Raw genomic sequence first — 111,165 nt, forward strand, 5'->3', positions numbered from 1 at the left:
TCTAGGATATTGCTATGATAAATGATGCTTAGGAAGATATTTTGTTAATTCAACTTTGAGATAGATTCCCAGAACTGTGAATTCTCTGGAAGGTAATGTTTCTAGCTCCTCCAAGAGTCTAATGTAGGTATTGCAGCTTTGTACCTTCCTGGCAGAAATCTATGAAAATATGATTCTCCAACACTTCATTTAAAGATACGTCATTAAACTTTGGATGGCTGTCATGCCTATAAGTGAGAAAAATAACACAAAGAAATCTTTAAAAGTTTCTATTAGTATGAGTCATAGCTACCTGTATTTCATAAAACTATTTATATGTCTGTCATATAGGAGTGTTATTTTTACACTATTCAGTGAATATGGCCAGTGAATTTCTCCAGTTATTAATTTATCATGTTAAGTTATTTTCTATAGGTTAGCACAGTATTTAAATATTAGGTTTTCTTCTAAAACTGTCTTGGTGTAAAATTTTAAAAGCAATTTATTTCCCATAGAAAAGAGGGAAAGGAGAAAAACAAATCGTTTAAATAGGGATACAGGTGGACCCATTGCAACAATGAGATGTACAAGTCGTTATGTTGAAAGCGAACTTTACAACTTTGGTGGGGGGGTGGAGGGGAGAGGGGGGAGGATGGGAAGGGATGGGAAGGGGAAACAAAGGAGGAGGCTACAAAGCTTGATAAGAAATGTACTCATTATCTTGCCCATGTAATTGTAACCCCTCTGTACAGTATTTTCACAATAAAAAAATAAATAACTTTTTACCTCTTTAAAAAATAAATGACTAAATAAATAAATAAAAAAGAAAAATATGTATCAATATGACATTGTTTAAACAACAGAAACTTCTATAATTTACAGCTTGCTCAAATTTGCTTTAGTATTAAATATGATTAGAAAGTATTTGGTTTTGTTTCATCTGTATGAAAATGTTAGAAAATAAAATTGAAATGTTTCCTCAATATTTCCTGATAAAATTTTGTATTTATTCTTACAGGCTTACAGAAATTTTTATATCTAATGACTCTAGCACTACAATAATATTCAAATGTTATCTAAAAACTCTGAAGTGACTTCATTGATTCCCCTTAATGAAAGTCAAAATGATCTATGATCTCTCACATTAATTCAGAAGTCATTGGTGACTGTACTATTCATTTTATATATTTAGATAGTATAATTTTCCCATATATATCATTTTATATGCTTCCACTTGGTACTTAGCAAGACTTTATATTTCCGACTTATAATAAAAATACATATTGTTAGATGTAAAAAACTTATCAGAATTACTGTATAGAAAAGGTATTACATCTGCAGTCAGCAGTACATTTGTTTAAGTCATACCAGTCTTTGCTCAAATAGTACCTTAAGTATCTATATTATTATCTACCTAATAGATATAGTTGTCCTTATCCTGTGTGTTTCTCAATATGACATCACTGCCTAGAGTTCAAGGCTTTCTATTCATAGAATTCACACAAGCATGAAGGTGACAGGAAAGATACCTTCCTTTCCTAGCATCCATTGCCACACACTATAAACACCTGCATCTCCCACCAAAGGTGAGTTATGGTGCCTAGCTCTTGAAAGTCTGGGGTCTCGCTGCCATTCACATGAGTAATCAGAAAAATATTTTCTGTACAATCTATTGTGTTTTGAAGGGTTTGTCGTTGTTGTCATGGTTTTAATGTGTTTGTTGCTAGAGCATTCAAACAGATGTGTGATGGATGAAAACCTGGGTGAAGTCGCTCCAATGTGAAATTCTTTATCTTCTTTAAGAGATTTGAGTTTATCCGTGTATGAATCACAGTAACCTGCCAAAACCCTCACACAAATATAGGCTATAATTTTACAGCCTTTCCTTCTCTCTTCCCACTATTCATTAGGATTGAAAATATTTCGAGATTGGCTCAGTGCCATGGACTTTTGGTGGCCACGAATTTCTGGAAAACCTCTTTCACGTCCTTGTTTCTCAGGCTGTAGATCAGAGGGTTCAGCATGGGGTTGACGACCGTGTAGAAGACAGAGGCCACTTTGACCACGTGCCGAGAGTTTTTCGAGTTGGGCACACAGTACAGGGACAGGATGGTCCCGTGGAAGATGGTGATGGCGGTCAGGTGGGAGGCACAGGTGGAGAAGGCTTTGCGCCGCCCGCTGGCAGAGCGTATTTTCAGCACCGTGACAAATATAAACACATAGGAGGTGAGGATGATCAGCAGCGTACTCACCTCATTGAAGGTAGCGAAGCAGAAAAGGAGCAGGTGGGGCGTGTGGATGTCAGAGCTGGAGACGGTGATGAGGGAAGTGTATTCGCAGAAAAAGTGGTTGATCACATGAAATCCGGAGAAGTTGAGCTGCAGTGCGTGGCAAAGGAGTACCAAGGGACAAAATATACCCCAGATATATGAACCAGCCACTAACAGGGTGCAGCGCCTCTGTGACATGGCCACGGTATACAGGAGGGGATTACAGATGGCCACAAAGCGGTCATAGGCCATTACAGCCAACAAGTAAGATTCGGTCACCACGGCCATGCACGACAGGAAGAATTGCAGCATGCAGCTGGCGTAGAAGATGCTTTTATCCGTCATCACCAAGTTCTCTAGCAGCTTGGGTATGATGATGGAAGAGTAATAGAAATCAATAAATGAAAGATGACTAAGGAAAAGGTACATAGGGGTGTGAAATTTGGGGTTCGTCTTGATGAGTATGATCATCCCAAGGTTTCCTACCACGGTGATAATGTACATGATCAGAAACACCAGGAAGAGAGGGATCTGCAGCTCTGGATAATCTGCAAAACCTAAGAGGATGAAGGTTGTCTCCACACTTAGATTTCTTGCAGTAATCACCATAATGGCTCTTAACGGGCAAATAGAGTGGAAGAGAATTATCCCTGGCAAATATAAGAGTGATAAGACTGAGAAACAATTCAGCCTTGAGTTTCTACAATCAAAGCAAGCACATAGGTGATTAAAAAATATTTGCAACTTTTGTATGTAAATACATAGAGAAATGAACCTACTTGAAAAAGTGTGATATATTTGCCTCACACAGAAATATATATATTATTACTGTGCTTCATTTACTTATAAAGTTAAATTATTAGAAGAATTTTTCTATTTGGAGATATAAAAATGTTACATTATAGAAATGTTACAAAATGTTACATTACAGAAATGTAAGAAAAGGTCTGAGCAATTCCATTCTTACAACTTTCATTCTATAAACTCTAATGCACTCATAGAATTCTATAGTTATGAGAGAATTAAGACACTTTCTTTTGACCTCTGGTTGCAATCAGAGCAAATAAATTATCTCTTGTATAATCTGGTAGTTGATGGGACTATGGTAAAATATTTCTATGACTTAAGCTTCTTTACTTAATATTATTATTTACCTCAGAATTGGGTAGCATCTGCAGTGATTTCACATGGAAAGACATATACATCTGCAGTGACTTACATAGAAATATCCAAGAAAATCCTAGTTGTAAGAGAAAAATGTTATTACCATTATGTAGGAAATGTGAATAAATTTACCTGCTACCAAGAAACAGGCCATTACCCCTGTTTCTCTGGAGACTGAGTGTGAGAGAGATTCAAAGACTGTCATATACTTCTCTCTAATACCCTGGAGATGCTAACTCTAGAGAATACTAGCAAATTATTCCTCCACAACATCAAACAAGCAATTATGATGAATGCCATGTCTTTGATACCATCTTTAATGATTTAAATTCCTTCAAATTGCACAAAATGATAGAGCATGAAGTCGACTATTGATTATTAGGTTTTGTTAATACACAATTCAAATATTATCTTATCTGTATTAAATATTAAAATGAAACTCAAATACTGTCTCACCTACTCCAAAACTCAGGAACCCTTGGGATTTTGGAGGGAGCATGCACCAATTTTAAGCATTACTCCTACCTACTTACAAAATGAACCAAATGTTCTCCATTGATGTGAATCCCTAAAAGAGAGAAAGCTCCCTGTCAGTTCCAGCCACCATTTCTAAATGGTTATTTGTAATGTATAGCCCAGCATATCTGATGGTGCTGGAGATGTATTTGGCAAATAGAATTTATTCAGAGCATTGGATATACCTCACAAGCATTTATAGACAAACACATTCGGATTTTAAAGCAATAAAATAACTTCTTCTGCCAATAACTATTCACTGAATTGAGAAGCAACGCTTGGAAGTTAAACAAAATTAGTGTCAAGTGTTCATATTCTTATACACGAGAATGTAGTACAAATGTCTATAGTCCATATATAGCCTTGCATTTATGTGTTCCTCTTGCCCTGCCTAAATTCATATCCCAGAATGTAGATATATCTGTTTTCTTCCCATTTATATGTGTGTGTATTTATATATAGGTAGTATGTATATATAGGTATATGTATATAAATATATATTTAAATATATACTTAAATATTCAATTTGTTTTATATTCATATATGCATGTTTGTATATTTATTTATTTATTTATTTGCATTTATATAAATATCCTGTTGGTCTTCTTTACCTGGTTTAAATTTTTTTCTTTATTTTTAGCTTCCTTGATGGATTAAGAAATCTCATGGTCATTATGTTTTGATAAATAGTCATATTGAAACTTTACCTCAGACTTAGGCTTTGTTTCATATTTAAAAAAAAATCCTAGTTAAATCAAATTTCACCATTTGTCAGGTCTTTTTGGTAAATAATTAACGCATAAACACAGTGTCACAAATAATAGATAAATGGGCATATATTTTTCAATCAAGACCTATTTTTTAATTATGAAAATACCGTACAGAAGGGTTACAATTACATGGGCAAGGTAGTGAGTACATTTCTTATCTAGCATTGTAGCCTCCTCCTTTGATTCCCCTTCCCTTCCCTTCCCATCTCCCCCAGCCCAAAGTTGTAAAGTTCATTTTTCAACATAACGACTTGTACACTCATTATTGCAATGGGTCTACCTGTATCCTTATTTAAATAGTTTGTTTTTTCCCTTCCCCTCCACAATTATACCAATATCAAATACAATGAAAACAGGGGTTATACAGTGGGGGAAGGACATACAAAGCAACAAAGAAACCCTCTTATAAATATGTTAGAAACAATAGCAAGAAAGTAAAAACATTTGAGCCCTTATCTTGGGGTTCATTTCACCTAACATCAACTTATCTGACCATTTCTGCTTGTCTCAGACATACTACTTATTACAAACAAGGGAAACCATGGGAACTATGTTTCTTTGGGCCTGGCTTACTTCACTTAATATAATTTTTTCCAGGTCTTTCTATTTCCTAAAAAAGGTGGCAGTATCATTCTTTCTGACGAAAACACACAATTCATATATATATATATATATATATATATATATATATATATATAAACACAAACACATACACACACATTTACCATATACTACATTTTCTTGATCCAGTCATCTACTGAGGGGCATCCATCTGGCCATTTACCCAGATGATCGCAAACAAGGCCATACTAAAACTACCAGTACAACTATGTTTATTGCAACATTATTCACCATAGCATCGTTTTATATGGTCATATGCACATGTCTATTGGTTTTCCTCATTTGTGATTTTATGAGCACTGGAGATTATTAAAGCATTGTGAGATTTAATTATCATAGATGCATACAAATTACCAAAATTTCTGAAGAAATGGTATTCCATTATTGTGAGACAAAAATATTTGAAAAATGAAACATAAAGAAACCATATTTGCAAAAGCAAAATCGCTGAGAAAGGACGTCTGTGTAGTGCTGTTTAGTTATACTCAGTGAAAAATCAGCTTGATGTAGATCAACTTCCTGATAGACTCTTTGATATCTTTATTCCTGAGGCTGTAGATAAGGGGATTGAGCATGGGAATTACCAGGCTGTGGAACACAGTGTCGATCTTGACAAGGATCAATGAGCTTTTAGACTTGAGCACACAGTAGAGCACAAGGATGATCCCATGGCAAATGCCGATGGCTGTCAGGTAGGAGGCGCAGGTGGATAAGGTTTTTTGCAGGATGCCTTATGAAGGAATCTTGATGACTGTCTTATCATTTATTATCTTCATTAATATATCTCTTCCAAATATAACAGTATATTTCATTTTCAATTCTAAGCACTATCACATCATAATATCAAAACCCAGGCTACTTTCTTCCAGAAATCTTTGGCAATTAATCCAGAATCTAAACTTATATTCTCTCATTTGTTTCCAACTACATGAATTCTAGATAAAAAGATCATGTAATAAATATCTGCACCATAATATTCCCAGGAATTATTTTTAAATGAGAAAAAATAGTATCTTAATATAAGAACAAGCTAAGGATTTTAATGATGTAGGAGAGTTCAATACCTTGTTTCACTCTAATTCTCAGCTAAATGAGACTGACATCATGCCATTGATTTCACAGAGATATTCTTCGAATATGCTGGTCACAATAGAAACATAATAAAATATGTACATTGATAATGGAACAGAAACCTGTATGGATTTATTCATTAAAGGTATTCATTAGGAAACTCATTAGCAATTAACTTCTAAAATTATGTTTGAATATAGTCTCTTTGCATTTGTGGTTAGACAATGAGTTCCATTGACAGCAGATACCAGTAATGAGGCTGAGAAAATTATTGTTTCCTAATTATAGAGCTCATCGTCAGTAACACAGTAAGTATCTCAGGGGTGACTTGGGCTTGAAAACCAAACTTAGGCATCCTGTTGAGTATTGTATATCTAATTGCCTACCCTTGGGAAAAGCACATACTAGAGCAAATTGGCTCATGTTTATCATGAGCTATAGATCTAAAAATTTGAAGAAGAATCATTTTTCCTGACTCAGAGAAAAGATGAACATGTCAACTTACAGTCTTTGAAAAATATGTAATCATTACCTCACTTATATAACTGTAACTCCTCTGTGTATCACTTTACAATAAAATAAAATGCAACTTAAAAAAAAGAAAAGAAAATTATGATCAACCTATATAAGTCAATGCATTCTATGTTTTGAAAATGTGAGGGTCCCAAAGTATATACAGAGTATCAACACTCTATTTTCCTACATTTGTTTTAGTGGGAGTTTATAATTTATTTAGCATCATGTCACAAATGATTCAGATAATGTGCCCTTTACATTTAGAGGTAGGTGAATTGGTTTAAACAGTTTTCTTGTATGTAAACACACAATAAATGCTGAAACTGTTTATTAACTCAATAATTTGAAAGAAATATTTTAATATATTCTTAAAGGATCCTTATGTTTTTTCTTATCAATTGAAACTTAAAATGCCTATTCATTTTCAAAGAAGCACTTAATAGTTATTAAAAAATAATTATCTTTGTTATTGTTAGTATTACTGTTGTTAGTATTATTGGTATTATTGTTGAAACTCCATCAGGTATTCAAAAGAAAATATTTTTAAAAGATTATGTACAGGGGATGGGAAGGTGAAGGTGACTCCGTGGTAGAGCGTTTGCCTTGCATGCATGAGGCCCTGGGTTCAATTCCTCAACACCACATAAGCAGAAAAGGCTAGAAGTGGTGCTGTGGTTCAAGTGATAGAGTGCTAACCTTGAGTTGAAGAGCTAAGGGACAGCGCCCAAACCCAGAGTTCAGACCTCATGACCAGCAAAAAAAAAAGGTTATGTAGAGTGTTGGTGGGAATGGAAATCAATATGAGTATTCTTTAAGAAATCAAAAAGGAACAACTGTCATGATCTTGGACAAAGATCTTAAAGAACAGAAGTCAATATTAAGTAAATCCTCAGACTGCAGCCTCCTTAGTAGCTAGTACAGGTGTGAGCCACTGGTGATTTTTAATGAAATGGTAATAAACTTTTAGTTTTATTTTCCTGTCTGGTAATTTTTTACCAGATTATAAAAGGGGCTAGGGGAGTGGCCAATGGTACTAACAGGAGAGGGGAAAGGAAATCAAGGTGATGGAGGTTGAATATTATTGTTACACAGTATGTAAGAAAACAACATAATGAACCCCACTAAAACCATTAAAAGGGGGGATTAAATAATAAATAGAAAGGGATGGAACTGATCGAAGTATATTGTGTGAATTTACACAAATATCACATAGAGCAAGGGATTGGTTTTGATGTCATTTTGTCAGTAGCTTACAGTAACATTGGTGGACATACTTATGAGTAATTTTAATGAAAAAATATGGTACTTCAGAGAAACACAGAACTACTTTCTTTTTCAGTAAACATCCTGCAACAATGGAATTAACTTATGAAGAACGATGAATTTTGAAGTATACTGCAATCCCACAATGCTTGAATTAGCTGAGCTGGACTCAGTTTCCCAAAAATACATTTTTCCAAGGCTCAATTTGTAAGGATACTTACAACTTATTTTTGTACTTTTCCTAGGTGAAACACATAATGTCTAGGATAAAATGAATCAAAATGAATCACATCATGCAGAAGCACTAAAGTTTTCTTCCATGACTCTGAATGGATCAAAAATATTTCTAGAGCCTAAGGTCAAAGATGGAAGATGGTGAAAAATATCTGTCTACAATGTGGAGAAGACCACACTTCTCAAAGTCACAGCCGATGGAGAAACATAAGAGCTGGTGTGGAACTGTGCTCTCACAATGTCTCAGAATGGGGACAATAGAAAGGTTGACATTATTCAATATGTAATGTACTCATAAGTTGACATGTTGCATTGAAACCCCTTTACACAACTAATTAAAGATGAAAACAAAAATGAAAACATTACCCATATAATATAGTTCGTTAAGTTAAAACTGAACTTTTTAGCAAATTCACTTGGTGGAAAAGTCAACCAATGATGAAGGGGTTTAAAGTAACAGCACAAAATAGGTTTCAAATAAATAAGAAGGTTAATAGTTGAAAAATGATAATTACAATTCAAAAAGTTGGTAACATGACATATAAAGTGATTTTAGAAAACAACGAAATAGGGCTGGGAAGGTGGCTCAGAGCTTGCCTGGCATGCATGAGGCCCTGGGTTCAATTCCTCAGCATCACATAAAGAGCTGGAAGTGGTGCTGGGGCTCAAGTGGTAGAGTGCTAGCCTTGAGCTGAAGAGTTGAGGGACAGCACCCAGGCCATAACCAACCAAAAAAACAAAAAAAAAAAAAAAGAAAGAAAGAAATAAAAGAAAAGAAAAGAAAATAGTCTTTGTTTCTAAAATAGTTTCCCTAATGGACTCTTGTTATCTTCTCTTTCAATCTTTTCCTTAGAGTTCTAATGATTCTTCCCCACATTGTTCTAAATTCAGGAGAGAAGTTCCTTGGAATACTGTCTTAGAAGGCATTTTAGTTCAGTGATAGCAGAGATGATGTAACAAGTGAACCAGTGGTAAGATGAGGTCTATTTTATGAGTGCTGTAGAGAAAACACTTGTGAGTTTAGGAAAAGATCATAAATGGATTCTTGCGACCAGGGGAAGACAAATTTGTAAGACACAGCCTTGCATAAAGCAGAGGACTTGAAGATAGTGCCAAGAAAAAGCAGAATCACCTTGCTTTGCAATACTTTTATTACACGCAGTGATTAAAGTGAAGCTGTAACATGACAAGAGTTTCTAAACACAAATGTTGACTGTTTTTATTCTCATTTTCCTAACTCCATGGGAGAAAGGTTGAAATGCAGTTATTTCAGAAACTCAAATGAGAAAGCAGAATATGTGTTTTTATTAAGCAAGGATTGCTGATAGATGAACCACATGGAATAGTCAGGACTTAATACTTAGGCATTATCATATATTCACAGAAAGGCATGTGCTATCAACAATGTATGCAGCAATGGGATATGCTTAGCACATGGGCACCTATGCAATTGAATTATAATGAGTGTGTATGCAGTTGGAACTTGATGAGCCTCCTGACCGTCTCTTTCACATCTTTGTTCCTCAGGCTGTAGATGAGGGGGTTCAGCATGGGGATCATGACTGTGTAAAGCACAGTAGATATTTTGACCAGAATCCAGGACCTCGTGGAACTGGGCACACAGTAGAGCAAGAGAATGACCCCGTGGAAGATGCTGATGGCAGTCAGGTGGGAGGCACAGGTGGAGAAGGCTTTTCTCAGCCCCCCCTTGGAGGGCATCCTCATGATGGTGACAACTATGACCACATAGGAGGCCAGGGTGATCAGGAGGCTGCAGGACTCATTGAATAGGGAAATGACCAAACATGCCATCTGGCTGAAAGTCGTGTCAGAGCAAGCTGCAGAAAGGACTGCAGAGTACTCACAGCCAAAGTGATTGATGATGCCAGGTGCACAGTAGGACAGCTGTCCCAGGGAATACGTGAGTATGGCTGAGCAGAGGCAGCCCCACAGATAAGTCCCAGCTATGAGGAGAGAACAGAGCTTGCGGGACATGGCCACTGTGTAGAGCAGAGGATTGCAGACGGCCACCAGCCTGTCGTAGGCCATCACTGCCAGCATAAACATTTCTGTAACCACACAGGCACAGCCAATGAAAAACTGTGTCATACATCCCTCAAAGGAGATAACTTTGCGTTCCACCACTAAGAGCTGTAGAAGTTGTGGTGTGAGTACACTAGAATAACAGATATCCAGAAAGGAAAGATGACTGAGGAAAAAGTACATGGGTGTACGAAGTTTGGGATTGATCCTTCTCACCAAAATCAAGCCCAAGTTTCCCATCAGAGCAGTCGTGTAACCAATCAAAAACACACAAAAGAGAAGTACCTGCAGATGTGGGAATTCTGAGAAACCCAAGAGGACAAAGCTGGTCACGTGGCTCTGGTTGACTTCATCTTGCACCATAGCCAGTTGACACGAAAAAGCAAATGGGAGGCAGAGAACAAAAGGGAGAAAGAAGGGAATCTACCCAGGCTGAATAGCAGCAGTGCTATTGGCTGTTTTTCTCTATTTGGGAGTGTCACTTGAATCCAGACATTCTTATGAGATATTAGTTTCTTTCACCAGCACTGTAGTGGTTTTTTTCCTGGAATAATAAATAGTAGTATATATAAATATTATTTTTATTAAAATGAATCTGTGAATAGATGAGACCTTCATACTAATTCCAGTGCCAGTACATATACTGTTCTCTCTCTCTGTATATGTATATACTTACAAAATAATATAAAACAACACAAATAACACTACAAAGCAATATATATTATATATACATATATGTTTATATACCATTATTGTATATGTGTATGCATTGTTTTATATGCATATATAAAACCATAATTTTTATATAGTACATAGGTAAACCCAGCTTTTTGTATTTTTATTTTTTACTGCTACTGGAGTTTGACTCAAGAAATCTGTCACAGCTGATGTAATTCTGTCCATGATACCACCTATCCTAAAATGGTGTTGATGTACCTTTTGTTCACAGTATTTCATGAACAAAATCCATTCACATTGAAACTCTTCAATCTATAGTTCTAGACTGTCTGAGGACTTATATAAAACAAATTACTTTGTCATTGAATATGATATTCACATCCATTTTTTTCTTTTTTTTCTCTTCTTAAATAAAATTTTTATTGTAAAAATACTGTACAGAGGGGGTTACAATTACACGAGCAAGGTAACGAATACATTTCTTATCAAGCATTGTTGCCTCTTCCTTTGTTTTTCACCTACCATCCATTCCCTCCATGGTTCTACCCCCCCAAAGTTGTAAAGATTGTTTTTCGACATAACGCCTTGTACATCTCATTGTTGCAATGGGTTGACCTGAATCCCTATTTAAACAATTTGTTTTTCCCTTCCCTTCCCCAAATTATACCAACATCAAATACAATGAAAGCTTATTCATAAGGTGATTTTTGTTTCTTTGTACATCCATCTTTTTTCTGATATGAATTTGCAAAGACGGTTTTTAAATTCTTCTAATCTACTAAAATGCTTCTCTTCTCCTTCAAAGGAGAATTTTCCTACATAGCTTTCCTAAGAAAACTTTTCTTATGAATCCTAATATTACTATATTTCTTCATATTTACCTTCTTTGCTCCTAAACATTTTAAGGAAGCTGTAGGTTTATTGTTTCCTGTGTATGTGTGTGTATGACTGTGCTGTGTTTTCATTGCCTGGATTAACTGCATCTCATGAAGATAAAATTTACATCGAGGTTTTTGTTTAAAATATTCTTACTGTCTGCCACGTTTGCTGTTGCACAATGTAATCCTAGTACTCAGATAGATAAAAACAGAGAATGGTCAATTCCAGGCCAGTCTGAGCAATATAGCAAATTTCAGATATTCATATACACATATATTTATTACCTGTATTACATCTTAATAGCATTCAAGAACATGGTTTCAATCTCATTTAAATGGTCCCAAGCACAAAGCAGAGTTCAGGGCTCAGAATATATGCCATTAGCTAAATCAGGCACTTATTAATCTCCCTCAGGTCTTGTGGAATTTTTTCACATGGGCTTTTCCTCACAAAAGTGTTTTGAATTTAAATATACCGCAGGTAACCATATGAAAAAAAATATTTGTCTCAGATAACTTATTGGAGAGACCAAAATGGATCAACTTTCCAGAGTAGCTCAGAGAAATGAATGAGACATTATCCCTACAATAATTAAAGCAAAAGAGCTGGGGGTATAACTCAAGTGGTAGAATGCTTGTCTAGCAAGCACAAGGATGAGTTCAAAGACCAATGTACACACCAAAGAAAGATAAAGGATTACATAACAATAGAGCAGCAACTCACCAAAAGCCAGACTTTCCTGATCTATGTAAACTTCCCCTCAAAATTAACATGTTCTTTAAAAAATGACCCATTTGTTTAAAGGACTTGATTGTCTCTGGCAAAATAGAATTCTGTAAATGAATCCATTTCTGACAGTTGTTAAAGTGTAAGTGTTCTTGCAGTGTGCATATATGCCACAGGAAGAATCAGACTTGGATATTTTGTTCTGTAGTCATGTTGTTTGTTCTGTCTGAACTACTTGAGCACTGGGACCCAGGCCCTGGAGAATTCTGAGTTTGTTGTCATAAGCTAAAAATAAACTAGAGGAAGATTCCCCTCCTTTACAAAGAATGTAATTTCTTCTATATCTGTAATACATTGATCTTCATGTTATAAACAGAAGTCAACCTTGACTATCAGGAGCTTGTGATTTGAGAAATCACAAGAAACATACCGTAATTTCAATACAATTGCAGTTGTATGTCTCCTATTTGTTTAGAAGCATGCATATCATTTTATTTTATTATGCATTATTTTATATTGAATAGGTTTTTGGGCTTGGCTTATTTCCATCACTTCAATAATCTCCCTGCAGGATGTAGATGCACAACCATTTCATATCTACCTCACATGACTCTACATCTGTACTTCCAGTGTGTAAGTCTTCGGGGAAGACAGGGGTGGCAAAGATTGACATTTGAAAATTCCACCTCAGGTGTTGATCATGAAACCTGGGGAAATGTACATGTGTACAGATACTTGAAAACAAAACATGCAAATGTTATTTCCAAGGGTGTGGATATTCCAGTGCCGCTAGATAAGGAAGAGGTAGGAAGATTCATAGACTACACTTATGTACCTATTTTATGTTTATCTTCACAAGTATGAGCTGGTTTTGTCTTCACATGCTTAGTTTAGTCAAGAAAATAAGTTTTTGTAGAGAAGTGTAACCATCTGTTGGTTTCAAAATGCCAAGTGAAGTCAGGGCAGAACTAAATCATGAAAAGTGCCTTTTAAGAAGTTAAGGAAAAGATCATTTTAAAGCAAATTGTAGTTCTCTTTCTTTGATGAGTCCCTGCCTGGTTTTGGGATGAGGGTAATGATGGCTTCATAGAAGGTGTTCGGTAGTGAGCTTTCTCTTTCAATTTCATTGAAGAGTTGGAGGAGTATTGGTGTGAGCTCTGCTTTGAAGGCCTTGTAAAATTCCGCTGTAAAACCATCTGGTCCTGGACTTTTCTTAGCTGGGAGGTCTCTTATTGCTGTTTCTATTTCAATGCTTGATATGGGTCTGTTAAGCTGGTTTAACTCATCTTGGTTTAGTTTTGGCATGTCAATATTTGCCAGGAAAAGGTCCATTTCTGTCAAGTTCTCAAACTTATTAGCATAAAGTTTTGAAAAGTATCCCCTAATAATGTTCTGAATCTTGGTTGTTTCCGTGGTGATGTTTCCATTCTCATCTCTGAGTTTATTAATTTGGGTGTGTTCTCTCCTTTTTCTGATAAGGTTTGCTAAGGGTCTGTCAATTTTGTTAAGTTTTTCGAAGAACCAACTCTTTGTTTTGTTGATCCTTTCTATAGTTTTTTTGGATTCTAATTCATTTAATTCTGATTTAATTTTGATTATTTCATTCCATCTACTGGATTGGGGTTTATCTTGCTGCTCTTTTTCAAGGAGGTTTAGATGTGTCATTAAATTGTTAGTTTCCGATCTCTCCAATTTGTTGATGTAGGAGCTCAGAGCTATAAACTTGCCTCTGAGTACTGCCTTTGCTGTGTCCCAGAGGAGCTGGTAATTTGTGTGTTCATTTTTGTTGAATAGCATGAACATTTGAATTTCCTTTCTAATCTCTTCCATGACCCACTCATGATTCAGCAGTGTGTTGTTCAGCCTCCATGTGATACCGGACTTTCTTTGGTGGCTTTTGGTGTTGAGATCTAATTTTATTCCCTTGTGGTCAGAGAGAATGCAAGGTATAACTTCAATGTTTCTGAATTTAGACAAGTTTGCTTTGTGGCCTAAAATGTGGTCTATTTTAGAAAACGTTCCATGTGCTGCTGAGAAGAACGTGTATTCTGATGCTGCTGGGTGAAATGTTCGGTAAATGTCTGTTAAGTCTAGTTGATCTATGCAGCTGTTTAGATCTGCGGTTTCTCTGTTGAGTTTTTGCCGAGTTGATCTATCTAGTGGGGAGAGTGGTGTGTTAAAATCCCCAACAATTAATGTCTTTGGATCTATATGGGATTTGAGGGAAAATGTGGTATATATACACAATGGAATTCTATGCCTCCATCAGAAAGAATGACATTTCCCCATTTGTTAGGAAATGGAAAGGTTTGGAAAAAATTATATTAAGTGAAGTAAGCCAGGCCCAAAGAAGCATAGGTCCCATGGTTTCCCTTATTTGCAATATCTAGTATAGGTATGAGTCAAGCGGAAAAGGTCAGCTAATGTGATGTTAGGAAAATGAACCCTTAAATATGTATTTTAATGTTTTCGTTTCTTTCATGCATGTGTTTCTAACGCATTTATAAGATTATTTCTTTGTTGCTTTGTATGTCCCTCCCCCACAGTGTAACCCCCGCTTTCACTATATTTGATGTCAGTATAACATGTGGAGGAGATGGGGACAAACAAGTCGTTTAAGGATTCAGGTGGACCTGTAGCAACAATGAGAAGTACAAAATGTCATGTCAAAACCAGCTTTACAATGTCGGTGTGGGGGGGGGGGAGGGAGGTATAATTGGGTGGGGGGAGGGGGGTCAAATTGGGTGGGGGGAGGGGGAGGCGGGGAAGGGAAGTGAAGGGTAAACAAAGGAGGAGGCTGCAATGCTTGGTAAGAAATGTATGCATTATCCTGCCCATGTAATTGTAGCCCCCCTGTACAGTATGTTCTCAAATAAAATAAAATACAATTAAAAAAAAAAAAGCAAATTGTATAGTAAGAGTAATATTTTGCATCTTTTCCCTATTTAATACTGCTCCAGTATGGTACGTGAACAAAATCTAAAGGATAATGATAGCCAACAATGGAAGAATAGAAGCTAAAAAGAATTACCCTGTGTGAAAATGAATGTTTGTGTGATGCATTCTACCTTGAAATTAATTATGCACGTGACTATGTTGATGTGTCATTCCACACAGTATTCTATTATATTGTAAATGCCAACTGTCAAAATTTATTCTACCTGGCAATGCAGGTTTTGGTTAAGGAATCTAGGCATATGATACTAATGTCTTTTTATCTTCCCCTGTGAGGTTAAATTATAGCTTTGAATTATTTTATATGAAACTGTACACCTAACATTAACTTCATAGATCCAATCACGTTGATTGAGATCAATGAAGAGCATAATTTTCATTACATTGCCAATAAAAGAAATGCAGATCTGATGTAGGTATGTTATATCATCATGTGGGGTAAAATACAGAAACATTTCAAGGATAGTCTTCATAAGTGAAGTTAAAATGTCATTTAGAAAGGTGACAAACATTCTGTCTTGGAAGCAATGAGCAACTAGATTGTTTACATAATCTGTCATTTGTACTATCCTAACTGGAATAGTAAGAAATAAAAAGATTGATTAATTCATCAGATTGTATTGTATTTTATTTATTTTGCAGGACTGGGTTTAAACTCAGGGTCTGGTGCTCATGCAGCTTCTTTGCTCATGTGGCATTTTAACACTTGAAGCCTTCCTACGCCCCTCCTTTATCTTTGCCAATTTCATCGATAGTGTCATGAATTTTTCTGTCTAGCCAGCCTTCAAACCATATTCTTCTAGGTCTCAGCCTCCTGAATAGCTAAGGTTGCAGGTCAGAGCCATGGGCACCTGGTGCATCTAATACTGTTTTTAATAATGAAGCAAAATGATTTTTTCAAAAACGAGAAAATATTTTATTTGTTTAGGACACGAAGATTCCAGCATGCTCATCATCTCTGATAGAAAATGAGGGAAACACATAGTGCAAATGAGAGTGACAAATTCACAAGAGTGATTCAGGAAATGTAAGAACCCAAGTTTTTTGAACATTAGACAAAACTTCTACAAAAGCAAAAGTTAGCCCACAATTATTCCTACTTCAAATACTCAACAAATTACGAGTGATAAAAGTTATGATGGCATCATGTTTAAAACTACTTCCATTTAAACTCAACATCACATCATGTAAAATTTATTCCACAAACAGAGCAACTATATTAATTTGATAGTGAGATTCACATAAATACTGTATAAATGATGTATTCAGGAATAAGACAAAAAGTATGTGAAAACAATAGGGTATCACTTATTTTGTCTTACTTAGTCAATTTTTGCAGAATGTTTTAAAAAGCATAGCTTTAAAACCCATGCATATGTATGTACAGCTGATAGAGAGACACAAAAATAAAGAGATAGATAAAACAACTTTTATGATTTTTTTCCAAAGACATGACACTTTATAGATACCATACATAATACTGTACTGAAAAATGTTAGTTATGTTTGCAAAGAGGTGGACAATCTTAATAAAATGGATATGCTGCAATGTATGTATGTACTAAACATTTATAATTAGTAGTAGAAGGAAATTCTAAAAATAAAAAATTTAAATAATTAAAAAATAAATTTCTTGAAATATTTGTTAAAGATTGACCATATATACAAAGGTAAAGAAACACACACACAACACAACACACCATTTAATACACTCGAGTGGAAAAATTAATTTATGATATTTTTTTAACTGATAAAATTGATGTGAATCCTTCATTAACATTACAATACACTACTAGTGTTAGAAACTCCATTTCATACATTAAACAGTACATTGTATAATACTTTAAAATTTATGTGCTTCCAATATATCTTTCAGAAAACAAGCATGACATAACCAGTTGTATTGAAAAGTCATCATATGGAAATCTCCTTACTGTTTTGTTCAGAAGCTTTTATCATGATTGACAAGACCTTAAGGGCAATGTGAATTTTTTATTTTTTCTTATATTTTATCTCAAACAACTTTGCAGTTAAAATCACAGCACGACCTAAAACTTACTAGAAGGCTTCAGCAAATTGAGGTATAGTCATAGGTTATCTATCAATTATCATTGAGGACGTTACCCAACATCACGAAAAAACAATGTGTACAGAACTGTCCTGTTTCTGAGATTCAGTCATACTTCTCAGATAAATGACTTCCAACTTGCAACTTTGCAGTTTTACAAGGCAGACAAGTTTCTCATGCCTAGCTTTGGGGTTTGTCATGTGATTCCTTTTTTCTAATTAAATCTTAAGGTGGATGATTAAATCAGGATTTATTTTAGTGGTAAACTCGATTATGAGCTTACTTTAAACAAAAATCAACAACAAAGCCATACAACAAAAAGATGAAAAGTTTCTTGACACGTAATTCCAATGAGAAATGTAGAAAGAAAAAGACTATAAAGTGCTTTCAGTCAAATTTCCAAATAATTATTTTTTCACAATGGAAAGTCATATTGACACAAATAGCAAGCCACAATGAAGCATAAATTTATAGTCTTTTGTACTTACTTTTGTAATTATATAGAGAGAAAATATATTACACAATGTCATACATACTTTAATTTCAGTGGATTAGGATTCTACAAGAGAAAACTATTTATTCTTGTTTGCCTATAAAACTTTCCAAAAAGAAATTATAAAAAGAAATGAACTCATTATCTTATTTATGTAATCCATATGTACATCACTCTTACAATATTTTTTAAAAGAAAAATCTTTCCAAGCTAAAATGACTCATGTAGAAATAAATTTTAAAAGGTTCAGATATTCAGTGTGTTATAATGAATATCACTTCACAGTGGTATTTTTTGTGAGGGATAGAACCACATGAAAACTATAGCTTAATATTTCATAAAACATAGCATTTCTTTGAACTACATGTTGACTGGGCAATTGCACAGTAAAGTGTACTGCAAAAATTTGTTGCAACAATAAAACAACAATAAAATAACAAATTCAATTAGATTTGTCTGTGATTTTATGTCTGAATTTTTAAAAATGTATGTTGCTAATCAACAGAATGAACATATATGGAATGCTAATTGTAGGATGATGATACATTCATGAGGTGCTTTGATTCCAAATGCCAAAACTGTTCATCTAAAAATATAAAGAGTTAATATCTGAAGCACAGTGTTTTACAGCATATTAACCAGGTATTGGTTAACTTAGTGATGATCTCATTCATATCTTTGTTCAGAAAGCTACAGAATAATGTAGCATAGGAATCACCACTCAGTGAAATTGCATGTACTTTGAAGATCAGCCATGAAATTTTAGAATTAGAGAATCAGCAGAATAAGTATAGTGTCAGGAAAATAGCAGAGACAAACAAAGGCTAACATGGCACATCAGAAAGCTCTTAGCATACCCCTAAGTGAAAGCAGTTTTTTTTTAAATGACAAGGATCAAATGAAAACTTAACAAAACAACTTGCAAGCTGCATATTTTATTAAGGAAGCTAGAGACAAAGAGTTCTGAATAACATTGGGACCAAACTGGTACAGTTGACGGTGTGCTCATGAACTTATTGAACTTAATCCCATGAGAGAATAAAATCAATATAATTTACATAACTATTACATAATCAATAATATTTCAGGAATATTGTGCAGCCACTAGCAAAATGGAAAGATGTAGGGAGATCGTAAATGAACTGACCCCAACTGCTTAAAGCTCATGACTGCCAAACATCTTGTAGTGAGCTAATACATACAGAAAAAGAAATGATTGCAGCAGATCATTCTGTCTGCACAATTAAGTTCTTTAACTTGAGCCAGTACTGCAGAGGAACACAAACCAAGAACAGACATTTACACAAATGTTCTTATCTACATTTCAGGAAAGGAAGCAATCTAAGTGAATATTCAGGGTATCAACATTCTATTCATTTCATGGAACAACCAAGCACAACATAAAATAAATCACTGCTTTAACTGATCTTTTAAATATCATTTAACCAAAATCTTGGGAAAGATCCAGGAACGACGAAAAGCAAACTCTAAGGTCTAATAGAGATAAGTTGCAGTTGCAAGGAAAATTAAACTTGCTACTCTCAGGACATACACAGAAAAATTGGACAAAGAAATGTAGTGAATCTCAAAATCTCCCCAAAGCAGTTTTTCTCTAGAGAAAGCAAGAAGACAAAGGGATCCCAAGGGGGCTTATGTGTAATATTTATACTGTTTTTAACTTAATGGGCTACCTGTTCTTTGTTGAAAAAATAGAGGGTTATTCAAACATACATTTGAATGGTTGTCATAATGAGACAGAATGACAGACAGAAAGAGAGAACATTTAAGATGGTGAAGGAAACGAAGTAGTAGAGTGGAAAGGAAAAAAGGGAAGAGATGATTTTAGAGAAAGCTCGACTCTGCAGTCTGAGGGATATAGAATGTGGACATTATTACAGGTTTATTTAGACCACCCCATCCTGGGAGGGACAGAAACAAGATTTTCTTTCTCCTTCTTTGCCTTTTATTCACAAGTTATTTTTAAAGCACAGCCAGATTTAGTAAATCATATATGGCTGCATTAACTCTCTGCTTTATGTCATCGTATGAAGGGAAATTTAAAAGCTATGAAGGATATTCATAACGAATATTCATCCCATCACTGATTGAGCTTATGGATGTCTGAACATGACTAAAATGAGCGAGAAAGGACTTTGAGGTGAATTAGCTTCCCGATGCTCTCTTTCACATCCTTATTTCTGAGGCTGTAGATGATCGGGTTGAGCATGGGAACCACCATGCTATAAAACACAGTGGCCACTTTGACCGTAAGCAATGAGCTTCTAGACTTGAGCACACAATAGAGTAAGAGGATGACCCCATGGCAGAAGCAGATGGCTGTCAGGTGGGAGGCACAAGTGGACAAAGCTTTCTTCAGGGCTCCCTTAGACGGAATCCTGATGACAGTGACAAATATGACAGTGTAGGAAATAATGATAATCAGAAGGCTGCAGGCCTCGTTGAAGGTACAGATGAGCAAGCACACCAGCTGACTGAGGGAAGAATCAGAGCAGGCTGCCGAGAGGATGGCAGAGTACTCACAGCAAAAGTGATTGATGATGCCAGAGCCACAGTAAGACAGCACCAGAAGGAAATATGTGAGTGTTGAGGAACAGATTCCACCCCACACATAACTCCCAGCGACCAAGATCGCACAGAGCTTATGAGACATTGCAACCGTGTAGAGCAGAGGTTTACAGACGGCCACAAATCTATCATAGGCCATCACTGCCAACATAAAAGTCTGTGTAACCACACAGGTACAGCCAAAGAAAAATTGTATTATGCATCCTATGAAGGACATGGATCTGTCTTCTGATATCAAGAGGTCTAGCAACTTTGGTGCAATGACAGTGGTGTAGCAAAAGTCAACAAAGGATAGATGGCTGAGAAAGAAGTACATGGGTGTGTGCAGTTTGGGATTGATCCTGATGAGCAAAATCAGACCTAGGTTTTCCAGCACACAAGCAGTATAGATGGTCAAGAACACCAGGAAGAGAGGCACCTGTAAGGTGGGCAATTCTGAGAATCCCAAAAAGACAAAGATGAATCCAGCGCTCTGATTTCTTTCATCCTGCATTTGGCTCCTGTCGAGGAAAAAGAAGTGTGTTTTCTTCTATTACAGGCCAGAGAAGAAAGAGTTTAGGTATGCCAGTAAACTCAACACTATATCAACTTATATTTGATTACAAGTGTGATTTTAGGAGGAAGAACACATTTGGTTCTGAATGCCACAGTTTAGTGCAAACAGGCCAATGTATACAGCAGATATTAAGAGTTTAAACTCAATCTAAATGGGTTGGTAATCTCTTCTTAGAGTTCTGTCCAGATGAGAAAGTACTAAATTATTTACATATTCTAGGACTGCAAGATGAGAGCAATAAATATTTTGCTCCAGGCAATAAAACATTGGATGAGTTATCTTGTACAGAGTTAGGTATTTTTTTCTCTTGTGGATAGCATCACGACCAGATAAAACACTGAATAAGAGCTTTAATTTAAGAAAGGAGCAAACAAAGTACTGCTCAGTACTCAAGAAAAAAAAACACACTAGGGGCAACATGAATGTTCACTTAATCTGGTATTTTTCTTACTTTTGTCTCAGACAATTCAATTCCTTTCATGGAGCCATTTAAATTCTAGCATGACCATATTTCTTTTCATAAACCATAAGTGCAAAATCTTACCTTGGTCTAAAAGAATGGGCTAGATTTCTTATAAAAATATTTCAGCTTTCCTCACCTGCCAGGGTTCAATAAAACCAATTAAACCCATAACCTAACAAAAAATCTATGCTTCAATGTTTGTTTTATTGAGATGTTTAAAGTGATTTTATCTCAGAAGGGATGGTAGTATAGTTGGATTTCAGTGTTTATATCTGCGCATCTATGTCTGCCTGCATATATCGCTATACTTATACCTTTAAAATGAAAACTCATTGTGTTCAACATTATGAGCATTAAGAGGAACAGTATATTTTTTAATTTGGGGAAGGGAAGGGATATTGCACAACACTTAAATGGGGATGCAGGCTGACCCATTGTGATGACGAGATGTACAGGATGCTATATTGAAAGCGAACTTTACGATGTCGGGGGGTAAGGGGTGGAAGGAGTTGGGGAGGGAAGTGATGGTAGGGGGGAAATAAAGGAAGAGGTATCAATACTCACTATGAAATGGACTCATTGCTCTACTCATGTAACTGTAACCCCTCTGCATAACATTTTTATAATAAAAAATTTAGGTAAAGGGGAGTGTAGTTGTGGAAGTGGGAGGGAAGGGATGATAGGGGAAAAATAAAGGAGGAGGCAACAGTGCTTGATAAAAAATATACACATTACCTTGCTCATGTAACTGTAACTCCTCTGTACAGTATTTTCACAAAAAAACATAAAAAGGAGAGCATAATATAGAAAATAGAAATTACACTTTCTTTCACATGCAGGTCAACACTACACATAGGAGAATAATAATAAAAGTAACCATTCATATTAGTTACATAGCTAGATGCTAGAAAACAAATGTGATATGTGTTGAGCTTTAAAGCTAACTAAAGAACAGTTATGCTTAGTGCATTTTCACACATGACGCTAGGACTATCCTGGTTTTTGTTTTGTTTTGTTTACATGGGGCTTGAACTCAGGGCCTGGGCACTATCCCTGAGATCTTTTTGCTCAAGGCTAGCACTTTACATCTTTGAGCCATGGCTCCACTTCTAGTTTTCCTGTGCCTAGTGGAAGGTAAGAGTTTCATAGACTTTCCTGCCTGAGCTGGCTTTGAACCACAATCCTGAGATCTCAGCATCCTGAGTAGCTAGAATTACAGGGGTGAGTCACCAGCTTCAGGCATAAGTCATCAGTGCTTGGCCAACTAGAACTAATTTTAACCTGCCCTCTTACAAGCAATACCATTCCAGTGATTTCTCATATCTAAGGGAATTTTACATGATCAAAATCTTTTTGATACCTTTCAGTTGCACATCCATCTTATACATCTTTCCTAAGCTGGAAGTTATCTGTGGGGTTTGAATGACATAGAGATATTGGATTGCCACATTTTCTACATGAATTGTCTACAATTGATGGAAAAGAAAAGATTTACTTTAAAAACAGAAACATATTTGTTTATTTTTTCTGTTAGTTTTTAATTGTATTTTCTTGTAAAGATTCTGTACAGAGGAGTTATAGTTACATCAGTGAGCTAATGAGTACATTTCTTATCGAGTATTATAGTGGCTCTGAAGAGCTCAGGGACAGTGCCCAGGACCATGATTGGCATTTTTGAGAAAATCCAATCTTATTTTTGTAAAATTTTAATATTTTGCATATTTCCCCATTGAATTTGTAGCACTTCACATCGATCTCTGCTATTTCCTTTCCTTTCTTTGACTCAGACTGGTCTAATGTCCTTCTGTCAGACAAGCATAATCTCATACTGAAGGTGAATTTGCTAACTAATCAATCTCTATGATCAGCCATTACATTGGTTTGTACTGAGTCTTGAAAATGTGAATGACTTAATATTTGCGTCAAGTACCATGAGCTGAAATTCTACCAGAATCAAATATCAAACTTCTGCTGAGATGTTCATGCTCTGTGACTCAATCCTTTATCTGTTTGTATGTGACCCAATATATAATAAAATATTCATTGTTCTTGATGTAACTACTATTACTGTTATGATATTGCTATGAATAAAGGGTATCCCAAATAAGATCCCAACCTTAGGAACCCTGGGACTACATTCTACATTGTAGTCGGTTCAACAAAACAGCATTTTATTTCTCTTTCTGAATTTTCATAGGATTCATAACATATGCAAAATACTACCAAAAACACCTCTTGTTAATTTAGAAATAATGAAACAAGAAACATTTTGGCAGACATATAGTAAAAAGCAATGTTTTCCTTGATTAATTCTTACCATTGCTTAGCTTAGGTACAAATTCCCAAACCATCAGCACCTGAACTTGACTGTCTCTTTTCTTGTTTCTTTTCTCCCCTAGCTTTTCCTGGATTCCTTTTCCTCTCAAGTTAAGGCTTTGAGGAAAACATTAAGGTAAAAATGAAGTCATTCAAGATGACTTCCCATTCACATTCCTACTCCACAACATATTCCTCTTTCTAAATAACAACTCTTTGGCTGGCCTCTCTCTGAAAACTTACTCAAGTTGTCCTTTCAATTTTCCTCTACGGTGACACTCAAATGGTGACAACTTGACAACATGCCTGTAGATTCAGGGAAATACACATTCAGCATCTTTGCCTGTTCCCACTATAATGACAATTTTCCCTCAAATTCTAAGCACAGGCACCTTTTCAAAAGAAACAAAATATCTTTAAGTAGTTGTTCAAAGGGATTTCAGTTCAACATGTCTGTTTATGAGTAAAATCCATCGTGATCATTGTCACCCTTTCAACATTCTCCTCCATCTCTCCTCATCCTATCAATAGATCTATTTTCACACATGTACATTGAATATTATGGCTGTATTCACCCACCCTTTCTGTAATGTCAAATTCCAGGCAAACTACTTGAAAACTCTGGCATTTAAAGCAGTTAAACTGCTCAGTTAAACTGCTCAGATTTGATTTTGCCTACACATCATTAAAATAAAAATAAAATTATATTAAGTCTATTATATTTCTTCACAGCCTTATACATATTTTAAACTATATATTCCCCTAAAAGTATCCAATCTTATAATTCTTCTGAAAAATTAAGGAACCATTTCAAATAAAACTAACTAGCTGAAACATGTTTTATTGATGGGGGGAGGGAATACATAAATGGAAGGAGGGAGAGTGAGCAACTACAGCTGTTATATTCAATGTACAGTATGTGAAAATATTTAGGCTATGGCTGAGACAGGAAAGATGAGAGAGAATAGAAGGGGCCATATCAATAAAATGCATGATAGTCATAATCTGACTTGTGGAATTGAAACACCTTTAGACAACTAGTTAAACAATAAATAAAACCTAAAAAGTACAGTCCTCTAAAGGATTGATAAAAATTGAGAATGGTTAATGAGCATTAATTTAGTATTCACTGAGAATATTAAGCCTCATTACAGTATACAAACAGATTCAAAGATTAATACAAGGCAAACTTCTTAACAATGTAAGGAAGAGGTTTTAGTACCTTGTGTTTTTATTCTTAGCTGAAAGACACTGCTACCACAGCTAGTAGATTCACAGAGGTGTTGTTCGCAAAAAATATTAGATATTTGAATCAGAGTCTTCTGCATCAGAATTATAACAGGAATGACAGATTAATTATTCACCAGCAACAAGACAGGTTTAATTTTCAGTGGTTGTGGAACAATTAATTATTATGTTATTTCTCAAAACTTGTAGCTATAAAAGCTTGTAATTAAGCATTGAGAATTTCATTTAACGTAGGCCATGAAGGACAATTCTATATTTTTATAATTAAAAGCAGTCATGTTCAGTATAAACACTTTCTTAATCTGAGTCAAACTGAGAGACAAAATTTAGGAATCGTATATTAAATTGTCATTGCATGACTTCAGGGAATAAAAATCCCAGAGAGCTTTCACAAGGTGTTTACCATGAGCTACAAACAAGAAAATTTGAAAATCTCTCCTTCCTAATTAAGATTATAATTAGTTAATAACATGGTCAGGAGGGAAATTTGAACATGTTTATCCTATATTTGAAAAGTATGATCTGTTTCTCACTAGTACATTGCTGAAATATGAGAAGTTCAAAATGAATAATAGATGGTATCCTGGCTTTTTGTTTAGGATATTTATTCTGCTTTTGTTTGTAGATAGGGAAGTACCAAATATCTATTGTCTTGACTTATATTTAAGATTGATTCATATATATTCCTCATATATTACAACTCATATCTTTAATAGGAAATTGAGAAATGCATTAAGCAAAGAATAATTTTGTGTTGTAACTGGAACTCTAAAAGAGACATGGTCTAAAAATGTATACCAATGCTGGCTGAAGAGCTCAGGGACAGCGCCCAGGCCCAGAGATCAGGCCCCACAACTGACAAATACAAATAAACAAACAAAAAACCCTAAAGTATCATTCACTAAAGTCCCAAATGTGATCTATCTATTTATCTATCTATTTTATCTATCTTCATCTATCTATCTATCTATATATATATACACACATATATAAATATATATACAAACATACATACATATATATATATAAAACATGCATACTTCAGACTTCTATGAACAATTATTTGAATTATATCAATTGGGGATGCCGTTTGGAGTGGAGAAACCTCCTGACTGTCTCCTTTACATCCTTGTTCCTCAGGCTGTAGATGAGGGGGTTCAGCATGGGGACAAGAACTGTGTATAGGGCGGTGGCCACTTTCACCAGGAGCATTGACCTCGTGGAACTAGGCACACAGTAGAGCAAGAGAATGACCCCATGGAAGATGCTGATGGCAGTCAGGTGGGAAGCACAGGTGGAGAAGGCTTTTCTCAGCCCCCCCTTGGAGGGCATCCTCATGATGGTGACAACTATGACCACATAGGAGGCCAGGGTGATCAGGAGGCTGCAGGACTCACTAAATATGGAGATAAATAAGCATACAATCTGGCTGAAGGAAGGATCAGAACACGATGCAGAGAGGACTGCAGAGTACTCACAGCCAAAGTGATTGATGATGCCAGGTCCACAGTAAGACAGTTGCCAAAGAGAGTAGGTGAGGATGACCGAGCAGAGGCCACCGTACAGATAAGTCCCAGCTATGAGGAGAGCACAGAGCTGGCGGGACATGGCCACTGTGTAGAGCAGAGGGTTACAGACGGCCACGAACCTGTCATAGGCCATCACCGCCAGCATAAACATTTCTGTAAACACGAATGTACATCCAAACAAATACTGTATCATACATCCTTCTAAGGTGATAATCCTGTTTTCTACAACTAAGATCTCCAAGAGTTTGGGTGTAAACACACTGGAATAACACATATCCAAAAAGGCAAGGTGGGTGAGGAAAAAGTACATGGGCGTATGAAGCTTGGGGTTGATTCTGATGACCACAATGATCCCCAGATTTCCCACCACTGTGACCATGTAGATGGTTAAAAATATAAGGAATAGGGGTGCCCATAGGTGTGGGTATTCAGAGAAGCCAATCAAGGTGAATGTGGTCACGAAACTCTGGTTTACCAGATCAAGGACCATGATCCTCCATTCAACAAAATCATAAGCAGAAAAAAAGAAAACTGAGCAGGGGGGTCTGCAAGGGGGCAAAGCAATAACTCAAAAGAATCTCAATAGATACAAATGAAGACAAATCAGGACCAACTGGAGTGTGTGATTCTTGTGCCTCACTTCATTCTTAGTGGATCACTTCATAGCTTCTGTTTGTGGGCAATTAGCTTCATTGTTCATCGCTGTCATTCCTGTATCTGAAATAAAGTCATAGTAGTATCAATAACATTTTAAGCAAACTATTTGGAAGGAACCTAATACCTGAAATATTCAAATTAGTGAGCCTGAATAAACAATTCTAGAAATAGATATAAAAACTTAATAAACATATTAAATCATCTGAGAAAGAGCACAAACTTAACCCTTGTCTATAATCACCTGCCATTTCCACCCTTATATCAGCTGTAGCATCACATTCTACTTTAGTGTGGAAACAGGAGCCCTAAATGAACATTAGTCTGCTAGCAACGTATGTTGAAAAATTCTTACATTTCTTTATCTTTACTTTATATCATCCTTAAGTATTGTTCAAAAGGGTTTAAATTCAGCATGCTAATGCATACAAAGCATCTTAATCAATTTCACCCCTTCTGTTGTCAATAAAGATTCTACAATTTCTCTAATTCCCTAAATGCTTAAAGCAGAATTTGCATAAATGATAACTAACTAACCTTTGTGAAAATCTTTAAAGAATGGTCAAAAAAGACATAATAGAGATTTAAATGAAAGAATCCCTGACATTTTTCACTTTCTTTTTTTTTTTTTTCTTTTTCACTTTCTTTGAGTTTAGTAATTGCTACTAAATTTCTACTGGGCATTTTTTGAATGAATATTCTTCTTCTCACATCTAGAAAACCCTTTTTCAAATCTTCTCATTGAAAGAATTCAAGGCTTCCTTATGGTTCTTGACTGGATAGATACAATTCTCATTCTGAGTGTAAAAGACAAATAAGGATGTTGATTTTATTGTTCCAAAGAAGAGAGAATTTTTTTCTAAATATCTTTACACTTTTGCCTAAGGATTTTTTTCTATCATTTTTCCTATTATTTTGCACAATCTTCTCTAATTTTTTCTATACTTTTTTCTCTGTCTCATTGTCTAAGTAATAGTCTTGATATAACATTAGCTATCTTGAGAAAATAGAAATACTAAATCATGCCGTCTATTACAGAACAATCTATCAAGTCAAGTAAGGATGTTACTTGCCTTGTATCAACTAATTTAGGACCTGTAGTTAATCTGTGGGCTGAGTTTGCTGCATTTTTTCCTGCACCAAAATTTGTGGCTGGATTAATGACCAACCAAAAACTTCATATTTATTAATTTGGAATTTGGGGTCAAAACGAGATATTGCACATTTATTATTACATTTTATGCCGAACTTCATTCTTCTGTAACTCACCACTGCAATTGTGCATCCTCTCATCCAGATTAATTGGATGGCATAATGCTTGGATTGAGTTAATTAATTGGATTAATTAAGTAAGCATATTAATCAGTTGGATGAGACCCTGGCTCAGTAGCTTGCCTTTCAACTCAGCACTCTGTCTAGAACCCATCCCTAAAATTCCAGTTTCTCCCTAAAATTTCTGATTACAACTGGGGCAATTTGTTAAACATTTCTTAAATTTTCTTTCTTTTCAACTCTAAAAGAATAATTGCTGCATATGACAAAATAGAATAGGAGCTGGTTGAGACAGTAGCACCTGAAATCCAGGCACTAAGTAGGCTGAGGCAGAGAGGTTATGATTTCAAGACCACCACGAGCTACATTCCCAGATCCTGTCTCAAAAATCACTATGCACACTCTTCACAACACTATATACATTGTGATAAGACGGTGCTGCTAATTTTGTGAAAGTTATCCAGTATGAATTCTCAAACTTCCATTAATTTCTGCCTTTAATAATGCTATTGGCTATTAATTCTCCTTTTCCTATTGATATTCTATTCTTGTCCTTGGCCATTATTAAAGGAGCAAGAACTAATAAAAAAAAAACAGAAAAGTATGAAAATTTTCCTCACACTGCTCCTTGCTAGTGTGTAAATCTATGGACCAGAAATTATTGAGACTTGAAGGCAATACTTTAAGTGGTTTTCATAGCATTTCATTAAGAGATTAAATTGAAACTATTCTACGTGAATTTCTATTAAATCTCCCAGGAAGTGCATAAAAATGTCATTTGGAATTTGTGGTCAAAATTAGATATCGTACATTCATTATTACATTTTATGCCTAACTTCATTCTTCTGTAACTCGCCACTGCAAATGTGCATCCTCTCGTCCAGATTAATTGGATGGCACACTGCTTGGATTAATTGAGTTAATTAATTGGTTTAATGAAATAATCACATTAATCAGCTGGATGGGACCCTGGCTTAGTTATATTAGTGTGGGAGGTTCTGGAGAGAAGGGATATTACCCAGGGAAAGGGTAATAATGATCGACAAGTAATGTACTCAGTTCCTTACTCATGTACAGCATCTTTACAATAAAATAAAATAAATGAAAAAGAAAAAAGAAAGCATTTTTCATGTCTTCCTGTTCAATAAATGACCACATTCTTCTGTAGTGTTTAATCATGTATCCTATTTCAGTGACAAGTTTTCCACATCACTCTTCCAAGTAAGCATTCTGGCATTCAAATCTCATTTTTTCTCTTGATCTATCTTTCATTGCACCTATCACTATATATTTTAGATGCATAGGGTATGATATTATTTTGTATGCATAGTCTTGCTGTGTGGCAGTCTATGGATCTGATTATGTTGCATATCATGTAAACAAAGTTTACATGTAACATTTCATTTGAAAGTATTCATATGTGGAATATAACAATTAAGGACGTGTTTTCAAACTCAGTAAAATGAACCTTGGAAAAACTTAAGTGTCCAATTTAGCACTTTAATATGTAGCATTATTTTAAATGAGTAGCATTATTTTAAATTAGTATAAATAATTACCCTTCAGCTAACATTAGCTTATGTTTATCTCCTACCTTAGGATTTCAATAACTCTCATACATGACTGAAAATATTCCCCTCATCAAAGGAACTTACCAAAAACAGATTTTCCTGAAGTACATCTCAGTGGATATTCCCCTGCCTTTATTAAAAAAACTACATTCATGGCCTGGCTCAGGGCTCAAGTTATAAATATATATTCTAGCCAGCTGCAGGACCTGATTTAAAAAGAAATAACAGTAGTTCCTCCCCATAAAAAAGTAAAATCTGCATGTACAATCTCCCCCCAAATTAAAATAGTCAGAAATTTTATTAAATAAAGGCAGTGAATGATTCTTGTGAAGTATAATTCAAGAGGAAGGGAGAGATGGCATCTCTGTGAGTTTCAAAACCTTTTGAGATGTCTTGAATTAAAGACTTTGAACCTATGTTCCATGATTCCATTGTTTGTTTCATCTCCAGATGCTTGACTTATGGGACATGCACCCTGGAGATGCCTGATAATTTGGTGTTATGAATTACAAACAAAGAAAATAGAGAAAACCTCCTTGTACATCGCTGAAAACATCATTTCTTTTAGATATTATTGTCGTCTATGTATTTTAAGAACACCACTTACTTTGCTATAGAGATTGTACTAATGAAAACCACATAAACAACCATAATAAAAATATGGATAATGGTCCATGTTCTAATATCACAACATGATTACACTTTTGCTTCATATGTTGCAAATGTTATTAGACACGTGCATACTTTGTGCAGAGTTATAGTGCTTTTTCTCAACCATTGGGGTTAGAATTTTCAGATGATGAGTGTGCATTGGCTATATTATTTTGCCATAGAGATATGCTATTCAAGACAGGCACACAAATCATAGCACTGATATTTTAAATCCATTTCTTCTGATTCATGCACTGTGGGTTCCAAGTCAGGGGATAAATATGTTGGCAGAAAAATTACAACATATAGAAAAATCAACACAATGTTTGTATTGCATTGTATGACTATAACCATAAGTGATTATAAATATATGTGCATGTAGTATATATATAGAGATAGATAGATAGATAGATAGATATTATCTCTATATTTCTATATATGTATATTTATATGCACGTATACATATATAATATCTATTATGTTATATAATTTTACAGTATATATAGCACTGTGTATTACTAGATATATTCCATATTAATAGTACCTATAAAGATTATATTATATATAATATACAATAACATATATAATAAATATATACATAATTTATAATGTTAAATATATAGTTATATAATTAGATATTATCTATGTCAACACATTCAGTGCTGTATTTTAATTAAAGTCATTGTGAAGATTAAAATGCCAAATATATTTTTTAATTGAATCAAATGATAAGTTTCAAACAGTAACTGAATGCAAGTGGCTTGGACTCCCAATCACAGATACTCAGGGGACTGAACTCTATGGATGGAGATTCAAAGATAAATCCAAGGTATTCTTATCTCCAATTAGCCCGAAAAAGCTTGAAGTGGAGCTGTGGCTCTAGTAGAGTCTCAGATCAAAGTGAGCCATCAAACCTAAAGCATTCTTCTCCATTTTCTTTCTAATATATATATATATATATATACATATATATGTTTATAAAAGAAAATATATGATATATATACACATATATATCGTGTGACATGTGAATCACTAATTAAAGGATGCAAGCAACTAAAAACTATGTAAACACAAGACTAAATATGCACAATGAGTCCTATTTTAAAATTATCATTAATCTGTGTTTTATATTGTCTGTAGAAATCCAATGGTCCATAGTTTTCCCAAAACAGCATGAACTCCAGGTCAAGAAATTCATTTGTATGATGTTGACAGCTTTTCTATTTGCAAAATATGGTTCCATTATAACAAGAAAATTTAGTTCAGCCAGGTGCCAGTAGCTCACGCCTGGAATCAGATACTCAGGATGAGAACCTAGAATCTCAGCTACAAGCCAAGCCCCTGACAGTCTTTTCTCCAATAAACCACCAAAAGTTCAGGAGTGGAACTCGTTCCAGTAATAGAGCACTAGCCTTGAAAACAAAAACTCAGAGACATTACTCAGACACTGAATTCTAGCCCTACCTTCCCCCATGCACCACCACCACCACCACCAAAAATAAATAAACCAACGAAGAAAGGAAGAAGGAAGGAAGGAAAGAAGGAAGTTGATTTCAGTAATTCACTATTACAATTCTAGCTACTGGAAAGATTGAGAATGCAGACTTGAATTTTGGTGTTAGTTTTTGCAGAAAAGTCCATTAAATCTGTTCTGAACTTCTAGCTGTGCACAATGGCAGAGCCTCTTATCACAAGCTAAGTATGAGGCTTGAGTTCTAACGATTGCAGTTCCAACCAAGCTGGACAGAAAATGTCCACAAGACTTGTTTCTGTGGAAGGGAACCTGGTCTAAATCGGAAGAGCTCATATTCCAACAAGAGCCAAAGCCTGAAAATAATTGTTGTTTGGGCCTGTGCCTGGCAGGAAGCGATATCCATCTCCTAAATAATAAGTCAGAAGGAGGAAGAAGCTGAACGCTGGTGGCTCATGCCTGTAATCTTAGCTACTCAGGAGGCTGAGATCTGATTACGGTTCAAAGTCAGACTGGGCAGGAAAGTCCATGAGACTCTTATCTCCAATTAACCACCAGAAAACCGGAAGTGGCGCTGTGACTCAAGTAATAGAGCACTTGCTTTGAGCTAAGAGCTCAGGGTCGGTGCCCAGGCCCAGAGTTCAAGCCCCACAACCGACAAAAAAATATTAAAAGGATGAAGAAAGAAAAATAAGAGGGAAGAGTATAAAGAGTAGGAGGAGAGGGAAGAGAGGAAGGAGGAGGAGAGAAGAAGGAAGATGGAGGAGGAGGAGGTGAAGGCTAAGATCTGAAGATCACATTTCAAGGCAGAAAAGACCTTGAGATTCATCTCCAATAAACTACTTAGAAAAAGAGGAAAGTAGTGCTGTAGCTCAAGTGGTGGAGTGCTAGCCTTAAACTTAAACAGGTTCAAGGATGGTGCCCAAGTCCTGAGTTCAAGCCCCAGGACTAAAAACAAAACAAAACAAACAAAAAAAAAAAACCTGATGGGTAAAGAACAGATAGATGGGTGGATAGAAAGATGCACAGATAGATACATTGATAGGTAAATAGATAGATAAATAGCTAGCTAGCTAGCTAGCTAGCTAGCTAGATAGATAGATAGATAGATAGATTCAAGACAAAGAGATGCTCTATTATCAACTCAACCTTGAATCCTTTGGGAAAAAATTAATTTTAAATGGAGAGTAAAAAAAAAACAGAGTAAAATATAAAAAACATTCTTGAATTTAATAGAGAGTATTCTCTTTTGGACTTCAAATACAGAAAATAGAGATAAACATAATCATAGGTAGGTAGATAGCTAGCTAGATACATCCATATAAACATACATGCATACATACATGAATATATTGATACATAGGCTTTTGGCTGGTACTGTTTGAATGCAGTCTTATGCTTTCTGTTTTGTTCATTTAGTTTGCTTGTTCAGTTCACAAAGTATCATTACAGCCATACCTCAATCCTAAATTTTGCTGCTTAGTTGAGAGGTGGAGATTTGTGAATTTTTCTACCTAGGCTTGCACTACAATCGTTGAGGTCTTAGCCTTCTGAATACACAAGACTATAGACACAAGCCATCAAACCCTAACTTCTCACAATAATTAAAGTTTCAATGATAATTGTGAATTAACTCTTAAGTTTTTTTAATGGGTTCATTTTCTTTATAAATAAAATTAAAAACCATATAATTTTAAGTTGTAAAAAGAAGTATATACATTTTACATTTTCAAAAAGGGAATGTATAATGTCAACTTGATTATTTAAATAATTAAGAAAAAATGAAAATAAGTTAATATATTTCAAAACAACTTATTCCATTCTATTTTGGAGATATAAATTATATGAAACAGTGACAGGTTTATGAAAGGAGAAAGAACAACAAAATGGCCTCTTTTTTAACTAAGAAGATGACAGTGGTTTGTACTGGAAAAAAAAAAACAGACTGAGACAAGGAAAATTGATTGTAAATATGCAATAAAATTTAATAATTTTGGGTGTGTTGCTCAAAACAGAAATATTGTTAGAAGGAAATGAAACTTGAAAAGTTATCAACATTGTTTCTACAGATTTTATTGACCTGAATACATCATCATGATATGCAAAATGAAATTAACAAAGAATAACAAATATTTTCAATATTAATATAGAGTAGCTAACATTTTTGTCAATAATTTTATAAGAAAAACCCAAGGTATTATACTTAAATATACTGCTTTAAAGTGTTTGTACAACAACATCCATAGACATGAGGCCTTGATGAATTCAGATAGTCTGTATGATTGCAATATATTTAAGGAAAGAATTTTAAGAGAATTAGCAGTGTGAAATATGAACTTCTTTCTTACTTCCATAAGGCCTAGTTGGGGCTGGGAAGGTGGCTCAGTGGTAGAGTGCTTGCCATGCATGCATGAGGCCCTGGGTTCAATTCCTCAGCACCACATAAGCAGAAAAGGCCAGAAGTGGTATTGTGGCTCATGTGGTAAAGCACTAGCCTTGAGCTGAAGAACTGAGGGACAGTGCCCAGGTCCAGAGTTCAGGCCCCAGGACTGACCAAAAAACAAACAAAGATAAGGCCTAGTCACAAGATAATGAAATAATCTTTTCTAAATCTTGGTAGACAAAGTGAATGAGAACATATTGCAGATGCAATAAACTAAAACAAAAGAGAAGTCATTGCAAAGTTTAAAGCAAAACCAAATAAAAACACCATCATTCCAATTCTTTAAATGCAAAAAAAAACATTAGGCTTAAAACATAATCACATATTTCCTTAAAATTATAGTGTCATCCATCCTATATTAAAAAGGTATCAAAATTGATACTGTTAATACATAGGTGTGCCTCTGCATATATGCGTGTTGATAATTTGAACTACGTTAAGAGTTTGGAGTGGATGAGCCTCCTGATCGTCTCCTTCACATCTTTGTTCCTCAGGCTGTAGATGAGGGGGTTCAGCATGGGGATCATGACTGTAAACAGTACAGTAGACACTTTGACCAGGAGCCATGAGCTTTTAGAATTGGGCACACAGTAGAGAAGGAGGACCACACCGTGGAAGATGCTGATGGCAGTCAGGTGGGAGGCACAAGTGGAGAAGGCTTTTCTCAGCCCCCCCTTGGAGGGCATCCTCATGATGGTGACAACTATGACCACATAGGAGGCCAGGGTGATCAGGAGGCTGCAGGACTCATTGAATAGGGAAATGACCAAACATGCCATCTGGCTGAAAGTCGTGTCAGAGCAAGCTGCAGAAAGGACTGCAGAGTACTCACAGCCAAAGTGGTTGATGATGCCGGGTGCACAGTAGGACAGCTGCCCCAGGGAATACGTGAGTATGACTGAGCAGAGGCAGCCCCACAGATAAGTCCCAGCTATGAGGAGAGAACAGAGCTTGCGGGACATGGCCACTGTGTAGAGCAGAGGATTGCAGACGGCCACCAGCCTGTCATAGGCCATCACTGCCAGCATAAACATTTCTATAACCACACAGGCACAAATAAAGAAAAATTGCGTCATGCATTCTTGGAAAGAAATAGTTCTGTCTTCCACAACCAAGATCTCTAGGAGTTTGGGTGTAAACACACTGGAATAACAGAGATCCAAAAGCGCAAGGTGGGTGAGGAAAAAGTACATGGGCGTATGGAGTTTGGGATTGATCCTGATGACTGCAATGATCCCCAAGTTTCCAAGGAGAGTGATTGTGTAGACGCTCAGGAATGCAAGGAAGAGGGGCGCCTGCAGCTGCGGGTAGTCTGAGAAGCCTATGAGGATGAATGCGGTCAGAGAGCTCTGGTTTACCATGTTCCTTCTCATAACAAGAGAAGCAAGCAGAAAGGCTGTATATCTGAGCGGGAGAGTAGGAGACGCATAGTCAAGTCTCAGTAGCAACAATGAAGATAAAGAGGGTCTCCATGGCTTCATGAATCTTCTGCTTTGCTGTTGATTCTTGCTTTACCCATTCAATGATTATAGATTATGGGCCATCAGTTTGTACTTCAGGAGTGCAGGTATAGTATCTTGAAATAAAATAGAGTATCAGAAAGTAAATCATCATTTTATATAAATTATATTTAACAATATCAGGTCCTTAAAACATTTCCTGGTGAAAAGGCCATGTGGTAACAATGGAGAAATAGAGCCAAATCCAAGAAAGCACTGTAAAGATCGGAGTCTCGACTATAGAGTGCCAATGTTATGTAAGGATGCCAAGGGGATCCTTGGGAAGAGTACCGATTTTGATATGTAATACAAAATTTATAAATGTTTTTGGACAGAAATCTGTCTTGTCCAACATCCATCATCTTTGCAATGAGCTTTTACCTGTTCTATGAATTTTCGAATATCAAGAACACATAAGCATTCATTATCAGGATCTTAAATTTTCTCATAAACATTTCTTCTGAGAGAGGGATGTTGCACACACATGGTTGTGTGTAAAGTTGAAAAAAAATGCCAAACAAGTAGAATACAGTGGAAGTGTTTGGGAAATATTATTAAAAACTTCCTGCTAGTTATACAATCTGTCTGTAGGATACATCATATTACACACAAAGGAGTAACTAGTGAATTACTAAAAATTTAGAACCATAATAATACAGTGCTTAAAACTTTATCAGCATTGTTGCCTTCTCCTTTGTTTTCCCTTCCTATCTCTGCACCCCCTTCCACCCCTCCCCACCAAAGTTGTAAAGTTCGTTTTTCGACATAATGATTTGTACATCTCATTGTTGCAATGGGTTCACCTGTATCCCTATTTAAATGGCCCATGTAATTGTAACCCCTCTGTACGGTATTTTCACAATAATATAAAAAATTAAAATTAAAATATAAAATCCTTTATCAGCTCCCTCAAGACATTCCAAATGAATCCTTCAGGGACAAATTGAGCAGCAGTGGTCTAGGAAGAAAGTTGCAGGTATAAGATCAAATACCATGAGAATGAAATCATTTTCATTTGTGAGGAGACATAGTGATTGAAAATATCACACAGTCCAGCCACAGCAAACAGTTGATTATGGAAACGGTTGAGGAGTATAAATGGTAGGCTCTCATGACCACATCTAAGTAGTGGCCTGAATTTTACCTTGTCAACAACAAACATTATCTCCAGCCACTTTTCAAACCAGGCACAGTTCTAAAACTGTAACAACACACCACTTTTGATGCTGGAGACTAAGACCTTTGTGAACTGTATTCCGTTAGCCATGTGATGAAGCAATTCTTTTCTTTATTAGCAATTCTGATCTCTTTGTCAGGACTGAGACATAGTATTCAACTACAATAAGGATGTTTAATGAAACCAGTGTTTCTGTAAAGGTTCTACAACTTGTCATGGAAAAGAATCCCTGTAACATGTAAAGCATATGTTATTTAAGCCTAATCAAGTAACCATTATGACAAATTTTACACCACACAATTTGAATAAAAAATCCTAATGCATTTAATGTTCTTTTTGTCTAGAATTAGCAAAATTCCAGCTGACACATTCTAACATAAAACTCTTCATGAAATATAGTCCTCCTCAAATTATCGTATTAGATGATTCCATGGTATTGTCATATTTACTTCTATGTTTAAATATGTATCTGGAAACATATTTATAATAATCTTTCTTATAATTTTTGGTTCCTAATATTTAGAGTTCTCACACCGATTATTCTTTAAAAAATCCTACTTTGGGCCCTTGTGTATTTTGGACAGGATTGGATGTTGTGATTTTTACACTCAATTTTAAGTCCAGCTTGGTTATTCTTCCATGCATAGCAGCATGTTCTATCCGTCTAATTAAATGGACCCTCAGCATACTACTTGCTTTGAATCAGCTCTGTCTGTATCTGTCTGCCTGTCTGCCTGTCTGCTTGTCTGCCTGCCTGTCTCTCTCTCTCTCTCTCTCTCTCTCTCTCTCTCTCTCTCTCTCTCTCTCTCTCTCTCTCTCTGCCTAGAATTTTTCCTTAGAATTTTAGTTTTTCTAAATATTTTTAAACATAGGAAACAACTGATTTATTCATATAATATTATGATTTGGGTTGTTTGTTAAACTTTCCTGGGTATTATTCAACTCAACCCTGCAAAATGAAAAATCTGTGCATTACATTCAGCATTCTTAAGAAATAGACTGAGAAAAGTACCATTCAAAAAAGAAAATAAGGCTAAGTAAATACTGTTCTGACCCATTTGAGTTTTAGAATAAAATTTCCTTTGAATTTAAATTTAAATTTAAACCAGTTGTTCACTCTACTACTGTATACTGTGGAATTTTCCTTTGCCCTTTGTTTGTCCATCACCATGTGCTGCTTTGTGTAGACCCACCCATAATCCTAGCTGTGGCCCTGGTGACATCAGTGAAGACTAAGGAGAAACAATGCAATATGAAGATACCCTCCCTCTTATTTCTGGTGTTTCCAACAGTCATGTCTGTGTATGTGGCTGAATATTTAACAATACTATTATCTAAATATCTTCTAGCCTCCATAGCAATAATTTAAACCTTTAGGATAGTTCCGGGTTATAAAAAGTATCATGCTGAATCTCTTCTTTTTTTTTTTTTTGTCAGTCATGAGGCTTGAACTCTGGACCTGAACGCTGTCCCTCAGCTCTTCAGCTCAAGGCAAGTGCTCTACCGCTTGAGCCACAGCACTACTTCCATGTTGAATCTCTTCTATATGGATTTCTAACTAACTCCCTAAAACAACATAAATAAGTTTATTTTTATCAATTTATACCAATGTTTTTACAGGTTGGCCTGCAAAGATTTTTATTTGTGTCTTCTGATTGATGGAAATGGCCCCATGATTCACATAGTTCTTCCAAGAAAACTTTTCTAGATGTCACAATATCACTATATTTTCCCAGTTGTTTTTTCCATGCATCTTTTCCTTCACCATTTATCTAAAATGTCCAGTATATTTTGCTATTTTATGCATATACATATATGTAGATATAGGAATATATATTCATATATACAGAGAAATTAAGATCATAGCTTTAAACTTAGTAATATGATACTAGGAAAAATGAGCATAGAGATTAGCATCTTAATATATACATTATTAAAAATAAACACTAAAATAATAGGATTTTATGCCCCATTTTTTCTAGAGCTGAATATACTTCATGTAATAGTGAAAGTCAATGTCAAAGCAACTTACCATGAGCCAGTTTTCCTGAGTTACATTATTGATTGTGATTATACAGCTTTCCACAAACCTCAAATGTTCTATATTCTTTTGAATGATTCTTTAAACATAGAATGTCACGAAAGAGGCAAATAACAGTATATTTTTGATTGTCAAGATATTTTAGAGAGAGGTTCGAGACATTTCAAGTAAAAGAGGGAACGCACATTTATTCCTCAAGGATCATGATGTTTATTCCATGTCTACCTGCTTGACTTTGGGGACAAAGACCCTCAGGAATCCTGATAGTTTGTTGTGTGAACTGTAAAGTCATGAGGGAAAACTTCCTCTCCTTCCTGTTGCTTACAGAATAAATTTTTGTGAACCATAAACATGTGCTAGGCAACAATGTCTCACTCCTGTAATCCTAGCAATTTAGGAGGCTGAGATCTGTAGATTGTACTTCAAACCTACCCCAGGCAGAAAAGTCTGTGACACTCCTATTCCCAATCTAAAAAATTACCTCTGCATAGAATTGTGAAAAATTAACTGTGTGAATAGTCACTTGTTTTCCAGTATCACCAACATAAGTAGTTTTGATGTAAATCTTCACTTCACTTTTCCTCATGGTTTCAGACAGAAAAATATCTCACATACTCTACACATCTTTTTTATATTTAGACTGGGAATTCTATCCCATGTGTTCCTCCAAATGGGGCTTCACATCATTGAGATCGATTAGATATGTGGATTTTCCATAAATATTGCTACACGTGCTCAAATGGACAAGCAAACCTCACTATTCAGCCACCTCCCTGGTATTAGATAGAGTGAATAAAACTGATAACAGGCAATCAGAGATTTTGTTTTGCACATGAAAACATATACATATATGTGTGTATGTGTACATGTGTATATTTATATTACATATATGTATACACATATACTCATACAGTGTATATATATGTATATATCCATAGATGGAGATATATTTATGTATGTTTTTCATGATCCACTAATCTATTTTTGAGCATTTGGGCTATTTCCATAACTGGGCTATATCAATGAACATGGTCTACAGGAATCTTTGCTGCACGTTGACTTGTAGCCTTTTGGGAGAATGCCCAAGAATGGTATTCCTGCATCACAGGGTAGTTCTAGGTTTAGTTTTTTGAGGAATCGATAAACTTTCCATAGTGCTTATACTAGTTTACAATTCCACCCATAGTGTATCAGGGCTACTTTTCCCCCACATTCTGATCAGCAATTGTTCTTATTCTTTTTTTATTGTGAAAATACCATAGAGAGGGGTTACAATTACATGGGCAAGATAGTGAATACATTTCTTATCAAACATTGTTGCCTCCTCCTTTGTTTCCCCATACCATCCCTTCCCCTCTCCACCCTCACACTCCTACAACCCCCTACCATCACCACCCCCACCCTCCTACACCCCACCCCGCTAAAGTTGTAAAGTTTATTTTTCGACATAACATCTTGTACATCTCATTGTTGTAATGGGTCCACCTGTATCCCTATTTAAATAGTTTGTTTTTTCCCTTCCCCTCCACAAATTATATCAGCATCAAATACAGTGAAAGCAGGGCTTATACCCTGGGGGAGATACATACAAAGAAACAGAGAAATCATCTTATAAATATGTTGGAAACAATCGCAAGAAAGAAAAAAAATTGAATCCTTATCTTGGGGTTCATTTTGCCTAATATCAACTTGTCTGACAGTTTCTGCTTGTCTCAGACATATACTAGTTATTGCAAATAAGGGAAACCATGGGACCTATGTTTATTTGAGCCTGACTTACTTCACTTAATATAATTTTTTCTAAGTCTTTCCATTTCCTAACAAATGGAGCAATGTCATTCTTTCTGATGGAGGCATAGAATTCCATTGTGTATATATAACACATTTTCTTTATCCATTCATCTACTGAGGGGCATCTGGGTTGGTTCTTATTCTTATTCTTCATGAGAGCTATTTCTACTAGATTATGAAGGAATGTCAGTGTTGTTTTGATTTACAGTTCTTTATAGTCAGACATGTTAATCATTTCTTTATGAATTTGTTGGCCGTTTTTACTTCTGAGAAGTTCCAAGTTAGCTTCTTTGTCCATTTATTAAGTAGCTTATTTGGGTGTTTTCTGTGGGGGAATGGTTAGTTTCTTGAGTTTCTTTTATATTCTAGATATTAGGCTATTGCTAAACTACAGCTGGCAAATATCTTCTCCCATTCTGTAGCCTGGATTGAAGCTTAATAACTATGTCCTTCTTGTGAAGAATCATTTTAGCTCAATGAAATCCCATTTGTAAATTCTCCTATATTTGCTGAGCCCCTGGGATTCTACTTAGTTTCTGTCTATGACAATACCTTCAAATATTTTCCCTACGCCTTGCAATAGTTTCACATTTTCAGGTCTTACATGGGGCATTTGATCTATTTTGAACTGATATTTGAATGTGAAAAGCTGGAATCCACATTCTGTCTTCTCTCCTTAGGCATGTCAGTTTTTCACAGCACCATTTATGAGAAGGACTGTCTTTTTCCAGGATATATTTGTGGGTCCATTGTCACAAATGGAATGGTTATATGTACATGGGTTTGTCCAGGCTATTCTGTTGGTCCTTGAAGCTGATTTTGTTACTATAGCAGAATAGTAAAGTTTGAGATCTGATACTGTGACATCTTCAGCATTGTTATTTTTGTTCAGGATTGTTTTGGGTGCCTTCTGTGGTCCATATGAATTTTCCAGTGTCTTTGGTATGTGTCTGAAGAAAGACATTGCTATTTCAAAGAGCTTTACATGGTTATGACTGTCAATTCTACAACAACGATTAGGAAAATGGTTAATAAAATCTTACATAAATATGACATTTTTCTGTTTTCTTTATTGTTATTCTAATGGTGAGGTACAGAGGAATTACAATTACATGAGTCAAGTAATGAGTACATTTCCTTTCATAGTGTCTTCTGTTCCATCACTTAGTCCCAATCCGTCCCTCCTGTCTCCACCCATGAGTTGAATAATTCATTTTGATCAGAAAAAAAGGAAGAAAAAAAAGACAGTTAAAAAAAGAATTCTGTTTTTCATTTTAAAAACAATGGTATTATTTTGCAAGCTTGAGCCAGTTTTATTAGCTTGGTAGTAAATTACAATAATGTGTCAAAATGAATGATGCATATAAATATTAACTTATTTAAACATATGTCTGCTTAAATTCTAAACTACTGCATAATACAAAGAAAACATCTCCATTTAACAGTAATTTAAAAATAATTACTCATAGAACTCACAACAGGTGTTGTTATTTTATTTTTTATCAGTCATAGGGCTTGAAGTCTGGGCCTGTGTGCTGTCCTTCAGCTCTTCAGTTCAAGGTAAGCACTCTACCACTTGAGGCACAGTGACACTTCTGATTTCTGGTGGTTAATTGGAGAAAAGTGTCTCATGGACTTTGCTGCCCAAGCTGGCTTTGAACCACAGTTCTCAGATCTCAATCTTCTGACTAGCTAAGATTATGGGCATGAGCCAGTGGCACCAGGCTTCTCCCAGCTTTTATATACTCAGTTTAGGTAAGTTTTTTTATATGCAGTTTAGATAAACTAATTTTTCTAATTTACAATATGATATTATTAAAAATAACAATATTTGATTGAACATTTAGTTAAGAATGTACGATGTCTGGTTGACAGAATATAAAAGGTAAATTGATGGTAATATTTTATATCCCTTGCTAAATCAAGACAATAAGATAAAAGGACCTGAGTGTGAATACATAAGGACAATTACCATCAGTCATGCAAGTACTGGTATTAAAAATAACTAGCATTCACTTAAGGTTTAATTGTCGTGGATATTGTAAATGAGATTTTTATGTCTATTCGGGATTTATGTATACAGTTACTTGAATTACAACAATTGGGGATGCAGTTTGGACTGGAGGAGCCTCCTGACTGTCTCCTTCACATCTTTGTTCCTCAGGCTGTAGATGAGGGGGTTCAGCATGGGGATAAGGACTGTGTAAAGGGCGGTGGCCACTTTCACCAGGAGCATTGAGCTGTTGGCATTGGGCACACAGTAGAGCAAGAGAATGATCCCATGGAAGATGCTGATGGCAGTCAGGTGGGAGGTACAGGTGGAGAAGGCTTTCCTCAGCCCCCCCTTGGAGGGCATCCTCATGATGGTGACAACTATGACCACATAGGAGGCCAGGGTGATCAGGAGGCTGCAGGACTCACTAAGTATTGAAATGATGAAACAGGCAATCTGGCTGAAGGATGAGTCAGAACAAGACACAGAGAGGACTGCAGAGTACTCACAGCCAAAGTGATTGATGATGCCGGGTGCACAGTAAGACAGGTGCCCCAGGGAATACGTGAGTATGACTGAGCAGAGGCAGCCCCACAGATAAGTCCCAGCTATGAGGAGAGAACAGAGCTTGCGGGACATGGCAACTGTGTAGAGCAGAGGGTTACAGACGGCCACGAATCTGTCATAGGCCATCACTGCCAGCATAAACATTTCTGTAATCACAAACGTACAAATAAAGAAAAATTGTGTCATACATTCTTGGAAGGAGATGGTTCTGTCTTTCACGACCAAGATCTCTAGGAGTTTGGGCGTAAACACACTGGAATAACAAATATCCAAAAGGGCAAGGTGGGTGAGGAAAAAGTACATGGGCGTATGAAGCTTGGGATTGATCCTGATGACTAAAATGATCCCCAGATTTCCAATGAGAGTGATTGTGTAGATGGTCAAGAATATGAGAAAGAGGGGGGCCTGGAGATAAGGGTAATCTGAGAAACCTATGAGGATGAATGTGGTCACAAAGCTCTGGTTTACCATATTATGTGACCTATTCCTTCATTTAAGGAGAAAACAAGAAGAGAGGAAGGAAATCTGAGCAGCAGAACTTGGAAAGTTGGGGTAATATATGCTTAGCCAAATATCAGCAGGAACCTGAAAACACACAGCCTCACTGTGGATTCAAGAATCTGGTGGTTCACTACTGATTCTTACTTAACCACTCAATGATAGTTGGTCACCATGTGTCAGCTTTTTCTTCTAGATTGAATCTTCATTACCTGGAAATATAGTATAGTACTTTTCAGAATCGTTGTTTTATAAAAATTATTTGTAAAGTTATCAGATTCTTAACATGCTTCATGGTGAAATATACAGATATTTCCACAAAGAAGATAGCATAATTAAATCAGAAAAATCCTGAGGAGGCTGTCATGGTCACATAATGATGGTAATGCATCACGGGAGGAAATTATATACTTTTAATATGGTAAAAAATATGGGATGCAATTAATCTGTCCAAAGCTCATTATTATTTGTAATGAGTACTTTTTTCTTTCCCACTAGTATCATATTAACAAGTACTCAAAAATATTTATTTCACTGGGGTTTGTGGAGGTTTGTGGTGGTTTGTCTTACAAACAAATTTCTCTCTGGCCATTGACTCACACAATGGCCATAGGTAATTGCCAAACATTCAAACAAAATGGAATAATGCAAGTGTTTTGAAAATATTATTACAAATTTCTACTTGGAACACAGTCTGTCTGTTGTATATATCGTTGGACAGATGAAGAGACAACTGGTTAATTTTTAGTAACTTAGAAGTGTTGGTCTAGGAGAAAACATATATAAGGTTAGCATGAGCACTTGATATTTTTAATTCATAAAGTGTCTAATTTTAATAAATTCACACCGTTTGTCCAAAATAAATGACTGATTCTGGAAATCACACATACCTTGGTCTGTAACTTGGAAATGTCTATGAAAATTTCTACTTCGGAATCTAGGTAGACAGCTCAGCTGTAGAGACTCACAAGAGACTGATGGATATTGTGCACTGTTCTGTTAATCACAGGTGTGAAAGGAAGCTTCTTCTCAATTAGGAAATCCGGTTAATTCCATAGGCGATGGTCACATAGGATAAGAAAACTGAGTTGTACTGTCCTCCTACAATAATGACTCTTGAAGAAACTGGTCTCTAAATATTCTCCAGCTTACATGGGGGGAAAGATCCCTGGATAATTTGCCTAAGTATAAATGAGTAATATTTATGGCAAATATTTTATCTTTATAATATATACATATTATATATAGAAAATATGTATGGGCAGAATTTTAATAAAAGTATTCCTTACAATTTTACCATTCTTTGTATTTAGTCTTCACTAGCAAATTTTCTACTAACAAATTCTAACACAAAGCTCCCATCTTAACATCAAAAAGACTCTTCTCAAACAATATTATTAAAAGAATCTGGGGTGTTGATTTTTATAATTACTTCTATGTTTGAACATCATGGATCATAGAATATATATAATTGATATATGTAATAGACTCTATATATTTATGTGCATGATTATTTTTTGGTGCCAGTACTGGGGCTTGAACTTAGGGTCTGGGTGCTCTTCCTAAGCATTTTGCTCAATCCTAACAGTGCTCTACCACTTGAGCCACAGCTCCACTTCTCGCTTTTTTTGGGGGGGGGAGGTTTAGTCGTGGGGCCGGAACTCTGGGCCTGGGCACTGTCCCTCAGCTCTTCGGCTCAAGGTTAGCGCTCTACCACTTAAGCCACAGTGCCACTTCTGGCTTTTTTCTTTTTGCTTATGTGGTGCTGAGGAATCAAACCCAGGGCCTCATGCATGCAAGGCAAGTGCTCTACCACTGAGCTACCTTCCCAGCCCTTTTCGCTTTTTTTGATAGCTTATTGGAGATGAATCTCATCAACTTTCCTGCCTGGGCTGGCTTTGAAACACAATCTTCAGAGTTTTAGCCTCCTGAGTAACTAGAATTATAGGTATGAGCCACCAACGCCCAGCCATAGGATGTCTTTATAGAACTGAATTACTTATATTTTTTGGTCCCTAAAAGATATTGTTTTCATCTTGAACATAGAAGAAAAATAAAAATACTGATTGATTCATAATCCTCATGTTCATACACATATATTTGGAAATGATTACACAACATGATTTTATACTAAATTTTCATCCCGCTGTGGTTAATTTCCAATTCTTCTTGAAACCTGTCATATCATCCTAATTGATTGGATCACTGGCCCACTTCTTGTTTTCATTCAACACCTTCTGGCTCTCTAGAATCCTTCCCCACAATTTTAATTTTCCAGACGTTCAGAACATTGGAAACAACCGTTCAGAACATTGGAAACAACTGATTTTATCTCATTTTAATTTTGATGAGTTGTCCAACCGTCACTGAGTAGTTTTCCTCAAACCTTGAAATGCAAGTTCTACATATTACACTCCGTAACTGAAAAAGTAAACTAAGAGAGGTGCAAAGTGGAGCCTTCCTGCAATCCAGGCACTTGGAAAGTTGAGACAGAAAGATCATTTATTCAAGGCCAGCCTATGCTACATAGTTGGAATATCTCTCAGAAATATAATATCACCAATCATATCGCAGTGGGTATAGTAATCACTGTAATGAAATTACCCTTGCTAATATTTTAAAGTAATCAACATGTTGGGAGGCCTAATTAGTTTAGCACAAGGGACACTACTTCACTAAATAAATAAACTGCACCAATGTTCATACTATTCACAAAGAAAAGAAAAAGGATGTGAAATCTATATTTTGCTCTTTTTTTACTTTGAATTGAAATTTTCCTCAATTCATCAATCCAGCAATGTCTCCTGTGTCATCTTCCTGGCTCTGCTGCCTTCCCATCACCCTTTGTGCAGACCCTCCCATAATCCTGGATACATCAGTAGAGAGAAAAGAGAAATCATGCAATGTCCCGATATCCCTCCATCTTATTTCTACTGTCACCTGCAGCTATTTCTGCAGAATGTGGCTGGCTAGTTTAATGATGCTACTATCTAAACATACCTCAGCCTCTATGACAATAATTTAAATCTTTAGGACAGCATTGAGTTATATTTAACCTATTCTCCATGGATTTCTACAATAACTCCCAAGAATAACCTAATCAAGTTTATTTAATCAATTTTCATAGACTTTTTTCAATGTTGTCTTGTAGAGACTCTATTTGGTGTCTTCTCGTTGAATACATTGGCCCCATTTCTCCTCTAAAGTTTTATCCTACGTCCTGTTTTAATGGTATGTTGTCATATGGATCTTCCAAGAAAACTTTCTGGAGTCCAAATATCAACACTTTTCATCTCTATTTTCATTATATCTTTATGATGACAGTATATCTAAAATAACTAGCACACTATGCTAGATTTTATTTATACTGTTATGTATATATTGTAGTCCCTATTTCTGAATTTATTACTTTCCTGAGAACAAAGCATACATTTAACATGTCATTAAAAGTCCTGTTCTATTCTTATTTTACCTGGCCATCAATTAATGCAAATTGAAACAACTCTGAATTCCATCTCACCCCAGTAAATTGGCCAACATCGTGAATTCGAACAACAAATGTTGGCAGGGATATGGGGATAAAAGAACCCTACTATACCATTGGTGGGAATGTAAAATAGTACAACCATTATGACAGCTTTCTGGAGATTCCTCAAAATACTAAATGTAGACCTTCCCTACAACCTAACCATATCACTTCTAGGCATCTACTCTGAACAACATGAGCCAGGATATGATAAGGACACCTGCACATCCATGTTCATTGCCACTATTCACAATAACCAAGCTATGGAAACAGCCCAGATGCTCCACAGAGATGAGTGGATCCAACAACTGTTGCAACTATATATAATGGAATTTTACTAAGCCATTAGAAAGAATCAAATAATGTCATTTGCAGGGAAATGGATGTAACTATAACAAATGATGTTAGGTGAGGTAAAACAAGCTCAGACAGATAAATGCCACATGCATTGGAATATGACAAATTGTACATAAAGTGACACAAAAGGATAATACATACTCTCAGGAGAGAATCAGAAAGGCACAATGCCTAAGTGCCTCTTCCTATCTATATAAAATGACATACATACTGAAACAAACTCCAAGATATACAAGCAAAAGAAAAACCTTTTGTTTCAGTTTTTAGTTTTTGATGATTCTGTCTTCTTTACCTTATGTATGGTGCATTCCAGAGATCGGTGGGGCACAGAATTCGAGGAGAAAAGAGTGAAAAAGTACAGCCATGGAGCTCACTGGACACTGGTGGATGTGAAGTTAAAACTCATGGGTGGGGATGGAGGGAGGGGCTGAGAGAGAGTGAGGGAGCAGGAGACACTGTGTGAAAGGAAATGAACTCATTACCTGATTCTTGTAATCCTTCCGTCCCTCACCTCCATAATAACAACAAAGTAATTTTTTAAAAGCTCTCATCTATGTAACACAGAATAATGAAGGTCATAGTTTTCAAATGGCCCTAGCAAACTGTCTTAAGCACCATAATATATTTCATCAACTAAAATAATGATATATCATGATTTCTTTGCACAGCAAGAAAATTAGAATTTCTCTTTCCCAAAGTATTTCATATGAAATTGCAAAAAATGTCAATAATAAAACAACTTACCTTAAGCCAATTATGCTGAGATGCATTGTAAATGGATTATACCATTGCTCTAAGTAATAAACTATATGCACAATCTTTCCTAAAATTCATTCTTATCTACTCATAAATTATTCCAAACAAATGCACTAATTCAGTAGAATGGTGTAAAAGAAGGAATCATGACAATATCTTCAACTGCCAAGACATTTGGAAGAGGAGTCTCAAGGAAAAGACCCATGCAGAGCGTTTATGCCTCAATGATCAAGCTGTTTATTTCATGTCTATCCGCATGACTCTAGGGACATTGACTCCAGGGGATCCTGAGAGCTTGTTGTGTGAAATATAAAGAAATTAGAGGAAACTTCTTCTCCTGTTACTTACAAAATATTTTTGTGAAGAATCAAAGTGAATTCTTTATGTCTTGAAAAATATCTAAAATTCCATTTCTAATTAACCAGAAAAAAAGAGTAGGTCTAGAACCAAGGGGGATCAAATCCTTCTAACTACAAAAAAGAAAAGTTATTCCAATAGTGAATTTTATGCTAAATTCCTCCTGACAATGATATATGCTCATTATTATATTTCAATAAAAACGCCTTTTATTATTTTAAAACATTTGTCACCACTCACTTATTAGAGCTTTTTCTGTAATTTTCTTTTTTCCTCATTCTAATCTTATATTCCTTTTTTATTGGTATGATTTTATGTAGCATTGAAATAATATTTTCTGTGATGTATTAGCAAATTAGAGAAAAGGCTATGATTTAATTAGGTCTTCCTGGAGGTTCATTAATAGGGGGAGGTATATAAACATTAAATAAAACCAGAAAGTTACCATTAGAAATTCAACATGATATGAAAATACATTTATGTAACATGGTTTGCATACAACATATAATACTTTCACCACTAAATTACTATTATTTCTGGATATTATCCCATTAATCTTGCATATTATCACTAAAAGTCTTATCATGAGTGATCAAAACACAAAAACTACACCATTCCAGGCTGCCAAAATTTTAATCAATTCACACCATGCAATTTATACATAGAGTACAGATAGCTACACAGATTTATCTGTAGTTTATTTCTTTTTGTAATGCATAATGCTAATTGCAGTTCCAAAAGTTTAATTTATCGTACAGCCATCATCATCACTTTAAGAGTGCTTATATAACTTGTGCCAAATGTAGTCTTTTTATATGAGGCTCACATAACTTAAATTCAATTTTTTCTCTAAAAGTATACTTTTTAAATTTTATGCAGTAATTGATAGAATATTTAGGTAGGTATGTATGTCTTCTGGTTGACAGACTAGTAAATGTTAAATAAACTATATGTAAACCTATAGCTAAATACCATAATTTGCTGAAATATTGTTTATGTTGCTTAGCAATTGTGAAAACACAGATACACTGTGAATGGAATGCACTGGAACTGAAACTATTTTACCTGGTCATTTCCATAGAATTGGTCTTCCTCAGACATGACCTATTAATAGCAAGAGGTTCTAGAAAATTCTAAGCCAGTCATCAATGAAAAACTTTGTCAAATTTCCATGATAATAAGATAATAAGCTATTTCTACATTAAAGTTTGTGAGTAATATATATTGAAATATAGAAAAATAGTTTTGTGTTTATATGACATCCAGCCAAGTGGCTCTTCATTTCAATGAGCCAGAAATAATTCCTTAACATTTACATTGGGCTTATCTATATGGCTGTCATTCGTTAGTGAAATGTTATGAAGATATGACACAGATATGAACAGCTTTATTAGAATGTAAAACAATACACTGATACTCAAAAATAAATGACACATAACTTATTTCTACCACCTGCCAGCTTAATTTCAGTCTATTTTCATAAAGAGAAGATCTTCATTTAATGTGAATTCATCTATAAATACTAATAGCTTGTGCCAAATATAGTCTGAGTTTCATAATTTAAATGCTTTTTCTCTCTTAAAAGGTATTTTATTTCAGTTCTAAGATCCTAGTTAACTAAATCACAGTATATGCAAGAGGGAAACTCCATGAAGTAAGCAATCCAGCAATTAATGATCAGTTGAGCAAAATGAGTCTCAGAAAATTAAAAATGATGTTACAAGTGGGGAAGGGAGGTAGCTAGAGATAGAGGAAAAGGGAATAAATGGAGTGAGAATGGTCACTATACTAAATGATAAAGAAGGTGGGAAATGTAAAATGAATTTGAGCAGGGATCGTGAGTGTGAGTCTGAATGCAAAGCACATGTGGCTCAAATGGAACGTTAATTTGTAACCTGCTGCTACAACCTTTTGAACTTCGGAAAATGAAGAAAAAATATTTTAATATTTCAGAGCTTTTGATGATATATGAGTGATAGGCATAGGATGTCTAGTTATTCAATTCTGAAGGAGAAACTGGAGGTTGTATATTATATCCCTTGGTGAGTCAAATTATAAGATATAAGGAGTAGAGTGTGAATTTATATGGACATGTGTCATCTATAAAGGCAGTAATTGTAATAAGATCAAAGTACTACTCACTTAATTCCCAAATGGGATCAATTTAATATATATGGCATATAAAAATTATTTGAATTTTAATCAAATCAATTGGGGATGCAGTTTGGAGTGGATAAACCTCCTGACTGTCTCCTTCACATCCTTGTTCCTCAGGCTGTAGATGAGGGGGTTCAGCATGGGGATGAGGATTGTGTAAAGAGCAGTGGCCACTTTCACCAGGAGCCACGAGCTTTTGGAACTGGGCACACAGTAGAGCAAGAGAATGACCCCATGGAAGATGCTGATGGCAGTCAGGTGGGAGGCACAGGTGGAGAAGGCTTTTCTCAGCCCCCCCTTGGAGGGCATCCTCATGATGGTGACAACTATGACCACATAGGAGGCCAGGGTGATCAGGAGGCTGCAGGACTCACTAAATATGGAGATAAATAAGCATACAATCTGGCTGAAGGAAGGATCAGAACACGATGCAGAGAGGACTGCAGAGTACTCACAGCCAAAGTGATTGATGATGCCAGGTCCACAGTAAGACAGTTGCCAAAGAGAGTAGGTGAGGATGACCGAGCAGAGGCCACCGTACAGATAAGTCCCAGCTATGAGGAGAGCACAGAGCTGGCGGGACATGGCAACTGTGTAGAGCAGAGGGTTACAGACGGCCACGAACCTGTCATAGGCCATCACCGCCAGCATAAACATTTCTGTAATCACGAATGTGCATCCAAAGAAATACTGTATCATACATCCTTCTAAGGTGATAATCCTGTTTTCCACAACTAAGATCTCCAAGAGTTTGGGTGTAAACACACTGGAATAACACATATCCAAAAATGCAAGGTGGGTGAGGAAAAAGTACATGGGCGTATAAAGCTTGGGGTTGATTCTGATGACCGCAATGATCCCCAGATTCCCCACCACTGTGACCATGTAGATGGTTAAAAATATAAAGAATAGGGGTGCCCATAGGTGTGGGTATTCAGAGAAGCCGATCAAGGTGAATGTGGTCACGAAACTCTGGTTTACCAGATCATAGACCATGATCCTCCATGCAACAAGGTAATAAGCAGAAAGAAAAGAAAACTGAGCAGGAGGGTCTGTAAGGGTGCAAAGCAACAACTCAGCAGAATCTCAATAGATCTAGTGAAGACAAACCAGGGTCAACTGAAGGCTGTGATTCTTCTGCTTTACTTCATTCTTTGCGGATCATTTTCATGGCTTCTGTGTGTGGACAAGTAGCTTTGTTTTTCATCACTGTCATTTCCTTATCTGAAATAAAATCATAGAACTTGCCAATAACATTCTAAGCAAACTATTTGGAAGAGTATCTAATACTAGAAATATTTATTGTAAGATAAAATATGAAAACAAAGGATATATTTAAACATATATGTATATATATATATATATATATATATATATATATATTAAGAGAGAGAAATCATAAAAGCATTGAGCAGATTTCATTGGTAACATATTCATGCCTGGTAGTAATGAGGAAATTTTAGCACATTGAAAATGTAAGAAAAAAGAAAAATATTTAAAAAATGGGGAATTTATCTCAAGGGACATGTGTTGCTACTTGTAATAAGAGTTTGCATTCTCTTGGATGCTAGGAGATAGAAGACTCTTAAAGGAGATAGAGGATCATTAAGTGATTTCTTTAAAAATTCCTCTAAAAGCTATCATATTGTGGCCATTGTCTCTACCCACCTCATAATTATTAAAGAGGCTTAACACTCAAGTAAATGCTATCCTAAGGAAGAATTTTAGGTCTATTTTAAATGTTTCATAATGATTAAGTCATACAAGTTATATAGTCTGTCTATAGTACGTACTTTATTCAGCAGGAATGTATTAACAATGAAAAACTCTCAAAAATGTATTGTTAAACAAGAAAAACCTCATTCAAAACACACAAACATGATTCAGGTCTAGGCCAACTGAAAAGAGGTAGATAAGGAAGAAAGCAAATCTAAATATGATCAAGTAATAAAAAAGTACTGTTTTTGTTATCCACAAAGGAATCCAGACATTGAAATTTTCAGATCACTGAGCCTGAATAAGCAATTCTAGAAATAGATGTAAAGATTTAATAAGCATATTAAGTCATCCAAGAAGAAAGACAAATCATGATATTGTCCATGAAACCTGCCACTTTGGGTCTTAGGTAGAGAGCATCAGCTGTAGCATTACATTCTATTGTAGAAATGAGGGACCTGGGTGAACTTTAGTCTGTTGGCAACATATGTTGATGAAAAATTTTTGTTTATTTTTACTTGTTATTATCCTTGAGTAATCAATCATACAAAGGGATTTCAATTCAGCATGCCAATTTAAGAATATAAGGCATCTTATCAATTTCACCCCTTCTGGCTTCAATAAATATTCTACCATTTGTCTTGAAGATAAAATTCCCTGAATGTTTAAAGCACAACTCATATAATGATAACAACCTAACCTTTGTAAAAATCTTTAAAGAATGGTCAAGACAGACATAAGAGAGATTTAAATGAAAGAATCCCTGACCTTTTTCATATTCTTTGAGATTAGTAACAATTACTAAATTTATACTGGGAATTTTTTGCATGAATATACCTCTTCTCACATCTATAAGATCCCTCTTCAAATCTTCTCATTGAGAGAATTCAAGGCACTGATTATCATATTCAGTTCTATATAACTACAAAAGATATGTCTTCTGTTGTTGATCTATCTATCAATGCCAAGTAAGGGTTTTACTTGTCTTGTATCAACACACGTAAACTCTGTAGATAATCTGATGACTAAGTTTGCTCAGTTTTTTCCTACGCCATCATTTGTGGAGGGAGTACTGACCAACCACAAACTCCATTTTTACAGGTTTTGAATTTGAGGACCAAATTGGTTATTGGGCATTGATTATTACACTTTATTCCCAGCTTCGTTCTTCTCTAACCCCCCACTGCAGTTGTGCATCCTGATAGCCAGGATAATTGGACTACTGGCATAGTCACCACAGTTCTCTACCTAGAATCTCTCCCTAAAATTAAAGGTTCCCCCTAAAAATTCTGATCACAACTAGGGAAATTTGTTAAACATTTCTCAATTCTTCTTCCATCTCAACTCTAAAAGCATAAACTCTGCATATGATACTCAGTAGTTTACAGAAGAGAATAGGAGCCTGTTGAGGTGGGACCTGAAATCCAAGCACTTGGTAGGTTGAGGCAGCAGGGTCATGATTTCAAGGCCACCATGAGCTACATTCCCAGATTGTATCTCAAAAATATCACTGGGATGAACAGCACTACACAGATTGTGGTAAAACTATAGTGCTAATTTTGTGAAAGTTATCAAGTCTGAATTCAAACTTCTACTAGCTTCTGCTTCTAGGGCTATTTGCTATGTAATCTTCTTTTTCTTGTTGTTTTACAATTCCTGTCCTTTGTCATCATAAAATGACCAAGAATTAATTTTTTTAAAAAGAAAAATATGAAAATATTCATCACTCTTCTTTTCTACTATTGCAAGGCAATAGTGCTCCTTGCTAGTGTGTGAAACTACAGACCAGCTATGACTGAGACCTTGAAGTAAATAATTCAAGTGGTTTCATAGCACTTCGTTTAGAAATTCAACTGAAACTTTTCTATGTGAATCTCTACCTAATCTCCCACGAGGTAAGTAAAAATGTCATTTTGACATTTTGTAGAGTATTAAAAAGTTATTCCATGAAAGCCCTTTTTCATTTCTTTTTCTTCAAGAAAATGGCCACGTTCTTCTATAATGTTTCCATTGTATCCTGTTTCTGTGGTAAGTTTTCCACATAACTCTTCCCAGTAAACATTCTGATATTCAGATCTTATTATTTTCTCCTCATCTATTTTTCATTGTACCTATATTATCACAACATATTTTAAATGCACAGGGTATGTTTCTATCTTGCAGGTATATTCTTGTCTGTGTGGCACTCCATGTATCTGAATTTATTACTTATCATGAAAACAAAGTTTACATGTAACATTTCATTTGAAAGTAATCATATATGGAATACAACAATTAAGGACATGGTTTCAACTCAGTCAAATGAACCTAGTAAAAAAGGTGAATATCCAGTTTAGCAGTTTAATATGTAGCAGTATTTAAAATTAGTAGAAACAATTGCCCTTCAGCTGACATAGGTTTATTTTTATCTCCTTGGGATTTCAATAATTCTGATATAGGATGGAAAAGATTCCCCTTGTCAAAGGAACTTACCAAAAACAGATATTCCTGAAGTACATGTCAGTGGATATTTCACTGCCTTTATTCAAAAACTACATGCAAGGGCCTGAAGCTACACACACACACATATACACACATACACACATCTTCTCTTTTATACACACACACACACATACACACACACACACACACACACACACACACACACACACACACACACACACACACACACACACATATATTCTAGCCAGCTGGAGGATATGATTAAAAAGTAAATAAATAAAAAGGTAAAATCTGCATGCACAATCTTCCCCAAATTAAAATAGTCTAATGAATTTTACTAAATAAAGACAGTGAATGATTCTTGAGAAGTATAATTCAAGAGGAAAGGAGAGATGGCATCTCCATGAGTTTCTAAACCTTTTGGCAATGTTGAGATGTCTTGAATTAAAGACTTTCAACCTATGTTCCATGATTTCATTGTTTGTTTCTTCTCCAGCTGCTTGCCTGAGGGGAAATGCACCCTGGAGATGCCTGATAATTTGGTGTTATAAACTACAAACAAAGAAATGGAGGAAACCTCCTTGTATGCTGCTGAAAACATGATTTCTTCTAGATCTTACAGTAATCCATGTAATTTAAGAAAACCCTTACTTTGTTAGAGAGATTGTACAACTGAAAAACACATGAGCAACCACTATAAAAATATGAATAATTATACATGTTTCAATATCACCAACATGATTACACTTTTGCTTCACTTATCTATGCACACTATACCTCTTTTTGCATTCAACCAGGTTAGAATTTTCAGATGATGGGGGGTACATTGGCTATAAATATTGTGCTATAGATATATGTTATTCAAAACAGGCACAGAAATCATAGCACTGAAATTTTGAGTCAATATCTTTGTATTTATGCACTACTCCTGTGAGTTTCAAGTCAGGGGTAAATATGGTGGCAGTAAAATTACAACATATTCAAATGTTAACACAATGGTTGTATTGTATGTGCATGATAAATACAAATGATTGCAAATACATGTACATGTAGTATATGTATTTAAATCTTTATATACATCTATATACACACATATAATATATGATGTAATTATATATTTTATATTACATTATATATTATTAATATGTTAATATTATACATTAAATACATTATATTATTAATATTTTAATATATAATTTAATATATAACTATATAAATGCATGTAATAATATAGATATATAATATTATATAAGGTATTATATGCAATAATAAATTATATACATTATTGTATATAATAATTATACATTTTTATATTATTATAATTATTATGTATATAATATTATATTATATATTACATATGTTATATATAATATATTATTATATGTTATACATTAATTATATATTATGTTATACATAATTTATAATAAGCATATAGGTATATGAAATTGTTTATCACCTGTATCAATACATTTCATGTTGTATTTCAATTAAAGTGATTACCAAGATTAAATACTGAAAATTACTTTAAAATCTAATAAAATAATCAGATTCAAAGAGTAACTGAGTGCAAGTGGCTTAGACTCACAATCACAGCTACTCAAAGGGCTGAACTCTATGGATGGAGGTCCAAAGCTAGCCTGGGCAGATAAATCCAAGAGACTCATATCTCCAATTAGCCAGCAAAAAGCTGGACGTGGAGCTGTGGCTCCAGTAGTAGAGTCTCAGAGCAAGTAAGAGGAGTGAGCCAGCAAACCTAAAGCTTTCTTCTGTATTTTCTATTAATATATATATATATATATATATACAAACATATATAATGTGACATATGAATCATGAGTAAAAAGATGCAAGTAACTAAAAACTATGTAAACACAAGACTACATAAACCATATAAACACAATGTGTGCAGTGAGTTCTATTTTTTTATTATAAAAATACTGTACAGAGGGTTACAATTACATGAGCAAGATAATGAGTACTTTTCTTATCAAGCATTGTAGCCTCCTCCTTTGTTTCCCCTTCCCATCCCATCCTCCCCTCCACTTCCCCCCATCCCACCCTCCTCCCCCCCTACCAAAGTTGTAAAGTTCGTTTTTGAAATAATAATGACTTGTACATCTCATTGTTGCAATGCGTCCACCTGTATCCTTATTTAAACGCTTTGTTTTTCCCTTCCCTTCCACAAATTATACCAACATCAAATACAGTGAAAGCAGGGGTTATACCGTGGGGGAGGGACATACAAAGCAACAAAGAAATAATCTTATAAATGTGTTAGAAACAATCATTAGTCTATATTTTTATATACCAGTATTCCATTCCACTACCCCCAAAACAGCATGTACTTTGGGTCAAGACATTCATTTATATGATGGTAACATATTTTCTGCTCACAAAATATGGTTCCATTATAACAAGAAAAGTTTATTTCAGTCAGGTGGTAGTAGCTCTTGCCTGGAATCAGATACTCAGGAGGATGAGAGCCTAGAATCTTAGCTCCAAGCTAAGGCCTTCAGAGTCTTTTCTCCAATAAACCACCAAAATCCTGAAGCAGAGCACTAGCTCAAGTGATAGAGCATTAGCCTTGTGAATAAAAGTTAAGGGAAAACACCCAAACCCTGAATGCAAGCCTAAACTCCCTGCCTCCCACAATAACAAGAAGAGGAAGAAGAGGAAGAAGTGGAAGAGGAAGAAGAGGAGGAAGAAGAAGGAGGAGGAGGAGGAGGAGGAGGAGGAGAAGGAGGAGGAGGAGGAGGAGGAGGAGGAGGAGAAGGAGAAAGAAGAAGAAGAAGAAGAAGAAGAAGAAGAAGAAGAAGGAGAAGGAGAAGAAGAAGGAGGAGGAGGAGAAGGAGGAGGAGGAGGAGGAGGAGGAGGAGGAGGAGGAAGAGGAGGAGGAGGAGGAGGAGGAGGAGAAGAAGGAGGAGGAGAAGAAGGAGAAGAAGGAGAAGAAGGAGAAGGAGAAGAAGGAGAAGAAGAAGAAGAAGAAGAAGAAGAAGAAGAAGAAGAAGAAGAAGAAGAAGAAGAAGAAGAAGAAGAAGAAGAAGAAGAAGAAGAAGAAGAAGAAGAAGAAGAAGAAGAAGAAGAAGAAGAAGAAGAAGAAGAAGAAGAAGAAGAAGAAGAAATGGAAAGACTTGGAAAAAATTATATTAAGTGAAGTAAGCCAGGCCCAAAGAAACATAGTTCCCATGGTTTCCCTTATTTGCAATTATTAGTATATGTCTGAGACAAGGAGAAACAGTCAGATAAGTTGATGTTAGGTGAAATGAACCCCAAGATAAGGACTCAAATGGTTTTACTTTCTTGTTCTTATTTCTAACATATTTTTAAGATGATTTTTTTGTTGCTTTGTATGTCTCTCCCCCACGGCATAACCTGTTTTTACTGTATTTGATGTTGGTATAATATGTGGAGGGGAAGGGATAAAACACGTTGTTTAAATAGGGATACAGGTGGACCCATTGCAATAATGAGATGTACAAGATGTTATGTTGAAGAACGAACTTTACAACATTGCGGGGGGAGGGGGGAGCATGGAGAGAGGGAGATGGGACAGGATGGTAAGGGGAAACAAAGGAGGAGGCAACAATGCTTGATAAGAAATGTACTCATTACTTTGCTAATGTAATTGTAACCCATCTGTATGGTATTTTCACATTAAAAAAAGAAGAAGAGAAAGAAACATGATTCAGTTTTGCATGTCTATTCTCAGTAATAATTGCTGGATTTCTTTTCTTTTTTTGGGGGTGGGGGTCCGGTCGTGGGGCCTGAACTCGGGGCCTGGGCGCTGTCCCTCAGCTCTTCAGCTCAAGCTAATGCTCTACCACTTGAGCCACAGCGCCACTTCCGGCTTTTTTCTTTTTGCTTATCTGGTGCTGAGGAATCGAACCCAGGGCCTCATGCATTCAAGGCAAGCATTTCTACCGCTGAGCCACCTTCCCAGCCCCCAATTGCTGGATTTCTGTACCATTTTCTTTTTCACCTAAGTGTGTGTCATCACTCCATGAAAGATTGGATTAGCAAGAGCCCACAGAGGCCTCAGCATTTGTTCTTATGACCTAGAAGTTGACACATATTACAGCTTTAAGGTAATGCTGAACATTAGCAATAACTAATAATAACTAGTTATGTATATAACTTAATGTAATTAGTTATAGCTATTATAGTTGTAATTATGATCAGTTTAGGGGCTAGGGAAAAAATCTTCAAAGCAGAGGCAATGAATTACAATGGCAGTCCATTTAAATTAGCATTAGCCATTTTGAAAAGTTTGTATGGGCTACAGAATCCTTGGGGACTTGGAAATTACACCACCTGTAGAATTCAGGTTGCCGTGTAGTTCAACTTCTGGATACCTTTGTTGCCAATGCTAAGAAGCTGTAAAGAAAGATGCAGAATGAGAAATGAAGTAGAGGAGGGTATAGAACTCTTCAGTGTAACCAAGCTGCACTGGAAAGAGTAGTAAGAACCCAGAGGAGGGGAGAAGGAAGAAGAGGAGGAAAATAGCCAAAGGAAACTCTCTAGTGAAAAATCTATAGGAGATACTCCAACCACAGTGCACAAAAATCAAACCAGACAGGAAACAACTTAAAACTAAAAACACTACTAGGCGCCCATGTCTCATGTCTGTAACCCTAGCTACACAGGCGGCTGAGATCTGAGGATCACAGTCAAAACCAACCTGGGCAAGAAAGTCTGTGAAACTGTTTTCTCCAATGAACCACCAGAAAACCAGAAGTGGTATTGTGGCTCAAGTGGTAGAGTGCTTGTCTTGAGCTGAAGAGCTAAGGGACAGCACTCAGGCCCAGAATTCAAGCCCAAGGCTGACAAAAAAAAAATCAGCACTAAGGTTTACAAATCAAGAATCAGCATCAGGAAAAAGAGGAGACAATATGTGAAGGAAGGACTAACACACAAAAAAGCTGGATGTATGTCTCAATTAAGAGAGTGTCTGCCTGGCAGATGCAAAAGCCTGAATTCAAATATCATATCACCAAGGAAGGAGGGTGTCACAAACAATGTAAAAAATGTTTGAGAACATAAATATAATTGGATTTATAGAATTCATACATGTATCAAATATCATCTTGCATCCTATAAAGACATCACTTTTCAGTTTTCAATATGCCATAGTAAAGTAAATTTAATTCGAAGTAAACATATGTCTAACATTTAAATACTTCTAGTAAAATAGCTTATTATATACTATGAAAATTAAAGAATGTTTATATATATATATATTACTAAACAATTACTTGTAATATTGCAAAAGTACTATCATAGCATTCACTCAAATGGGATTGAAAATATCCAGGGAAATAATTACCATTTAACAAACGAGTAAATCGCAAACATGTGGTTTTATCTTCACCATCAATAGATAAGCTTTAATCCTGATTAGAAAAATACAAGGAGAAAACACAAGTTATTATCGTTACTCTCAGCCAAAACAATCTGGTGACAGCACTCAAAATACCTGTCATAATAGAAAACTACAGTCAAATCAGAAAAAAAAATCATGAACTGCATCATATGTGCCATAAAATTATCTAGCTTTACCAAGAACAAATGTGTTCAAAGAGGTAAATGTGCTCATCATATTAGGACATGCTCTCTTCTGACTCCCATTTCTCTTGGCTTCTAGAATTACACTTTGGTAAGAGGTTGACAATATTCTTACCTTATTATTTTGAACATAGTTATGTGATTGGCTCTGCGTGACACAATAAAAACACAGGATAACCCAAAAGGAAGGCATGATATTTCAGTAAATATACTATCTATGCAGTTAACATTCCTCTCAATAAAACAGCTGTAGAATTCAAGTTTTTGGAAAGATGGAAAACATTAGGGATGGAAATTGAGGATTCATTGCCCAAGCTGACCCAGTAATGTAATCAAATACTACTTCAATGATTTTTAACAGAGAAACTTCAGTAAGTTCATAGATAGATGGATTCAAGTTGTATTTCATCGTATGTTATGATTTCTTAATGTTATCAATAGGTCACACTTATGAGTATTATGTCAATAACAACATCCTGGATGTTATATTGTTCTGTCATGAGGGAACCTGGGTAAAATAATGGACATCCTTTCATATTGTTGCACGAAATTCCAAATAAACTTTGAACAATATATTATAACATAGAACTTCATTATAATCAAGGACAGTAAGATGTTGGGCACATTTTTATAAAATGGAAGTGGAGGGATAGTAAACATGTTTAGATTGATCTGCAATGGAACCAGAGCACTGACAATCTAAGATGAATAAGATTTAAGCTACCAGCAGAACTATGTTTATTGCAGCATTATTTACCATAGCTAAGATATGGAACCAACCCAGATGCCCCTCAGTAGATGAATGGATCAAGAAAATGTGGTATATATACACAATGGAATTCTATAACTCCATCAAGAAGAATAACATTTGTTAGGAAATGGAAAGACGTGGAAAAAAATTATACTAAAAATTATACTAAGTCAAGTAAGCCAGGCCCAAAGAAACATAGGTCCCATGGTTTCCCTTATTTGCAATAACTCGTATATGTCTGAGACAAGCAAAAAAGGTCAAAAGCTATGTATATATGACCAGATAAGATGAGGTTAAGTGAAGTGAACTCCAAAATAAGGACACAAGTGTGTTTTTCTTCCTTGCTATTGTTTCTAACGTATTTATAAGGTACCACATGATTTATTTGTTGCTTGGTATGTCCCTCCCCCACAAAATAACCACTATTTCCATTGTATTTGATATTGGTATAATTTGGGGAGCAGAAGGAAAAAATAAATTGTTTAAATAGGGATTCAAATGGATCCATTGCAACAATGAGATGTACAAGTCATGTCGAAAAACGAACTTTATAACTTTGGCAGGACGTTGGACGGGGGAGTCGTGGAGAGGGGAGGCAGGGATGGGAAGGGGAAACAAAGGAGGAGGCAACAATGCTTGATAAGAAGTGTACTCATTACCTTGCTCATGTGATTGTAACCCCTCTGTGCAGTATTTTCACAATAAAAAACTTATTAAAAATTTTGGATCAACTTGTATAACCTCTTAATTGGGCAGTGATGAGCTTCCTGACTTTCCTTCACATCTTTGTTCCTGAGACTGTAAATCAGTGGATTGAGCATGGGGATGACCACGGTGTAAAAGACAGAGGCGATCTTGACCATCAGCCATGAGCTCTTGGTGGTAGGAACACAGTAGAGGAAAAGAATCGTGCCATGGAAAATGGTAATAGCGGTGAGGTGGGAAGCACATGTGGAGAATGCTTTGTAGCGCCCCCCGGAGGAAGGCATTCTCATCACCGTGACAAAAATGAACACATAGGAGGTGAAAATGATCACCAGACTGCTGATTTCATTGAATGTGGCAAAGGACAAAAGGATCATGTAACTAAGGTAGGGGTCAGAGCAGGACACAGCAGCAATGGCAGAATGCTCACACACAAAGTTGTTTATAAACTTTGTCCCACAGAAGTACAATGTCAATAAAAAATACACAAATATGAAGGAACACACCAGACCCCAAGAGTAGGATGCAGCCACCAACAAGGAACACAACTTCGGGGACATGGCCACTGTATAGAGGAGAGGGTTGCAAACAGCCACAAATCGATCATAAGCCATGGCTGCCAGCATGAAGGTCTCAGTTACCGCACAGGTACAGAGAAAGAAGAATTGACTGACACAGCCTGCAAAGGAGATGCGTCTGTCCTCCACAAGCAGGTTCTCCAGGAGCTTGGGGGTGATCACAGAAGAGTAGCAGAAATCTACAAAGGACAAGTGACTGAGGAAAAAGTACATGGGGGTGTGGAGCTTGGGATTGAGTCTGATGATGATGATCATGCCCAGGTTGCCCAGCACAGTGATGGTGTAGATGGTGAGGAAAACCAGGAAGAGTGGTACTTGGAGGTCCGGATATTCTGAGAAGCCCAGGAGGATGAAGGTCACCCCAACAGTCTGATTTTGTTTGATCCTATGGACAAAATACAATACTTGTTATAGTAAGATCAAAGCTAGCGTTATCCATAGAGAAAGGAAAGAAAGATGTGAGCAGATAGGAGACTCCATAGGTCAGCCCTGAGTGGCTAGGCAGTAGACGACATTGACTTTGATATCATTTACAAAATGAATGGCAAAGTTTTGTTTCAATTATTGAAAGAAAAGCCAAGAGTTGCAAAACAGAAGAACAGAATATGCTACACGATACTGTACAAAACATATTATACTATATCTCGTATAATAAACCTAACTCTCTCCCAATAAAACTATGTTAGGGCACTGTTGAATATTTTTAAATCAGTGTCAGTGATAATGGTGATGTTTATGATGAGGACATCTTACTGTTTTTCTTGTATATTAGTCACAGTTCTGAGGACAAGATAAGTTTATTTCCTACTCTATGGCTTTTAGATATTTTCCTGATGGTCTGATTACAAAATAAGCAAAGAACATCAAGCCCAGCAGCCAATTATCTATGCACAGGACAGCCTGCCCACATGTACCATCCCTGGATAATATAAAGATGCTAGACAGTAATCACAGATGTCTGATGTTAAAGCACCACTCTGACTCCTGTAGGCTTTCTCCAGGCCATTATTATTAAAATACATTTGACCTCATTGATGAATTCAAAAGGACCCTTAAACTGCTGATATTCTGAAGGCAGACGTTGCCCTTGCCTTGGTGGCCAAGTAGAAATCCTAGAAATGGTGGAAAAACAGTCCTTTATGTGCATGAGAAAAAATTTTTAATTGGAACTACTATGGTCCTGCATGTACATGAGGGACTGGGTCACAATAGATGTCAATACTGTCCTCCCTCTCTGCGAAGCATTACTTACCTTAGTTCACCTAAATGCAGACACCCTGCCCACATTCCATGGCGGGCTACTTAAGTAGCCAATTCAGCTCATTTTGGCAGCAAGCTTGGACAAACCTTCATTATTGATATCAGTTGCTGCAATGCTAAGTTCACTCAAAAATTATTTATGAGTGGCCTTTTCTCTCCTGCTTTTCATCTTTTTCAGTAGTAGGATAGATTGAGTATATAAACACAGAAATATAATGGCAGACTATGCCAGCCTTGGAAGAAGTAAAACAACCCTCCACTCTGGCAGTGGAAACAAGAGCAGTAGTAATAAGAAAGCAGATGAAGATCTCCAGAGAGTGAGGAATGAGGAAAATATAGGAGCAGCAATGATGGAGAAAATGAAGGCTGTGAATAACTGAAGATGAGAAATTACAGGCTCTGGTTATTAGAAGATTTCCAGAAAGCTTCCCAGTGTTAATGATCTTGGAGATCAGACAGCCTCAGACTAAGAGCTGTGATATTTGTCCCTATACTATTGGTGATGCCACACATGAGACCTATACCAGAGCAATGGCACTACAAGATTCTGCTATTGCTGTTGGATGCTTATTGCAGGATTCACTGCCACTGAGAGCTGAAGAATGAAAGCAGCCAAGTTGTGGGTCATTGGTGGCTAGAGCCCACAGGGGACCCTGTAATCGAAGTGAATAGAATCAGAAGATGAATAATAATCCTTTAGTACTCATACCTTGGATGTATGCGATTCTGGGCCTAGCCACAATGTCTTTGTCACTAAAAGGATTGGGATGGCAAATTCTTGAAGATCCTCTGTTCTTTTATTCATTATACCTATCTAGGGAGAGTCACATGATTCTAAACCTCTGACTGGTAACAGTAAGACTCCTTACAACCATGGAAACCTGTAGCTGTATCCTTCTACCTCGATTTACTAAGAAGTATTCACTGAGAAGAGATACCTAAATCTCCTATTTTCTTCACAGACATAATGATACTATTTATTTAGACATGCCAAAAACGATATAATGTTAACTTGTTTTAAATGCTGAATTTTTAACTAGCTCTATTTATTTGCTCTTCAGAGTCTTTGAAACTCCTAGTAACTTAATGGTGAACACATTCTGGAGATGTTGTATGTGCAATACATTGAACATCTTCATCATGCTTAACTTATTTTGAAATTTTTAAAGGGTTGTTCATTTTTATTGGTTTTGTTTGTTTCCTGATGTACCTTAGGTGGGGTTCAGACTCAGGACAATGTTCTTGGTAGGTAGAGTCTCTGCAACTTGAGCCGCACCCAGAACATTTTTTTGGGGGGGGGGGTCCAGTTGTGGGGCCTGAACTCTGGGCCTGGGCGCTGTCCATCAGCTCTTTAGCTCAAGGCTAGCGCTCTACCACTTGAGCCACAGCTCCACTCCAGGCTTTTTGGTTTTTGCTTATGTGGTGCGGAGGAATTGAACCCAGAGCCTCAGGCATGTAAGGCAAGTGCTCTACCACTGAGCCAACTTCCCAGATAGCAAAACATTTTTTGTTATTTCGTTTTGTATTGTTCATTTTGTTATTTTTGTTCAAATGGATTCTTTTGACTTGAGCTAGTCTGGACCACGATTCTCCTAATTATGTTTTCTGTGGAACTAGAAAGATAAACATATGCTATTACAGTCAACTATTTACTGATTAAATGGAATCTCCAGATATTTTTTTTGATCAACCTGTTCTCAAACTATGACATTCATGATATATCACCCTCAGCATAATGATTTCTGTAGACATGAGTCACAGAACACACTGGAAAATTATATTACTCATTAAAATATGATTACAACTAACTATGCAGTGATAAATCAAGTAAAGTAATTATGAGTGAACATCTTTATATTTTACAATAGGCATAGTTTCAGAAGATTTATAACTGAAAAACTATCAAAACTCACAAAATATTAGAAATGCATCATATTTTCAATTATTGTTTAGGATGAGTTCTGCTATGTTTAATGCTTTGCGAACGTAAATGTAAAAGAGAACCATCTCAAACAGGAAGCCTTAACACACTCATATGCTCCAAGTCATTACTTTAGTATTAAAATAAAGATACTTTCTGATAGTATTCTTGAACTTATTAGAATACACATATTAGTATGTACTTAAAGGATAGAACACATAGCCTTTTACTAATAAATATGCAGGATTATAATGATTTAAAGATGGCCTGGGAAGGTGGTTCAGTGGTAAAGCTCTTGCCTTGAATGTGTGAGGCCCTGGGTTCGATTCCTCAGCACCACATAAGCAAAAAGAAAAAAGCCAGAAGTGGCGCTGTGGCTCAAGTGGTAGAGCACTAGCCTTGAGCTGAAGAGCTGAGTGACAGTGCCCAGGTCCAGAGTTCACGTCCCACAACCGGACCCAAAAAATAAAAATAAAAAATGAAAAATAATAATTATTTAAAGATGAGTAGGTTCTGTGGTTATAAAAGTGCCTAGAAATATTTGGCTTTCTTACACATAAAGGAAATACCAATTGAAAGACCTGGCTCTCAAGCATCAAACTAACCATAGTAACAAAGCTGAGGAAGAGCCAGGGAAAACATAACCTTAGAAATTCAGGGGTAGGGAACCAAACATCACAGTAAACACAAGGGAAAGCAGCGTGTCAGATTCCTAGATTCATTCTACTTCCGTAAATTATTCGAAGCTGATTTGCTTGGTGTATGCTTCTAGCAATTGGAAGAACTATATGAATATGGAAAGTTCTTGGACAGTCTGGGTGACACAGGAAGACTGCAGTAAAAGAAACCCCAAAAATTTACTCAGTATTCCAGGTATCATTGTGAAAATGATTTTTATAATATTTTCATGTAATAGTTCCAACTTTAAAAATTTCCTGGTGTTAATTAGTGAAAATATGAAATCTCTTTTCAGTCTGATTTGGGACAACTGTCTTAATCTACATAGTGAGTGTCATTACAGTAACAAAGTCTTCTCTAGTGAGCATGACTTTCTCTACATAGAGACCTTATTCATATTGGAAAATTGGCTCTCAAATACTTACTTCATGATTATGATGCTTTAGTCTTCCAAATTCTGTGGTAAACATTCCTCATGGTCTCTTTTTGTAGAGCAAACAAAGTTTTTAACCACAATTATAAAATCTTCATTCTATCATTTACTAACATAATTGTTCCTTTCACCTACTCAGAGATTATAGAAAGTTAAAGATGATCATTTTTATTTCCCTATCAGCTACAAACTGTCACTTTATTTATGATACATGGTAAATATAAAATAAAAAATTAGAATGGATTCAGGATTTAACACCGCAAGTTCCTTGATTAAACTAACTGTATTTGGATGCTGTTGGTAATACACATCTCCTTGCTCTTGTGAAAGGTCACTAGGTCATAATATTTTTTCTGTTAGAATAAAAATAACAGAAACACAGATTCAACTCACCGAAATACAGGGGCAACTGAGTGAGGCATCTACTGAAGAAGTATTTGGTAAGATTAGTAACCTCCAAAACTATCCTTGCTTATTGTGTAAGTAAAAGTAAAATCTCTAAACCAGTGGAATCAACAGTAGACTTGGGTGAATATTTCACATGATATACATTTTCAGCCTAATGATGCAATTCAAACAAACTAGTCAAATGATTACATATAAAAAAATGAAAAGGAAAGGAAATACTGGTATGAACCTTTGTCATAAATATAAATTATCATAACCTCTGGGGATGTGAAAACCAGGGAATATCACTGAAAATTGTCAAAGGCAACAGTTTTGTGCAATTAGATATACCAGAGTCCCAGGGGACAACTTAGTTTTGCAGAACTTCCCCAAAGCCCTGGAGCATTTGGGTGATCAACTCCACTCATTAACCAAAATTATGAGATGTAGTTGTCCAAAAGGAAAAGTAAGCTATTAAAATAGTCTCCATTGAGCCAGGTGCCTGTGGCTCAAGCCTGTAATCCTAGGTACTTAGGAGTCTGAGATCTGAGGATTGAGGTTCAAAACACACCCAGGCAGTGAAGCCATGAGACTCTTTTATACAATTAAGTATCATTAAAAGAGAAATGGTAGGGCTGGGAAGGTGGTTCAGTGGTAGAGCGCTTGCCTTGCATGCATGAGTCCCAGGGTTCGATTCCTCAGTACCACATAAGCAGGGGAAAAAAAGCCAGAAGTGGCATTGTGGCTCAAGTGTTAGAGTGCTAGCCTTGAGCTGAAGAGCTGAGGGACAGTGATCAGGCCCAGAGTTCAGGCCCAACGACCAGACCCCCCCTCCAAAAAAAGACAGACAGAAATGGTAATATAGCTCAAAGTGTTAGAGTGCAAACCCAGAGCAGGAAAGCTCAGGGACAGCATTCCAGCCCTGTGTTCAGCCTCAACATCTGTAAAACTATGTAATTATCTATCTATCTATCTATCTATCTATCTATCTATCTATCTATCTATCTATCTATACATCTATTTATCAATCTATATTATATGATGTAGAATATATACACATTTGTTTTATACACAATATATGTATGATAAACACATATATTGTACACATCTTATACATATTATGTATGTTATAAGATGTTATAATATAATATATACTTTACATATAAATATATAATTCATATAAGATATATGTAATCTGCTGAGTGGTAGAGTTCAGGGATAGATATCACTATTAATTGTATTCATATTGAACATTTTTGTGTATATTGCCACAATATATATAACTGAAATTTTTTAAAATGCAATACTATATTTTGCATAGTATATATAGTATATGTAAACAATATTCTAAAATTATATTACTGCATTTATTTATATCTAAGAGAATAACCTACATTTTAGATTTTGACATTATATTGAGAATTGGATGTTCTAACTCAACCCTAGCTCCACCCTTAGTATACCCCATTTCAGTATGGGTTTCTAACCAGATCAGGAAAACTTCTCTTTTTCCAGGTCCATCTGTTCCCCAGATATTAGCAGCTGTGTGTGACTGGCTGAGGATGGCCACTAGGTTGATGTTTAGTGCCAAAACAGTCACTATTGCCATGGGTTAAGAGAACTAAATAGTGAATCTCTTTTGAATAATTGGAAACCTGCAGAGAAAAAATAAAAAAAAGAGCAAAACTGAATTGCCCAGCCTGAATTGCTATATTCTACTGTCATTGAGGAAACTATATGAAATATAATTGATTTGCTGTATTATTTTCTTGAGAATAAAAATGAACCTAAAATTATATAGATAAAATATTCAAAGTAAATATAATTGATTGACACATAGCTACATTGGCACAAATGGCAAAACTCAAATCATGAACATATACTTGCAAAGTATGCAACATACACGTGTGCATACAAAAGACTTATAATAAACCGAAAAAAAAGAAAAACCTATACAACTGGGTAGCCTGTGGTATATTACCCAGCTATGTGCAAGTAAATGCAAGTACATTGAGGAGTTGAGTTCAAGCTCTTATATTAAATAAAGGAAGTAAAGGATATTAACATAAAACTTCATGAAAAATAGATGAATCAAAGTCTTAGTTTAAATCCCCTGAGATTACACTTGTAATAATATTTATAAATTATGAGCCAGAATTTTTTAATACTAGAAGGAAGTTACATAAGTAGGCAAAGTGAAGGAATAGAATACAATTGTATATTCATTTGTGATTCAATCAAAGCATCAGACTTAACGTTGATGACATATTGATCGCGAAGTGATTAGCCTCCTGGCTGCCTGCTTCACATCTTTGTTCCTGAGACTGTAAATCAGTGGATTCAGCATAGGCACGACCACAGTGTAGAAGATTGAGGCAATCTTCACCAACAACCATGAGCTTTTGGTGGTAGGAACACAGTAGAGGAAAAGGATGGGGCCATGGAAAATAGCAATGGCTGTGAGGTGGGAAGCACAGGTGGAGAATGCTTTGTAGCGCCCCGCAGTGGAGGGCATTCTCATGACAGTGACAAAAATGAAAACGTAGGAGGTAAAAATGATCAATAGACTGAGTATTTCATTGATTATAGCAAAGATCACAATAGACAACTGACTTACAGAAGGGTCCGAGCAGGACACAGCAACAATGGCAGAATGCTCACACACAAAGTTGTTTATAACCTTTGTCCCACAGAAATTCAAAGTTAACAAAAAGTATATAAATACAAAAGACCACAGCATGCCCCAAAAGTAGGAGGCAGCCACCAACAAGGAACAGAGCTTCGGGGACATGACCACTGTATAGAGGAGAGGGTTACAAACAGCAACAAATCGGTCATAAGCCATGGCTGCCAGCATGATGGTTTCCGTTACTACACAGACACATACGAAAAAGAACTGGCTGATACAGCCTGCAAAGGAGATGCTTCTGTCCTCCACAAGCAGGTTCTCCAGGAGCTTGGGGGTGATCACAGAAGAGTAGCAGAAATCCACCAAAGACAAGTGACTGAGAAAAAAGTACATGGGGGTGTGGAGCTTGGGATTGAGTCTGATGATGGTGATCATGCCCAGGTTGCCCAGAACACTGACAGTGTAGATGGTGAGGAAAACCAGGAAGAGTGGCACTTGGAGGTCTGGATATTCCGAGAAACCCAGGAGAATGAAGCTCACCCCAGCAGTCTGATTCTGTGTGATCCTATGGACACAATTCAACACTCAAAATAGTGAGATCAAAACTAGTGTTATTCATAGAGAAGGTAGAGGTAGAAATGAGATATTGGACTCAAGGATAGAGTGTTGGTGAATGAACCAGATCCCTGTGACTCCATTAGTCAGCTGTAGAAATTGACTTTTGTATCTTTTACAAAATGAATGGCAAGGACTTGTTTCAGTTACTGAAACAAAACTAAACTTTGTAAAACAGAAGAACAGCATATGCTACACTATATTTTATATAATATCTCTCCTGAAATAAACCTACCTCTTTACCTGTGGTACGAGATAAAACTATTGGTAAATCATTGTTACATACTGTTAAATCATGGTTAACATTTATTGTGACGCTTATGAAAAGAACCTCTTTCTGTTATTCTTGTAAATTAGCTACAGTTTTGAGAACAAGTTTTTTTTTAACTACTTGATGGATTTTAGAACTTTTTCTGATGGCCTGACTACATGAAGCAAAAAACTATTTAGCCCAGTAGTCAATTGTCTACCAATGGCCAGTCTAGCCACATTTATCAATCCATGGGCAATATAAGGAAGATAAACCCTAATCATAGGTGTCTGCTGTCAGAGCACAGCTCTGGCTCCTATAGCCTTTGTGTAGGCCATTATTCTTAACAAATAAACTGCAGTAGATCTTGACCTAGTGGATAGATCCAAATGACCCTGGAAGTGCAGGGGTAGCACTTCCCCTGGTGGCCCAGTTGAAATCCTATTATTGGTGGAAGAACAGTACTTCATCTGCTTCAGAAACAATTGTGACTTGAAAAAATATGGACCTTAGAGCACTTGAGGGACTATGTGATGAAGAATGCCAATACTATCTTTCATCTATATAAAGCATTACATTATTTCACTGAGAAATATTTGGGATTATAACTATTTAAAGCTGAGCAAATTCTGTGGTTATAAAAGTGCAACTAAAGCTGGGCACCTGTGGTTCACACCTATAACCCTCACTAATCAGGAGGCTGAGGTCTGAGGGTCGTGGTTCAAATCCAGCCCATGCAGGAAAGTCCGAGAGACTCTTATCTTCAATAAACCACCAGAAAACTGGATGTAATGCTGTGCCTTATGTGGTAGAGCATTAGCCTTTGGCTAAAGAGTTGAGGGACAGGGCCCTGGCCCAGAGTTCAAGGCCTAAGACTGACAAAAAAAAAGGGCAAATAAGACTCATCCTTCTTGACCACAAAGGAAATGCCAATCAAAACATCCTCCCCACAATCATCAAAATACAAAAAAGTAAGAAATGCTGGGGAGGAGGCTAGAAAAATAGAACCCACACTTTTGGGTAGGGAACTAAAACTCATGGCAAACACAGGGATATCAGTTTCCTAGATAAATTCCTACAGTAGATCAGTTTCCAAGATACATTCCTGCTAGTGAAAGTTATTCTTAGTTGAAATAGATGACTTATGCTTCTAATAATAGCATTGGAAGAGCTGTAATATCGTATTAAGATGGTATTCCAGGTTTCATTATGCAAATGATGTTCCATAATATTTTTAACATGGTATTTGTAACTTTAAGGATTTTGTTATATTTAATTAAGGAAAATAGGAAATATTTTCTGTCTGAATTGTAGCAACTTTCTAAATCTAGATATTCAGTGTCCATACACTAACACAGTATTTCTAGTGAGGATGGTTTTCTCTATATATGGCCCACATTCATAAGGACAAATTGGCTTTCACTTACTAAATTCATGGTTATAATGCTTTATTCACCCAACTCTATGGTAAACATTCCTCCTTGTTTGGCTGTGGAGAAGCACATTTTGATGTTTTTATCCACAACTACCAATTTGCCAATGTGCTTGTTTCCCTCACCTACTGAGAGATTAAAGGAAAATTAAAGATGACAATTTTCCTATCAGCTGGAATTATCATTGTGTTGATGTTACTGGTAAACATAAAATGAGAAAACTATAATGAAATCAAGACTTAGCACCCTAAGTTCCTTGGTGAAACTGACTGTATTTGAAGGCTGTTGGGAAATAAACATTTGCTTCCTGGTAAAGATCACCAAGTCACAATATGTTTTTACTATCAGAATAAAAATAACAGAAACACAGAGTCAACTCACCGAAATACAGAGGTAGCTGAGTGAGGCATCTATTGAAGAAGTCTTTGCTAAGATTAATAAACTCCAAAACTACCCCTGCTTATTCTATAGGTACAAGAAAAATTTAAGAATCAGTGGAGTCCACAGTAGACTTGGGTGACTATTTCATATGGTATATTTTTCTAACCAAGTAAGCCAATTCAGAGAAACTAGTCAAAAGATTACATACAAAAAGGAAATATTGGTACCAAACTTTGCATGAATATATATCACCATGACCTGTGGGGATCAGAAACCAGGGAATATCACTGAAAATTATCCAAGCAACAGTTTTGTGCAATTAGATATACTACAGTCCCATGAGACAGCTTAGTTTTGCAGAACTTCCCCAAAGCCCTGGAGCATTTGGGCGATCAACTTCACACATTAACCAAAATTATGAATGCGTATTTCTTTATAGGAAGATGTAAATGTCCAAAAAGGAAATGAAATATTGAAAATTGCATGCATAGAGCTGGGTGCCATTGGCTCACACTTGTAATCTAACAATTCAGTAGGTTCAGATTTGAAGACTAAGGTTCAAAGCCAGCCCAGGCAGGAAAATTGATGAGATTCATATCCCTAATTAACCATCAGAAAACTGGAGATGGCATTGTGGATCAAAGTGTTAGAGTCCTTGCTTTTAGAGATAAAACTCTGGGACAGCACTTAGGCACTGATTAGTCAAAGACTTCACAACTGACATATGCATATATGACAAATACAGATATGTATATATATTCCACATATATTTGTCTATATATATGTATGTGTATATACATGTATTATATTATATACATATAATATCTGTATAATCGAATACATGTTATAATATATAAATACATAGTGTATATGAGATAAATATAATCTGCAGACTGCTAGAGTCCATATATATGTATATATATATAACATGAATAATTATATTCTTATAGAATTTTTGCATATTTTATCACAATATGTAACTAATTTAAAATAATCCATTACTATTTTATCACACTATTTAAGCTATATATATAAACAATAGTATAAAACTAAAACTCTATTTATATCTAAGGCATTAACCTACTTTTTAAACTTTCACTTTATATTAAGAATTGGATGTTCTTTTCTAACTTGATACTAGATTCACCCCCAGCTAAACCCAGTTCATTATGGGTTTCTACGCATATCTGTCACAGAGATTGGGAACACTTCTCCTGTCTTTCCAGGTCCATCTCCTAAACAGATATTAACACCTGTGTGAGGCTTGCTGAGGATGGCACACTAGATTGACCTTTAGTGACAAAATATTCACAATTACCATGGTTTAGAAAATTGAACTGTGCAAATATTTAGAACTTTTTAGGAACTTTGAGGAAAAATGGACACAACCAAACCAGAATTATCCAGCTTGAATTGCTATAAACTACTGTCATTGAAGAAACCACATAAAATTGATATGACTACATTATTTTCTTGAGAATGAAAATGAATCTAAGTATATATAGATAAAATATTCAAAGAAAATATAATTGGTTGACACATAGCTATACTGGCACAAATGGCCAATCTATTGTCACGATAATAAGCTTACAGAGTACAACATACACTTGTGAAATTACATAAGAAAGATTTTTGACACAGAAATTGAAAAAAAAAAACTAGACAGCTGGATGCCAGTGTCTCCCTCCTGTAATGCTAGCTATTCAGAGAGCTGAGAACTAAGAAGTGCACTTTGGGGTAAGCTTGGGCAGACAAAATACTCAAGATACTTACCTCAGATTATCTAGCAATGAGCTAGAGGTAGAAGCTTAGTTCAAGTTGTACAGGACCAGGCATAATCAACAAAGCCAAGACTAGAATGGTGATCATGTAATGTGTATATTTGAAACATCTACAAGGAATTATGTTGTTTTTCATCTTTAGGAAGTAAAACCTGACAAGCATAATGGCTCAGATGCCTTAATCCCAGTTACTTAGGAGGCAGATAGTGAAAGAATCACAGTTTCAGTTCAGCCCAGTCAAAGAAGGTAGTAAGATCCATTTGAACAAGTTGGACATAGAGAAAGGCCAGAGGTAGGGAAATGACACACTCAGACCAAGTGCAGGAAAAATGTGGAGACCCTATCACAAAAGGTCTGGATGTGTGCCTTCAGTTGTAAACTCCCTGTCTAACAAGTGCAAGGCCCTGAACTACCATCTGTGTTGCTATATGGGGGTAACCACAAACAAAGAACATGATAAATTCTGAAGAGAGAAATACGTGTAGACAGATTAAAACAATACTCACATGTATAAACATCATCAGGTATCCCATGAATCTCTACTGTGTTTTGAGTTTTAATGGAACTGATTAAGTAAACTGAATTAAAAGAAAGAAAACTTAGGTTTCACATTTAAAAAAATCTAGGTAAAACCATTGTTACTCTTGCTTTTTATCATGAATGGTAAGAAGATTTATTTTTTTACAACTATAAATTGTAATTTAATGTAAAACTTTTTTTAGAATTAAAATTCCAACTTGGGTAAAATCAAGTATATTTAATCAATTGGATTAAATCTCAAACCTATGAGAGTTACTTAGCTATCTTAATAAGCAGAGCATGTAAATATTTACATGTATCTTATACATAAAAGTCTGATTACAGCTGAGAAATGAACTGCTATTATAGAAAACTACACTAAATCAGAGACAGTTATGGAGGGTTTGTTATATGCATTAAAGTGGATTCACACTGCCAAAGAAATCAGGAAGGTGTTCAAAGAAGTAAATGTTCTACCGAATGTGTCCCATTATTCCTGACTTACAAATGCACAGTTTGGTTAGAGGTAGGCAGCTTTCTTACCAGTTTATTTTGGACCTGGTCATATAACTTATTCTAAGTTAAAAAATCATAGCACATTGTTAAACAAACAGAAACTTTTAGCATGATTTTATCCTTAGAATATTCCATTGTGACTTTGCTCCAAGGAAAGACTGGTATCCAAATATTCTAGGAAAACTGACAAGTATTAGGCCTGGCAACTGAATGTTCTTTGACCCAACTGACCCAGTCATACAGACAGTCCCATGCATGGATTTCAGCATATGTACTTGAAGCTCATTGATATGTGGATTCAAATTATATACCACCTGAGATTAAGGTTGCTTATTTATTGTCCTTAAATTACATATCTGTAAGTTACAGCAATATCAATGTCATGATTTTTACACTGTGTAGTCATAGGGACATGACGTAAAAATAATTGATCTCCTTCCACAGTATTACTACAAATATAAATAAAAATTCAAGGATAAATTAGTGCCAGGAACCAGTGACTTGTGCTGTAATCTATTCAGGAGGCTGAGATCTGAGGATCACAGTTCATGGCCAGCCCAGCCAGGAGGGTCCCTGTGACTTTTATTTCCTTTTAAGCACCAGAAAACTGGAAGCGGTGTTGTGGATCAAGTGGTAGTAGAGTCCTTGACTTAAGCTGAAGAACTCAGGAACAGTGCAAGAGCCCAGAGTTCAAGCCCCACGACTGACCAAAAAAAAAAAAGAATAAATTAGTGACACAATCACATTATTAGAAATGACAATAAACTAGAGGTATAAACTCATGAAACACACTGATTCTCTTAAAGGTGTTAAAAGAAAACTGGGACTTGTAATACAAAAATAATTTTATTAACTTTAAATAATCAGAAAAGGAATTTCAATTCAACATGTCCATATATCAGTACAATGCATCCTGATCACAATTCAACCTGTCAATTAGTACAAAGGATCTTGTTCAGTATCTCATCCCTTCTAACATTTTCTCAGCCTGCCCTTCTCCCACTCCACCCTAGCCTCAAGATACCCGGTTCCATAATCACATGATTACATTGAGTAAAATGAATGTGTTTGGCTATTTCACTCTCCAAAAATCAATGTACTTGGTAGAAGGCTAGGTCTCACACCTGTAATCTAGCTAGTCAGGAGGCTAAGATCTACGAATAATGCTTGGAAGACAGGCCAGGTATTAACTTAAGTGAAAATTTTATCTCCAGTTGATTACCAAAAATCTAGAACTAGAGCTATGGCTCAAGTGAGAGAATACTAACCTTGAGTGAAAAGGCTTAGGGATAGCATGGAGACCTTAAATTCAAGGCCCAGGACTGGTGCCAAAACAAAAACTTTTTAAAAAAGAAAACAACCAAACCAAATTAAAGAAACTGTTCCCTTGAAAAACCATGTTTCAAATTCCTCATATTCTTTGTTGAACTCTCAGTTCCTTTTTCAGTGGAGTCACACAATGGGAATTCATCCTTGATAATACCATGATTTACTCTTTTTATTGTTTATATATAAATATGACCCTGTACATATAAGTGTGGATGTTTACATTTTAGATGTAATTTTCATATGTGAGAGAAAATATTTGCACTTTGTCTCTTTGGGCCTTACTTATTTCAGTTAACAAAATTTTATCTTGATCTATCAATATCTATGCAAGTTATATTTTATTATTCCTGATGCATGAATAAAATTTATAGATACCCGCATATTTATGGATATGATTACATATGTAAACACTTCCAAATTTTTCTATGACATTTTCTTCCCCCAAAACTTAACTATGCTGGATTACAGTCATTTAAAGGAAGATTTATTTATTTTATAATATCTTTATATTGGCATGAGTACATACTTTCAATGTAGAATGAACTATAAATAGGTTTGACAAGGGGAAAATGTAAATAGATCTTAATCTAGAAATTACAACTTATGAGTTTTATTGCCAGAATAAATATCTTCAAAGCGTCTTTAAAATCCAACACTTATAAAGATTTTACTAACATTAGTGTAAAAGTTGCTGAATCCCAAACTTAGTTTAAATGGCCTAAGACTAACCTTGTAAAAAACTTTATAAATTAGAAGCTGGATTTTTTAAATACTAGAAGGAAGATACGTAAGTATGCAAAGTGAAGAAATAAAATACAATTTTGTATTGGTTTGTAATTAAATCATAGCATCAGAGTCAACTTTTATGACAGGATAGTTGGGAATTGATTAGCCTCCTGGCTGCCTGCTTCACATCTTTGTTCCTGAGACTGTAAATCAGTGGATTCAGCATAGGGACAACCACAGAGTAAAAGATAGAGGCAATCTCTACCAACAACCATGAACTTTTGGTGGTAGGAACACAGAAGAGGAAAAGGATGGGGCCATGGAAAATGGTAATGGCGGTGAGGTGGGAAGCACATGTGGAGAATGCTTTGTAGCGCCCACAGTGGAGAACATTCTCATCACAGTGACAAAAATAAACACATAGGAGGTGAAAACAATCCCCAGGCTGCTTATTTGATTGAATGTAGTAATGATTACAAGAGACAACTGACTCATATAAGGGTCAGAACAGGACACAGCAATAACGGCCGAATGCTCACACACAAAGTGGTTTATAACCTTTGTCCCACAGAAATTCAAAGTTAACAAATAGTATATGAATATAAAACAACACACCATACACCAAAAGTAGGATGCAGCCACCAACAAGGAACACAGTATCTGGGAAATGGCCACTGTATAGAGGAGAGGGTTACAAACAGCCACAAATCGGTCATAGGCCATGGCTGCCAACATGAAGGTCTCTGTTACTACACAGATACAAACAAAGAAGCATTGACTGACACAGCCTGCAAAGGAGATGCTTCTGTCCTCCACAAGCAGGTTCTCCAGGAGCTTGAGGGTGACAACAGAAGAATAGCAGAAATCTACAAAGGACAGGTGACTGAGAAAAGTACATGTGGGTGTGGAGCTTGGGATTGAGTCTGATGATGGTGATCATGCCCAGGTTGCCCAGCACTGTGATGGTATAGATGGTGAGGAAAACCAGGAAGAGTGGCACTTGGAGGTTCAGATATTCTGAGAAGCCCAGGAGGATGAAGGTCACCCCTGCTCTCTGGTTCTGTTTGATTCTATGGACAAAATGGAACATTTGATATAGTGAGATCAAAACTAGTGTGATTCACAGAGAAAAGAAAGGATGAAATGAGAGAGTCTGGGAATCTGGGATAAAGTTTGGGGAACAGACCAGTTCCTGGTGGCTACATAAGTCAGTATTTGACATTGACTTTGATACCTTCTACAAAATGAATGAAAGTGTTTGTTTCAGTTACTGAAAGCAAAACTAAACCTTGTAAAACAGAAGAACGGAAAATTCTACACTGTACTCTACAGAATAGTTTACTCTATCTGGAGCTATAAACCTAACTCTCTACCTGAGATTGGATGTAATCAAGAAGACAAAACTATTGTTAAGTCACACTTGTGTATTGTAAAATCAGCTAAGTTAATCATAATGTTTATGGTAGAACCTTGTACTCTTTTTCTTGTAGATTAGCCACAGCTTTAAGGACTAGATAATTTTATTTCCTACTTAATGGCTTTGGGAACCTTTCCTCCTGGCCTGATTAAAGTAAGCAAAGAATTACCAAGCCCTGCAGACAATTGTATATCCACAGGCCATCCTGACAACATTTACCACACCTTGGCAATATATGAATGATAGACAGTAATCTCAGTTATCTGGTGTCATAGTACAACTCTGGTTACTGCAGGCTTTCTCCAGGCTATTACCATGAAAATATTTCAGTAGAATATGATTTAGTAGATAGATTCCAGATGACCCTGAAAGTACTTTCATTCAGATTTCAAAGGTCGTCCTTCCTCAGGTGGCCCCCGAGAAATATTTTGATTGGTGAAAAAAAGTCCTTCATTTGCATGGGAGAAAATCGTGATTGGAACAAATACACTCCTTCTTGAACTGAGGGACTGTGTCATATTGGATGTCAGTACTGTTTTTATTCTATATGAAGCATTAACTTATTTTACCTAAATACAGACACCCTGGACACATTCCATAGCTGCCTAAATAAATAGCCAATTCAGCTCATTTTACAAGCATGCTTGGACAAAACTTCCCTAAATGACTGCTGTGGTGGCAGTACTAGATCAGCAAAACTTATTCTCCAGTAGCCTCTCCATTCCTGCTTTTGATCTTTATCCTAAATAGGATAGGCTGAGTATGTAAACACATAAAAAATAATGGTAGAGAAAGCAGCCTTGGAAGAGGAAAAAGAAGCCACCATTTAGGGAGTAGAAACAAGACCAGTAGTAATGAGAAGGCCGTTGAAGAACTACAAAGAAGGGACAGGGCTGAAACCATGGGAGCACCAGTGATTGGGAGGATGAAGGCTGATAATAACTGAAGATGAGAAACTGCAGGCTTGGATTACTAGAGGATTCACAGAGAGCTTCCATGTATTAATGGTCTTGGAAATCTGACACCCTCAGAATAAAAGCTATGATATTTGTCACTGTAGGATTGGAACTGCCAAAACAGAAGGCCTATCTGAGAGCAATGGCATGACAAGGTCTTTTCCTTTGCTGTTGGATGCTTATTGCAGGATTCACTGCCACTGAGAGCTGAAGAATGAAAGCAGCCAAGTTCTGGGTCATTGGTGGCTAGAGCCCAAAGGGGACCCTGTAATCGAAGTGAATAGAATCAGAAGATGAATAATAATCCTTTAGTACTCATACCTTAAATTTATGAAATTCTCGGCCTAGCCATAATGTCTTTGTCACTAAAAGGATTGGGATGGCAAATTCTTGAAGACCCTCTGTTCTTTTATTCATTTTACCTATCTTGGGAGAGTCACATGATTCTAAACCTCTGATTGGTAACAGTAAGACTCCTTGCAACCATGGAAACCTGTAGCTCTTTCCTTCTACCTCGATTTACTAAGAAGTATTCACTTAGAAGAGATACCTAAATCTCCTATTTTCTTCACTGACATAATGATACTATTTATTTAGACCTGCCCAAAATGATATAATTTTAACTTGCTGAATATTTAACTGGTTCTATATATTTGCTCTTCAGAGTCTTTGAAACTCCTAGTAACTTAATGGTGAACACATTCTGGAGATGTTGTATGGAGAATACACTGAACATCTTCATGATGCTTAAATTATTTTGAAATTTTTAAAGGGTTATTCATTTTTATTGATTTTGTTTGCTTATTCCTTTAGGTGGGGTTCAAACTCAGGACACTGCTCTTGGTAGGAAGAGTCTCTGCAGCTTGATCCCCACCGAAAACATTCTTTGTTACTTTGTTTTGTATTGTTCATTTTGTTATTTTTGTTCAAATGGATTCTTTTGACTTGAGCTAGTCTGGACCACGATTCTCCTATTTCGGTTTTCCATGGAACTAGAAAGATAGACACATGCTATTACAGTCAACTATTTACTGATCAAAATGGAATCTCCAGATATTTTTTTTGATCAACCTGATCTCAAACTATGACATTCATGATATATCACCCTCAGCATAATGACTACTGTATACATGAGTCACAGAACACACTGAAAAATTATATTACTCATTAAAATATGATTACAACATAACTCTATATGCAGTGTTAAAACAAGTAAAGTAATAATGAATAATAAAGTAATTATGAGTGAACATCTGTACATTTTACAATAGGCATAGTTTCAGAAGATTTATAACTGAAAAATTATCACAATTCTCAAAATATTAGAAGTACATCATATATTCAATTATAGTTTAGGATGTGTTCTGCTATTTTTAATTCTTTGCGAATGTAAATGTAAAAGAGAACCATCTCAGGCAGCCATAACACATTCATATGCTCCAAGTCATTACATTAGTATTAAAATAAGGATACCTTCTGATAGTATTCTTGAACTTATTACAATACACATATTAATATGTACTTAAAGGATAGAACACATAGCCTTTTACTAATAAATATGCAGGATTACAATTATTTAAAGATGGGCTGGGAAGGTCGTTCAGTGGTAGAGCTCTTGCCTTGAATGTGTGAGGCCCTGGGTTCGATTCCTCAGCACCACATAAGCAAAAAGAAAAAATCCGGAAGTGTTGCTGTGGCTCAAGCAGTAGAGCACTAGCCTTGAGCTGAAGAGCTCAGGGACAGCGCCCAGGCCCAGAGTTCAGGTCCCACGACCAGACCCAAAAAGAAATAAAAAATAAAAAATGATAATTATTTAAAGATGAGTAGGTTCTGTGGTTATAAAAGTGCCTAGAAATATTTGGCATTCTTACACATAAAGGAAATAACAATTGAAACACCTGGCTCTTAAGCATCAAACTAACCATAGTAACAAAGCTGAGGAAGAGCCAGGGATAATATAACCTTAGAAACTCTAGGGTAGGGAACCAAACATCAAAGTAAACACAAGGGAAAGCAGCGTGTCAGATTCCTAGATTCATTCTACTTCCGTAAATTATTCGAAGCTGAGTTTGCTCGGTGTAAGGTTCTAGTAATTGGAAGAACTGTATGAGGATGGAAAGTTCTTGGAGAGTCTGGGTGACACAGGAAGACTACAGTAAAAGAAACCCCAAAAATTTACTCTGTATTCCAGGTATCATTGTGAAAATGATTTTTATAATATTTTCATGTGATAGATCCAAATTTAAAAATATCCTCACGTTAATTAGTGAAAATATGAAATCTCTTTTCAGTCTGATTTGGGACAACTGTCTTAATCTCCATATTGTGTGTCATTACATTAGCAAAGTCTTCTCTAGTGAGCATGAATTTCTCTACATAGAGCCCATATTCATATTGGAAAATTGGCTCTCAAATACGTCATGATTATGATGCTTTAGACTTCCAAATTCTGTGGTAAACATTCCTCATTGTGTCTTTTTGTAGAGCAAATAAAGTTTTTAACCACAATTATGAAACCTTCATTCTATCATTTACAAACATAATTGTTCCTTTCACCTACTCAGAGATTATAGAAAATTAAAGATGATCATTTTTAATTCCCTATCAGCTACAAACTGTCACTTTATTTATGATACATGGTAAATATAAAATAAAAAATTAGAATGGATTCAGGATTTAACACCGCAAGTTCCTTGGTAAAACTAACTGTATTTGGATGCTGTTGGTAATACACATCTCCTTGCTCTTGTGAAAGGTCACTAGGTCATAATATTTTTTCTGTTAGAATAAAAATAACAGAAACACAGATTCAACTCACCGAAATACAGGGGCAGCTGAGTGAGGCATCTACTGAAGAAGTTTTTGGTAAGATTAGTAACCTCCCAAACTATCCTTGCTTATTGTGTAAGTAAAAGTAATATCTCTAAACCAGTGGAATCAACAGTAGACTAGGGTGAATATCTCATATGATATACATTTTCAGCCTAATGATGCAATTCTAACAAACTAGTCAAATGATTACATATAAAAAATGAAAAGGAAAGGAAATACTGGTATGAACCTTTGTCATAAATATAAATTATCATAACCTCTGGGGATGTGAAAACCAGGGAATATCACTGAAAATTGTCAAAGGCAACAGTTTTGTGCAATTAGATATACCAGAGTCCCAGGGGACAACTTAGTTTTGCAGAACTTCCCCAAAGCCCTGGAGCATTTGGGTGATCAACTCCACTCATTAACCAAAATATGAGATGTAGTTGTCCAAAAGGAAAAGTAAGCTATTAAAATAGTCTCCATTGAGCCAGGTGCCTGTGGCTCAAGCCTGTAATCCTAGGTACTTAGGAGTCTGAGATCTGAGGATTGAGGTTCAAAACACACCCAGGCAGTGAAGCCATGAGACTCTTTTATACAATTAAGTATCATTAAAAGAGAAATGGTAGGGCTGGGAAGGTGGTTCAGTGGTAGAGCGCTTGCCTTGCATGCATGAGTCCCGGGGTTCGATTCTTCAGTACCACATAAGCAGGGAAAAAAAGCCAGAAGTGGCATTGTAGCTTAAGTGTTAGAGTGTTAGCCTTGAGCTGAAGAGCTGAGGGACAGTGACCAGGCCCAGAGTTCAGGCCCCACGACCAGACCCAAAAAAAAAAAATAACACAGAGAAATGGTAATATAGCTCAAAGTGTTAGAGTGCAAACCCAGAGCAGGAAAGCTCAGGGACAGCATTCCAGCCCTGAGTTCAGGCTCAACATCTGAAAAATGATGTAATTATCTCTCTCTATATATATATTATATGATGTAGAATATATATGCATTTGTTTTATACACAATATATGTATGATATATGTATGATAAATCATATATATGAATACATATTATGCATGTGATAATATGTTATAATATAATATATATTGTACATATAAATTTAAAATTCATATTAGATATATGTTATCTGCTAAGTGCTAGAGTTGAGGTTAGATATCACTATTAATTGTATTCATATCGAACTTTTTACCTATATTGCCACAATATATATAACTGCAATTTTTAAAAATGAAATATTGTAGTTTACATAGTATAAGAAGTATATATAAACAATATTCTTAAACTATATTAATATATTTATTTATATCTTAGAGAATAACCTGCATTTTATATTTTGACATTATATTGAGAATTGGATGTTATGTTCTAACTCAACCCTAGCTCCACCCTTAGTATACCCCATTTCAGTATTGGTTTGTAACCAGACCAGGAAAACTTCTCCTTTTCCAGGTCCATCTGTTCCCCAGATATTAGCAGCTGTGTGTGACTGGCTGAGGATGGCCACTAGGTTGATGTTTAGTGCCAAAACAGTCACTATTGCCATGGGTTAAAAGAACTAAATAGTGAATCTCTTTTGAATAATTAGAAGACTGCAGAGAAAAAATAAAATAATAGCAAACCTAAATTGCCCACCCTGAATTGCTATATTCTAGTGTCATTGAGGAAACTATATGAACTATAATTGATTTGCTGTATTATTTTCTTGAGAATAAAAATGCACCTGAAAATATATAGATAAAATATTCAAAGAAAATATAATTGATTGACACATAGCTACATTGGCACAAATGGCAAAACTCAAATCATGAATATATACTTCCAAAGTATACAACATACACTTGTGCATACAAAAGACTTCTAACAAAGCCAAAAAAAAGAAAAACCTATACAACTGGGTATCCTGTGGTATATTACCCAGCTATGTTCATGTAAATGCAAGTACATTGAGGAGTTGAGTTCAAGCTCTTATATTAAAAAAGGAAGAAAAGGATATTAACATAAACCTTCATGTAAAAATAGATGAATCAAAAACTTAGTTTTAATACCCTGAGATTAAACTTGTAATAATATTTATAAATTAGGAGCTGGATTTTTTAATACTAGAAGGAAGTTACATAAGTAGGCAAAGTGAAGGAATAGAATACAATTGTATATTCATTTGTGATTCAATCAGAGCATCAGACTTAACGATGATGACATATTGATTGGGAAGTGATTAGCCTCCTGGCTGCCTGCTTCACATCTTTGTTCCTGAGACTGTAAATCAGTGGATTCAGCATAGGCACGACCACGGTGTAGAAGATAGAGGCAATCTTCACCAACAACCATGAGCTTTTGGTGGTAGGAACACAGTAGAGGAAAAGGATGGGGCCATGGAAAATAGCAATGGCGGTGAGGTGGGAAGCACAGGTGGAGAATGCTTTGTAGCGTCCCGCAGTGGAGGACATTCTCATTACAGTGACAAAAATGAACACATAGGAGGTAAAAATGATCACTAGACTGAGTATTTCATTGGTTATAGCAAAGATCACAATAGACAACTGACTTACAGAAGGGTCTGAGCAGGACACAGCAACAATGGCAGAATGCTCACAGAGAAAGTTGTTTATAACCTTTCTCCCACAGAAATTCAAAGTTAACAAAAAGTATACGAATACAAAAGACCACAGCATACCCCAAAAGTAGGAGGCAGCCACCAACAAGGAACAGAGCTTCGGGGACATGACCACTGTATAGAGGAGAGGGTTACAAACAGCCACAAATCGGTCATAGGCCATGGCTGCCAGCATGATGGTTTCTGTTATTACACAGACACATGCTAAAAAGAACTGGCTGATACAGCCTGCAAAGGAGATGCTTCTGTCCTCCACAAGCAGGTTCTCCAGGAGCTTGGGGGTGATCACAGAAGAGTAGCAGAAATCCACCAAGGACAAGTGACTGAGGAAAAAGTACATAGGGGTGTGGAGCTTGGTATTGAGTCTGATGATGGTGATCATGCCTAGGTTGCCCAGAACACTGACAGTGTAGATGGTGAGGAAAACCAGGAAGAGTGGCACTTGGAGGTCTGGATATTCCGAGAAACCCAGGAGGATGAAGCTCACCCCAGCAGTCTGATTCTGTGTGATCCTATGGACAAAATACAACACTCCATATAGTGAGATCAAAACTAGTGTTATTCATAGAGAAGGTAGAGGTAGAAGTGAGATACTGTACTCAGGGATAGAGTGTTGGTGAATAAACCAGTTCGCTGTGGCTCCATTAGTCAGCTGTAGAAGTTGACTTTGGTATCTTTTACAAAATGAATGTCAAGGTCTTGTTTCATTTACTGAAACAAAACTAAACCTTGGAAAATAGAAGTACATCATATGCTACACTGTATTTTATAGAATATATTATAGTCTCTCCTGAAATAAACCTACCTTTTTCCCTGTGGAATGTGATAAAACTATTGGTAAAGCATGGTTACATACTCTTAAATGGTGGTGAACATTTATTGTTATGCTTATGAAAAGAACTTCTTACTGTTATTCTTGTCAATTACCTACAGTTATGAGAACAAGTTGTTTTTTTTAACTACTTGATGGCTTTTAGAACATGTTCTGATGGCCTGACTACATGAAGTAAAAACCTATCTAGCCCAGCAGTCAATTGTCTAGCATTGGCAGTGTAGCCACATTTGTCAATCCATGGGCAACATAAGGAAGATAAACAGTAATCACAGGTGTCTGCTGTCAGAGCACAGCTCTGGCTCCTATAGGCTTTGTGCACGCCATTATTCTTAACAAATAAACTGCAGTAGATCTTGACCCCTGGAAGTGCAGGGGTAGCACTTCCCCTGGTGGCCAGTTGAAATCCTAGGATTGGTGGAAGAAACAGTCCTTCATCTGCTTGGGAAACAATGGTGACTTGAACAAATATGGACCTTCAATCACTTGAGGGACTATGTGATGATTAATAATAATACTATCCTTCATCTATATAAGGTATTACCTTATTTCACCTAAATGCAGACACCCTGCCCACATTCCATTGATGGCTATGTAAGTAGCCTGTTCAGCTTATTCTGAGATCAACTTTGGACAAATCTATCATTGCTAAGGTTGCAATACTAGGTTCACTCAAAAAGTATTCTCGAGTGTTCTTTTCTCTCCTGCTTTACATCTTTATAAGTATTAGAGTAGGGTGATTATGTAAACACATAGAAATGATGGAAGAAAAGGCAGAAAGACTAGAGCAGCCCTGGAAACAAGACTACCAGTAATGAGAAGACAGAGAGCTCAGGAGAAGGGTCATCATTGAAATCATGGGGCAGCAATGATGGAGACAATGAAGCCTGTGGATAGCTGAAGACAAGAAACTACAGGCTCCAGTTACTGGAAGATTTACAAAGAGCATCCAGGTGTTAATGGTCTTGGAAATCAGACACCTTCATCCTAAGAGCTGTGATATTTGTCCCTGTAGGATTGGAAATGCCAGCACTTGAGGCCTATCCAAGAACAATAGCACTATAACATTCTTCCCATAGCTGTTGGCTGATTTTTGCAGGGTTCATTACTACTGAGAGCTGAGGAATTAAAGCACCCAAGTTCTGGGTCATTGGTGGCTAGAGCCCACAGGGGATCCTCTAACCTATGTGAACAGAATCAGAACATGAAGCCCAAGGCAATAATCCTTTAGTACTCATATCTTGGAGTTACCAGATTCTGGGCCTATCCACAATGCCTTTGTCACTGAAAGGAATGGGATGGCAAGTTCTTGAAGAACTTTTGCTCTTTTACTCATTATTCCTATCTAGGGAGAGTCACAGGATTCTAGAACTCTGATTGGTAACCATAAGACTCACTACAACCATAGAAACCTGACTTCATGAGAAAAGTCTCTGTAACAATTTCCTTCAACCTGTATTTACTAAGCAGTATTCACTGGGAGGAGATACCTAAATCTCCTATTTTCTTCACAGACATTACGATCTTATTTAGTTCAACCTGCCAAAAACAATATGATGTTAACTTGCTTTGAATCCTGAGTTTTTAATTGGTTCTATATATTTGATCTTCAGAGTCTTTGAAACTGCTTGTAGGCTCTTGTTGTACACAGCATGGAAGTATCATATGGGTAATACATTGAATGCTTTCATTCACGTTTCACTTTCAAAATTTCAAATAGTTAGGACAATGCATTTGGTATGCAGGATCTCCAGAAATAGAGCTACACCCTAAAACCTTTCCGTTATTTGATTTTGTATTGTTTTGCTTAGGGCTTTTTCATTTAAATGGAATCTTGCTTTTTACTTGAGCTGGCCTGGGCCATGATTTTCCTAATTATGTTTTCGGTGGAGTTGCATAGATAGACACACCCTATTACAACCAGCTATTTACTAGTTAAAATGGATTCTTGCAAATTTTTTTTGGCCAGGCTGTTCTCAGAGTCTGACATTCTTGATATATCATCCTTGATATATCTTGATATATTTACCCTTTGGCTATAGAGTTGAGGGACAGGGCCCAGGCCCAGAGTTCAAGGCCTAAGACCAACAAAAAAAAGGGCAAATAAGACTCATCCTTCTTGGCCACAAAGAAAATGCCAATCAAAACATCGTCCCAACAATCATCAAAATAATAACAGTAAGAAATGCTGGGGAGGAGGCTAGAAAAATAGAACCCACACTTTTGGGTAGGGAACTAAAACTCATGGCAAACACAGGGATATCAGTAGATCAGTTTCCTAGATACATTCCTACTAGTGTAAGTTATTGTAAGCTAAAATAGATGACTTATGTTTCTAGTAATAGCATTGGAAGAGTTGTAATATGTATTAAGATGGTATTCCAGGTTTCATTATGCAAATGATGTTCCATAATATTTTTAACGTGATATTTGCAACTTTAAGGATTTTCTTATGTTTAATTAATGAAAATATGAAATCTTTTCTGTCTGAATTGTGGCAACTTTTTAAATCTAGATATTCAGTGTCCTTACACTAACACAATATTTCTAGTGAGGATGGATGTCTCTATATATGGCCCACATTCATATGGACAAATTTCCTTTCACTTACTAAACTCATGGTTATAATGCTTTATTCACCCAACTCTATGGTAAACATTCCTCATTGCATTGCTGAGGAGAAGGACATTTTGATGTTTTTATCCACAACTACCAATTTGCCAATGTGCTTGTTTCTCTCACCTACTGAGGGATTAATGGAAAATTAAAGATGACAATTTTCCTATCCGCTGAAATTATCATATTGTTGATGTCACCTGGTGAATATAAAATGAGAAAACTATAATGGAATCAAGAATTAGCACCCTAAGTTTTTTGGTGAAACTGACTGTATTTGAAGCCTGTTGGGAAATAAACATCTGTTTCCTGGTAAAGATTACTAAGTCACAATATGTTTTTTCTATCAGAATAAAAATAACAGAAACACAGAGTCAACTTACCGAAATACAGAGGTAGCTGAGTGAGGCATCTATGAAGAAGTCTTTGCTAAGATTAATAAACTCCAAAACTACCCCTGCTTATTCTATAGGTACAAGAAAAATTTGTGAACCAGTGGAGTCCACAGTAGACTTGGGTGACTATTTCATATGGTATATTTTTCTAACCAAGTAAGTCAATTCAGAGAAACTAGTCAAAAGATTACATCCAAAAAAAGGAAATACTGGTACCAAACTTTGTCATGAATATATATCACCATGGCCTGTGGGGATCAGAAACCAGGGAATATCACTGAAAATTGTCCAAGCAGCAGTTTTGTGCAATTAGATATACCACAGTCCCATGAGACAGCTTAGTTTTGCAGAACTTCCCCAAAGCCCTGGAGCATTTGGGCGATCAACTTCACACATTAACCAAAATTATGAGTGTGTATTTCTTTATAGGAAGATGTAAATGTCCAAAGAGAAAATAAACTATTGAAAATTGCTTGCATAGAGCTGGGTGCCAGTGGCTCATATCTGTAATCTAACAATTCAGTAGGTTCAGATTTGAAGCCTACGGTTCAAAGCCAGCCCAGGCAGGAAAATTGATGAGATTCATATCCCTAATTAACCATCAGAAAACTGGAGATGGCATTGTGGATCAAAGTGTTAGAGTCCTTGCTTTTAGAGATAAAACTCTGGGGCAGCACTTAGGCACTGATTAGACTAAGGCTTCACAACTGACATATACATATATGAAATTTACAGATATGTATATATATTCCACATATATTTGTCTATATACATGTATGTGTATACACATGTAATATATATAATATACATATAATATCTGTATAATCAAATATATGTTATAATATATAAATACATAGTTTATATGAGATAAATATAATCTGCAGAGTGCTAGAGTCCATATATATATATATATATATAACATGAATAATTGTATTCATATAGAATTTTTGCCTATTTTATCACAATATGTAACTGTAATTTTAAATTATCCATTACTATTTTATCACACTATTTAAGCTATATATATAAACAATAGTATAAAACTAAAACTCTATTTATATCTAAGGCATTAACCTACTTTTTAAACTTTCACTTTATATTAAGAATTGGATGTTCTTTTCTAACTTGATACTAGATTCACCCCTAGCTAAACCCAGTTCATTATGGGTTTCTAAGCATATCTGTCACAGAGATTGGGAACACTTCTCCTGTCTTTCCAGGTCGATCTCCTAAACAGATATTAGCACCTGTGTGAGGCTGGCTGAGGATGGGACACTAGATTGACCTTTAGTGACAAAATATTCACAATTACCATGGTTTAAAAAATTGAACTGTGCAAATATTTAGAAATTTTTAGGAACTTTGAGGAAAAATGGACACAACCAAACCTGAATTATCCAGCTTGAATTGCTATATACTACTGTCATTGAAGAAACCATATAAAATTGATATGACTACATTATTTTCTTGAGAATGAAAATGAATCTAAGAGTATATAGATAAAATATTTAAAGAAAATATAATTGATTGACACATAGCTACATTGGCACAAATGGCCAAACTATTGTCATGATAATAAGCTTACAGAGTACAACATACACTTTTGAAATTACATAAGAAAGATTTTTAACACAGAAATTGAAAAAAAAACTAGACAGCTGGATGCCAGTGTCTCCCTCCTGTAATGCTAGCTATTCAGGGGGCTGAGAACTAAGAAGTGCACTTTGGGGTAAGCTTGGACAGACAAAAAACTCAACATACTTAGCTCAGATTATCTAGCAAAAAGCTAGAGGTAGAAACTTAGTTCAAGTTTTATAGGACCAGGCATAATCAACAAAGCCAAGACTAGAATGGTAATCATGTAATGTGTATATTTGAAACATCTACAAGGAATTATGTTGTTTTTCATCTTTAGGAAGTAAAACCTGACAAGCATAATGGCTCAGATGCCTTAATCCCAGCTAGGAGGCAGATAGTAAAGAATCACAGTTTCAGTTCAGCCCAGTCAAAGAAGGTAGTAAGATCCCATTTGAACAAGTTGGACATAGAGAAAGGCCAGAGGTAGGTAAATGACACACTCAGACCAAGTGCAGGAAAAATGTGGAGACCCTATCACAAAAGGTCTGGATGTGTGCCTTCAGTTGTAAACTCCCTGTCTCACAAGTGCAAGGCCCTGAACTACATGTTTTACATTTTAAAAAAAACTAGGTAAACCATGTGTTACTCTTTCTTTTTGTCATGAATGGTAAGAAGACTGTTTCTAAAACTATAAATTGTAATTTAATGTAAATCTTTACTTAGAATTAAAATTCCATCTTGGGTAAAAACAAGTAAATTTAATAGGTTGGATTAAACCTCAAACTGATGACAATTACTTAAGTATCTTAATAAGCAGAGCAAGTAAATCTTTACATGCATTTTATACATCAAAGTCTGGTTACAGCTGACAAATGAACTGCCATTATAGAAAACTATACTAAATCAGAAAATTGTGGAGTGTTTGTTATATACATTAAAGTTGTTTCTCACTGGCAAAGAAAACAGGAAGGGGTTCAAAGAAGTGAATGATCTCCCCAGTGTGTCCTCATTACTCCTGACTTACAAATGCACAGTTTGGTGAGAGGTAGGCAGCTTTCTGACCCCTTTATTTTAGACCTGGTTATATAACTTATTCTAAGTTAAAAGATCATAGCACATCATTAAAGAAACAGAACCTTTTGCCATCATTTTATCCTTAGAATATTCAATTGTGACTTTGCTCCAAGGAAAGACTGGTACCCAAATATTCCAGGAAAAATGGCAAGTATGAGGCCTGGCAACTGAATGACCATTGACCCAACTGATCCAGTCATACAGCCAAGTCAGATTCATGGATCTCAGCATACACACTTGAAGTTCATTGATATGTGGATTCATATTATATACCACCTGAAATTAAGGTTGCTTATTTATTGACCTTAAATTACATATCTGTATGTTAGAGCAATATCAGTGTCATGATTTTTACACTGTGCAGTCATGGAGACATGATATAAAAGTAATTGACCTCCTTCCACAATATTACTTACAAATACAAATAAATGTTCAAGGATAAATCAGTGCCAGGAACCAGTGACTTGTGCTGTAATCTACTCAGGAGGCTGAGATCTGAAGATCACAGTTCAGTGCCAACCCAGGCAGGAGTGTCCATGTGACTTTTATTTCCATTTAACAACGAGAGAAATGGAAGTGGTGTTGTGGCTCAAGTGGTAATAGAGTGCTTGACTTAAGCTGAAGAACTCAGGAAGAGTGCCAGAGCCCAGAGTTCAAGCCCCACGACTGACAAAAAAAAAAAGAATAAATTAGTGACACAATCACATTATTAGAGATGACAATAAACTAGAGGTATAAACACATGAAACTCACTGATTCTTTCAAAGGTGCATAAAGAAAACTGGGACTTGTAATACAAAAATAATTTTATTAACTTTAAATAATCATACAAGAAATTTCAATCCAACATGTCCATATATCAGTACAATGCATCTTGATCACATTTCAACCTGTCAATTAGTACAAAGGATCCTGTTCAGTATCTCATCCCTTCTAACATTTTCTCAGCCTGCCCTTCTCCCACTCCACCCTAGCCTCAAGATACCCGGTTCCATAATCACATGATTACATTGAGTAAAATGAATGTATTTGCTTATTACCCCTCTCTCTATTTGGCTATTTCACTCTCCAAAAATCAATGTACTTGGTGGATGGCTACGTCTCACACCTGTAATCTAGCTACTCAGGAGGCTAAGATCTACAAATAGTGGTTGGAAGACAGGCCAGGTATTAACGTAAGTGAAAATTTTAGCTCCAGTTGATCACCAAAAAGCTGGAACTAGAGCTATGGCTCAAGTGAAAGAATACTAACCTTGAGTGAAAAGGCTTAGGGATAGAATGGAGACCCTAAATTCAAGGCCCAGGACTGGTGCCAAAACAAAAAATTAAAGAAAAAAAGCAACCAAACCAAACTCAAGAAACTGTTCCCTTGAAAAACCATGTTTTAAATTCCTCATATGCTTTGTAGAACTGTCAGGTCCTTTTTCAGTGTAGTTACACAATGGGAATTCATCCTTGATAATACCATGATTTACTCTTTTTATTGTTTATATGTAAATATGACCCTGAACATATAAGTGTGGATATTTACATTTTAGATGTAATTTTCATATATGAGAGAAAATATTTGCACTTTGTCTCGATGAGCCTTACTTATTTCAGTTAACAAAATTTTATCCTGATCTATCAATATCTATGCAAGTTATATTTTATTCTTCCTGATGGATGAATACATTTTATAGATACCACATATTTATGGATAGGATTACACATGTAAACACTTCCACATTTTTTCTAACACATTTTCTTGCCCCCCAAAAATTAACTATGCTAGATTACAGACATTTAAAGGAAGATTTATATATTTTGTAGTATTGGCATGAGTACATACTTTCAATGTAGAATGAACTATAAATAAGTTTGACAAGGGGAAAATTTTAAGTAGACCTCAATCTAGAAATTTAAAGTTATGAGTTCTATTGCCAGAATAAAAATCTGCAAAGCCTCTTTAAAATCCAACACTTATAAGGATTTTATTAACATTAGTGTAAAAATAGCTGAATCCCAAAATTAGTTTAAATGGCCCAAGTTTGCACTTATAAAAACCTTTGTATATTAGAAGCTGCATTTTTTAATACAAGAAGGAAGATATATAACTATGCAAGGGGAAGGAATAAAATACATTTTTTTTTTGCTTTGAAAACAATTTATTCTTTGTGATAAGCATAACATGGGCCATTTTCCTGGCCACCAATGGGCCACTAGATATCCATTGAGTTTGGGTCACAATTTTATACTCATTTGTAATTAAATAAAGAATCAGAATCAACATTAATGACAGGATAGTTGGGAATTGATTAGCCTCCTGGCTGCCTGCTTCACATCTTTGTTCCTGAGACTGTAAATCAGTGGATTCAGCATAGGAACAACCACGGAGTAAAAGATAGAGGCAATCTTCACCAACAACCATGAGCTTTTGGTGGTAGGAACACAGTAGAGGAAAAGGATGGGGCCATGGAAAATGGTAATGGCGGTGAGGTGGGAAGCACATGTGGAGAATGCTTTGTAGCGCCCCGCAGTGGAGGGCATTCTCATCACAGTGACAAAAATGAACACATAGGAAGTGAAAACAATGCCCAGGCTGCTTACTTCATCGAATATGGCAAAAATTTCAATAGACAACTGACTTACATAAGGGTCAGAGCAGGACACAGCAACAATGGCAGAATGCTCACACACAAAGTTGTTTATAACCTTTGTCCCACAGAAATTCAAAGTTAACAAATAGTATATGAATACAAAAGAACACACCATACTCCAAAAGTAGGAGGCAGCCACCAGCAAGGAACACAGTGTCTGTGACATGGCCACTGTATAGAGGAGAGGGTTACAAACAGCCACAAATCGGTCATAGGCCATGGCTGCCAACATGAAGGTCTCTGTTACTACACAGACACAAACAAAGAAGAATTGACTGACACAGCCTGCAAAGGAGATGCTTCTGTCCTCCACAAGCAGGTTCTCCAGGAGCTTGGGGGTGACAACAGAAGAGTAGCAGAAATCCACAAAGGACAAGTGACTGAGGAAAAAGTACATAGGGGTGTGGAGCTTGGGATTGAGTCTGATGATGGTGATCATGCCCAGGTTGCCCAGCACTGTGATGGTATAAATGGTGAGGAAAACCAGGAAGAGTGGTACTTGGAGGTCCGGATATTCTGAGAACCCAAGGAGGATGAAGCTCACCCCAGCACTCTGGTTCTGTTTGATCCTATGGACAAAATGGAACATTTGATATTGTGTGATCAAAACTAGTGTTATTCACAGAGAAAGGAAAGAATGAAATGAGAGAGTCTGGGAATCTGGGATAAAGTTTGGGGAACAGACCAGTTCCTGGTGGCTATATAAGTCAGTAGCTGACATTGGCTTTGATAGCTTCTACAAAATGAATGAAAGTGTTTGTTTCAGTTACTGAAAGCAAAACTAAACCTTGCAAAACAGAAGAACAGAAAATGTTGCACTGTATTCTACAGAATACAGTTTACTCTATCTGGTGTTATAAACCTACCACTCTCCCCTTTATGATATCTAACCAAGAAGACAAAACTATTAAGGCACACTTGTGTATTGTAAAATCATGTTTATGGTAGAAAACTTTTACTATTTTTCTTGTAGATTAGCCACAGTTTTGAGGACTAGAGAGTTTTATTTCCTACTCAATGGCTTTGAGAACCTTTCCTGATGGCCTGACTATACTAAGCAAAGGATTACCAAGCCCTGCAGGCAATTGTATATCCACAGGCCATCCTGACAACATTTACCACTCCTTGGCAATATATGAATGATAGACAGTAATCTCAGGTGTCTGATGTCAGAGTACAACTCTGGTTGCTGCAGGCTTTCTCCAGGCTATTCCCATGAAAATATTTTAGTAGAATATGACTTAGTAGATAGATTCCAGATGACCCTGAAAGTACTTTCATTCAGGTTTCAAAGGTAGCCCTTCCTCTGGTAGCCCAGGAGAAATTTTTTGACTGGTGAAAAACAGTCCTTCATTTGCATGGGAGAAAATTGTGGTTGGAACAAATACACCCCTTGTACATGAGGACTGTGTCATGTTGAATGTCAGTACTGTCCTTAATCTATATGAAGCATTACCTTATTTAACCTAAATGCAGGCACCCTGGTTACATTCCATTGCTGGCTACATAAGTAGCCAATTCAGCTCATTTTAACAGCAAGCTAGGACAAACATTTCACAGATGAATGCTGTGGTGGCAATATTTAAATCAGCAAAACTTATTCTCAAGTGGCCTCTCCATTCCTGCTTTTGATCTTTATCATAACTAGGATAGGCTGAGTATGTAAACACACAAAAATAATGGCAGAGAAAGCAGCCTTGGAAGAGGGAATAGAAGCCACCATTTAGGGAGTAGAAACAAGACCAGTAGTAATGAGAAGGCAATTGAAGAGCTACAAAGAAGGGACAGGGCTGAAACCATGGGAGCATCAGTGATTGGGAGGATGAAGGTTGATAATAACTGAAGATGAGGAACTGCAGGCTTGGATTACTAGAGGATTTACAGAGAGCTTCCCTGTGTTAATGATCTTGGAAATCAGACACCCTCAGAATATAAAAGCTATCATATTTGTCACTGTAGGATTGGAACTGCCAGAACACGAGGCCTATCTGAGAGCAATGGCACTACAAGGACTTTTTCATTGCTGTTGGATGCTTATTGCAGGATTCACTGCTACTGAGAGCTGAAGAATGAAAACAGCCCAGTTCTGAGTCATTGGTGACTAGAGCCCACAGGGGACCCTCTAATCCAAGTGACTAGAATCAGATGAAGCCTGGAGATAGAATACCCTAGTACTCATATCTTGGAGTTATGGGTTTCTAGGCCTATCCCTGATGTCTTTGTCACTGAAAGGACTGGGGTTACAAGTTCTTGAAGAACTTCTACTCTTTTACTCCTTGCTGCTATCTAGGGAGAGTCACATGATGCTAGGCTTCTATTTCATAACATTAAGATTAATTTCAGCCAATGAAATCTGACTTCAAAAGAAAAGTCACTGTGGCTATTTGCTTGAACTTATATTTATTACAATGTATTCACCTGAAGGAGAGATCTAAGTTTCCTAGGTACATCAATTGCATTATGATAGCATTTTCTTAGACCTGTCAAACACTATGAAATGTTATCTAGTTTAAATGCTGTTTTCTAATTGGTTCTATTTATTTTGATCTTCAGTCTTTGAAATTTGTAGTAGCTTCATGTGGAGCACATTCTGGAGGTGTTTTAATGATAATACATTGCACATTTAAATTCATGATTAATTTACTTTGAAAGTTGTAAAGAATATTGTAAAGAGATATTGCTTTCTAATGTTTTGTTTGTTGATGGTATCGAATCGTTACTCAGGACAATGTACTTGATAGGTAGGGTGTCTACCACTTGAGCTGCATACTAAAACTTTTCTGTTATTTTGTTTAGTGTTATTTCATTTTTGTTATTTTTGTTCAAATGGAATTTTTTTCTTGAACTGGCCTGGGCTATGAATCTCCTATTTATGTTTTCTGAGGAGCTGTAAAGATAGACCCATGCTATTACAACTGGCTATTTACTAACTAAAATGTATTCTCACAATATTGTTTTGACCAGGTTGTACTCAAACTATGACCTACAGTATATATCAGCCTCAGAGTAATGAGGATGGTCAACACGAATCATAAACCACAGTGGAAAATTATATTACTCATTAAAATGTGGTTACAACATTACTGTCTCAGCAGTGATAAAACAGGTAATAATGAATAATAAAGTAATAGTAGAAATCTCTACATTTTACAAAAGTTACAGTTTCACAAGATATATAACTGAAAACCAAAAGCAATTCTCAAAATATTAGAAATGCAACATATTTTAATCCATTGTTCAGGATGTGTTCTGCACATGGTAAGTGTTCAAGGGAACCATTTCAAACAGAAAATCATAACACATTCATATGCTTCATCACTTTATATTGAAATAATTATGCTGATGGTATTAAGCTGAATACACAGATTAGTATGTATTTAAAGGATAGAACACATAGCTTGTTGCAAATAAATATGCAGGATTAGAATTAAGTAAAGCTGAGTAGGTTCTGAGTTTATAAAAGTGAAAAGAAATATTCTGCATTCTTGGGCACAAAGAAATGCCAATTGAAGCAACAGGCCAACAAGTATCAAAATAATAATAGTAACAAAGCTGAGGAAAAGGCAGGGAAAATACAGCCTTATATACTCTGGGGTAGGGAATCAAACATCATAGCCAACACAAGGGAAAGCAGTGTGTCAGTTTCCTAGCTACATCCTACTAATGTAATTTATTCTAAGTTGAGATTATGTGATGTATGCTTCTAGTAATCGGAAGAGCTATATAAAGATGGAAGATCTTGGAGAGTCTGAGTAACACAAGAAGATTAATAATAATAAAAAAATTGTTAGTATTCCAGGTATCAATGTGAAAATATGTTTATAATATTTTTATGTGATTGATGCAACTTTAAGGATTTCCTCATGTTTAATTAGTGAAAACATGAAGCCTTCTCTTTGCGGTGGCAAATTTCTAAATGAAGATATTGAGTGTGCTTAGAGTAACAGAGTCTTCTCTAGTGAGGATGGATTTCTCTACAGAGAGCCCATATTCATATGTGTGAAATTGTTCTCCTATACTAACTTTATGTTTATAATGCTTTATTCCTTCAACTTCAATGGTAAACAATCTTCATTGACTCTCTTTGTAAAGGCAAACATTAATGTTTTTAAGCACAATTACAAAAACTTCATTCTACCATTTACCAACATACTTATTCCTCTCATTTAACTACTCAGAGGAAATTTAAAGATAATAATTTTTTACTTCCCTAACCTCTGTAATTGTCATTTTGTTAGTGATTCATGATGAATATAAAATGAAAAAAAAACACTAGAATGGATTCAGGATGTAGCATGCCAAGTTACTTGGTAAAATTAGCTGTATTTGGAGGCTGTTGGGAAATAAATATCTCCTTTCTACTGATAAAGATCACTAGATCATAATATTTTTCTTGTTAGAATAAAATAACAGAAGAACAGAGTCAACTCACCAAAATACAGAGGCAGCGTAGTGAGACATCTACTAATCTTTAGTAAGATTAGTAAACTCCAAAACTACCCCTGCTTATTGTATAAGTAAAAGAAATATCTCTGAACCAGTTGAGTCCACAGTAGACTTGGGTGACTATTTCATATCATATATGTTTCCAACCTGTAAGTCAATTCAGAGAAACTAGACAAAAGATTATACACAAAGAAAAGGAAATACTGGTACTGAACCTCGTCATAAACATATATCATCATTACTTCTGGGGATGTGAAAACCAGGGAATTTCACTGAATATTTTCAAAGGTAACAGTTTTATGCAATTAGATATATCATAGTCCCATGAGAGAACTTAGTTTTGCAGAATATCCCCAAAACCCTGGAGCATTTAGGTGATCAACTCCACTCATTAGCCAAAATTATGAATACATAGAGATGTAATTATCTAAAAGGATAAATAAGCAATTAAAATAGTTTCTATAGAGCTAGGTGTCTGTGGCTCACGCCTGTAATCATAGCTACTCAGGAGACTGAGATCCAAGGATTGAGGTTCAAAGCTGGCCTAGGCAGGAAGGCTATGAGACTCCAGTTAACTATCAGAAAACCAGAAATGGCCCTATGGCTCAAAGTGTTAAAATGCTAGCCTAGAACAAGAGCTCAGGGACATCACTCAGGCCCTCACTTTAGAGTCAAAACTGAAAAATAAATCTGTGTGTTTTAAATATTATATATTATATATAATATGTAAGAGTATATAGATTATGTTATTGCATATAATATATTATATATTACATTATGTATTTCATTATTGTATTGTATAGTATATATTATGCTATATTATACTACTATGTAATTATACTATATTTAATGTAATTTATATTGTAAGTATTATATGTTATATATAAACTATGATATTATATCAAATGAAGTTATATTAATATATTACATGCAATATAATATATAGTGTAATATACAATAATGTAATTATTGTATTTTATCCTATATATGATATATACTATAATAAACATTATGTATAACACATATGTATTTATCTTTAACAGTATATACATATTTCTTTTTTATAATATATGTATGCTATATAATATATATCCATATTATACATACAATATGTATGATATATTTTAGAATGTTATCTTATTATATATATTACACATATAAGTATAATTATAATTTAGATAAGATATATATAATCTGCTTAAGGCTTGAGTCCACTATTAATTGTATTCATATTGAATGTATTTTGCCTATTTTGTGACAATATAAAACCATAATTTTTAAAATGTTAGAATAATTAGCTCAATATATATAAACTATATGTAAATATTCTGAAATTATATTACCATAGTTATTTATTTATATTCTAAGAGAATAACCGACATATTAAATTTCAGCGTTATAGTGAGAATTGGGTCTGATGTTCTAACTCAACATTACATTCACCCCCAGTGAACCCTAGCTGAATATGAGTTCCTACCTGTCTTTATCACAGTGAATAAGAACAATTCCACAAAAAATGGCAAATGTTAGGGTTGGCAACTGAAGGTTCACACATCCTAGGATTCAAGTACTATATCATGGAGATTGTTTGCTTATTCCTTTACCTTTATTTATATATCTGTGCATTACAGCAATATGAGTCTCATGATTATCATATTGTGTTGCCATAAGGGAACAACATAAAATAATAACTTCCATGTTATTTCTTACAAAAACTAATAATTTTTCTGAAGTACAGAAGTCACACACAATCATATTATCAGAGATGATAATAAAGTATAAGCATAAACTTATAAAACAAATCCATTCCTTTTACAGGTACATAAAGAAAAATGGAACTTGAAATACAAAAATAATTTTATTAACTTTAAATAATCATACAAAGGGATTTCAACACAAAGTGTTGATATATCAGTACAATGCATCTTGATCACAACTCAACCTGTCACTTAGTATGGTGTCTTATCCCTTCCAACATTTTCTCAGCCTGTCCCTCTCTTCTAAACCACCCATACCTCAAGATATCTGGTTTTATAATCACACGTTTACTTTGAGTAAAGTGAATGTATTTGCCCACCAACCTGTTTCCATGTAGCTTTCTCCCTCTCCAAAAAGCAGTGTAGTTGCTGGGTGCCTGGATGTCATGCCCAATATCCAAAATACTCAGGGCACTGAGATCTATGAATAATGGTAGAATGTTCAACTAGGGAGGGAAGTGAGACTTTTCATCTCTAATTGAAAACACCTAATAGCTGGAACTAGGGCTATGGCTCAAGTGATAGAGCACTAATCCTGAGTGACAAATCTTACGGAAACATCCAGACCCTAAATTCAAACCCCAGGACTGGTGCCAAAACAAACCAATGAAACCAATCTAACCAAATAACAGAACTGATACCTCATAAAAACATGTTGAAAATTCTTCATACTCTTGTTGAACTATCAGCTCCCTTTTCAATGGAGTTACACCATGGGAATTCATCCCTGAAAATACCACCATTTACTCAATTTAATCATATATGTATATATATATATATATATATATATACATGAATATGACCCTACATATATGTGCATGGTTGTTTACATTTTAGATGTTATTTTAATATATGTTAGGAAATATTTTCATATTACCTATTTCAGTCAACAAAATTTCTTTTCCAGAACATCAACTTCCTTGAAAATGATATTTTATTCTTCCTCATGGATGAATAAAAATTGTACACACACCCACATATTTATGCATATAAATGCATACATAAACACTTCCATAATTGTCTCCCACATTATCTTCCCAAAAGATTTAACCATGCTGCATTATAGCAATTTAAAGAAGATTTTATGATTTGCATTATTTTTATGTTTGCATGAGTGCATACTTTCCAATCCAATGTAGAATGAACAAGAACTAGTTTTCACATGGGGAAAATTTTGAATAGATCTGAATCTAGAAATTTGAAATCATGAGCTCTATTTCCAGAGTCTAGATCTACAGAGACTCTTTAAAATCCAACATTTATGAAGATTATATTGACCTTTGTATATAAATAGCTGAATCCCTCAAGTCATAGAGCCCTCACCTAGAGCTGGAGAGATGAGGGACAGCACCCAGGCCCAGAGTTCAGGTCCCATGATACACACACACACACACACACACACACACACACACACACACACACACACACACACACACACACACAAATAGGTCAATCCAAGACTTAGTTTAAATGATCTGAGATATCACTTATAATATATTTATAATTTATAATTCAGGAGCTAATTTAGTGGCTGGGTTTTGTTAATATTAGGAGGCAGATACACCAAGTGAAGAAATAAAATACAATTTTTATTGGTTTGTAATTAAATCATAGCATCAGAGTCAACTTTTATGACAGGATAGTTGGGAATTGATTAGCCTCCTGGCTGCCTGCTTCACATCTTTGTTCCTGAGACTGTAAATCAGTGGATTCAGCATAGGGACAACCACAGAGTAAAAGATAGAGGCAATCTCTACCAACAACCATGAGCTTTTGGTGGTAGGAACACAGTAGAGGAAAAGGATGGGGCCATGGAAAATAGCAATGGCGGTGAGGTGGGAAGCACAGGTGGAAAATGCTTTGTAGCGCCCCGCAGTGGAGGGCATTCTCATCACAGTGACAAAAATGAACACATAGGAAGTGAAAACAATGCCCAGGCTGGTTATTTGATTGAATGTAGTAATGATTACAAGAGACAATTGACTCACATAAGGGTCAGAACAGGACACAGCAACAATGGCAGAATGCTCACACACAAAGTTGTTTATAACCTTTGTCCCACAGAAATTCAAACTTAACAAATAGTATATGAATACAAAAGAACACACCATACTCCAAAAGTAGGAGGCAGCCACCAACAAGGAACACAGTGTCTGTGACATGGCCACTGTATAGAGGAGAGGGTTACAAACAGCCACAAATCGGTCATAGGCCATGGCTGCCAATATGAAGGTCTCTGTTACTACACAGACACAAATAAGGAAGAATTGGCTGACACAGCCTGCAAAAGTGATGCTTCTGTCCTCCACAACGAGGTTCTCCAGGAGCTTGGGGGTGACAACAGAAGAATAGCAGAAATCCACAAAGGACAAGTGACTGAGGAAAAAGTACATGGGGGTGTGGAGCTTGGGATTGAGTCTGATGATGGTGATCATGCCCAGGTTGCCCAGCACAGTGATGATGTAGCTGGTGAGGAAAACCGGGAAGAGTGGTACTTGGAGGTGCGGATATTCTGAGAAGCCCAGGAGGATGAAGCTCACACCAGCACTCTGGTTCTGTTTGATCCTTTGTACAAAATGGAGCAGGATATAGCGAGATCAAAACTAGTGTTATTCACAGAGAAAGGAAAGGATGAATTGAGGGAATCTGAGAATCTGGGATAAAGTTTGTGGCACAGACCAGTTCCTGGTGGCTACGTAAAGTCAGTAGCTGACATTGGCTTTGATAGCTTCTACAAAATGAATGAAAACGTTTGTTTCAGTTACTGAAAGCAAAACTAAACCTTGCAAAACAAAAGAACGGAAAATACCACACTGTCCTCTACAGAATAGTTTACTCTATCTGGAGCTATAAACCTACCCCTCTCCCTGTGATTAGATGTAACCAAGAAGACAAAACTATTATTAAGGGATACTTGTGTATTGTAAAATCAGTTAATGTTAATCATACTGTTTATGGTAGAAATCTCTTACTGTTTTTGTTGTAGATTAGCCACAGTTGTGAGGACTAGAGAGTTTTATTTCCTACTCAATGGCTTTGAGAACCTTTCCTCATGGCCTGACTGTAGTAAGCAAAGGATTACCAAGCCCTGCAGGCAATTGTATATCCACAGGCCATCCTGACAACATTTACCACTCCTTGGCAATATATGAATGATAGACAGTAATCTCAGGTGTCTGATGTCAGAGTACAACTCTGGTTGCTGCAGGCTTTCTCCAGGCTATTCCCATGAAAATATTTTAGTAGAATATGACTTAGTAGATAGATTCCAGATGACCCTGAAAGTACTTTCATTCAGGTTTCAAAGGTAGCCCTTCCTCTGGTAGCCCAGGAGAAATTTTTTGACTGGTGAAAAACAGTCCTTCATTTGCATGGGAGAAAATTGTGGTTGGAACAAATACACCCCTTGTACATGAGGACTGTGTCATGTTGAATGTCAGTACTGTCCTTAATCTATATGAAGCATTACCTTATTTAACCTAAATGCAGGCACCCTGGTTACATTCCATTGCTGGCTACATAAGTAGCCAATTCAGCTCATTTTAACAGCAAGCTAGGACAAACATTTCACAGATGAATGCTGTGGTGGCAATATTTAAATCAGCAAAACTTATTCTCAAGTGGCCTCTCCATTCCTGCTTTTGATCTTTATCATAACTAGGATAGGCTGAGTATGTAAACACACAAAAATAATGGCAGAGAAAGCAGCCTTGGAAGAGGGAATAGAAGCCACCATTTAGGGAGTAGAAACAAGACCAGTAGTAATGAGAAGGCAATTGAAGAGCTACAAAGAAGGGACAGGGCTGAAACCATGGGAGCATCAGTGATTGGGAGGATGAAGGTTGATAATAACTGAAGATGAGGAACTGCAGGCTTGGATTACTAGAGGATTTACAGAGAGCTTCCCTGTGTTAATGATCTTGGAAATCAGACACCCTCAGAATATAAAAGCTATCATATTTGTCACTGTAGGATTGGAACTGCCAGAACACGAGGCCTATCTGAGAGCAATGGCACTACAAGGACTTTTTCATTGCTGTTGGATGCTTATTGCAGGATTCACTGCTACTGAGAGCTGAAGAATGAAAACAGCCCAGTTCTGAGTCATTGGTGACTAGAGCCCACAGGGGACCCTCTAATCCAAGTGACTAGAATCAGATGAAGCCTGGAGATAGAATACCCTAGTACTCATATCTTGGAGTTATGGGTTTCTAGGCCTATCCCTGATGTCTTTGTCACTGAAAGGACTGGGGTTACAAGTTCTTGAAGAACTTCTACTCTTTTACTCCTTGCTGCTATCTAGGGAGAGTCACATGATGCTAGGCATCTATTTCATAAGCTTAAGATTAATTTTAGCCTATGAAACCTAACTTCAATGGAAATGTCACTGTGGCTATTTGCTTGAACTTATATTTATTACAATGTATTCACTTGAAGGAGAGAACTAAGTTTCCTACTTACATAAATTGCATTATGATAGCATTTATTTAGACCAGTCAAACACTATGAAGTGTTATCTAGTTTATATACTGTTTTTTAAATGGTTCTTTTTTTTTTGATCTTCAGTCTTTGAAATTTGTAGTAGCTTCATGTGGAACACATTCTGGAGGTGTTTTAATGATAATACATTGCACATTTAAATTCATGATTAATTTATTTTGTAAATTGTAAAGAAAATTGTAAAGAGATATTGCTTTCTAAAGTTTTGTTTTGTTTGTTGATGGTATGGGATCATATCATCAGGACAATGTACTTGATAGGTAGGGTCTTTACCACTTGAGCTGCATACTAAAACTTTTCTGTTATTTTGTTTAGTGTTATTTCATTTTTGTTATTTTTGTTCAAATGGAATTTTTTTCTTGAACTGGCCTGGGCTATGAATCTCCTATTTATGTTTTCTGAGGAGCTGTAAAGATAGACCCATGCTATTACAACTGGCTATTTACTGATTAAAATGTATTCTCACAATATTGTTTTGACCAGGTTGTACTCAAACTATGACCTACAGTATATATCAGCCTCAGAGTAATGAGGATGGTCAACACGAATCATAAACCACAGTGGAAAATTATATTACTCATTAAAATGTGGTTACAACATTACTGTCTCAGCAGTGATAAAACAGGTAATAATGAATAATAAAGTAATAGTAGAAATCTCTACATTTTACAAAAGTTACAGTTTCACAAGATATATAACTGAAAACCAAAAGCAATTCTCAAAATATTAGAAATGCAACATATTTTAATCCATTGTTCAGGATGTGTTCTGCACATGGTAAGTGTTCAAGGGAACCATTTCAAACAGAAAATCATAACACATTCATATGCTTCATCACTTTATATTGAAATAATTATGCTGATGGTATTAAGCTGAATACACAGATTAGTATGTATTTAAAGGATAGAACACATAGCTTGTTGCAAATAAATATGCAAGATTAGAATTAAGTAAAGCTGAGTAGGTTCTGAGTTTATAAAAGTGAAAAGAAATATTCTGCATTCTTGGGCACAAAGAAATGCCAATTGAAGCAACAGGCCAACAAGCATCAAAATAATAATAGTAACAAAGCTGAGGAAAAGGCAGGGAAAATACAGCCTTATATACTCTGGGGTAGGGAATCAAACATCATAGCAAACACAAGGGAAAGCAGTGTGTCTGTTTCCTAGCTACATCCTACTAATGTAATTTATTCTAAGTTGAGATTATGTGATGTATGCTTCTAGTAATCGGAAGAGCTATATAAAGATGGAAGATCTTGACAGTCTGAGTAACACAAGAAGATTAATAAAAATAAAAAAAATTGTTAGTATTCCAGGTATCAATGTGAAAATATGTTTATAATATTTTTATGTGATTGATGCAACTTTAAGGATTTCCTCATGTTTAATTAGTGAAAACATGAAACCTTCTCTTTGCTGTGGCAAATTTCTAAATGAAGATATTGAGTGTGCTTAGAGTAACAGAGCCTTTTCTAGTGAGGATGGATTTCTCTACAATGAGCCCATATTCATATGCGTGAAATTGTTCTCCTATACTAACTTTATGTTTATAATGCTTTATTCCTTCAACTTCAATGGTAAACAATCTTCACTGACTCTCTTTGTAAAGGCAAACATTAATGTTTTTAAGCACAATTACAAAAACTTCATTCTACCATTTACCAACATACTTATTCCTCTCATTTAACTACTCAGGGATTAGAGGAAATTTAAAGATAATAATTTTTTACTTCCCTAACCTCTGTAATTGTCATTTTGTTAGTGATTCATGATGAATATAAAATGAAAAAAAACCACTAGAATGGATTCAGGATGTAGCATGCCAAGTTACTTGGTAAAATTAACTGTATTTGGAGGCTGTTGGGAAATAAACATCTCCTTTCTACTGACAAAGATCACTAGATCATAATATTTTTCTTGTTAGAATAAAATAACAGAAGAACAGAGTCAACTCACCAAAATACAGAAGCAGCGTAGTGAGACATCTACTAATCTTTAGTAAGATTAGTAAACTCCAAAACTACCCCTGCTTATTGTATAAGTAAAAGAAATATCTCTGAACCAGTTGAGTCCACAGTAGACTTGGGTGACTATTTCATATCATATATGTTTCCAACCTAGTAAGTCAATTCAGAGAAACCAGGCAAAAGATTACACAGAAGGAAAAGGAAATACTGGTACTGAACCTCGTCATAAACATATATCATCATCACTTCTGGGGATGTGAAAACCAGGGAATATCACTGAATATTGTCAAAGGTAAGAGTTTTGTGTAATTAGATATATCATAGTCCCATGAGAAAACTTAGTTTTGCAGAACATCGCCAAAACCCTGGAGCATTTGGGTGATCAACTCCACTCATTAACCAAAATTATGAATACAGAGAGATGTAATTGTCTAAAAGGATAAATAAGCAATTAAAATAGTTTCTATAAAGCTAGGTGTCTGTGGCTCACGCGTGTAATCATAGCTACTCAGGAGACTGAGATCCAAGGATTGAGGTTCAAAGCTGGCCCAGGCAGGAAACCCATGAGACTCCAGTTAACTATCAGAAAACCAGAAATGGCACTATGGCTCAAAGTGTTAAAATGCAAGCCTAGAGCAAGAGTTCAGGGACAGCACTCAGGCCCTCACTTTAGAGTCAAAACTGAAAAATAAAACTGTGTGTTTTAAATATTATATATTATATATAATATGTAAAAGTATATAGATATTATTGCATATAATATATTATATATTACATTATATATTAGATTATGTTTTTTATTATAGTATTGTATAATATATATTATGCTATATTATTTAACTATGTAATTATAGTATATTTAATATAATTTATATTGTATATATTATATGTCATATAAAAACTATAATATTATATCATATGAAGTTATATTAATATATTATATGCAATATAATATATAGTGTAATATAATATACAATAATATAATTATTGTATTTTACCCTATATAAAATATATAGTATAATAAACATTATGTATAACACATATGTATTTATCTTTCACAGTATACATTATTTATTTTTAAAGTATATATGTATGATATATAATATATATTATACATACGATATGTATGATATATTTTAGAATGTTATCTTATAATATATAATACATATAAGTATTATTTATATTAGATATATATAATCTGCTTAAGGCTAGAGTCAACTATTAATTATATTCATATGGAATGTATTTTGCCTATTTTCTCACAATATATAACCATAATTTTAAAAATATGTTAGTATAATTAGCTCAATATATTTAAACTATATGTAAACATTATGAAACTATATTACCATAGTTATATATTTATATTCTAAGAGAGTAACCAACATATTAAAGTTCAGTGTTATAGTGAGAATTGGGTCTGATGTTCTAACTCAACATTACATTCACCCCCAGTGAACCCTAGTTGAATATGGGTTCCTACCTGTCTTTGTCACAGTGAATAGGAACAATTCCACAAAAAATGGCAAATGTTAGGGCTGGCAACTGAAGGTTCATTGATCCAATGGATCCATTCACACATCCTAGGATTCAAGTACTGTATCATGGAGATTGTTTGCTTACTCATTTACTTTTATTTACATATCTGTGCATTACAGCAATATGAGTCTCATGATTATCATATTGTGTTGCCATAAGGGAACAACATAAAATAATAACTTCCATGTTATTTCTTACAAAAACTAATAATTTTTCTGAAATACAGAAGTCACACACAATCATATTATCAGAGATGATAATAAAGTATAAGCATAAACTTATAAAACAAATCCATTCCTTTTACAGGTACATAAAGAAAAATGGAACTTGAAATACAAAAATAATTTTATTAACTTTAAATAATCATACAAAGGGATTTCAACTCAAAGTGTTGATATATCAGTACAATGCATCTTGATCACAACTCAACCTGTCACTTAGTATAGTGTCTTATCCCTTCCAACATTTTCTCAGCCTGTCCCTCTCTTCTAAACCACCCATACCTCAAGATATCTGGTTTTATAATCACACGTTTACTTTGAGTAAAGTGAATGTATTTGCCCACCAACCTGTTTCCATGTAGCTTTCTCCCTCTCCAAAAAGCAGTGTAGTTGCTGGGTGCCTGGATGTCATGCCCAATATCCAAAATACTCAGGACACTGAGATCTAAGAATAGTGGTAGAATGTTCAACTATGGAGAGAAGTGAGACTTTTTATCTCCAGTTGAAAATGCCTAATAGCTGGACCTAGAGCTGTGGCTCAAGTGATAGAGCACTAATCTTGAAGGACAAATCTTAGGGAAACATCCAGACCCTAAATTCAAACCCCAGGACTGGTGCCAAAACAAACCAATGAAACCAATCTAACCAAATAACAGAACTGATACCACATAAAAACATGTTGAAAATTCTTCATACTCTTGTTGAACTATCAGCTCCCTTTTCAATGGAGTTACACCATGGGAATTCATCCCTGAAAATACCACCATTTACTCAATTTCATCATATATATAAATATGAATATGACCCTACATATATATGCATGGTTGTTTACATTTTAGATGTTATTTTAATATATGTTAGGAAATATTTTCACATTCCCTATTTCAGTCAGCCCATTTCAGTTAACAAAATTTTTTTCCAGAACATCAACTTCCTTGAAAATGATATTTTTTTTACCTGATGGATGAATAAAATTTGCATACACACCCACATATTTATGCATATGAATACATACATAAACACTTCCATAATTTTCTCCCACATTTTCTTCCCAAAAAATTTAACCATGATGGATTATAGCCATTTTAAGAAGTTTTTATGATTTGCATTATTTTTATGTTGGCATGTGTACATACTTTCAAATCCAATGTAGAATGAACAAGAAGTAGTTTTGACATGGGGAAAATTTTGAATAGATCTGCATCTAGAAATTTGAAATTATGAGCTCTATTCCCACAGTATAGCTCTACAGAGACTCTTTAAAATCCAACACTTATGAACATTGTATTGACCTTTGTATATAAATAGCTGAATTGCTCAAGTCGTAGAGCACTCGCCTTGAGCTGGAGAGCTGAGGGACAGCACCCAGGCCCAGAGTTCAGGTCCCATGATACATACACACACACACACACACACACACACACACACACACACACACACACACACACACACA

At 35.7% G+C, this 111,165-nt stretch overlaps 11 protein-coding genes and 2 pseudogenes across 12 annotated transcripts; all 13 read right to left on the reverse strand.

Moving 5' to 3' along the window:
- Window positions 1-1,913: 1,913 nt before the first annotated feature.
- LOC138833664 (olfactory receptor 5D14-like) lies at window positions 1,914-2,858 on the reverse strand. Its single transcript, XM_070031947.1, has one exon. The coding sequence runs from the start codon at window positions 2,856-2,858 to the stop codon at window positions 1,914-1,916; it is 945 nt and encodes a 314-aa protein (XP_069888048.1).
- Window positions 2,859-9,859: 7,001 nt separating this feature from the next.
- On the reverse strand, window positions 9,860-10,810 carry LOC138833665 (olfactory receptor 1165-like). The gene has a single exon (XM_070031948.1). It carries the CDS (start codon window positions 10,808-10,810, stop codon window positions 9,860-9,862), a length of 951 nt encoding a protein of 316 aa, XP_069888049.1.
- Window positions 10,811-20,376: 9,566 nt separating this feature from the next.
- Window positions 20,377-21,330, reverse strand: LOC138834185 (olfactory receptor 1165-like). Its single transcript, XM_070032939.1, has one exon. The coding sequence runs from the start codon at window positions 21,322-21,324 to the stop codon at window positions 20,377-20,379; it is 948 nt and encodes a 315-aa protein (XP_069889040.1). The 5' UTR covers window positions 21,325-21,330.
- Window positions 21,331-26,482: 5,152 nt separating this feature from the next.
- Window positions 26,483-27,433, reverse strand: LOC138833666 (olfactory receptor 1165-like). The gene has a single exon (XM_070031950.1). The coding sequence runs from the start codon at window positions 27,431-27,433 to the stop codon at window positions 26,483-26,485; it is 951 nt and encodes a 316-aa protein (XP_069888051.1).
- An 8,003-nt stretch (window positions 27,434-35,436) lies between these two features.
- LOC138833667 (olfactory receptor 1165-like) lies at window positions 35,437-36,378 on the reverse strand. Its single transcript, XM_070031951.1, has one exon. The coding sequence runs from the start codon at window positions 36,376-36,378 to the stop codon at window positions 35,437-35,439; it is 942 nt and encodes a 313-aa protein (XP_069888052.1).
- A 7,227-nt stretch (window positions 36,379-43,605) lies between these two features.
- On the reverse strand, window positions 43,606-44,547 carry LOC138833668 (olfactory receptor 1165-like). The gene has a single exon (XM_070031952.1). The coding sequence runs from the start codon at window positions 44,542-44,544 to the stop codon at window positions 43,606-43,608; it is 939 nt and encodes a 312-aa protein (XP_069888053.1). The 5' UTR covers window positions 44,545-44,547.
- A 7,222-nt stretch (window positions 44,548-51,769) lies between these two features.
- On the reverse strand, window positions 51,770-52,720 carry LOC138833669 (olfactory receptor 1165-like). Its single transcript, XM_070031953.1, has one exon. It carries the CDS (start codon window positions 52,718-52,720, stop codon window positions 51,770-51,772), a length of 951 nt encoding a protein of 316 aa, XP_069888054.1.
- A 10,202-nt stretch (window positions 52,721-62,922) lies between these two features.
- LOC138834186 (olfactory receptor 5D13-like) lies at window positions 62,923-69,766 on the reverse strand (annotated as a pseudogene).
- Window positions 69,767-70,408: 642 nt separating this feature from the next.
- On the reverse strand, window positions 70,409-73,494 carry LOC138833670 (olfactory receptor 5D13-like). The gene is made up of 2 exons (XM_070031954.1): window positions 73,466-73,494; window positions 70,409-71,351 (listed from the first exon to the last, which is right to left on the reverse strand). Exons 1-2 carry the CDS (start codon window positions 73,492-73,494, stop codon window positions 70,409-70,411), a joined length of 972 nt encoding a protein of 323 aa, XP_069888055.1.
- A 4,972-nt stretch (window positions 73,495-78,466) lies between these two features.
- On the reverse strand, window positions 78,467-85,075 carry LOC138834187 (olfactory receptor 5D13-like; annotated as a pseudogene).
- Window positions 85,076-85,715: 640 nt separating this feature from the next.
- On the reverse strand, window positions 85,716-90,006 carry LOC138833671 (olfactory receptor 5D13-like). The gene is made up of 2 exons (XM_070031955.1): window positions 89,978-90,006; window positions 85,716-86,658 (listed from the first exon to the last, which is right to left on the reverse strand). The coding sequence occupies exons 1-2, from the start codon at window positions 90,004-90,006 to the stop codon at window positions 85,716-85,718; spliced, it is 972 nt and encodes a 323-aa protein (XP_069888056.1).
- A 4,906-nt stretch (window positions 90,007-94,912) lies between these two features.
- LOC138833672 (olfactory receptor 5D13-like) lies at window positions 94,913-99,431 on the reverse strand. 2 transcript variants are annotated; one of them, XM_070031958.1, is made up of 2 exons: window positions 99,409-99,431; window positions 94,913-95,831 (listed from the first exon to the last, which is right to left on the reverse strand). In XM_070031958.1, exons 1-2 carry the CDS (start codon window positions 99,429-99,431, stop codon window positions 94,913-94,915), a joined length of 942 nt encoding a protein of 313 aa, XP_069888059.1. The 2 variants fall into 2 exon arrangements, with proteins under 2 accessions (XP_069888059.1, XP_069888057.1); XM_070031956.1 differs by lacking the exon at window positions 99,409-99,431 and adding an exon at window positions 96,197-96,217 and having other exon boundaries at window positions 94,913-95,833.
- Window positions 99,432-103,105: 3,674 nt separating this feature from the next.
- On the reverse strand, window positions 103,106-104,080 carry LOC138834188 (olfactory receptor 5D13-like; the record flags this gene model as incomplete). Its single annotated transcript, XM_070032940.1, has 1 exon — window positions 103,106-104,080. A coding segment is annotated over one exon (975 nt), but the record flags the coding sequence as incomplete, so codon positions are not given.
- Between the last annotated feature and the right edge of the window lie 7,085 nt (window positions 104,081-111,165).

The sequence above is a fragment of the Dipodomys merriami genome, unplaced genomic scaffold, assembly GCF_024711535.1.
Source record: "Dipodomys merriami isolate MVZ:Mamm:240054 unplaced genomic scaffold, mDipMer1.0.p SCAF_21, whole genome shotgun sequence".
Taxonomy (NCBI): domain Eukaryota; kingdom Metazoa; phylum Chordata; class Mammalia; order Rodentia; family Heteromyidae; genus Dipodomys; species Dipodomys merriami.

Coding starts and splice junctions, on each gene's coding strand:
- LOC138833664 (XM_070031947.1), bottom strand. CDS start 2,858: ATGGTGATTACTGCAAGAAATCTAAGTGTGGAGACAACCTTCATCCTC.
- LOC138833665 (XM_070031948.1), bottom strand. CDS start 10,810: ATGGTGCAAGATGAAGTCAACCAGAGCCACGTGACCAGCTTTGTCCTC.
- LOC138834185 (XM_070032939.1), bottom strand. CDS start 21,324: ATGCAGGATGAAAGAAATCAGAGCGCTGGATTCATCTTTGTCTTTTTG.
- LOC138833666 (XM_070031950.1), bottom strand. CDS start 27,433: ATGGTCCTTGATCTGGTAAACCAGAGTTTCGTGACCACATTCACCTTG.
- LOC138833667 (XM_070031951.1), bottom strand. CDS start 36,378: ATGAGAAGGAACATGGTAAACCAGAGCTCTCTGACCGCATTCATCCTC.
- LOC138833668 (XM_070031952.1), bottom strand. CDS start 44,544: ATGGTAAACCAGAGCTTTGTGACCACATTCATCCTCATAGGTTTCTCA.
- LOC138833669 (XM_070031953.1), bottom strand. CDS start 52,720: ATGGTCTATGATCTGGTAAACCAGAGTTTCGTGACCACATTCACCTTG.
- LOC138833670 (XM_070031954.1), bottom strand. CDS start 73,494: ATGCCTCACTCAGCTACCTCTGTATTTCG. Junction 71,352..73,465: donor TCAGCTACCTCTGTATTTCG/GTGAGTTGACTC, acceptor TTGTGTCCATAG/GATCACACAGAATCAGACTG.
- LOC138833671 (XM_070031955.1), bottom strand. CDS start 90,006: ATGCCTCACTCAGCTACCTCTGTATTTCG. Junction 86,659..89,977: donor TCAGCTACCTCTGTATTTCG/GTAAGTTGACTC, acceptor TTTTGTCCATAG/GATCACACAGAATCAGACTG.
- LOC138833672 (XM_070031958.1), bottom strand. CDS start 99,431: ATGTTGGTAAATGGTAGAATGAA. Junction 95,832..99,408: donor TTGGTAAATGGTAGAATGAA/GTTTTTGTAATT, acceptor ACAGAACCAGAG/TGCTGGGGTGAGCTTCATCC.